Raw genomic sequence first — 135,159 nt, 5'->3', positions numbered from 1 at the left:
ACACCGTTGCCGGTCTCTTAACATTCCTGGGAAAGGAAGTAAAGTCACTTTTGCAAACTGTCGATGGTCTGGAATCAGCTTTGGGAAAAACCCTAAGTTCACTTGGAAAAGGCCTCGCGGGATAATAATTATACAACGAAGATAAACATGGATGGATTTCCCAAAACTTATGTAATATCAATGAATAAAACTCGAATAAATTCGGTAAAGTTTTATCTTTTTTCTTGTCAATTTATGGGTGTTTTTTCTACATAATTACTTGGACTATTACGTAGTTGTTCGAATAATGATTGAGGAAGACTTGGGTGAATTTGCAAACCAGTTTATAAGGGGTTTTCCTCGCGAAGAAAGTTTTTAAAACTTGTTATCCTTGAGAGTTAAGTTTTTAACTGATGCAATTTATCGATCCTTACTGATGTAAAAATCCAAACGTTAGGCTTAGTGATTGCTAGGGCAACGTGTTAGGCCTAGCAACAGTTATAAATAGTTAGTCTTAGGAACAGTTATTGGCGTAAAGCGTTGCAATCAATATTTCTTGATAAAGTTAGGCTTAGCAACCTGCCTTAAAAACAGCGTCATGAAGACCCTGACCATTTGCATCTTTCTGGCAACCTTCGTAAGTCTATCACGAGCAAGTATTGATACTAAATACGATATTGTGGACTTAGAAGGTGATGGACATGGTATTGTACCACCTGCCAGTGAGAGCAATCAAGATAACGTTAGAAAACAGCACGGAAACGGAAATGGAAAAGCTAAGAACAAAGAAAAAGACCGAAAAACTCATCCTGTTTTCGGTACACATCCTGGTAGAGGTCACCAGAAAGGTTAACATAAACAATCAAACCAAAATGTGCAATTAAATCATTTTATTTAAATATTAAATTTTAAATCTTTAATCCGACGAGCTCTCGGTAGTAGTACTTTGCTTTTGACCTCTCGATCCTCCTTTTTGACCTCCGCGTTGACCACCTTGACTCTGAGAGCCACTACGTTGACCTCCTTGACCCTGGGATTGAGAACCACCGCGTTGACCTCCTTGCGAGCTTCCACCTCCTTGGCTTGAACCTCCTCGACCACCTCCAGGTGGTGACGGAGGTCCACCACTGCTTGAATCTGAATCTGATCCTTGTCCACTTTGACCTCCTCGTCCTCCTCCTTGACCACCTTGACCCCCTTGACCTCCGGAACCACCGCTTTTTCGGTTGCTACCACCTAAGGTATCGGCAACCAAAACCAGGACCAGAAGCCCAACTACAAGCATCGCCACAGAGATTTTAGCCATAGTTTCAATTTAGACTTTGCAGTACTTGAATTCTGCGAAAGAAGTGATATTCTACGTCCAATTCACCAAGTTTTTATATAAATCCGGGACAAACAATTAGGTGTTGAAAGTCAATAAAGTTTTTGTAAAATATTTCTGTAGAAAAACAACACCTTTAGAAAAAAAAGGCTTTTAAAATTATGACAATAGTTTATAATAGTTAAGTTTGAAGAGCTGTAAAATGTTAAATAAAACACCTTCCTCATTTTACACGATGGAATAAACGTTTCTTGTATCAATATTTCAAATAATTCAAATTTTATTTGATCATTTGTTACAATTCGATAAATATAAAGATATTATAACAAAATCTTGGTTAATATAAAACATTTCAAGGGCGATAGAAGTATAAAACTTGACGCCATTAAAAGGTTTATATTAATCTTTAATTAGTCTTAGCTTCTTTCTCCGCTTTTTCCTTTGCTTCATCTGCCTTCTTATCAACTCCTCCAGTCTTTCCTTGGTCGCCTTTCTTCTGCTTGGCTTCTTTGGACTCCTTGGATTCCCCGGACTCACTCGACTTGTCTTTCTTCTTCTTGTCTTTCTTAGCATCGACTAACAGACTCATTACAAGACAGAATACAACGCATAGCGCGAAAATTGTATTAAACTTCATGGTGAATGGCTGCTTTTCGTTAGCAATAACTATCGAGGGTAATGAAATCAAGCCTTATATACCGTAGAAAAGTAATTATAAGGTTGTTTTTAAATTATTCTCGATAAAAATATTGTTTGATGTTCAAACAGCTGTCTTGATCTTTTAGTGGTAAATATCTAAAAAATAGTTTCGTAAGCGGCACGAATATTTGCCTAGGGACCATTTCGATTCAGTTCATGAGCCAGAATGTCGTCCGGCTTACAGCCTAACACTGAGATTATTTTATAATACCTTAAGTTCATAACTAGCTCGAGCTGTAAGTGTCTAGCATTACGAAGTATAGGAAGTGTCATACTTATCATGTAACAGATCTTATAACCTTATGATAATACTTAAATACGTGTGTTGTGTATTACTCTTAATGGTTAAGCAAAAGCACAACAATTGTAATCAAAGGATGAGGACATCATTTTGGCAGAGAATTGCTTATTCTTATAAGAGACTTAACTACTGCGCAACGTTTCACATAGTGCTGTGCGAGTACTCGATAAGAGATTTTCTGAGACTCGAAAAAGTTTCGAGTATCAAACCAAGGCTCGATAAATACTCGAACCTGCTTTTGGAAGGCCTTTAGCTCTGAAAATGGGATGTAGTAGCTATAAAAATCTACTAGAAAGTCACTCTTTATGGTTAACAGACGCAAGTCAGTGCTGATTGGGTAGTTTAGATCATAATGCCAGTGTAATGTAATGGGGTAGTAGCTCCTAGCTGGTTCAACAGTGGAAGTAAAAGTAGTGAAATACAGCTAAAGGCGCGTTGACTATTATTATTGTTCTTTTATTTTATTTATTTATTTTTAAATTCAGCTTAGTAATTTTCGTTTAAGACTTTGCTCAAAGTATAACAATGGTTAGTGACTTCGGTGAGGAATGAGATTGCGAAGAACATATTAATTAGGAATTAAGTTTGTTAAATTTAAAAGGAAGAAGACTAATACCGTCCGGGAATTATTTGAAGTAGTTGTCGATGATCAAAATTACACCAAATGTCTATTATGAGAGCGATAAATTAACAGAAAGTGCTGAAATACTGCAAAATCAATTCCCAATTACTCTATAAATACTCGAAACAAATTTTCCAACTACTCGATACTCGATTCGAGTACTCGAGACTCGGCTCGATACTCGATAAGGGAAAATTTCAATACTCGTGACTCGACTCGAAACCAAAAATTCAAAACTCGCACAGCCCTAGTTTCACATCATATCATGTGTATTTATATCTGTATTATAAGCCTTGGTTCTCAAACAACTGATGCATCTAGACCGTTCCATTAATTTCATAAGAGAAGCAAACACCGCAGGGGCGGGGTAGGTCACCTTCTTGGGGTATTTCCCTGGCTAGAGGCAGCCAGCGCGAGTTTAGTTAGCCATGTGTCGCGTGCAGTGAATTCGGGCTCCGTATGGTGTCGCCTCCTGGTTGGCTCCAGGGGAAATAAGTTACCTAAGATAACGCCCCCCCCCCTGTGTGCATTTGTTTCTCTACAAGTAATTAATGGAAATATCTATAAGCTTACGTTTTCAGGAAGACATCGAAAAATAAGAAAAGAATGAAGAAAGAGGCGTGTAAAAATAATTTCAATGTTTTATTACATTAACTTTAATAAAAGACCATCAGTCCAAAATTATTTACATCAACATATTTTATTTACCACCTTGCTTCTGGAAGGCACCCATTATTTTGGACATATCAAAGCCGCCTCCTCCTTTTCCGCCCATCATTCCCTTGAACATCTCGGTAATTTTAGACATATCCATACCTCCTTTAGCATTACCCATCATCCCTTTGAACGACTCCATTAGCTTCGACATATCCATGCCGCCTGCGCCTCCTTTAGCACCACCCATCATTCCTTTAAACGTCTCCATTAGCTTGGACATATCCATGCCGCCTTTGCCTCCTTTAGCACCACCCATCATCCCTTTAAACGACTCCATTAGCTTGGACATATCCATGCCACCTTGTTGTCCTCCAAGGGGAACGGAGAAAGCAGAGTCGATTACGAGTGATAGACATAGAACGGCTGCGAAAATTGACAACTTCATCTTGTTGAGTTTGACTTGAAATTCGTCGCTAAGCCTAATGCGTCGTTGATGCGTTTTCCGGTAAAGGTTAACAGGGCTGGTAGCATCGGTTAAAATGAGTTTTATACAAGAAAATTCGCTGTATTGTTTGAATAAGATACAGATGTTGGGTTTTTGAAATTTAAGTCGAACGCAAGTTAGATGGATATGGAGACATCGGTACCCTATCTGAATACATAATGAACAAATGACGTTTTACAATATTATCCTAATAGTCTGGTTAATTGTAATGGGGATGTCTTTTACCTTACACAGAGGACATTTGACAATGCTTAAATGCCCGTATTTGATTCTTAATGGTGTGTTTTAAATTTTAAGGGATTATAATCAAACATTAGGACATAATTTTGGGGGGCGTTTCATCAAAACTACTTTCTCTTCTATGAGATTTAACATTGAGGTGTATTTATACGGACAGGAATGCATACAGCTTATAAGAATCATTGTGTACGTGCCATTTTCACTCAATGTAGCTAGGCAGCTTTTTTGTGGGAAGAGCTAGCTAGACTAACCATTACGTATGACGAATTTTACCTGGCGAATATTTTATCTTGCGGCGCATTGTGCGCCTAGGAACTCGTGTTGATACCAACTGTACCATTTGAAATCGCAGTTAGAAAGACGCCATCAGGATTATTAATAGGCGTGACGACGTGTAGTAAGGCCTCAAGGCCGGCCCAAAAACCAGCGCACAAATGAACTTGGGATATATGAGGGCACAATGATTCCTATCAGCTGTATATATTCCTGGTTTGAATTATAACAAGTTTGTTTAAATTTGAATATCGTTCACCAATCAATATAATATTCTAAAGACTGATCAATAAAAGATAATTTATTTCACACTCACAGGCACATATAAATAAGTAATAATAATCTTAGGTTTGTCTACAAAGGAATAGCCACAGCCTGTGGCTTGTTTACAGGTTGGTCCCTTTACAATGCATAGAGGGGTGGTGGCTGTAACACTGTATTGTATTTGAGCACCTTTTTTCACCTCATAACTGAGCAGATCATGAGTGACCCTTAGGACATTTAGATAAGTCCAGGGATCTCAATATAGCGCTACTCGAATTTCAAGAATAGTTGTAATACGCAGGGTGTTCTGAACCAAAAAGGGAGGGTAATTATAGGACCGATGTACAGTGAGTGAGATGGAAACTGAACTGAATTTTGAGTCGAAAATGCAACTTCTATGACCAATTTTGCAATACGGGCTACCGGTTACAAGTTTTTAAACTGGAATTTTGCAAACAAGAAGGGAAGGCGTTACGCGATTGGTCGGAGGTGCTAATTTAAAATTATCCATGAAATCTAGTTTAACTAATTTGAATTTTAAATCATTCGGAGATGATATTTCCCGGATTTTTCCCTATCCATTTCACCCTCCCTTTAAGAGATAAAGTTTCCCAAAATGATGAACACAAAAATTTCAAATGCAAATAATAACTTTATTTATCATAACACGATAATAAATTACAAATTTCCAAATTTCATTAGATGTTGTTGGAAACAAGATCAGTTCTTGGGTTTTGGTTTATTCGCCACCCTTCTTGTCCTTGCCGCCTCCCTTGCCTCCGCTCATTTCAGCTCCTTTCTTGCCACCCTTATTCTTCTCGCTCATCTCCTTGCCCTTGCCTTTGCCCTTTCCCTTGCCCTTGCCTTTGTCAGCGGCTTCTCCAGCCTCCTCTTCGGCTTGGGTTCTGGTCACCGTCAGAACGATCAGAAAGATAGCGGTCAAGCACATCAAAGTTGAAGTCTTCATGGCGGAGAATTGAGATTTCAAGTTACAAGTAAAACTTAAAAGATTTCAAGTAATTGTGAGGAAGTTAAACTGGGACTAGAAGCTTATATAGTCAGTTTTGGCATTTGTTCAGTCTGATGGGTGGATTCTCAGAAACACAATGGAATCATTAATTTAGTCATTAAGGTTTACGAACACTATGTTCAAACAGTGAAGAAATATGAAAGCACGCCATTCGAATATTATTACATACTTAATTTAGAGCAATGGTACCACCTTTAAATCAAGGCTAATTTACTTTGTACGCGCGTCTCCGATTGGACAGAAATGTATAAAATTTGAACTATCCAATGAACAGAAGTAAAATTTAATATGGGTGGAAATACCCAACGATCAGAAAATTCTAAATTAACACAATTTCGTAGAAGGTTCGAGATAAGCTAATCTAACAAACCCAATTTAAATTTGTGGAGCGGTGGATGATGTCCGTGGATTGGGACGATTTGTCCAAATGCTATACGCAAATAGGATATTGTGAATTCTAAGTAATAGTATGTCCGTTTGTCTATCGGTTAAGTTAGGACCAAGGGTCAATATACAGTACTAGCTGTTACCCGCGGCGTCGCTCGCGTATAATAAAACTTCCATCAAAATGATACTAAGAATGGGCAGATTTTACTGATGACCAATTTTTTGTAGCACCCTAAAAGCGAAGGCACTCGGCGTTGCCCGTCAGCCCGTCGGAACATTTTTTATTACTTTTCACGCGGACATTATTCCATAAAGAAGGGTTTTTAAATTTCTGGCCGCCATTTAAAAAGATGGCAACAAATCGGACCCAAAAGACCATTCAGCCCGTCTATAGGTTAAAGGAAAGCAGTGTACTAAATATTTGCGAAATCGGTTGAAACGCGCGGACGTTGTTGCATAGAAAAGATTTTTTACATTTCTGGGCGCCATTTTTTAAGATGGCGGCGGATTGGAAAAACCTTTCTAAGTACGCGCCTACTACTTATGAGTAACGTTCCTGCAAAGTTTCAGCCTTCTAGGGCAAGCGGTTTGGGCTGGGCGTTGATTATCAGTCAGTCTGTCAGTCAGTCAGTCAGTCAGTCAGGACTTTGATTTATATAGATATAGATAGATAGATAAAGTGCCCAGCCTTATTCTGGAGATATAGGGAAAACCATTAGATTAATTAGCTATTTGAGATAAAAAACTAACGTTTTGTAGTATTATTCTACAAGAAATCCTAGTAATAGGGGAATTCACAAAAAACACCACCAAAGTCAAACAATCATTCAAAAAAGTTGGTAAACAAATAAGTGGTAAACAATGCCAGAGTTGCCACGAAATTTTCAGATCAAAATTCCCTGACCTTTTTAGGCCCCATAGTCAATGTTATAAATTCAAGTAAACTATTTCGTTTAAATCGCATTTTTGAATTCATTTAACGTTAAACAATTTGAAGCAAGATCCGTGATTTTAGTGTCTGGTCAAACGTGATCTCGCTATAAATGGCCCATTTAAAACGTCACCCAGCTGAATAGTTGAACAGCAGATATTTTAGCCGTCTTTTCCCTGACTTTTCCCTGGCCTTTTTGCCTCATTTTAAAATTCCCTGATCTTTTTTGGCCCATTTGGAAATTCGCCGACCTTTTTTGGCCCATTTTAAAATTCCCTGACTTCAATAAGTTTTCCCTGGCCTGTGACACGCAAGTCCCAGTGAATAAATCATTGTGTAAGCACTAACATAAATGTAACAAAATTAAAAAGAATTTTTTTTCTTTTTTTCAAATGCAAATCACATATTTATTTAACATAAAATAATTACAAATTATGTTACGTTTTTCTTCTGAATGAATTACAACCTCGTTGATCATTGTCCTCGCGGTTACTTTTTGCCTCCTTTGCCACCTCCTCCGCCGCCACCGCCACCACCGCCTCCTTTCTTCTCTTTGCCACCTCCACCGCCACCTCCACCACCTCCCTTGGTCTCCTTGTCACCTCCACCACCACTTTCCTTGTCCTTCTTGGCCTCGGTGCTAGTAGCCACCAGGACAATCAAAAAGACAGTAGTCAAACACATCAAAGTCGAAGCCTTCATGATGAAGTTCCCAAGTTGGTTAACAAAAAGGGAATTATGATTAAGACCGACGTGGACCCGGGCTTTTATACCTTGTTACAAAAAGCATTCAACACGCGAAGTAAAAGTTACGAACCCATTAATGGCATTTGATCAGCTTTTGTAGATTCATATTTTCTACAAGACATTAACTATTGTTTAAAAATTCATGATTTCGAAAACAGCTAGGCAAAAAATAGCACGCGATTTGAGTATTATTTAGTTTCTTAATTAAGGCTCGAGAATGGTACCAAGTTGGGGATACGCCCCCTTTATCCGTTCTAATAGTTCTATTTTTTACTTGGCCTATGAGGAATGCATACAGATAATTGGAATCATCGTGTAGCTAGCTATCTTATCAACGTATCTGGGTGGATTTTAGGGGAATAGAACTAGACTTATAATTATGTATGACTAATTTTTAGAGATGGGCCGATACCAGTTTAAACCGATACCGATATGATCCGATACTTGGGAAACCGATACGTACCGATACCGATATTTTACCCGATCCTTCGATTAAACCGATACCAAACCGATACCGATATGGTATCGGTATCGGCCCATCTCTATAGATGATTCTCGATCCAATTTCGGTACTTGAGACTATAAAACTGGCTTATCATACGAAAAACCCATTTTAGACACTAGTTACGTTATCCAAAAATAGATGAAAAACTGTGCTGTCTCAGAGTTTAGGTCTTAAGTATTTATTTTCTTCAAAAAATATCGGGTAGAAATATCGGTTCATTTTTAACCGATACCGATATATCGGTTAAAGCCAAATATCGGTACCGATACCGATATGGTATCGGTATCGGCCCATCTCTACTAATTTTATCCAGGCGAATAATCTATCTTCATTGCACCACTCGCCTTGCAACCAACTGTAATGAAAGCACAGGTAGAAAGACGCCATCAGAATTATGATAGGGACCCCAGCCAAAAATTTGTATTCGTTATTGGAAAATTGGGCATTTTTTCCCAGAATTATACGATTTTAAAGGAGAAAAATGTGTGTTTTTGTAGGACAATATAGCCTAAATAACTTTCATACATAGGTACGAAAACTTCCCAAACTAAGTCAAAAAGAATAGTATATTATAGGACCTTTCGTGAAATTACAGTATAATATAGGACAGGCTAAAAAGTGTATGATTTTATAAAAATTATACGACCACTGGGCTCCCTGCTATGAAACGTGACTAACAGTAAGTTCTCAAGCCCGGCCCACAAAACCCGAATTCATAGAAATTAACACCGGGCCACAATGATTCCTAGTAGCTGTATGTATTCCTAGTCTTATATTTTAAGTAAAAAAGCTCATAGTATTATATTTAATCACATATTTATTTAACATAAAATAATTACAAATTATGTTATATTACATCGTTGAACCAACGGTAAAATTGTTCTCATTGCGAGTCCCCATCTCCACCCTCTTCACCTCCTTTCTTGCTCTTCTCGGCTTTCTTGTCTTTGCCCTTGCCTTTGCCTCCCTTATCCTTGGATTTGCCACCACCACCGCCACCACTTTCCTTGTCTTTCTTGGCCTCGGTGCTCGTGGCCACCAGCACGATCAGCAAGACAGCGGTCAAACACAAAATTGTTGAAGTCTTCATGATGAAGTTGATTACGAAGAGGTAATTGTGAAGAATGACTTAGTGGCAATGGACTTTTATACTATCTTCGTCGAGGCTTTCAATACGTCCAGTACAAGTTATAATGATCATACCACCTGTAGTTGAAGTGACGTTTGTTCAGGTTTTTCGGGTAATTCCACGAATTCCAAGTCATTATAGTTGTTTAATTTTTAAAACTTTGGTTTCGAAAATAAGTAGATGCCCTTATATAACAGAAGGGGTAATAGTAGAAGTAGAAGGGTGACACTCTGTATCCTCTTAATACTTTAGTTATGTAACATGATTCTTCCCAGGCAAGGGAGCCTTTTTGTTTTGCTCTCCCGCTCAAAAAACTTAATTCAGATGGGTAGCTATCGCACCGTGCTAGGGTGAATTATTTAACTGTTAAGTATTTACTAAATCCCCAGCAATAAATTAATCCACAAACCTTGATTGTCTTGACGTGATGGGACAAAAATGATACACAAGCGCATGCATGCGCCTTGATTGGCAAATAGTTAAGCAGCGCTAATAGAGCAATGATGATTGGGATCACTATTTACGTGGCGTATGTGATTCGGTTTAGTAACCTTGTTATAATAAATATTAATTCTGATGTTGGGGGAAAAATCATGTTACAATTACCCCTCCCGATTTGTGCTGGTACACTTCTCTCTCGAATGGAAGTATTATATACATCAGTATATACTTTACTGCGTTGAGAAAATTATATCAAATTCACACGCGATTGTAACATTATTCTGGTTTTTCCAAAAAATATATTGGTCCTTAATTTATAGAGTTGATTCAGGTGTTGTTAAACATTGTACGATATTTCCAAAAAAATATATACGAAATAATGATGTGATTTTAATGATGTTTAAAAGTACAGAACCGTGTGGTACCAGAAATGTTACTAATATTTCTTAATTAAACATAACCCTAATGACTAAAAATTTGACGTGAAGGTCTAGTCGAAAATTTCCAGTTTGGTTTGATAACACGTAGGAATTTAATAGAGTAATGACTAGGGTATGTGATTCGGTTTAGTAATCTTGCTCCAAATGAAAAATGATGTTGGGAAGAATCATGCATGTTACAATTACCCCGCTTTTTGGTGGTACACTTCTCCCGAAGTGAAGTATTATATACTTCTGCTAATACCCACATCGTAGATGTCAATCATACGATATGGCTAAAAAACAAACGTTAGACCTTAGAACGTTCAGAGATATTGTAGTAATATCATGTATTTTTCACATATTATTCTGGGTCTGAAGCCATGTTGGCAAGCGTATAACGAACGTATTACAAAAATTAGAAGGACATTCCCTTTTGCAATTTGCATGAATAAAAAGACAAAACCGATTAAACAACTAACTCTAACGATATTACGTAACGCTTAGACTTTTGTCTACAATTACCCACATGTTCGATGCCATTATTTTAAGTGCACGAAATTGACACAGCCGTTTATTGAATAAAGTCATACGAATTAATTTCTATTATAGAGCAGTATACGTGATTCAGATTACAATATAACTGCACTGGAAATAAGTTTGAGCCGCGATACTGAATAAACTTAAGTTTGAATACAGACGCGTCTACAATCAGTATTTAGACACCACCGGAAGTATGGAAACGGACATAAAGGCCTTGTTAGTTTTATAATAGGAAAATTGGTAGTCAGGTTTCGTTGCTTCACAACTAAAAATGAAGTCAGTAATATTTGTCACGGTGAATTTAGCATTAGTAGTTTGTGTTTTGTTATCAGTTGGGTTTTGTCAAGATGAAAATACTACAACCGAAAATACAATTGGATTAACAACAACTGAACAAGTATCAACTTCAACTGTGGATGTGTTGAACGATACAATGGCGTTGGAGGTATCGAACGGTAACATGACGATGGACATGACAAACGATACGATGACCTTGGACCTATCGAATGGTAACATGACGATGGACGCATCGAACGACACGATGGTCTTGGACCTGTCAAACGGTAACATGACGTTGGACATAACAAACGAGACAATGACGGCGGAGTTAGGATCTAATTCAACAACAAACAGTACAACCGAAGACAGCAATTCGACAACTACGACGATGGCACCAACGACCATCAAACCTAGTTCAACTACAACAGGAAAAAAGCCCTCAATAATCCATATCCATAAACCTTCAAATGGACCAGGCTTAATGACAGGTGTAGCAACGGGAATTTTGATTGGTCGGGCGACGTCCAATAACGCACCCGTACCCAGTTATCCAACGGGACAAATTCCTTACAATCCTAATGGTTTTAATCCTCAGTATCCCAATGGTTACAATCCCCAGTACCCTAATGGTTACAATCCCCAGTACCCTAATGGTTACAATCCCCAGTACCCTAATGGTTACAATCCCCAGTACCCTAATGGTTACAATCCGAGTGTTAATCCACAATATCCTAGCGGTCAGAATCCGGCTTTCAACGCGCACAATACAGCTTATAATCCTAATTACCCCAGCGGTCTTTCAGCTTATAACCCTAACTACCCCAACGGTCAAAATCCAGCTTATAATCCTAACTATCCCAACGGTCAAAATCCAGCATTCAACGCGCAAAATCCAGCTTACAATCCTAATTACCCTGGTGGTCAGAGTTTTGATGCGAACCCAAAGTTTAATCAAATACCTACTACAAAAGCACCTAAAACCACGAAAAAACCAAAATCAACCAAAAAACCGAAAAAGCAAAAAGCACCTAAGCAATCGGCACCAAAACCCGCACCACGACCTGCACCAGCACCTAGAAGTCGCCCAAGTTCATCACGAAGAAGGGGTTAAAATAAAATTAGGCCTTAGCCTAGATTACTAGTCGATTTTGATATTACACCTCAACAATTTAATCGGATATATCTGTATCAACACAGCCTCATTTCTGCGCTTAAAGTTCTTAATATTTGAACTTTAACACTTGGAATATAAACCTACCTTTGAATATTTTGTATCTAAAAGTAACGTCAATAAATGTTTACAAATAAATATTAGGCTTAACATGATTTCGCGCGCGTTACTATGGTGACGTTTTGGCGCGCGCGCGAAAAATCACGTGAATAATAGAGCGCGTGATTTGATTCTTTCAAATTCATTTCAAACTCTTTTCGGGCCTAACGACAACCGTCATCGAAATTAAACCGCATTCTAATCAAAATTAAATCAAATTAACTATCAAGAAATGCATTTTTCAGCGATGCTAGCCATTTTGGCCGTGATTATCGTAATTGGGGCTGTATGGATCGCCCGTAACGATGGATATTTACGTTACCCACACCTTTTTTCAAAAGACACCAAAGCCAAAGTTGACAGAAGAGTTCGGAGAACAGCGTCTCAAGCCAAAAGGGACGCGGATAGAACTGGCCATGAACTCAAATTTAAAGCGGAAAAATTGAAACACGACGTTAGAAATTTCATGCATCACCGACAGTAATTATGTAAGTTTAATAGATATTTTTCAGAAGTCATCCAAAAACGTTAGATATGGTGGACTTTGAAGCTCTAACTAACGTCTTTGTGTAGACATACCCAATCAATGTTCGGTCTTAACCCTAACCCACAAATTAGGCTTAGCAAATTTTAGATTGGTTTAACGATTCTTAATTTCAGATTGAAGTTGTAGACTCCGAAGGATTTTGGACACCAATGAATTTAAAGATGAACAAAAAACGGATATGATTAGAGAAAAACTATAATTGTGTATGGAAACCACTGAAATTTGGTGTTTTCAAGATTTTGTAATGTGCACATAATAAAATTAACCTAATTGCTCGAGAAAATTAAATGATTATGCGTCTTAGTTTTACGAATCGTATTTTAAAGATGTTTTAGATTGGAGGAAAAAGGTGCGATGGAGTAGTAATTTCCATACCTATAACATACTACAATGTAGCCTCCGTACCGCCATCTATGGAACGGTAGCGAAGTCTTCCCAGCATCCTCAGTTTATTACGTTTTGGTAGGGTTGTACTTGGTACGAAAACGACTTGACAATGCACATCCCTTGTTTATTAAAAATAGAAGCCAATAGTGAGAACTAGCTTGTCTATTTTTAAACAACGTTAGGCGGCAGCACTTAACAATACCCTTACCAAAGGTAGGAGAGTGCAGGAGGAAATTGGGGAGACTACGAACTACGATTACCGATTACCGCACATGGCCCACGATCCTCCAAGGTTTTGGTTGGCGAATTATTATAATATTTCTAAATGTGGTCATGCACAAATATTTTAATGAAAAATAACCTATACACAATGAACCGACCGCTACAGACAACAAGTCTTTAGTGGAACTCGGGACAGAGTAGTAGATGCAAAATTTAATTTTTGTATTATTATTTTTGTTATTTTTCTGGGTTGTTTTTTTTAATTTTTATTTTTAATTTTATTTGGTTAATTTTGGTCTTATTTTAATTTATTTTTTCTCATATACTTCAATCCCTTCACCATATTAGAAAGTTTTGCTCCTTAATTATACCTTTTTTCTGTCATAGCAGATACAGTAGCTAATTTGCGTGTTAGTAGTAAACTAGATAAAACATTTAATTTATTTTTCTTTTGGTTTTTATGGTTTTTTTTATTTTTTTCGTATTTAGGGTTATTATTATTTTTTTTTTGGTTTTCTTCTGTAGGTAAGTCCCCATAAATACCGGAGGCGATGTTTTAATTATGGTATACAGTAATGACAGCGTGCCTTAATTTCCCATAGAGTCTAATACAGTAGAAGGCTGATAGCTGCCAATACCATATTTTTGAAGATTTTTTTTTTTATTTTTTTATCGGATTAAAAATTCCTTTAGGAATTTTATTTTATTTTAAACCATTAATAGTTATGGATGGTTTAAAATTTAATTATTAAAATTAAAATTAAACTAACGATAATTATATTTAATTCTAAATTTTTTCTCTCTATATATTAATTAATTATTATAAATTCTTTACTTTATTTTTGTTTTTTTTTTGTTGAGCAATTTTGCTTTTATTTATTTTTTCGTGGAATTTTTTTATATTCATTGCGGCATTTATTTAATTTTAATTTTTAACTAAGCTCAACTATTATTTATGGAAGCTTTAACTAAGGCCAGTGTTAGTTATTAGTAACATTGAAATGATTTAATTATTTTTAATTATTTAATATAATAAAAATAATTAAATCAAATTAAACTTTTTTTACGTATATATGGCACTTAAGCTTAATTAATATTAAAAATTACTTCTTAAAATTAATTAATTAATTAATATATATGGCACATTGCAACTTGATTTGATCTATTTTATTGAATCGTGGATAATTGGCAGTAAACATATTTACTTATTTAATTAATGCTTAATTTAAACTAATTATAATTTAAGTAAGCACCTTTCCCAAATATAATTACTTAAAATTATTGCACTGGAACGAACTAAACTTAAATCTAAATTCACCCTTGATATGTGTATGTTTTTAATTTAACTAAAACCAAAGACCCATAAACTAAACCCAGGCTGTAACGGACTAACTAACGGTTTTTTAGAGTTAGGAGTTAGGCTTAGCGTGTTTTTAAACTTTTGTAGAGAGCATGCGCACGCAGCGGCGCAGGTGATTGGTTGAAATATATCCAAGGCTTAAATCTAGTAGGCTGGTAACTTACATCGACCTAAGCCTAACCAAACTTAAAAATAAGGATTATCTTTAATTAGAAATAATAAATAGGCCTAATAAACCAAAATATTTCCCCAAATAATAAAACGAAAACCATAAAGTCTATTTTAAATAGCAATTTATTCCATTTTTTATTTTTTTCTCGACGTATTCTTCTTAAATTGGGTAAATTAATTAAACTAAATTTAGTTAAATAAACTAGTATTTGTATTTTTTTAGCTATAATTTGTATATTTTTATGCCAAAAAATTAAATTTGTTAAAGCAGAGCTACAAAAATCAATTAAAAATGCGCCATTTCGATTTAAGTCGGGTGCGAATTCGTTTCAGCCTTTGATAAGCTTTACACGATCCTAAATTCCTAACTCTATCAAAGGCAGACTCGAACTGGCACGCTATTAAAATCGAAAAGGTCTATTAGGAAAAAGGGGGGGGGCATTTAATATTTAATTGTTTACCAGAAACAATATATTTTTTATTTTAAATCAAAACAATTTCGTTTTAATTTGTTTTTTTAATTAATAAAATGGGGGTGAACTTAATTGACATTCAAAAATTAACCTTTCACTCTTAATTAAAACGGCAAAAAAAATAGGAGAGCATTCTTACAAAATAAACAAATAAACAAACAAAATATGACGTGTTGTGATTGGTTGGTTTTTGGCCGCGAGATTTTGAAAAAAAAAAAAAAAAAATAATAGCAAAATGAATTTTTTTACATGAAATAAGAAATATTTAAAAATCATGAATTAATTCATGTTAAATATGAATAAATTCATGTTATAACGAACGAAATAATGCGGTAAAAGGGGTGGAAGGTAGAGAAAGAAAAATTATATATATATACATACGTTATATTATTATTATTTATATTAAAAACTGTTATGAGGGGGCAGCGTTAGGTTAAATTTAATTATTAAAAATTAATTAAACATTTGGCTGATATTCATAATTATAATTATTTTAAATAATTCGAATCGGGTTAAAAACTAGATTTTAATTAACGATTTAAGGAGGTCATGATTATGGCCACAATAATTAGTATTACCAGTTCATTGATAATTAATTTAATTATCACTCATTAGGGCTTATCTTTTAATGTTTTTTTAAAGAGATGGTGAAACTTTAGGCTTAGACATAATTAGGCTTAGCTTTGTTTAGTTCTACGTGCTATTTTAAGTATTTAGGATGATTTTAACGTAGTCATGTTTAATTTCTATTTCTGTCATGGAGTCGAGCTTATAATAGGGTAAGAGCAAAGAGGGTGGGATTTAAGAAGGCTCCGCCCTTTTACATCTACACGGTGGAGGATTTTATTAAGGGGAAGGCTACTGGGGGAGTAAAGCTGATTGGGTAAGCAGGGGTATGACGTAAGGTAGGAGGGGTTTTCCCCGTACTGCTGTGTCCCTGTAAGCCTAAAACTGGGAGTCAATTATCACGATTTCATACGGTTTTTTACATTTACATTTTCCAGTTTATACTCAGGGGCGTGCCAACATGAGCCAAAATTTTCTACTGGAGCGGGGGCAAAATGGCTGCCTAATGTTAAAGTCCCATAGAGATGAAAATTTGAGCGGGGGCTGTCGCCCCCGCTGCCCCCGTAGTTGGCACGCCCTTGTTTATACTCCTTTTAAAGTGGAAATTAAGCTTCAAAATTAAGCCTATTTCGGGCCAAATACTGGAATAAATTCATTCCAATCTTTAAAAGTTTTCCTGACCAAACAGGAAAGCCAAAATTAAGATTCTCCCTTAAAAATTGTTAAGCCTAATCCCATGTATGCTAAGCCTAAATAAAATTCTTAAAAATGCTAAGCCTAATTATGACAAAGCGATTTAAATCTTCGCCATTGTTTCACATTCTCTTCCAATTTACTTAAGAAGATGGTCCTAATCGTAGGACTTTGAAAAACACCAAATATGACGTCACAAAACAAATATCATTTTATGGCGTCACTATGACGTTTTTCAAAATTTCGCCGATATAAAAATGCCCACTAAGTCCCTCCGCTGCTATTATCATAATATCCTAACCTTCTCAATTCAATTAAATTTAATTACTCCTTTAATTAAAATAAACTTATTTCTGTTAACTGGCATATTCTAAAAGCACACCCGTTTTTTATCTATATCGTAAGATTAAAAAAAAAACAAAAAAAAAAACAGAAAACAAAGGCTTAACGTTTAATTAGGCTTAACGACTAAAATTATCTGATCACGTGATTAAATTCCATAATTATTTACCTTTCTTCTTCTTCTTCTTCCCCCAAACATCGAATTAATTTTCTTGAGCATTGACTAACCATTTTGGTTGTTATTTTGTTTCATAATAACTTTATAAATCCTTTTATTATAATTATTATTCATTTTAAAATTAAAAATAATTAATTAATCTTTCTGTAATTATAACAGAAGACACTATTTAAAGGGGGGAAATCGGGGGTGGCAGTTAATTTAATGAGGATTAGTTTTAATTTACGTATCGACGAAGGAAGAGGATAGGCACGATTTATCCTGTTTGTTTTTTGAATTTTTCAAATTTGAAATTTCAAATTCCAAATTCAAATTTGAGACCTGACGCTAAAATACAGTACTTTTTTTTACTCATTAATGATAATTTTAACGGAGAAATTTCATGAAATTCATGCGTTTTAAATTAATAAATTGATTTTAATTAATTTAATTTAATTTAATTTAATTAAATAATTAATTAATTCTAATTAGTTTATAACGTGAATTATAAACTTCAGAACTTAATTAAAAACTAAAAATAAAAAGTTGGAATTTTAAGTTTGTTAACTTACTATGAATTATGAAACGAACGCAATTTTCATCCGATTTTGACGTTTCTGGTCTCATTTTGAAATCTACGCAGATTTTCACGAAATTAATCCATTAATGGGTTAGAATTACGAAACCTCAGGAACTGGGCGTTAATTTTATGATTAACATTGACTGGAAAACTTAATTAAATTAAAACTAAATATCGTCGTGATATGATTTCTACTTCAGTTGTTGTTGTTGATTCATTAATTAATTAATCTTTTTGTAGATTAGATTAAATTTTCGGGGGTATTTTCTTTAAATTAAATGTTTGTTAAACATTCATTTCAAACCCCTTTCGCTTTTTTGACGTTTTAATTTAATTTAATTTTAATTAAAAAGAAATTAAAATTATTCCTGAATGCCGCTGCCCATGTTTTTGTTTGTTTTTTGAGGAAAATTAAAAAATGCCAGTTTGTTTTTGTTTTCTTGTATTTTTTTCTCTTTGCCTTTATGATGAATATTTATTTAATTAATTAATTTCTCTCATTTTTTATTTCATAGCATCATGCTCTGTCGCCGATTGCGATTTCGACCTGAAATACGGAGTTTTTAATGTTAATTTTAATAGTTTAAAATTAGTTAAAAAAAGAGTTGTAAGAACTAAGCTATAATTACTAACATCAAAGAGTGAATGTGTATAGTTTAGTTTAAAAAGAGTGTGAAAATGAAACGAGATGACTATACGTCGTGGCGAGCAGAGAGAATAATTATTTGCAGGTTTGATTTAATTTTAGAAGTAGGAATGGAGAACAGATAGTAATCTGGGCGCGCGTCAAAGTCCCGGGCGCGCGTCAAAGTCCCGGACCCCCTTCCACGGGACGGGGGGGGGGGGGTATGAAAGAAGAGGCGGACGGGTCATAGCGACAGAGGTAAAAAGGAATTACGTAATATTTTTCGCCATCCCCGCATCAGCAACGTTATCAAAACGTATAGTTTAAGTGAGCCAATAAGATATGATTTAAACTTTTCGTTACGACGTGTTGGAGGGAGGAGCTCTATACTGGGTGGTCTATGCGTCGGAATAACTGAAGTAAATACTAACCGTCAGACTCCATTCCATTCCTACTTCTAAAATTAAATCTATCCCTGAATACACCTAATGAAGTAATAAAGACCCCACGTGGCATAGACCGCACTAAAAACGGGGGTTTCTCTCAATCCGCATTCATCATGAAAAATGGCGTACAAAAACGAAAAATAACCTTAGTTACCGAATAAAGTACTTCTATTTCAACCGATTTAATTAATATTTAGTGTAAAGGTTGATATCTATAATCATACACACGATTTATATATAAATATATATTTTAAGATTGAACATATCGTCCGCCATTTTGTTTCTAAAAGCAACGCGTCCCCTTTGCCATAGTGTTTAACAATATCGTATTATAATAAATTTTAATATATAGCTCAATTAAACTTAAATATTAATTGTTATTTAAGTTAAAATTAAGGTGAGATGCACTCCGGAAAATAAAACAGTAAATCTAGCGAAAATAATGAAATCTCATTACATTTCACACTCTCTTTAAAATAAGCCTAACAATTCTAAAATGTTTACGAAGACGAAATAAAGAAAGTAAATAATAATAAAGTAAATAATTAAATAAATAAAACGAAGTAAGAACGGAAGAAAATATAAAGGGAAATTAAGGTATAGAGAAAAAGCAAAAAAGTTAAAAAACAAATGACATAATTTATAATATTAAAATAAAACAGCACAGAAAATGTTCAAATAGAGAGCTCACATTGGAAGGAGAATGTATTTTAGAATTTTTTTTATCAAATATTCTGAATATTGTTTTTTTTTATAATAAAGTATTGTTCAATTTACCCAGAATTACCTGGAAATAACAAATAAGTTAATTGGTAAAGAGGAAAAAATGTTTACAAGTATTTGTTAGTTAGTTAAGAGAATGAAAAGTGAGAAAAAGGCTTAGAAAAACACAAAGGAATTTAACTAAACATTAACAGCAACGCTAATATTTACCTGAACAGTGGGTGGTGGATAAATTGGCTTCACAAACGTGCAGTGCGTTCAATACAACCAACCAGACTAACGCAAGCAAAAAATGCCACCAGAATTGCTTAAAAAGCCGAGTCTACAACGCGATTGTACCGTTCCGTTTTTTCACGCGAAAACCACGCCCGATTATGTGCTTCCAAGAAGTGATATCTAATTTATTAGAGAGAAGGTATAAGATGCCTAAGTATTCGCGCGCCGTAGTCCCAGTCCCCCTTTCAAAATACAAGGGGGGACGTAAAAGGAGGCCCCGGGCTAATTCGCCTCTCCTCAGTTGGAAAATATGACTGTAATTTTCGTCATTCGCGTCGCCTCGCTGACGTGAGTTTTCAAGAACCAATGAGATGCTGGTTGTGTAATTTAGAGGCGGTGGGATTAACTCCGGACCTACTATAGGGAGAGGGCGTTTGTCAGGGAGGGAAAGAACATCCGACGTCATTTTATACCTCTACCTTGGGGAGCATTTGTAGGCGCGATACTGAAATTCCCCCGTTAGGGGGATGGAATCGAGGTAAGAGATATAAGCCTATGACGTAGCAAGAATGGGTTTGCCCTCTCCCTATACGTTTGGACTGGAGATAAAGCTAGATTATAAATGTGGGGCGAATTTATACCTTCTCCCTAATAAACTAGATATCACTTCTTGGTGCTTCTAAAAGCCAAAAATTCGTAGCTGCTAACTTAACGAATGTTCACCGCTAAGCGTACATTATTACCAAATACTTTCCGCAACTAATATTTGCTTTTGATACTAATAAATAAATAAAAAACCAACACATGCTTATTGCTTAAGCAAATTAGGCAAAAGTAGGCATTTTTCTACCAAAATTAGGCCTACTATTACTAATTAAACATGCAACCATTAAAGCATCCCACAATTTAAGGGGTAGTAGTTTCGGAATGGTTATTAAAAGTGAAATATTTAAATATAGAAGAAAAAAAATAATAATTTTAAAAACGGGTACTCACTTGAAGATTTTGGCCAATCAGCGAGCCTGACTCCACTTTCAGGATGAGGTCGTTGGAAATGAACACCAGGTAGACTAAATATTGACGCAGCTATAAAATAAACCCCGAAATTAATACAAAAGCCCAAAATACGAAGTCATAGAACAACCCTTTCTTTATTTATTGACAATACCATAAATAACGTAACAACAATAAATAACATAAGACCAGGGATAGATTTAATTTTAGAAGTAGGAATGGAGAACGGAGTAATGTGGGCGCGTGTCAAAGTCCCGGACCCCCCTTCCCCAGACGGGGGGGTATGAAAGAAGAGGCGGCCGGGTCATAGCAACAGAGGTAAAAAGGAATTAGGTAGTATTTTTCGCCGTCCTCGTCAGCAACGTCATCAAAACGTAGTTTAAGTGGGCAGCCAATAAGATAATTTAAACTTTTCGTTACGTGTTGGAGGGAGGGGCTCTATACTGGGTGGTCTATGAGTCGGACTGAAGTAAATACTAACCGTTCTCCAGTCTAGCATTACGAATAGTATTACCACGTAAAATATCTTATAAACTTATGATAATAATAAAGCTGCATACACTGTTTGCAACGCGTATTTATGTAGTTTTTCAAGACGCTCAAAGACTATAAAGTTGTGTCTGTGTACCATTTATTTAAATAGGATCTAATGATGTTTGCATATTATATACCGGTATAGATAGTGTCATACTTATCATGTAAGATATCTTATAAACTTATGATGTAATAAGTAAGTCGCGCAATGAAATAATGAAGACCTGTTTTCACTGTAAAACATTTGACTCAAAACGGACCCAACTTGTAATAACTCAAAATAAAAACAGACCACATTTGTCTTAAGAAAAACAAAGTTCAAAGGTCAAATAAAGGCCCACCCCCAAAAATTAATGAAGTTAATAAAACTGGACTTACTATCTGGAAGGAGATGAATACTAGGTCCCAAATTATCAAAATACGAACTCTTTGTCGCTTCAGCGGCAGACAGTCGTACTTTAGGTTCATACTGCAACAAATAACAACACAAAACCCAAAAAAATTATTCAAACTAGGCCTACACTTAAACAACAGTTACTTAAGACTATGGTATAACCAAGAAGTGATATCTAGTTTATTAGGGAGAAGGTATAAGACGCCTAAGTATTGGCGCGCCATAGTCCCAGTCCCCTTTTCAAAATACAAGGGGGGATGTAAAAGGAGGCCCCGGGCTATTTCGCCTCTCCTCAGTCGGAAAATATGACTGGAAATTTCGTCATTCGCGTCGCGCTGACGTGAGTTTTTCAAGAACCAATAAGATGATTGATTGCTGGTTGTAATTTAGAGGCGGCGGGGATTAACTCCGGACCTACTATACGTTTGGACTGGAGATAAAGAGCTGGAAATGTGGCGAATTTATACCCCTAATAAACTAGATATCGCTTCTTGGCAGTAGGTTAAGACAACGGGGGTGGGGGGTCATCATACCTTAAGAAAGCCCATGAGTAGATCAATGCCATCAGTGCCTAGCCTTAAAACTTTGGAGGTCCAAGGTTTAGGCTCGTATTGATTAGGAAACTCTTCTAGATTGGAACAACTGGGCCAATTCTCGGTGGTCGGACTGCCCAATGTCCGGAATATTAAATGTAGCTGATGTTCCACCGTCGAACCCGGGAAGAGAGGGTGACCACTGGCCATTTCGTAAAATATACATCCAACACCCCACATATCTATTGACATAGAATAGTCCGTAGACCCTAATAAAACGTCGGGGGGTCGATACCTGAACACACAGAGAGAGAGAGAGAAAGAGAAGAAAGAAGATCTTATCTATTAAAACACGAATTCCCAACCAGAACAATAATTCAAATTCCCCAACACGGCATTTAAATTCAAATAGGCCTACATGTTTGAAAAAAAAAACTTTTCCCAACAAGTACCCAACACGGCATTTAAACTCAAATAGGCCTACAAGTTTGAAAAACCAATAAACACCGTAATTCAAATTCCCCAAACAAGTACCCAACAAAAGCATTTAAACTCAAATAGGCCTACAAGTTTGAAAAACCAATAAACACCGTAATTCAAATTCCCCAAACAAGTACCCAACAAAAGCATTTAAACTCAAATAGGCCTACAAGTTTGAAAAATAAATAAACAAACTTACCATAATGTGACTACTTCATTAGAGTATGTTTTTGTTGGAACGGATTTTGCTCTCGCTAAACCTTTAAAATACAATTAAAAAACAAAACCGAAGACCTATTATAATTTAAACAAACTTAAAAACAATGATTTAACAAAATACACAACAAAAACTAGGGGAATGCATACAGCTATTAGGAATAATTATGCCCCCTTGTTAATATCTATGCGTGTTTTGTGGGCCGGGCTTGAGAACTTACCACACGTCACGCCTATTAATAATAGAGTGGTACTGAGAGGGGAGGAGTTACGGGGACAATGACGTCAATATTGGTCATTATTAATAAATTAAATAGCATGGTCTGAGCTAACGACTTCCAATATGGTTGAAAAAAACCAGGGTGTGACGTCACGCGAACTTTCGTGGTAGCAGACTAATTCCGATGGAGTCTTTCTGACTGCAATTTAATTACGGTTGTAGTAAAGCGAGGGCGCAAGAGGTGCAACAGGCAGCGAGTCTGCGAGATAGGTTATACTATTCGCTTGGGCAAAATTCGTCATACATAATGAGTAGATGCTAGCTCCTCCCACTAATAAACCTGCCTAGATACGTTGAGTGAAAATAGCTAAGTACACAATAATTCCTATTGGCTATGTATGCATATATTCCTGATAAAAACAAAAAATACCCAAAACAAACACTGACGTAAATTCGTAATATATAATGATTAGTCTAGCTCCTCCCCCAAAACCCGCCTAGATACATTAAGTGAAAATGGCACATACACAATAATTCCTATTAGAACTCTATGCATTCCTGATAAAAACGAAAGAAATACCCCAAAAAGAAAGAAAGAAAGACTTACCGAAGTCAGCCAGTTTTAACTCTCCCTTCTCGTTAATCAGGAGGTTTTGAGGTTTGAGATCACGGTGAAGAACTTTCCTTTTGTGGCAGTACGCCAAACCGCGTAACAATTGGAACAGGAACAACTAAAACACGTCAAGTAAAGACCAGACCCCTATAGCTAACTTTATAATAATAAACTTGCACTAGCAAAAATCCTTCCCACTTCCCATATCCCAATCCAAGGTCTTTCTTTACCTGCACATTAACAGGATGTAGATTATTTCCACAGAAATCCATATACTGTTTCAAATCATTTTCAAGGTACTCGAAGACTAAGGTTAAAGATTTCTCAGTGTGGACAATATCGTGTAGCGTTACTATGTTGTTGTGCTTTAAATCTTTTAAGAGTGACACTGTTGAATGAGATAAGACAATTGTCGTTTGAAATTACATGATCGACCACGTGGTGTCATACTTGATGATTTCCCATAGAATTAACCATCCCACAGCCCAATCAAAGCACCCTGTATTGTGTTTGTGAGTACATACCCTCTCTAATGGCTGTACACGGTGCCCCTTCTTCGTGTTCTAGGCGAATTTCTTTGAGAGCTACCAAATTGTCTGTTAGTCTGCTTTTTCCTTTGTACACTGTGGCGTAAGTCCCCTAAAACAATACCCAATCAACTAATTAAATTTAGTCTAATTGTTACGATAGTAGTACTTTACAATTAACTTTTAGTGCCGAAGTTAAAACTAACTACTTAACGAAAAATAAAATTAAATAAAATGGTAAAACGTGACATTAATACAGCATTAAAGGACAAGTCTCACGAAAATAAAAGTAACTTTCAAACTATAGATAGTGTGAGGACAAGTGTTGCCAGTCATTTGTGACGTGTGCCTTTCAACTGACTGAAAATTTTGTAGAATTCTGTTCGATTCAGTATCCAAACCTGGCAGCCACACAAGTGCATACGGTTACGTTATAGGGAGCTAACAACTGGCTAGGGGGAAGAGATAGTCTGACGTCACGCAGCCCCCCCCCTCTGGTTGGCATTTTTGCGCGTAGAATACTGTTTCCAACCGTTAGGGGGGATGAAACTCCAGTAAGAGATAGAAGGGTGTGACGTTTCAGGGTCAGAACTGTTAGCTCCCTATTGTATATTTTAATTTGCACGTGGACAAAGAAATCTTGAATACGCCCCCTCTACTACCAGTACAGTAACAGTTCTAAAACCCATCCCCTATTATTTAAACACTGAGACTCGTCCTTTAATAAGGTTTTTGGCAAAACATTTTTTTACGTGAATCTACAAAATTAATTCTACATCCTGGACATTTATTTATTTATTTATTTCTAAATTCAATTAAGCAACTCAAATACGTATTTTTTATCTCTCTCTAAAATGGAAATGTGTGTCGTAAACAAGCAAGTGTGACGCAAAACCAACAATAAAATATACAACAAAAAGACGCTGACGTAAAAAAAAAATTTAAGGTGAAAAAAACAACAAAAAACTAAAAAAATATTTAGAAGTTACCTCTCCTAGCTTGTGAAGTTTGACGTAGGTTTCCATTCTACCAAAGCCTATTTCAGACTATACAAAAATATAAATAGAAAAAAAAAAAATATTTGAAAAAATGTCAAAAAAGACGTCACTAAATTTAATTTAATCATTTTAATTTAAGGGTTGTTTTTCAAATTTTTAAAACTAATGTTATTTTAGTTTCTTTATAATTATAATACAATCGGAAGTCCATAACTTAATGGACTAATTTTAATAAAATACATTATTTATCAACAGGTGTCGTATCATACATATACAGGGTGTTTCTGGTATGATAAGTCTGGTGATGGCATAAATTAAGAAGGGGATGTTTGTTCTTTGGGAAACAAATCGATTTTGAGTCGAAAATGTAACATCCATACTTCTATCGCCTCCATTTTGTTGACCACAAGGGACAATGCCGTTTTCGAGTTAAGATTGTTGTTGGAGTATTGTGCCATCACCAGACTTATCATATCAGAATCACAACGTCTTAAAGTTATGGACTTTCAAGTTCTAACCACCAATGTTGTAATTGTTGTATGACCTATCTTAAGTAGTTGAAGATGAGGAAAGAGTATTTGCTTACCAAGGACTGCCTCCTCATGGTTCGACTAATAGGACCATCGAGTGTGGGACTGATGGACTGTTTGGCAATGAAACTCTCGGGAAGACGAACGTCAGCCGGCAACGAGAGACGTTTGCTAATGTCCTGTTGCTGACCGACTCTCCTATTCTTTGGACGTAGCTTGACTGGTGAAGTAATTTCATCGGAGGCACCTGACGCTTCTTCGCTTTCGCCATCTGATCCTATTCGAGGATGTTCTTGGACAACACCTAAGAAAAAACCACAAGAAAAAGCAACACCAATATTAAATTAACGCTCCATTGATACTCGTCATACATTATAATTAGTCTAGCTCTTAAATGGCAAAACACAATGATTCTTAGTAGCTGTATGCATTCCTGATTGTAGAAATAAGAAATGCATAAAACAAAATATGCAACTACGAACAAAACTCAATGGTTTTCATTTATTTACATAAAACCCCCATTCAACTTTAAAACACAACAACAAAATTTTAAATAGCATATCCCATAGAACTTGAAGAAAAGTCAAAATAAAGTCTGTTTTCCATCCAATAAAGATAACCAAGAAGGAAAACACTTTTAAAGTGTTATTTCCTATGTATATATACATTGCTAAGCCTATTTTCTTAGTAGTTCTCCTTTCCTTTACAATAATCCAAAGGTTTACCTTTCTAGTAGCTTTTGCAAAAGTCAAATACATAAGTTCATAAGATATGTTCCATAATAAGTTTGTATTTGTAAAGTCTGGTAACTTAGAAACTGGAGCTTGTAATTTTGAAGTGAGTGAGGTAGGTCATAGATTCGAGGTAAAGCGACGTACGCCTGGTGCATGAGGCGCTGCTGTCAAAGGCCTAATTTGTAATGCAGACTAAATATGAGCTAGATGGAATTAAGTCCTGCAAAATTAATTAACCACCACCGAGTGTAGTAAGTACTTCAATTGACTCGCTTCCGTCGTTCTCCTTCTCGAACTAGTTATCTCGAGCTGTAAGTCTCTAGGAGGTAGCATTACGAGTGTCATACTTATGGAAGGAACGTATCTTATAAACTTGTGGTCAAATATATAAACGCCAGCGAATACAAACGTCTCGTCTGGGGACGAGCGAAAATTGCTGCGGAACAAATCTCTAGTGGGACCTAAAGGGGATCAAAACACAAACACAGATGCTCGGACATCTGTCAAGAAGAGCAAACGAGTACAGAGTGAGTAGGGGTGGTGAACTTTATGTCGACATTTCCCCACAAATCCAGGTTCCTCTCCTCAGCCTGCATCTCTCTCTGGAGTCTAAAGCATCCCAAAGCAAAATTCATCTTCTCCAAAACCTTCATGACGCAAAACTATTCCTTAATCCTAAATGATCCCAGAAGTTTAAAACCCGGCTGTAATTTCGGTCAAATCTAGTCAAATGTGATCTCGATCATAAAACCAGCCAGGGATAGATTTAATTTTAGAAGTAGGAATGGAGAACAGAGTAATATCTGGGCGCGCGTCAAAGTTCCGGACCCCCTTCCACGGGACGGGGGGAAAGAAGAGGCGGGTCATAGCGACAGAGGTAAAAAGAAATTACGTATTTTTCGCCGTCCCCGCATCAGCAACGTCATCAAAACTTATAGTTTAAGTGAGCAGCCAATAAGATATGATTTAAACTTTTCGTTACGTGCATGTTGGAGGGAGGGGCTCTATACTGGATGGTCTATGAGTCGGAATAACTGAAGTAAATACTAACCGTTCTCCATTCCTGCTTCTAAAATTACATCTACCCCTGAACCAACTAAATTTTAGGATTAATTTGAAGCTAAACTATAAACGAAAACTTCCCAAACTAAGTCAAAAATATAGGATACGACATTTCGTGAAATTATAGGAAAATATAGGACAGGTATTAAAATATAGGATTTTTTTTTGGAATTATATATAGGACCAATTGGCTCCCGGGTCTTACTTAGGTACACTGAACTAGCCAACCCCTCGATCCATTCAAAATTTGGCGCAAAAATCCACGCCATTAAAGAAAAATTTCTAGAGTTACGGTTGGTTTGGTGTCTTAGCATTAGGTAAGCACATTTTCAAGGGGAAGAAGGATCAGTCAGAACAGAACAGAACAGAACAGAAGAAGCAGTTCGGATCCTGAAGAAGAAATTTTTCTTGGAATATATTTTATTTCCCTATCACTTCGAAAACGGCGTGACTTAGTGAGTGTGAGAAAGTTTTACTACATACGTAGTACGCAGCTCGCTCGAGTCTCTTTACCCTATATTTAGAATCTTAAGCTTCTTTTCAGAAATTCCAAAATTTCTCCCTCGTGACTCGAGTTTTTAAAGCCCCATTCAGACGCAGCCTCGTTACTTTCGTTTCGGTCGCGTCGTAGGTACGTTCACTTCATTTCCCTGTTCAGACGTTTAAAGCAGACGAATCGGTGATTTTTGAATTTGAACCAAGACTTTTGAATAGATAGTTTAGTAAGTTTACACAAATGGAGGCTTCGTACCATTTACACCAGGGGGCCGGGCTACCTGGAGGATAGAAACCCGTCTGCTTTTTGTCCGCCAGGTAGCATGGCCTCCTGGTGTAAATCGTATGAATCCTCCATGTGTTTAAACTATCTATACTAAAATATCTGCTCATCTAAAATGATAAACAAATACCGCTGTCCATGAATCCGAAAACTTATATATATCGTCTGCTAATGCGTACGTAGCTCACTCAATCACGCGTCAGTAACTTGGGCATGATTGAGTTAGCTATGGCTAAAGAAAAGGCATGAGCTAACGAAGGTGGCGCCATCTCGACACTGCCCACGACGAAATTGCAAAATTTTCAAACCTTAAATCTGAGAATCTCTTTTAGTAAATCGTCTGCTAAAACGTAGCTCACACAATCACGCGTCAGTAACTTGAGCATCATCAAGTGAGCTATGACTAAAGAAAAGGCTGTACTAACGAAGGTGGCGCCATCTCGACAGACACTACCATGACGAAATTGAAAAAATTTCAAACTATAAACCCGCAGCGCGAATCTTCTACATAGTTGTTGACACGTGACGTGTCTAAATAATTAAACGAGAAAAGCGACTGAACGTATGATTTCAGTCTATCGTCTGAATGGGCCTTTAGAAAGAAGCTATTCCTAGGCTAGTTTCAACTACTAAACTAAACTGAAAGCCTTCCCAAATATATTTCTAGTGAATATGAAATATCTCGGGGTAAATGGTATTTTTTTCTTATTTAGGGGAGAAACGTTTTAAGAAATTCTTTCTTTGTGAAAGAAAATAAATAAAGAAAGAGAAAAAAAGGGATTTCCCCTAAAAATACATTTTGTTGTTTGAATGGAATGTTCTTTCTATTAGAACTACTTTTTACGTTCATTCCAATAATAAATAAATAAATTCCATTTGATATTAGGGTTAAGACGCTACATTGATAGGACAGGGTTTTTTGGAAGCAAAGACGTTAGATAGGGCTAATTCAACGTTACCAGTCCTGCACCAAATTTGGATGGTCCGTATTGTTTGAAACCATCCATATCTTAATTTAAGTCTATTGTATCATCCACAAACCCTCCGGAAGTGTTCAGTAGGAAACGTTTCATAGGAATCAATAATAAAAGCAGAGATAATTTTGATAAAACCCAAATTGAACTTCAATAGAATAGAATAGAATAGAATACAATATGCAAACGCCATTAGATCCTATTCAAATAAATGGCCTACAGATATTACTCGTTTAGTCTTTGAGCGTCTTGGAAAATCACTTAAAATCGCGTTACAAACAGTGCCCGCATCTTTACTATTATCATAAGTTAATAAGATATGTTACATGATGTATGACACTACCTATACTATTCGTAATGCTACCTAGAGACTTACAGCTGGAGATAACTAGTTCGAGAAGGAGAACGACGGAAGCGAGTCAATTGAAGTACTTACTACACTCGGTGGTGGTTAAATAATTTTGTATCAGGACTTATGTTCCATCTAGCTCCTATTTAGTCTGCATTACTAATTAGGCCTTTGACAGCAGCGCCTCATGCACCAGGCGTACTCGTACATCGCTTTACCTCGAATGTGTGACCTACCTCACTCCCTTCAAAATTACAAGCTCCAGTTCCTAAGTTACCAGTTACAAACTTATATGGAACATACCTTATGAACTTATATAAATTCCAATACTAGCTAGCCTAATAGTGTTCTAGAATAATTTTAAAAGCTATATTTGTAGTAAGACACATCATCACCAGACAAAGCCCTAGGTAAAATAAATAAAAAATGAAAAAATAAGAAATGCAATTCCCAGAAGTCATCTATGGATTAAACCATACCAAGGCAAAAGTCAGAACGAGTAGGCAGTTTAAAGACAAGCGAAGGTTGGTTGGTTAGGAGATAAAAGGCGCATGCATTACATCTTGTTTTAATCTATTCCATCCCATAGTAACGGAATGGAACGGTGGCTTGATTCAATCTTCTTCCATTTGGCTATTCCCATTTCTCTTATTCTCTCTCTCCCGTTCTCCATCTCTTTGCTCTTGAGCTTCCCTTATCCCATCCCGATGACGTGTTTACGTCGGATCAATATCACTATGGTAACAGCGTCACAGATTGGGAAGTCATAGTGTACCATAGGCTCCCTTCCTTCTCCCTCCGGCCTTCACCTCTCCCTCTCTTTCTCTTTTCCTCAGCTTCTCCCAATCCCTTCATCTTCCGCATCCCTATAGAATGCAAGCAATTCTTCCCTTCTTTTGGTTGGGGGATGCTTTACAGGGGGAGGGATCTATTTTTCCATTCTTTTCTACTACTAACAGAGGACTACAGAGCGTCGTCTTTCGTGGGATTGAAGATATAGCTATAGCTAACTCCTCAAAAATCTAGCAGACAGTGGAAATTTATTTCTCTATTCAAAATCATCTTTCTCCATCTATGTGTGTGTGAGAACGAAAGCTGGGATCGTAGTGGAGTATAGACTAAGCCGCGGTCTTTGTAAGATAATGCCGCCGGAAGTAGATGAATAAACGAAGGTGTAGAGACACACAGGGTGTTATGTTAAAGTTATATTTGTTAATTATAGCCTAGGTATTTAGTGGGATGGTTCTATGGGAAATCATTGGTCAATTTCGAGAGTCGATAATGTAACTGTATACTTCTAAGACCAGCCGATTTTGAATGCCCCATAAGGGATGTACCCCCTGCATGGAGAAGAGATAAGAGAGAACCACTTTTCTTAATTTAAACAATAGCTTAATAATCTATTTAATAATAGTTTTATCAATATAAATAAAATTGATTTTAGGACTGATAACTTCAAAGTTAATTCACTTTTGTATAACAGGCTCTATTTTGGAGATATGACAATTGGGAGGCAGCGTCTAAGAAGGGTTTTTCCATAAGATAAACGGGCTGACCGTGGAAATAGGGGATTTGTATGAATTGTAATTGTTTTTTTTTGGAGATCTTACAGCATGCAATATTTCTTATTTTTTATCTCGCACTTCTTCGTCTCATATCATGGGATTTGCGAGTAAATCTTGAATTATAATTCCCAGGTGTTAAAATGTAACACGATATTAACAAAGTACTTGATCCAAGTTTTAACTAGATTAAAAGTACTTAATTCGACAAGTAAAATTATCTGTTATTCAGGTAAAAATCAGGATCGGCGTAAAAACATTTCTAAGTAATTCTGTAACTTAAATTCCATGTATAGGTTTTCCCTATTTAACTTAATTTAAACCGATTATTTTAAACCAAAAATTCCCTCAATGTTAACAGTTTATTTGGTAAGACCTTCATTATTGTCCAATTAACAAGTCAACTTTAAATTTTGGGCAATTAGGTTTTAAAAACAATGTTCAACATTGAAATTTCCGTAGACCCAATAATGAAATCTTCCCAAACTAAATTCAAATTCCCTAACTTTTACAACACTTCCACGACCTTACCAGGGTTTTCCCTGACCCGGCAAACCCTGTCTTATCATCGTGACACGAATGAATAATTTTTAGCATAGAAACACGATAAAAAACACGAAAATAAATAAATAAAAAATAAAACATCTTCAATATTACGTTCTTAGCGAAGAATAACAAGGTTGTTTTAAAAATTTACAAGTTTTTTGAGGACATAAAACGTGTTTTTACGAAATTATTCAATAAAATTGCATAATAGAACATGAAGACGATAAAGAACTTTTACGAAGAAGGTTTTCCTTGTCTACTAAATGGCATTGAATAAACTTTGCAAGAATGTCCTTAAAAACTTTTAGCCCACCCCAAAGTGAACTTGAGATCGGAAAATTTTGGAAGCATCCCAGAACTATTTTGTACAGTAACAAAACTATATATACAAAGGTTGTGGTGGCAAGGAGCTCTTTGAAAATGAAATGAATGAACAATTGTATTTATTCTTAACCTTAAAGGTGGGGGCCAAGGCTTAGTGACAATTCTACGAAAGTGATCAGATTAATTAAATTCGCATTACTGTATCGTTTTTTAAAAAATTTAATGATTGAATGGGATAGAACGTTAAAAATAAAGATTATTTGCAATTGGAACCATGTTTCTACCTACAATATTAAGGAAGATATAGGGGGTTAAGTGGATAGGCGTTAGAAAGTCACGTGGTAAAAATAGAATCGTCCAATAAAAATTGAGACCTTGAAAATATCAAAATATTAAAAACACCTGTATCTCCTATAATATTGAAGATAAAAATAGGGTTTCAATTACAAATATTCATTATTTTTAAAGCTCTTACCAATAAATTTTAAAAAAGAAACAGATATTGTCCTGAAATTTTAAACTGAAAGTCACGTGGTACAATAGAACGACCTTGAAATTTTGTAATATTAAAAATGCTTGTATCTCCTTTAATATTGAAGATAAAAATATGGTTCCAATTGCGATTATTCATTATTTTTCACGCTCTTTCCAATAAAAATATAAAATAAACATTTATTGCCCTCAAATTTATAAAATTAAAGTCACGTGGTATAATTGAATAAAACCTTGAAAATATTGAAATATTAAAAAAGCTTGTATCTCCTTTAATATTGAAGATAAAAATATGGTTCCACTTGCGAATATTAATAACTTTTAAAACTGTTTTCAATAAAATTAATAAACATAAACCTATATTGCCCTCAAAATTATAAATTAAAAATTTAGGCTATATAGAGGTCTAGCCAGACCAAACTAAGGTTAAACCCTACTCTACTCTACATAACAGACACACAACTACATTGAAACCTTAGGACACCAATCTAGGTTCATAACGACTCGTTCAAAGCGGCTTAAAGCCCTAGTTAGACAATGCAGCTGAACGGATTTAAGTCAAGTATTCAAGGTTGCATTGGACAGAAATAGAAGCCATATCAAAAGAACGCTGAATTTTCAAACCCAACCCAAATAAATAAATAAATAAATAAATAACTTCAAAAAGTTAAAAAGCTAAAGCTCCAAATGCAAAATAACACGACGACGACGAAACCTTAGTTACAGCACCGTTAAAATGATTAATTTAAGTTAATCTCTTTGGAAAAACACGTGATTTTAACACGTTTAATCCTAATTAACCACAGATGAGTGCATAATCACACCGCGAGGTTGAAATAACAGAAATTGGTGCCAATTAAACGGGGAAAGGTGTATTTAAGCTGTCAGTCGAAAGTTATAATTAGTATTGCCAATTTATTTCTTGTAGGGATTTTGCTAATTTTAGGTTTAAGAAATTGGTAAAATTTTCCGGGGTGGAATATGTATTTTAAAACGGGAACGATATTATATCTGAAATATTAAAATATATATTAAGTGTTAGACCCCTCGACTTAAGAGAGAAATTTGAAGGAAAATCCCTCCGCTGATAATTGGTAGTTAGCCAAAATTGCAAACCGAATTTTTCAGGTTTTTATTGCAACTCCCGCTTTTAACATAGTTACGTAGCTCTAAACTTTTAACTAAAATTAATAGTGTTGAATTTTACCTAATATATTAACAAATTTCGTCAAAATTCCCATTTTATTTATCAAATTTCGTCAAAATTCCCATTTTATTTATCAAATTTCGTCAAAATTCCCATTTTATTTATCAAATTTCGTCAAAATTCCCATTTTATTTATCAAATTTCGTCAAAATTCCCATTTTATTTATCAAATTTCGTCAAAATTCTCATTTTATTTCTAAAATTTCGTCAAAATTCCCAATTTATTTATCAAATTTCGTCAAAATTCCCATTTTATTTATCAAATTTCGTCAAAATTCTCATTTTATTTATCAAATTTCGTCAAAATTCCCATTTTATTTATCAAATTTCGTCAAAATTCTCATTTTATTTATCAAATTTCGTCAAAATTCCCATTTTATTTATCAAATTTCGACAAAATTCTCATTTTATTTATCAAATTTCGTCAAAATTCTCATTTTATTTATCAAATTTCGTCAAAATTCTCATTTTATTTATCAAATTTCGTCAAAATTCTCATTTTATTTATCAAATTTCGTCAAAATTCTCATTTTATTTATCAAATTTCGTCAAAATTCTCATTTTATTTATAAAATTTCGTCAAAATTCTCATTTTATTTATAAAATTTCGTCAAAATTCTCATTTTATTTATAAAATTTCGTCAAAATTCTCATTTTATTTATAAAATTTCGTCAAAATTCTCATTTTATTTATAAAATTTCGTCAAAATTCTCATTTTATTTATAAAGTTTCGTCAAAATTCCCAATTTATTTATCAAATTTCGTCAAAATTCCTATTTTATTAATTAAACTTCGTCAAAATTTCCCATTTTAATAAGAAATTTAAAGATAAACAGACGTTTTTTCTAACTCCCTTCCTAATAAAATATGTACAAATCCTTAAATATTTACATCAATTAGGCTTAACTCGCAACACAACGGAAACTAAAAATTTAACATCATAATTCCCAGAATAGACGTACTGTACTGCACTTCACGGTTTAAGAGTGTTAAAAGAAAAAGAAAATTGCCGTTTTAAATTGGTCAAAAAAAAATTAAGATTAAGTTGCGAATGCGAACTTCCTACAGTACAGCATAATATAACATATACCCACGTACAAGTCTCCCATATATACACACTTTCCATCGTCAGCACCCACTTAACTAGTCCATATTGCCCTAAGGAAGCCGTTAAAGCCACCAATATAAAACTCACTGTCAAGTTAAAACGAGATATAAAAGGAGAAAAAAAAGGGGTATGTAAGAAGTTAGCTAAGCGAACCAACCAGTATTACTAGATCAAATTAATGACTCACATAAAAAAGTTTGCCGACTAGCGAGAGTGGCTCGGTCGTTAACTGCACATAATTTTCTAGAATAGGATCAAGTCAGGTTTAAACCGTTAGGTTTAGTGGGGTGTGCTTAACACTATTCCGACTTGTACATTACTACCATCACTATACATAAACTAGTGAAGTCTTTAACCTATTGCACTTGTCTTTCCTTAACCCTTGGTTTTCAATTGGTATTTGCAAGAAGTGATATCTAGTTTATTATGGAGAAGGTATAAATTCGCCTCCACATTTATAATCTAGCACTTTATCTCCAGTCCAAACGTATAGGTAGGTCCGGAGTTAATCCCCGCCGCCTCTAAATTACAACCAGCAATCATCTCATTGCTTCTTGAAAACTCACGTCAGCGCGACCAACGCGAATGACAACGAAAATTACAGTCATATTTTCCGACTGAGGAGAGTGTAGCGAAATAGCCCGGCCTCCTTTTACGTCCCCCCTTGTATTTTGAAAGGGGGACTGTCTGAGACTATGGCCCGCGCGAATACTTAGGCATCTTCTCCCTAATAAACTAGATATCACTTCTTGATAAAACCCTGCATTAATATTACCATTAATTTAAATAATAATAATAAAAAACTGCAATAAACCTTGAGATAAAAATAATCGTACTAATTTTAAACCATTGAACATATTTAATCAGCTTTGTACTGACATAATATTAACTAACTTATATTTAATTAACATATTATATATGAAGATTGAAGACCTTGAAGGAGTTTGTACTTTTAAACAGCCTAGACAGGTGCACATACTGTTAAGAAGGCCTGCACTAACTAATTATAATTTTAATTTGATTGCTTAACCCAGTTGTCGCTAAGCACGGTCGCCTAAATCTTTTAAGTTAATCCTATAGGTGTAGAAACACAAAACCCTATCGCCAATGTATTAGTAAAAATTCCTAGACATTTTGGCTGGCAGCCCATTTGCAAAGTTTTAAAATTCATAAAAGAAAAAAAATATTTAAACCAAAACACGTTGGGGAAAAGTAATTCAGAAGCTCGCCTGTACTAGCTTAAAATCTCTTCAATATATTAAAAGTTAAATCAGGAATACATACAGTTAATTGGAATCATTGCGCCCCTATGAATTCGGGTTTTGTGGGTATACCGGGTTTGAGAACTTACTACAAGTCGTCACACCTATTAAAAATTCTGATGGTGTCTTTCTAACTGCGATTTCAAATGTTACAGTTTTTAGTTCCTAGGTGAGAAAGGCACAAGGTGCAACAGGTGGCAACATAGGTTATATTATCTGGAAGGTAAAACTCGTCATACATTATGATTATTCTAGCTAGTTCCTCCCACAAAAAGCTGCCTAGATACGTTGAGTGTAAATAGCAGGAACACAATGATTCCTAGTAGTTGTATGTATTCCTACTTAAAAAATATCACTTCATAGGATAGTATTACAGGGTTGCCACGAAATTTTCAAGGTTTTTACCTGACTTTTTTTTAACAATTTTCCCAAACTTTTTAGGCCCAATTACCATTATTCTAAATATAACTATAACTAAACAATTGCGTTTAAATTGCACTTTTGAATAATTAACGTAAAATTACCTAACAATAACAATTATGAAATTCCCTGCCTTTCAATATTACAATTTCAAAATTTCCCAGACTTTCCCAGGTACTAAGGGAACCCTGATAGAAAAATACAGTTGTAAAAACATGACGTAAACTAACATAGTTAACAAATCTCAACTAATTTAAATTCAAAAGCATTGCATACGGAAATACTTTCTCTATCTCGAGATGATAATTTTATTGGTTATTGTCCAAAACCGCGACGACATAGCGTGTCGTCGTCAGTCGTCAACTGACGTGTAAAATAAGGCTTAACATAACTTGTCGCGACGTTGAAAGCCTTAACGCCTGCTTACACTTACGTCAGTAAAAATTATTTAACCATCTAATGTCTTTGTCAAAATTAATGCACTTGTTTTGGAAAAGAAAACACCCTGTACTGTAATTAAAACAATTAACAAACGGGCTTAAAACATCATTAAGCTTTGATGTAGATAGACGCTGACGTACATGCGTGAAAATATTAACACTTATATGGCGAATTAAAATTGCAGTAATTTTTTTTTATTAGTGTTATTATTACATACCCTAAAGGAAATTTACTATTTTATTTTTCATTATTTTTTATTTAATGAAAATTTGGCTTCTAAATGTTCCTTTGAAATGGAAATTAAATACGTGGTTTTACTTTCTCTCTCTCTCGGTCCCTCTTTTCAACATTTCGAAACTTATTTTCCTCTAAATTCTAACCAATTAAGGAAATGGACTTAACAAACGTCATATTTTGACGTCGTTCTTGGTAATATAATATAAGATAGAAGACATTCCATTTAAAAACGTTTTTTGATTGTAAATACAAGGAAAGAAAATTATTTTAAATATGATAAACATCTATAGACGTTGATTGAAAAAAAAAATCTTGCAATCAATTTGCTTTTTGAAACGTGTACAACTAATTTAACCATTTATCATATGACCCTGACATAGAACTAAGAATAGACCATTTTGCAAAGAAGTAGGTGTATACAGGGTGTTTCTGATAAGTCTGGTGATTGCATAAATTAAGGGGGATGTTAATTCTTTGGGAAATCGATTTTGAGTCGAAAATGTTCTATAATCCATCTTTTTGGCCACAAGGGACACTGTTTTCGAGTTAGGACTTGACTCAGTAATTTAGGGATGATCCCTTAATGAAATTTAATTAAGGGGTCATACGTAAAATACTCCAACAACAATCTTAACTCGAAAACAGTGTTACTTATTTTTCCCTAGCCCATTTAAACGCGTGCATCCCCACAATCTATAAATGATTTAATTCAATTGGTTTTAAACTTCAAATTACAATCTTCAGTCGTTAAAAGTCAGCTAGGGCTTTCATGATCCGAATTGTGGTATGACCCTGGGGAGTTGGGACATCCCAATACACTCGTGTGCTACGGTTCAAGTAATACGATGTAACGCTTTAAAAAACCACGCACAGTTAAATAACTACACCCAGGCATATCCCTTCCCCCTAACATTCCTTCATTACATCAAAAACATTAAACATAGAAACACATTGGGATTGAGCCCGAGTCGAATTTCAACGAAATACGATATCCAACTGGAACCAGTCAGTGAATTTAGGTTTCATGCGTAGATTGCAATAGTAACTAAAGTTAAATACAGTTTTAAACCCATGTATGGAATTAATTAAGGGTTCTAGCTTTGTATTTATGGCAAATTGCGGTTGATTTTCAAATATCCCGTAAAAGGAAACCGCTCGAGCTGTACAGGAACGTTTCTTCCTTTTTGCTCGAGACATATGCAGTGCTGCCATATGTACACTGTTTCAATAGAGATCCTTTAGGCTTACGACAAGTTAAAATCAATGCAATGCGATGGGATGGGATTAAATCTAAGGGGGTCATTGATAAAACACTCCAATCCAATGTTCAATCATAACTCGTGTAAGGGGGTGCATAGAACATCTTCTTACCCTTAAGAATAGGTTGAATTCTCACAGACTGATAGAGGCAAGGGTTAAGGTCATGGTTCTGGCTAGCAGACGCCACTAAAGTAATGGCGGATGGCGAGGCAGTAGTCCTTGATTATTTTTAAGACTAATTAAATTCTAACCTAATTATCATATTGTAATAAGTTCATTTATTATTATTAATATTTAATTCCTTTTATGTTTAGAAAAAGGCCAATCATTCTTTTAAGGTATAATGTTATGTTACCAAGTCGAAACTTTTCTACAACATCCATAATAGGAAAAACCCCAAAACTAAACCGCTACAGACGACCATTAAAAATATTCCACTACTACCAACAGATGTTAGTAATATTAATACCATTTAGAACACATGCAGGCACTGGCATAAATGAGCTTGTAGGCGGTAAGGGGGACGGACACATTTTACAGCCATCCAGAATCAAAACGGCAAAACTAACCCAGAAAACATAACCGCCGCCAACGCTACGATGACAGAATTTTATATTATAAAGTAACGCCCTTTATGGCTCACTATTATTTGAATAACAAACACAGCTCACGTTGGTTTTTCGTTTGTCCAGTCCCAAGATAATCAACGTAATCATTTTAATTAATAAAATTATTTCAAGGCCCAGTAAATATTGCGAAATTGTTTGATACCTTATTGCGAGTCATTTGTCAATTCTCAATAATTTTGGTAATAGATAACTTAAGATGGAAATCAAGGTCAGAGTTATCACAAAACAGCGATCAGATTCAAATCCCCTATACATAATGGTCAGAAAAGTGTTGCCAGTCATTTGTGACGTGGGTACGTCTTGCTTATTTCTAATTGCACACCCTGCATGCAAATCCCTCATGACTCTCCCAAGTTTGTCGCCTGCAATTTACAATAACGTCATCAGTATTGCGACTCTCAGGACAAGCAAAATTGAATAGTCCATTGGACACTGCAGGCTTTTACAAAACTGCAGTGTTTAATTCAATTCCGACCTTGTTATAATAACAACTAAGAAGAATAACATAACATTCGTAGTATGTCGCGATGACTTCCGGTTTCCCAAATAAGCAAAGCCCACCATTCCATAAACATTCCATCTCCATTAGTAATTGTTCAAAAATCCGAAAAACACTTTCCCCTCTTTCTCTTTATCTCGCTCGCACCCACATCGTATTGGTAACCGAGTAACGGGAAGGCAATAAGTAAATACTCAATACACTTTCACTAAACTTCCGCTAACCAACTGTTGTTTGAACTAGACAATTATATTTGGGTAATACAAGGACAGTCATACTGAGCTGGCTGGCGTCATTACTAGCAACATCGCAATGCGGGTTTTGAAACACTCGTCTTGGTTGGTACCCCGCTTATCTCAACTATACGATGTTTATCTAAGAGATTGGAAAAGCTAATACTAGCGAAAGCAAATATAATAGAAAGTGTAGTGCCCACTGGGGAGGTTGATGAAGCCCAGTATGGTTTAGAATGTACTCCAACTCTTTTCCAAGTCTTAATTGGTTTCTTTCTCTCATTCTAGCTTAACTTGTCTGTTGACCAATCAGTGGTTGCAGATCTACTTTAATATTATACATATTACTATATGCAGTTATCTTTGTCACCACATTTAATTTAATTTCACTCTATACCCAGCTGTAGAAAATAGCAGTAGCCAACAACTGCTCCAATTCGGTTGGTGATTGGTGACATAATTTGTTAATTCATGTTGAATTTTGAGCCTGCATGTTGCGTAATTAACACGGGAAAAATATGAATGATTATATTTTAATTGCTTCAATTGGAGTGATTATTATCCCATAGATTAGATTTAATGTAGTAGACCTGCAACACCTGGAGGTGGCAGGTAAAATAGATTATCGGTGTTGTATGATTGAAATCATACGAAAGTTTGAGTTGGGGGAGACGGTAAGTATTTTATTGTTGGATCACACATCGCAGACGCTCTTACTGTAGTACTTCACTTTCCGTTTTTTTTCTATTTGCTTTTGTTAGAAATTATGTTGAGCTAAGGCCTGCATGCACTCTCAGGGTCGCGGTTTTCTGTCTGTTTGTCTTAACTTAAAGGAGGCTGATTTAAGGGTTTCGAGTGTTTTTGTCTATGATATACTTTGAAGTTACTTAGCCTAGGGGGGTTTGTAAACTACGGGAGGCCTGCGAACATGTCTATGTTTGTATTTTAAGGTTTACAACTAAATATGGTAGACGGTTGAGTTTGTCTACCAAAGAGCTTTCGTTTAACTATTAATTATGCATAGTTTGTACGACTTTATAAAATTGAGGCACTGATGTAACAGAGCAAGTCGAAATGGAGATGTCACCATGATAAAATCAAGTTGATCATGATAACAAGTTGATCATGATAACAATATGACTTCTTTCAGGGGCAAGTAGAGTTTTTGCCAATGTTGATATCATAATGACAAAGTTTTTAATCAAGTTGGTCATGACAGTTATAATGGGTCATTTGTACTTTCAATCTGTTATCACTAAGACGAAGTTTTCATGACATCATGATGTCAAATCAATTCTAACACTAATAAGGACTCGTTTGCACTTTTAACACTCGTAAACAAGAGAAAGCATCCATTGCATTTGCCTCGTAACTACACCGATTCAAATATGACACAATAATGACAAAATGTACACATTTGTTATAGTGTCATGATGATAATATTAACAATAGCATGAATTACACTTCCCATGTAACAAAATAAATTCAACTATGCCATCGTATTAACAAATTGTAAACACTTGTAATGTTGTCATGATGATGACAAACAATATTATCATCATGACAAAACATCCATATAAGTCATGACATCATGAACGATACCCAAATTAAACTTTAATACTGGTTGTAAGTACTTAAATAAAAGCCAGAGACGAAAGGAACCCAAGTGTCACACCTATAAAATGAAGTAACTAAGCCATAACAAAATAATTCTTGAAATTCCATACAGGAACAGTCGTAATAAAAAAAAAGTGAGTCACTCACGTGATCGAAATAGCGGTGGTGGTGGGGGAATTACGTAAGTAAATAGCAGCGCGTGCAATAGGATGCAAGCAAGCGAGCATATACACACAGTTAAAGCCCATTCAGACAACAGCAAAAAAAAAAAAAAATCTAGCGTTCCCGTTGGTCGCCTCACTAATCTCGTTTCATTCGCATCGCTACGTTCATTTCCTGTTCAGACGTCATCGTGAGAGCAGACGATTAAAGATGACTCTCGTATATAAATTTTGATTTTTGGCCTAAGACTTTTGAACAGTGTGGGAAATAAGGATATTTTTTAAACTAGTCCTTGGGACCAGTGACCCCCTAGTGTCCGTATAAATAAAGTGGTCTCCGGAGTGGTCCCAGCCTTTGTTCTCCCTTAGATTTGCAATTAATAAACTGGTCCCGAGGAGTTAAGAAAAGGCGCTAACGTGAGGACACTGCCCGCTACGAAATTGCAAAAATTTCCAAATTATAAGCCCGCGAAACGTTTACGTATAGTCATTGACACGTGTCTAACTACTTTAGCGAGCAAAGCGACTTCACCAACGCTGAACGTTCCGATTTTAGTCTAGCGTCTGAAGGGGCCTTAACGTACACCACCACCACCAGCAGCACACACGTGCCACAGGGGGTCGTTCGTTTTCACCGCGGGGTACAAACGGATTTATTTTCTATGCCTCGATTCTTATTCCGGAGAGCATCTTCTATTACAGCATCCGCGATTTATTTTTTTATGTCCCCCAGATATCCGCTTAAAGGGGGCGTAGGGTGGGTGGGTGGCAAAGAGGATAGCCCTCCCCCTTTTGGGAAATATTGATGAATAGCTGTCGATTTAGTTCAGGGATGGATTGGGGCAAAAAAATATTCCTGATCGGTCTATAGATTTTGATTAATACAACATACATATTCGTTGGCGTTCTTCGTAATATATTATTTTTCATTCAACGTTTTAAGGCGTTTCATGCCATTTTTAGAACTTTTACTTAACCGGAAGTACCGAAAATACGTCAACGTCTAGAAGACGTTCTGAACTTCAATGGACTCTTTGCAATTGTCCTTATATTTTGATTAATACAACATACATATTCGTTGGCGTTCTTCGTAATATATTATATTTTTCATTCAACGTTTTAAGGCGTTTCAATCCATTTTTAGAACTTTTACTTTACCGGAAGTACTGAAAATACGCGTAGGTCAACGTCTAGAAGACGTGATGAACATCAATAGACTCTTTGCAATTGTCCTTATAAATTTAAATTTTGGTAGGATAAAATTTTAAAACAGGGTTCTTACGAAATTTTTGCATTGAAAATCCCTAACTTCTCCAGCTTATATCTGACCAAAATCTGCCAATATCCCTGGGACCATTTTAAGGTGATGTCCAGAGTCCACTTCATTATTACACCTGGGCGCATATTAACCATTGCTCGAAGCATATGGTTTGATACACCAAAGGAAACCCTGGCTTTTTCAGAAAGAAACTTTAAATCACTGACTTATCCAGGTTCTGTAGGAACCCTGTAAAAGCACGTGCCTTCTTCATCTCGCGCCAAATTTCTTATGAATAGCGCGTGCGCGAGATGATTTCAGTTTTCCCGCAAATTTCATAAAAACTATCTTGTCGATTAAGGCTAATGTCTTTTTATATCGGAGTTTTAGGAATTTTCTTTTATGATCTATTTTTAACCCATAAGTAAGCCTATAGAATTTCAGTTGATATTTTTAGTATAAAATTATAAATATTGATTCATTGCCTTAACAGTATTTTGTTATTTATTTAGCATAAAAATGTTGCGTTGCTAAAATGGGATGTCTACCCTATTTTTAAACTGTACTAGTAATGAGGTCCAGGATTTCTATGCTTGGGAAATTGTAATAAAACTGAAGTTCATAAACTAAAGTATATAATAATTATTTTTGGTGTGAAAATGAATTTTTATGATAATATTTAAATTTAAATAAATTAATTCTGAAATTGATAAGGATATTTCTTAAGTTCATTTAAAGCCCTATTCTTACAAATTCCCATTTCCACTTCACTTTTTAATTCCAAGGTAAGGTCAAAGGTCAAAAACTAAGAATCTGCATATATTTCGAATCTATAAAACTCATTAATTATATTAATAACAAAACCCACCAAACTCTAGTAGCTAGCGTAGCATTTGCCTAATTACTAAATCCATTTAAAAATGACTATTTTTAGCCAATACCCACAGTCCATTAAAACCTTTTTGTAATTAATTTTCACGGCAATGCGTTTGGAAATTAAAAAAAAAAATAAATAAAAATAACATAAAAACCCTTTGCCAACTATTTTCATTCCTACGCTATTTAACATTACATATTCATCCACGTTACCTTGAACCCCTACAGTACAGTTCCAAATGAACCCAACCAAACACAAAGTAACACAGTTAATCAAAAATTTTAGTGTACAACACGAGTCTAGAATACCCTTTGGGGCGTTGTCAAAAAAGTTTTGACAATAAATTTAATAGTGTTGCACTGAAGGGGAGGGGCTAGAAATTAATTTCCTAGACCGTTCCTTAACTTTAACAGCGCATGCGCAAATCAGGGTTGCCAGCCAGTAATTTATTATTAGAGCATCACGGGTAGTTGGAACTGAATCGAACAGAATACTACAAGCTTTTCAGGACTACTGTTGTAGATAGATAACGGTTGAATAACACTCGTCACAATGACTGGCAACACTGGTCTATATACACTACCTATAAATTACATCAGAATTGTGACAAATGTCACCAAAGGGAAGTAAGCGCCACCAATTCCCCATTGGATTGAACAAACCGAGAAAAACGAGTACGGCAAAACGAAATTTACGAAAAGGCTAAACATTAAATGTTTTACGAACGAAGATGGTTCCTTTAACTTCGTTCACTAAGCCTAAAATAATCCTAAACCACGAAAAGGGGAATTTATTATAAGACAGTAAACGAGTTAACATAAATCAGGTGTGTAGTTGTTGGTTAGGTTCCTAAATTTCTTGGTATTCAGTAAAGACCATATACTAAGGAAGAAGTCCTTGGTGGGTTCGAGATGTTCCAAGTTGTTGGTTGGGTAATTTAGAAGCCTAAAGGCATTAATATATTATATCTCCATTGACATTATTACTGGCTAAGCTTTATGGCTGCCATTACTCTCTCTCTCTCTCTCTCTCTCTCTCTCTCTCTCTCTCTCTCTCTCTCTCTCTCTCTCTCTCTCTCTCTCTCTCTCTCTCTCTCTCTCTCTGTTAAGCAAATTCAATTACGTAAGTTAAATTTCGTAATATAATTAACGACCATGCAATTTCGCTAAATAATTAATAAATTAATTAATCAAGATCAATAATGTTGTTATTTAAATTATTATGTTTAACTAACACGGTTTCGTTCTGTTTAGTTCACTGACACGATATAGGCCTTGTAGTAGTTGTACAGCAACTTGTACCTGTACTGACTGGTCTCTGTATTTACACTTAAGTGAGTTCAAACGAGTTCACGGTGATTTATTTATCATCTACCTGTCATTATATAATAATACCGTAATTCCTATTTAAATCTTGATTAGACTTACATAACTTAATGGCCATACTATTACTGATCAACTCATGGTCTGTATGTACACTTGGCTGGCTGAGTTCAAACGAGTTCACGGTGATTTATTTATCATCTACCTGTCATTACATAATAATACCTTACTTACTAAATATTGATTAGACTTAGATAACACTTTCACTGATCAGCCTATAAGGTAATTAATAAAAACTGACTTTATAGACAATTAATGTGAAAAAGTAAAAGATAAGTTTACAAAATGAGACTGAGTTGGTTGAAGTAACAGATATTAAAATTTCCAGTTTAAATTTATTTCATGATTCATGTATCGGTCCTGAGAGTTTGTGATGCCCACAGGCTAACCATTAATCTTGCTACAAAGTATTTACTTATGTTTATATAACAAAATAAAGCCGGTTGGGCACGTTTTAAAATAGGTAGGGTACACTTTTGTGTAGGACTGTCTTGTATCATGGACGTACAATAGTATTGTTCGTTCGATCATGTTTTGTATGAGGGTCAAACGTAACGCCCATACCAAATCTGACAAAAATCGGTACAAAAAGGGGTCATCATGGGGACACAAAGGTTGACAGGTAAAGCCCCTCGTTACACGTGTTTACGATAACATCTTTTTACTTCAATCTCTATTCAAAAGATCTTCAGGTGTGGCACTGGGTTTTTGGGCAACCGTGAAAAATCTCCTAAAACTTGCATAGATACCAGCAAGCATGGAAAATCTCCAGAGCTACCATAGAAGCGATATTTCAACGTTACAATTACAATTGGAGGCAATAGATGCTTTCAAACGACAGGGTGGTGTGTTAATGTTGACCACTTTCTTGTGTTAAGACGAAATCAACATTCGGTATCATGTGGACAACCAAATAACAATTAACAAATGACTTCAAACAATACGAACTAAATTTCAAGGACTGGCAACATTCAAGCCCCATATAACGTCTTTGTTTATTCGCCCACATATCAACCCTAATTATGAAGCAGACGACAATGTCAAAATCCCGTACACGTCTACTTAGTTTGAATATTAAATACCAAACCACTTTTATAATATTTCTAACATGATTTTAAAAACAAGGAAATTAAAATTCAAGGATAGCTAAAACAATTAAAAAGAAAAAACCATAGCAATTATCCGAAAGAACTGTAAATTAGGCACTTCCCTTCCCAGTTCCCACACTCCCCAGAATGATTCTGACACGTGACCTTGAACTTTCTCAGGTATAGCAGAAATAATATAGGGTAATAGCAGCCCTCTGACTTTGACTGTATTAAGCTCTATGAGGGAAATAACATTGGGTGCCATTAGTCTATTGTTTAAAATTAATGAGGGTACATTTCCAGGTTCCAGCCTTCTCCTATCCAAAAATCAAAAGAGGAGAAATAATAGCAGACGGCTTTGGCTTTTAGAGCTTCTAACTCCAAGCTACCTCTTTTCCATTCCCATGTATGTACTGGTGGGTTATTATAGAAACAATGTCACATCACGTAATTTGAGTTTTTATAGCGTGACGCGAGTAGCTTAGCTTAGGCCTAACCCTCTATGCAATAAAGATCAACTGAAAAATATATATGTACACCGACTGTACGTGTGTGATAGTAACGTTAGGCTTAAAGGGGGGAAGGAAGGGATAAAAGGCTTACGTATATAGTTAATGATTGTAGCGTGCTTGAAACTGTATAATACATTACGTCGTAGCTTGGGGGAAAAAATATGACTTAAAATAGAAAGTAATGTATTATTTTTTGTTCGTTTTCTTTTTAAGGTGCTATCGGAATTTTATTGCATTGTTTTGTAAGTGGTATTGTCAATGAATATATATATAAATATTTGACATTCATTCATGAATTTGCTTTCAATGTCATCGAAGTTTAACAGGAGTTAATTTATTCAAAATATTAATTCAAATTTATATTTTTACTCTGAGCCTACTAAATAGAGTTGGTTTAGCTAACAGTTTATTTCCAGATTATCCAGATAGGCAAGGATTGTATAACCCTTTAACCCCTGATGAATTATTAGGGGGATTCCCTAATTACGGGTCTGATACTCACTAAAACGCTCAAATTTAGTTGAATAAGTGACTAATTAATTTCAAATAAAAATAGTAACAGAAAAAGTGATCAATTTCAATAGGATCAAATTAAGCTATAAAAAAGGGCCACGTCGAATAATATCTGATGGTTTTCAGAGATGAGATGACCGATTTCCATAATTATTTTCAATAATTAAACATATTTTAAAAGGTCTGTGTCGTAATAAACCCCACACAATCTATGGGTCAAAGGAAAGGTCACCTCATAAACGGATCCCTGACTTTCAATATTACAATTTTGATAAATTCCCAAACACACTCATTTTCAAAAATTAAAAATACCCTAATTTTAATCAGGATATGACAGCCCTAAGTAATTACGCATATATACTAAATATAATTTCAATAATAAATAAATAAATAAATAAATAAAAATAATTAATAGAATCAAATAACATTTAAGCAACACTTAGCTATAACCACTTATCAACGAATAAAATCCACCTTAATTAAAATCAATTACACTGACCCCAAATATCGTTATCATAATTAAATCTCAATAGCAATAAAAAACCGCAAAAAGCTACGTCACTTCCCGCCAACAATCCGTGAACAAGTTTGATAAACTCCAAACCCCATAATAAATAACTATAAACTAGGTATTGTTATTTAGTCCAAATAAACAGTAACACATACCGAAACACAATCAAACCCATAAACGGACTAGACCTAATTATAAATCAGTTTTAATTATATCCTAATAACCTCTGTGTATGTGGGGGGGGGGGGGAAATTTAGGAAATAACGCCCCCACATTTTCGCGCCAAAATAGGGTCAGACTTTGGCAGCAGCAGCACCACCAGATCGATGTCAAATCGATTTAAAGTTCCTTCCCCCGGGATGGGGTAGGGGGGGGGGTGTAACTAACTTTGACGATTTTCACTTTGTAAAACCAGGAATACATACAGCTAATAGGAATAATTGTGTAAGGAGTTTTCTGTGTTAAGAGAGGACGAGGAGAAACTTTCATTACTCTTTCAATAAAGATTTATCCCTAGAAATTTTACCTACTAAAATTAAATTCCCTAACTTTTCTCTAACTTTACTGAAATTTTTACAATTCCCTGACCTTTTCGGCCCATTTTTAAATTCCCTGACTTTTCCAGGTTTTCCCTGACCCGTGGCAACTGGCAACCCTGAGTACATTCCCAAGCCCCGCCCACAAACACGCATAGAAATTAATATGAGCTCACAATTATTCCTAGTAGATGTATTTATTCCTGGTAAAATATATAACAACATAACCTTATTTGGAAATTTTCGATGGTTTTGGGTTCAAAATTGTTATTTACGTTTATTTTTTTATCTTTTAATTGGAATTCAGTTAAATGCGAGATTAAAATTAATTTAATTTAAACACTTACCAGTAACAATTATTTCAATTTCGCAGCTAATTTTCTTCATAACTATACTTAAACAGATACAACCCTACACTAGAGTCTAGACCTGTTAAGCTATTTCCCGTTTTATTCTTTACAAATGAAGGAACGCAACCTAACATCCTATTCTAAAGATTACACTGCAATGTACCACCACCACCAGCAATAAACCATTTAAAACGAAAATAACCTTAGATTACTTGTACCACCACGTGATCTCTAACTCTCGTAACTGTTATTAAACATGGGGTTTGGGCTTCATTTCAGTGAGAGGTTGTTATGGTAAAAATAGTGTATTTTAAACGGGGAAATACCCAAGTTACTTGGCACTGTGTAATAAAGCCTAACATACTAGTTACTTAATGGACATTTTGAAAGGAAAATGTAAATATTTTATCAAGTTTTTCTTTGAGAGTGGTTGGCGCTGTTATCGCAGAAGCAGTAAAAACTTTATAGGGCTCACGTAAATTTTTTTTTCTTAGTATAAAAATGAACATGTTTGAAAAACGTTTTATGGAGGTTTAACAAATATTTGTTGTCGTTTTGTAAACAGAGTTTCCTTATATATATCGACGTCACGTAACTTAGACGCCATTAAAAGGGTAGCTAGGTTATCACTAAAACGTCTATGGAGCTAGCTAGCTAGCTAGATAAACCATCCCTTACCTTCCCTATTTCTCTACAAATGTTATCAGAATCTAACCTAAGCATTTAGTTCAGTTGAAATTATTCAAAGTCAAACTTTATAGCAAAGGTAATACTTCGGGCAATTTTGAGGCCGTTTTTCCATCGTCTGCTTTGTTTGACTATATGACGTCACTCAGTTTAGGCAGACGACGGATATGCCGCCATCACGTCGCCAAATTGAAGCAGACGACGGATATGCCGCCATCACGTCGCCAAATTGAAGCAGACGACGGAACTGGCGCTATTACGTCGCCAAATTGAAGCAGACGACGGATACGCCGCTATTACGTCGCCAAATTGAAGCAGACGACGGATACGCAGCTATCACGTCGCCAAATTGAATCAGACGACGGATACGCCGCTATTACGTCACTCAATTGAAGCAGACGACGGATATACCGTTATTACGTCGCCAAATTGAAGCAGACGACGAATATACCGTTATTACGTCGCCAAATTGAAGCAGACGACGGAAATGGCGCTATTACGTCGCCAAATTGAAGCAGACGACGGAAATGGCGCTATTACGTCGCCAAATTGAGACGACGGTTACGCAGCTATCACGTCGCCAAATTGAATCAGACGACGGATACGCCGCTATTACGTCACTCAATTGAAGCAGACGACGGATATACCGTTATTACGTCGCCAAATTGAAGCAGACGACAGATATACCGTTATTACGTCGCCAAATTAAGCAGACGACGGATATACCGCTATTACGTCACTCAATTGAAGCAGACGACGGATACGCCGCTTTTACGTCACTCAATTGAAGCAGACGACGGATACGCCGCTTTTACGTCACTCAATTTAAGCAGACGACGGATATACCGCTATTACAAGACCTGATTTGATCCCCAATGATTATACTTCAACTTTTCTAACTTCTGGTGCAATTACAAGGTTTGGCTTGTTGATAATATCAACCCGTGTCAACCCCACTTGAAATTTAAGTTGAATTCAAGTTTCTCTTTTATACATTTTCTCAAAGAAAATCAAACAAAAGGGAGCTTTGTGACTTTTGTTTCCAAGAAATTAGAGAAAGGAAACTCAAGCCACAAACTCAACTTAGTCATTGAGTTCAAATTCTGTTTTGGGGGTGAGTAATACTAATACCTCTTCTAAAAAAGTCCGTTCAGAATTTACAGAGAAATCTTTACCCCAAAACGTTCCTATCTTGAAACTGCCATGCAAAATAACCCCCCACCAACTTAACTAACACTAAAGAAAAATTAAGCAAAAAAATGAACTTCTTACTCAAACTTTTAGAATTCTTCAAAAAACTGCTCTTCCTTCGAACATTTCCCAATGAAGTGAACCAATTTCCCAATTTGTGACTTCCGAAATTGCTAAAAGTACTGCTTTTATGCAAAAGTTTAATATCCATCGTCATTTTGAAAGATTTATCTTCTTGGTAACCGTTCACTTATATTAAAGTTGGTTCAAATTCACACTTGCCTTGATAAAGACCCGAGTTCCTAGTTTTTAATGGCACAGTCTAGGTCTAATCACAGATATTTTGTTTAATAATCACTAATTATACTTATTTATATTAATTCTGACGAAAAAATGGAAGATATTGCACGTTTACACGCATTTTGGCTTCATCAAATTTTGACAGTTATGCCCGCCAAGTTCGTAATCGTAATCGTATCTGTCAATCTTATCCTGTCGTGTTAATTAAATAAGCCTTGGCTCAACATTATAATAAATATAAAACACCGATATTGATAGCACTAATATATTTCACTATATTTTTATATTAAGCCGCCATGGACATTATTCGATTTATCAAAATATAACGGAAGTTTTTGCTAAGCCTTTGTGGAAGGATGTTGTCGAGACTGTCGACGACTCGCGAACATTCGGCGGAAGAAGCTTCGCATAAAAACGGAAAACCCGCCGTGGAAATTTCGATTTTTACCGGCTTGGACGTACGTTAGGCTTAGCGCTTCGGACGTTTTTACGAACCCAAAAACACTCGGCTAAATTTTGACACTGATATCGCGTTATCTTTCCTTTATCACTTGATAGTTTATTTACTGTCTAAAAAAGACAAAGAAATACTACTAATGTTTTTAAGACTTTTCAAGAGAATCAAGACGGTTCTTTTCTCCAGATTATTTCTTTGAACTGGGGTTCGAAGTCGATTTTCGCGACTAAAAAGCATTCCTCTCTCAACTCGTCGCCTCTCGCGTCTCTCACTCTCCTCTACGCGTTTCCCGCTTCTTCCGACAGGCGGAGAGAGGATTCTGAGTTTGTGACGTCACGCGGCTAAATTTTCCTGATTGCTTCTCCCGGTTTATTTCCATCCCTGTTTCCGGCCCCTTCTCTTTTAAGCCTAACAAGATCGTTGTTTTGAATTCGAAACAATGAGAATTTAGGGATTATTTTAGAACTAATTTTTACTCCGAGGTTAGTAAAGAAGTCACGAAAATCCTTTTCAAGCAGCACGTGCCATTAAAACTGGTGTTTTGACAGGTTTATATCGGCTTGAAATATGGGTTTTTTCCGCACCCACCTAAGCCTAATCTATAGGCCTAAAGCCTGCGTAGGTTTTCATTGAAAAATACTGTAATCTTGGGATTCTAGACAGAGGAAGTCATTGTTGTTTTTCTTCTTTCCTCAATCCCACGTTTTAAGTACATCTTATACACCAACGCTCTTTATTTTTACCGCGAAAGAAAGAAGTTGAATACACACCCTTAATTCAGTTCAGTTCAATTCCTTAATTTTCTTTCATATTATTAAAATTTCCCGCCATATTCGTATAAACTCTTTTCAAACAAATTAAATATAAAATCAATTAAAATAACGACTAGAAAACTTTCGCGAAACCTTTTCGAATCCTTAATTAAGGAATTCATGAATATTCTAGAAGAGAGAGTCGTGATGTTTTCGGATTTTTTTTTCTCCATACTATGCTAATCTAAAATTCAGAATAGGCCTAGCTCGATTTTCCACAGGGAGGTAAGACTCGGTCATAACAGAAGATTTCTAACGAAACATGAATATTGCAAGTAACACTATATCCCCCTTTCTAAAAACCATGATTTATTCATAAATAGATGAGAGCGGGAAACATCCCAACCTCCCCCAACGATGAAAGGGCTTTTGATTTAAAATTGATGTAACGGTACTTTCTTCCCTTAAGCCTTGGCATTCTTTTTATAATGCTTTGTTTAAAATAGAACGCTAATAGGATCGTGTTTAGTAATTAAATATTTCCGTGAAACGAAGTTGCAATGACCCAAAAATTTAGATTTAAGTCGCACAATTGCTAGATTTGAAAACACTCGAGACAATTAAGGCTATTTACTTAACCGAGGCCTATTTAAGCCTATTAAAATTAGGCTTAAGGCATTATGGGGTTTAGAATGTGATACAAATATTGGATGAAAGTGACTCAATTTGAATAATATTATGGTAATTTAAAGGAGAGAGATAATACAAATTCCGAGCGAGCTCTGCTAAATTTTTTATCTGCAAGAAAATTCCAAGATTTGATAAATTTGGCAAGCTAAGCCTTTGTGTCAACATTTTTGCGTGGGGGCAATCTTCGGAAAATAGTTTTAGAATAACTAAGTTTGAAACTCCAATTATTATCATCATAAGTTCATAAGATATGTTCCATAAGTTTGTCACTGGTAACTTATGGACTTAACTGGAGCTTGTAATTTTGAAGTGAGTGAGGTAGGTCATAGATTCGAGGTAAAGCGACACACACCTGGTGAGGCGCTGTCAAAGGCTTAGTAATGCAAACTAAATAGGAGCTAGATGGAAGTCCTGCAAAATTAACCACTGAGTGTAGGACTTCAATTCTCGCTTGTCGTTCTCGAACTAGTTATCTCGAGTTGTAAGTCTCAGGGTAGCATTACGAATAGTATAAGTAGCGTCATACTTATCATGTAACATATCTTATAGACTTATGCCGGTCTACTCCCTAACCTTTCTGACCTATTTTCAAAATTCCTTGACTCCTCAAGCAAGGTTTTTGGCCGAACCTGTGGCCACTCTAAAGAACATCATCGATTTTGATTTCTGAGAAACTAATCATCATTTGGGGGGAAACCCTACACCCAAGAAAGATCCACTGACCAAAGTTAAGTATATATAAAAAACTGACCCTAACTACTTGGTACAGTTACTGTATGTCAGCCAACACCGCCCCAAAAATATCTATCAAAAGATAAAAACTCTATAACCAACTCTATCCTAGACTCCTGGACCAAGAAGTGATATCTAGTTTATTAGGGAGAAGGTATAAATTCGCTTTATCTCCAGTCCAAACGTATAGTAGGTCCGGAGTTAATCCCCGCCGCCTCTAAATTACAACCAGCATCTCATTGGTTCTTGAAAACTCACGTCAGCGCGACCAACGCGAATGACGAAAATTACAGTCATATTTTCCGACTGAGGAGAGGCTGCGAAATAGCCCGGGCCTCCTTTTACCTCCCCCCTTGTATTTTGAAAGGGGGACTGGGACTATGGCGCGCGAATACTTAGGCATCTTATACCTTCTCCCTAATAAACTAGATATCACTTCTTGCTTGGACCTTACAGAGAGAGAGAGAGAGAGATCGAGCACAAAAAACCAGAACGATTAGCGTCCAAGGGAACGGTGGTGGTAGTTGAACCAACCTTCAGTCAGTCAGTAAGGGTGGACAAAAAAAGAAGTTTAATCTGTGTCAATCGCTAATCAAGGGATAAATCACAAGTTCATAAAATGGAGTATACTGCACCTTTCACTTGGTTTGAACTTTGACCTTTCCTTCAAAAGAAAGCAAATAGAAATACCAGAAAGTGGTAACTATGGCCCTACAAGGATTAAAACTGGGGTCATACGCGACGCAAGTATGATTTCAATCATGCAATCACCGTAAATTTATTTTACCAGTCACCAACCAGGTGTTAATTTCACCGTCGTCTACTACAACTAAATCTAATCTATGCTTGCTAATAATCACTCCAATTGAAGCAATCATTCTAACTCATTAATTAATTTTTCCCGTGTGTCAATTATATACGCATGCAGGCTCAAAATTCAACATGAATTAACAAATTATGTCACCAATCACCAACCGAATTGGAGCATTTGTTGCCTATTGCTATTTTCTGCAGCTGGGTATAGAGGGAAATTAAATGTGATGACAAAGATAACTGCATACAGCAATATGCTCATATAATATTAAAGTAGATCTGATTGCAATCACTGATTAGTTGGTCAAATTGGTCTACAGACAAATTAAGAAGCTAGAGAGAGAGAAATAAATAAATAAATAAATAAATAAATAAATAAATAAATAAATGTCTATTCGCCTTAAATCATTTATTTAAAAATACATATAATAATAAAAACAAATACTCCAGTTTATAAATTCCTGACAGTATCCCAACCGAGGGTTAGTTAGGTAGGGGCTAGGGGGAGCTTCTCCTTCGGACAGAAAACAAATTGTGAAGCCTGGGAGGGGGAAACTGCGTGATAGGGTAGACAGGGAAAGGCCAATTCCCGCCATCCGCAAAACAAAAGGATGGTACGTACGTATGGGTCTCCCCGGAAAATGTATAGGAGAACCTTAGCTCTAGCGGGCGGAACCAACCGGGATGGAGGTCATGACCTATTCCAGCAGCTCCCGAACCCGACCGACGTCGAAAAAGACCTTCTAGATGAGAAGAGAAGAAGGAAACCGAGGGGGGGCGCAGAGAAAGGGGGGCGAAAACGGATCGAAACCAGGAAGAAGCTAAAGTCCCATGGCCAGAGATGCTTTGAGTTGTGTGGATGGGAAACGTCAACTTAACTTGGATCTACGATTGGCCATAGAATATTATAGTTTAAAGGGATAGTATACGCTATTAATTTTGGTCACCATAAGTTTGATATTGTGATATTAATATGGAAATTAAATCATTAATACAGGGTGTGTTTCCAAAAAGAGTTAAGGGTAGTTATATATATACCGAAGTACATGCAGTGAGTGGAATGCATGGTTCCATCTATAATCACCCCCCCCCCTTGTGAAACATAATGTATTAGCAAGAAGGGATATCTAGTAGAAGGTATAAGATGCCTGAGTATTGGCGGGCCATAGTCCCAGCCCCCTTTCAAACTACAATGGGGGACGTAAAAGGAGGCCCCGGGCTATTTCACAGCCTCTCCTCAGTCGGAAAATATGACTGTAATTTTCGTCATTCGCGTTGGTCGCGCTGACATGAGTTTTCAAGAACCAATGAGATGCTGGCTGGTTTTAATTTATACGTTTGGACTGGAGATAAAGCTGTGGCGAATTTATACCTTCTCCCTAATAAACTAGATATCACTTCTTGGTATTAGCTAAGCTACTATCCCTTCAAAGGATCAAAGGAGTGTTATAGATACGAATATTGCTAGATAGAGATAGGCCTTCCTTTAATTTGCGACTTTTCTCCAACGGTTTAAGGGTTTATTGCAAAGTTAGTCGGGATTTTCGTCGCTGGAGGATTTGAAATGGATCATAGCAAAGACGACTAGTAGAGAAGAAGTTGAAAAACGACTACCACAGTACCACCACCGTCTTTGGAATCTTCGAAGCTCGCTCGGTTTTGGCGATTGCTTGGGTTTAGGCCTAGAGAGAAGAACCGTTTCCAAACCTTCCCCCATCCCATCATGTTCCCCCCACAGGATTCCAACAGTTCTAGAAGATGGATAGGCTTAGTGTCAAGAAAAGGGTCAGAAAGTTTTGATTGACGAACTTCTTTTTCTATAACTTCCAAGTTTCGGGTTTATGATATTAAAAGCAATTGACCTCGGATGGTCAGTCAGTTTGCTTGGTTTTTCGTTGGATTTTTTATTTTATTTTATGTACAGGGTGTTTCTGATAAATTAAGAGGGATGTTTGTTCTTTGGGAAATCGATTTTGAGTCGAAAATGTTCTATACTTCTATCAACTCCATTTTGTTTTCCACAAGGGACACTGTTTTCGAGTTAAGATTTGACTCAGTGTTTTAGGGATGACCACTTAGTTAAAATAAATTAGAAATCATTGTCTTAATCAGTTTCTTAATTAAATTTATTTAAGGTGGTCATCCGTAAAATACTCTGGATGCAATCTTAACTCGAAAACAGTAGTGTTCCTTGTGGTAAACAAAATGGAGGCGATAGAAGTATAGAACATTTTCGACTCAAAATCTATTTTCCAAATTAAGAACAGTCTCCCTTAATTTATGCCATCACCAGACTTATCACAAACACCCTGTAAATATAAATATATGTTCAGGACTTTTAATAAAAATCACTCGGCAATGTTCAAACGCCTTACACCAATTTTCCCTTAATTTCCCGGGTGATCTCGCTTTCATCTTCTATGGAGTCTCTCCCAAGGGAACTAAAAGCTTTAAGCTTTCTTTAAAGGCTGGTTTAGCTAATCGAAGGTCATTACTGAACCAATAGAAAACCCCCTGACATATTTAAATTTTGACAATTTTAACTTCAACGACCTTTAACGCCCTCCGAACCCATGCTATTTGCGTCATAGATAGAATCAAGGCGGTACCAAACATGGCCGCCAACTGCCAAAGCTAAGCCTGTGACTTTTTACCTAGGCACTGACGTCAAAACTGAGATAGCATATAGACCATAGGGCGGGGGAGGTCACCATCTAGGGTTATTTCTCAACCCAAAAGGGTTCTTTCCCCACCGATGTGTTGGGTTCTTTACAGAAGAAACCCGAACCAATTTGACCTTTATCAAATAGCCAACCTACCCTGTATCCCAATTCTTATCCAGTACTGCGCAGGAACTTGGTTCGTTCTCGGGGTGGTCGCCAAGGGAAAACCAGGAATCCCTCAAGTACCCTACCTAGGATATATATGTACATAATCTACCTTCAACACTTTACCTTCCTAAGACTAATGGCCCTACTTACTTTAACTGAATCCGGCCACCCTTTTCCCCGTTAATGTACATACACATCCAATAAAACTTATTACCAGCATATACACCATGAACATTTAACTTATACCTTCATTGCCAAGTTAAATTGACTGCTATAATCGAGTTACTGTAATGTAACACATATTATAAGGACGGTTTAAGTTGAATTATTTTATATGATTTATGAAATAATATAAAATAATGAGTATTTTAACTGTCTTGTAGCTCAAGAAAGACGTTGGTCTATTAGGAACCAGGGATAGATTAAATTTTAGAAGTAGGAATGGAGAACAGTTAGTATTTACTTCAGTCCGACTCATAGACCACCCAGTATAGAGCCCCTCCCTCCAACACGTCGTAACGAAAAGTTTAAATCATTTCTTATTGGCTGCTCACTTAAACTATACGTTTTCATGACGTTGCTGACGGGGACGGCGAAAAATACGTTACGTAATTCCTTTTTACCTCTGTCGCTATGACCCCCACCTCTTCTTTCATACCCCCCCCCCGTTCCGAGGAAGGGGGTCCGGGACTTTGACGCGCGCCCAGATATTACTCTGCTCTCCATTCCTACTTCTAAAATTAAATCTATCCCTGTAGGAACTTACAATTACTGTCCAGTAGACGTTCACCTTAATTACAATTTTTTATTTTTTAAAGTAGAAAACTGTAAAGTTTAAAAGAACTTCCTTATGCAGCGGAAAACGAATTTTATGAAAAACTGTGTTTTAAATTATTCAAATTACATCGAAAGTGCATTAACCCTTCATAGGGAAAGAGGAGGGAAGCCGAGTTGAAAGTTAAAGTAACAAATTTTCTTATCGAGGCATCCAAAAGTACGTCCGTCAGACAATTATGCAAATCAGACTTGGCGTACGTATCAATTTATCAAAAACGTAAAAATCTCATACCATCATCAAAAATTTTCCGAACAAAAGGCCTTAAAAATTCCCCCATCTCGTAACAATAAAGATACCGCCTTGGTTTTATAGATATTAGAAATATATTTATTGTTATCTTTCCCCAATAAATGGTTTTGTCGACCGGCACATAAGGGCAGGGCGTTCAGTGCAGGTACCCAAAGATATCGGTTACGCAATCGGTTTTCCTCGCTGAACGGAGTCAAATAAACACGATCTGACCAACTCAGATTTCCTTTCTCAATCGGTCGAAGTCACACAGGGGCGTTCAGTGCACAAACCCAAAGAGATTGGTTACATGATCGGTTTTCCTCGCAGAACGCCTTCAAAAACACGACCTAATCTAATTCCTTAGTTTGTTAGTTAGTCGATGTCATACAGGGCCGTTCAGTGCACATACCCAAACATATCGGTTACCTGATCGGTTTTCCTCACTGAACGCCCTGAAAAACACGACCTACTCTAATTCCTTAGTTTGTTCAGTGCGAATACCCAACGATATTGGTTATGCGATCGGTTTTCCACGCTGAACGGTGTCAAATAAACACGACCTAACCTACTCAGATTCCCTTACTCAGTCGGTCGACGTCACACAGGGGCGTTCAGTGCACACAAACCCAAAGATATCGGTCATGTGATCGGTTTTCCTCACTGAACGCTCTCAAAAACACGACCTACTCAGATTTCCTTAGTTCGTTAGGGGCGTTCAGTGCGAATACCCAAAGACATTTGTTACCCGATTGATTTTCGGTTTCAAAGTTTATCAACCAAAAATTAAACCGTCAAGAAATTCTGTAAACTAATTTATTAAACTAAATTAATTATTTCTAATATCCACTACTCGTTCTCTAACAGTTAACTTTGCTTATAATTCACTTTCGTTTGAACTTGGAGACGGTGGTTGGCGATAACTCATTTAACTTGTCCATATCTTACATAAGCCCAAGTACATTCGAGGGCACTGACAAGATAAATAGGTCTGAAGGTCTATTATTTAACCCTGTCTTTGAATTCAACCCCAGGACCAACCAACTTCTCCATCCCAAGTACCGAACTACCGATCTCGTAATCGATTTACTGGAAGATGCGTCATTGGAGCGAACTAAAAGACAAGAACTAAGGTAACCTGAGAGTGTTGTTTAAGTTAGAAGCCCTTGGAAAAGCTATGGCAGTAAAATTATACCAAGATCTTGGGTTTCATTTGGTACAAGGTTACGTTGGTTTTGGGTTTATACCTTATAGATGTTTTATATAATTCTTTTTTTATTTTCAAGTAAGGTTTTTTCCTTTTGGGTATAAAATTTAGGTGGTCCTTTTGTCAACAACAAAGTCTCAAAGGGCCATGCCCGGGGATAGGGACCGGTCCCAATTTATTTTTCTATTGCGTGAAATTTAAGCTTAGCTATGTGGCCATGGAAACGAATTGGTGGTTTTACTGAGTAGTATTGTACCATCACTTACGTTTCTACTAAAGGTTTTATATTAATTTGTCCAATTTGGGATGTAATTTAAAGGATTATTTAATCGGAAAAACTTGCGTTAAACATCTAAGCCTACCAAGAAGCGATATCTAGTTTACTAGGGAGAAGGTATAAGATGCCTAAGTATTCGCGCGCCAGAGTACCAGTCCCCCTTTCAAAATACAAGGGGGGACGTAAAAGGAGGCCGGGCTATTTCGCAGCCTCTCCTCAGTCGGAAAATATGACTGTAATTTTCGTCATTCGCGTAGGTCGCGCTGACGTTAGTTTTCAAGAACCAATGAGATGCTGCTTGTAATTTAGAGGCGGGGATTAATTCCGGACCTACGTAACGTTTGGACTGAAGCCTATCTTTGTGCTGCAAAAACAATTGAGCCCACGTAGTTTAAGACTAGCGTTACCAAAACAACTAAAACCTAACTTTGTACTCTAGAAGAACAAAGGTAAAGCCAATTTTTCATGACTGAAATACCAAAATTCTTAACCATTATTAACTCTATAAGGCCTATTCTCCAGAAACGATTTAAGCCTATAGGCTACTTTTTGGTAAATAGAAATTTTCTTCACAATTTTTTTTGATAATAACTGATAACAATGTTACGTAACGAAATATCAGACAGGCCCTGTTGTAACAACGTCGTTACAATGTTTTCCAACAGAGAGAGAGAGAGAGAGGGGGGGGCGAATAAAAGCACGTTTTTGTTGGAGAATGGAATGGAGGTAAAGCAAAGAGTTTAACAAGATGTGCCCGGCTGGGCACAGAATACTTTTGCACGGCAACTGTCGAATTACTATTATTACTATCAAAAAATGGCCCAGGGATGGACTCATAATATTAGCCACAGCGTACCGAACTTAAAAGGCGTATAGAAAATTTACGTGAATAGCCGTAACTATGCTAAAACGATTACCCGTAATTCTAACGTTAATTTATTTACTTCTATTATTATTCTAATAGTGCAACACAGTAATAGAAGTGAGTGAGTATGCCCTCGTTGTGAATTCTTTAACAGCGCAATCATTCAAATAATTTACTTAAGTTATAATTTTCAAACTTTTTCCTTATTATCTTAAGATGAATTTCGTCCCGAAACATCTTTAATTAAAATAAAACGTGAAAAAAAAAATTATTTTCTCGTGTGGAATCGAACTTGCGACCCATGGTTCTGCCGAGCAAAACTCAATATTTCTAACCGATATACCACCTATACCACGCGCCCAGCCTGAGCGCGCTCCCCCGAGAATTTTTTCGGTACCTTTTAATTCGCCGAATGCCTAAGTTTTTTTTATCTCATTTTAAAAACAGGAATGTTAAAACAGAACATTAATTTTTATTACGTAAGTCAAACAAAACTGATTCAGATTATTTTAAAACATTTTAAAACTAGTATTAATATAGTGCCACATTAAAACAATAATATTCCTATTTTTAAAATGTGAACAATTTTATTCCTATTTTTAAAATGGGACTCTATTTTATTCCTATTTTTAAAATGGGACTCTATTTTATTCCTAATTTTAAAATGGGACTCTATTTTATTCCTAATTTTAAAATGGGACTCTATTTTATTCCTAATTTTAAAATGGGACTCTATTTTATTCCTAATTTTAAAATGGGACTCTATTTTATTCCTATTTTTAAAATGGGACTCTATTTTATTCCTATTTTTAAAATGGGACTCTATTTTATTCCTATTTTTAAAATGGGACTCTATTTTATTCCTATTTTTAAAATATGACTCTATTTTATTCCTATTTTTAAAATATGACTCTATTTTATTCCTATTTTTAAAATATGACTCTATTTTATTCCTATTTTTAAAATATGACTCTATTTTATTCCTATTTTTAAAATATGACTCTATTTTATTCCTATTTTTAAAATATGACTCTATTTTATTCCTTTTTTTTAAATATGACTCTATTTTATTCCTATTTTTAAAATATGACTCTATTTTATTCCTATTTTTAAAATATGACTCTATTTTATTCCTATTTTTAAAATATGACTCTATTTTATTCCTTTTTTTAAAATATGACTCTATTTTATTCCTTTTTTTAAATATGACTCTATTTTATTCCTTTTTTTAAAATATGACTCTATTTTATTCCTTTTTTTAAAATATGACTCTATTTTATTCCTTTTTTTTAAAATATGACTTTATTTTATTCCTATTTTTAAAATATGACTCTATTTTATTCCTTTTTTTAAAATATGACTCTATTTTATTCCTATTTTTAAAATATGACTCTATTTTATTCCTATTTTTAAAATATGACTCCATTTTATTCCAATTTTTAAAATGTGGCAATATTTTATTTATATTTTTAAAATTCCTCAATCTCAAAGTTTTGCTGGTTTTAAAAATTCGCGGGGATTTTCTAGATTTGAGGTTTTGAAAAGCGACATCTATGCGTGGTACCCAAATACACCTTGACTGCCTTCCCTGAGATAGCGCGCTTAGGCCTGTATTAATAATAAATTTACTTTTGTTAAAACTTTAAAACTTTTTCGTCGTTAATTTAAGACGAATTTCGTCTCAAAACATCCTTAATTAAAATTAAACTTAAAAAAAAAAAAAAATTTCGTCGTGTGGAATCGAACTGCGACCCATGGTTCTGCCGCGCAAAAGGCAACTGCTCTAACCACCATACCACTAGCCTAGTTATCCAAGCCACTATGCGTGGTGACCAAATACACCTTGACTGCCTTCCCTGAGATAGCGCGCTTAGGCCTGTATAATAAATTTACTTTTGTTAAAACTTTAAAACTTTTTCCTCGTTATTTTAAGATGAATTTCGTCTCAAAATATCCTTAATTAAAACAAAACTTAAAAAAAAAAATATTTCCTCGTGTGGATTCGAACTGCGACCCATGGTTCTGCCGCGCAAAAGGCAACGGCTCTAACCACCATACCACGAGCGTAGTTAATCAAGTTCATATTCTAGGGGTATTTTTTTATAAAGCTCGCGCATGCGTATCAGATTCTTGGTTACATCATGACGTCAGCAAACCACCGCCGGTATTCCACTGGGGAATTTTTCATCGTTTCCCTCTCGTGGGCCCGTATATTTCAATTGACACCCGAGCGTGCTCGACGGGCTTTAAGTCTTCCGTTTATAAAAATATAACTTTTGAACGCCATCTGGCGTGCAAAAGTAAAAACGTGCCTAACGATCTAGAAAAATCCTTTTTTAAAGCAGGCATTTTAAGGGGTAAAAAAAGGCCTTTTTAAGTACTTCAATAAACGGCATAGAGAAAATTGAATCTTGAACAAATAGGTAGCTATATAGGCATAGATGAATAGAATACTAATGGACTGGAAGCCCAGCCAAAAATTTAAAATTTCTTATAGGAAAAATATCATTTTTTTCAACGGAATTATAGGATTTTATAGGGAGAAAAAAACCACTTCTTTTTATAGGAAAATATAGGAATAAAAATGATGATCCAATATAATACTATTTTGGCTTTAACTATGTAGAAAAATCATAGAAAAATAATAACAAATTGAATTTTACTTTGAATTTTGAAAATTCAGAGGAACTTAATTAAATTAAATGATATAATATAATTAAAATCCTGAGCGAGCCTTTGAAGCAATTTCGGTGAACATGTCTAGTCAAATGTGATCTCAATCATAAAAGAGTTAACTAAATTTTAGGATAAATTTGATGCTAAACTATAAACGAAAACTTCACCCAAACTAAGTCAAAAAAATATAGGATATTATAGGATAATATATAACAGGACAAGTTCAAAAATATAGGATTTTATAATATATAGGAATTACAGGACCGCTGGGCTCCCTGCGGAGTCGCCCATACCTTAATGTCATGATATAATAAGTTGTTATAATAGTTTTCAAAGGCTTAACGGACATAAATTAGTTAGTTTTCCCGTTTATATAACAAGGCTTAACCAAAAACCCACGTAAATGACTAAATCTATAATCCCCCCTAACATTTCCCGCCAAAACTATGGGGAGTCTAAGATGAAAACCAATCGAAATTGACCCTAAATCCAATAGTGAATCTCTACATTACTCTCTGCTGGAGAAAATTGCCAACTGAGGTTGTCTAAAAGAGCAGTAACACTATTGTAACACCGGTAGCCTAATGGATTACGTCATTCGACACGTATAAAGCAATACAAACCAAAATTTTGGCGGCGGGTGAAAATATACGTCAGGCAGTATACGTTCTATACCTACTATATGGGCTTACACTATTACTCAACATTACTCCCTTAGGGGGCCTATACTGTATATATGTTACGCTATAACAAGAGTTAGGCTTAACGGAGCCCCAGACGGTATACTGGGCCACCAGTAGAAGTTCATAAATTGAAGTTAAACCTCTAAAATACTGATGAGTCTGACCTTTTTGGTCAATTTTAAAATTCCCGGAATTTTCCGTAACCTATTTGGCCAATTTTGAAATTTCCTGACTTTTCCCTGACCATTTTGGGCTAATTTTAAAATTTCCTGCCTTCTCCCTAACCTATTTGGCCAATATTAAAATTCCCAGACTTCTCCCTAACCTTTTTGGGCAATATTAAAATTCCCGGACTTCTCCATAACCTATTTGGCCAATTTTAAAATTCCCGGACTTCTCCCTAACCTTTTTGGGCAATATTAAAATTCCCAGACTTCTCCCTAACCTTTTTGGGCAATATTAAAATTCCCGGACTTCTCCCTAACCTATTTGGAAAATTATAAAATTCCCGGACTTCTTCCTAACCTATTTGGCCAATTATAAAATTCCCTGGCTTCTCCCTAACCTATTTGGCCAATTATAAAATTCCCTGGCTTCTCCCTAACCTATTTGGCCAATTATAAAATTCCCTGGCTTCTCCCTAACCTATTTGGCCAATTTTAAAATTCCCCGACTTCTCCCTAACCTATTTGGCCAATTTTAAAATTCCCCGACTTCTCATAGACCTATTTGGGCCAATTTTAAAACTCCCTGCCTTCTCCCTAACCTATTTGGCCAATTATAAAACCCCTTGCCTTCTTCCTGACCATTTTGACCAACTTTGAAAGTCCCTGACTATCCCAGATTTTCCCTAACCCATGTCAACACTGTACTAGGTCAACCACAAATGATGACCTTCTATAACCTCTAAGAGTTGGCGCAAAATCAAGCTGGCTACAGCCTATAGGAAATTGATGCCCGTGAGTCACGAGACGAGGAGAGTTATAGATGGATAGGGTGACAGGGATTAAGTGGGGTGGTAAAAATTGGTCACGTGCGAACAAGAATTTGGCGGGAAAATGTTTGGAGCGCGAGCGAGCACGAGGAAAAAAAATCGTTTACGTAAGCATTGAAGGGGTCCATTCCACGGGAGGCTGGGCTTTAGATAATGGTTTTTAGAGTAGTATGTGTAGACAGTACCCCATTGAGAGATGTACGGATTTAAACAGAGTGACTTAGCTATTCGAGAACATTGTAACGTACCCAAAAAAGTGTGCAATAACCAGCACATTATTTCAACAGTAAATAAAAATAGTATAAAGTGAGGCAGTAAGGGAACAACAGGTGTTGGAGCCTGGAGGTCTACTACTACAACTAAATCTAATCTATGCTTGCTAATAATCACTCCAATTGAAGCAATTAAAATATAATCATTCTAACTCATTAATTAATTTTTCCCCGTGTCAATTACGAATGCATGCAGGCTCAAAATTCAAAACATGAATTAACAAATTATGTCACCAATCACCAACCGAATTGGAGCAGTTGTTGGCTACTGCTATTTTCTGCAGCTGGGTATAGAGGGAAATTAAATGTGATAATCACAAAGATAACTGCATACAGTAATATGTTTATAATATTAAAGTAGATCTTCTGCAGTCACTGATTGGTCAAATTGGTCTACAGACAAATTAAGAAGCTAGGGACTTGATTGGCGTTGGAGTACGTCCTAAACCTAATTTTACTGGAAATACATTAATTATAAGGCTTTAATTAACCTTCCCAGTGCCTAGATTACTTTCTGTTATTTCTATCTTTGTTAATAGTAACTCGAATAGCCAGGCCACGCTGTCTCTATTTGAACTAAGCTAAAAGCAAATCAATGAGAAATCTGGTAGACTCAGTTTCACATAAGCGGACTTGAAATGAAACCCGATGCCTCTACCAAACCAAAATATAAAAGTTTTACAGTCTTTGGGATTATCATATCATTGCGCAATATAAGCCAATTACGAAATTAAAGGAGATATCTCATGAAAATTCCTAGTCTTAACTATAGATTCCAATTATAGCTTTTTTTAATTCTTACGTAACTTTCTTAATTATGGGCCGATTTTGTCGAAATTTGTACTATTTTAAAGCCCTCAGTGAGTTCTATTTAATATATAATTATTTATCGTGAACTTTGACATTTTTAAAAATGAAAAATTATCCTAATGTATTTTCTATGGCGCCTGTAGAAGTGTTTCACCCGCTACGCAGTAATGCTTTGAGGCGAAAATACCTTCCAGGGGCTAACAGTTGCGTCTCATTTTGGAGGCTCATAACTCTGGTTCTATAAGAGATACAGGGATGTCCTTCGAGTGTGTTATAGTCCTATTTCTTAGCTTTCCAACGATACTAAATACTTGGGGTTACAACAATCAGGGCCCGAGTAATTAAGCAAAATGTTCATAAACGTAAAATCTCCATAGCGTTAACATGGGATTATTTACACCTTACCTTTTAACTCTGGTTCTAAAAGAGATACGGTGATGTTTTTAAAAATAATTACAAGAATAATTAAGAAAAATAAGATATTAAAGAGTACCGGGTTCTCTAATTAAAATTTCTTACTAATTAACTCCACACTCGCAAATTTGAGTAACAACATTGCTTCTAAATTATTCCAAAATTTTTTTTAAAAAATTTAAATATGAAGTCCTTCAAAAATCTTCCGGTAAATTAACTACAAAACAGGTTTAGTTCCTCAACAAAAAATAATACTTGAATAATTTCAAGATTCTTGATGAAAAAAAATTGTAGAAAAAAGTAGATTTTTGAATATTTTCAGATTCATTAATTTGCATAGAAAGGCGTGCTTCAAAGGCTTAAAAACGGCACTAAAATAGTACTAGCAGAGAGGGTTTGTTAAAACTTAATTTGATTTACTAGAATTTTTTCCTTCCGGCGGCGGCGGTACAAAGGGATTTTGCCGCCTTAACGGTACAATAATTACGTTAATCCGAAGTTATCAAATTTCGCCCCCCATAAAAAAGGAACTGAACTAGAACACCTTGTTGTCTTAAGACATTTCCAGGTTTTTCCCATATTTTCCCTGACATTTCCAGGTTTTCCCCATATTTTCCCTGACATTTCCATGTTTTTTTCCAATATCTTCCCTGACATTTCCAGGTTTTTTCCAATATTTTCCCTGACATTTCCATGTTTTTTTCCAATATTTTCCCTGACATTTCCATGTTTATTCCAATATCTTCCCTGACATTTCCAGGTTTTTTCCAATATTTTCCCTGACATTTCCATGTTTTTTCCAATATCTTCCCTGACATTTCCATGTTTTTCCCAATATTTTCCCTGACATTTCCACGTTTTTCCCAATATCTTCCCTGCCATTTCCACGTTTTTCCAAATATTTTCCCTGACATTTCCACGTTTTTCCAAATATTTTCCCTGACATTTCCACGTTTTTCCAAATATTTTCCCTGACATTTCCACGTTTTTCCAAATATTTTCCCTGACATTTCCACGTTTTTTTCCATATTTTTCCCTAACATTTCCGGGTTTCTTTTCCCAAACATTTCCACGTTTTTTTTTCATATTTTTCCCTAACATTTCCAGGGGATTTTTTCCCATATTTTCTCTGAAATTTCCATGGGTTCTTCCCCATATTTTTCTCTGACATTTCCATGGGGTTTTTCCCCTGACACCTCTAGGTTTTGGTTATTTCTCGTTGCAGCAACCCCTTCAAGTCAAATTACAAGGGCCTGACAAATTTCCCTTATAGTTTTCCCGGAATTTTATTAAAAGACAAAATAATAAATTTCCCCGCGTTTCCCCAGAACTTTCAGTCAACAATTTAATTCCCTGACATATCCAAGTTTCTCCAGGATTATTAGGAACCCTGTAAACGATTTTAAGTTACACTCTCAATTCGTTTACTTCATCTTAATCTACTTCGGACCATACATTCCCTATTTCCCGATCATTTCTAATCCACTGGATTTTAAGAATGAAAAGCCGAGGATATTTTTTACAGCATCGCGTTTTCTCCCAAGAAGAAGGAAGAGGAGACGAGAAAGAGAGAGGGGTGGGACAAGCTCGAGCCATTACACAAAGGAATTTAATTAAAAAAAAAATACCCCCACTACGAAATGCTAGCTATAGATTTTACGGGGGCGATACCCCCATATTCTCAAACCACCCCAATTCTGGGGAGAAAAATTCTTTGGAAATGCCAATCAGAAGAAATTATTTTTAGAGAAAATTCAAGAGAAATATTTTTCCCGCAGTTAAATTTCCAGACAAGGAATAAATACAGCTACTAGGAATCATTGTTAGCCCATATATCTTCCATGTTAATTTCTATGAATTCGAGTTTTGTGGGTATACCGGGCTTAAGATTAATAATTCTGATGGCGTCTTTGCAACTGTGATTTCAAACGTTACAGTTGGTAGCAACGCGTAGCGAGATGGATTATAAATTCGCTTAGGTAAAATTCGTCATATATAATGATAAGTCTAGCTAGCTCCTCCCACAAAAAAGCTTCCTAGATACGTCGAGTGAAAATGGCAAGTACACAATTATTCCTAGTAGCTGTATGTATTCCCGTCCAAATTTATAAAACTTTAGGCCTTTGCTTTGTCATTTTATTCTAAATTAGGCTTAATTTTAAGCCTTTTCCGGACATTTTCTATTCTTTTTCGTTATAGAATTTTCAAATAAACAATTTGAATACGAATACGAAGAATTTCCCCATAAATCTTTAAATTTAGTAACTTGTTTTTTAAATTAATCTACAATCATTAAGTTAATTAAAATTTTAATTAACACTTACCCGAACTGGATGACCTGAGTTCCGCTATTCGTGAAGTTGAAAATGAGAGAGTTCGTCCCGCTCGTGCTAACAAGCTTAACCTGTGATGACTTCCACCTAATACAAAACACAAAAATAGGCTTAGCAATACTTAAAATTAAAACTAATTATTATAATTATAATAAAAAGCAGTGAACTTAATTCGCTTATCTATTTGAAAACCTAATTTTCGGGAGTTGACATAAAAAATTGGCTTAAAATCCTCATTAGGCCTAACGAAACCCTAAGCCTATTTTTGACCTACTGATGAAGCCAGCCAAGGCTTAACAAGAAGGGAATGTTTAGCACGATTTAATTGTAATGTAAATAGGCTTAAAAACCTTATTAGTACTACCGAAACCCTAAGCCTATTTTTGACCTATTAGGCGTCACATCAACGCAGCCAAGGCTTAACAAGAAGGGAATGTTTAGCAAGATTTAATTATAATGTAAATTAGGTTCTCTCTTCACCGTCCCATGGGGAAGTGTGGCCTGTATATTTTAGAGACAAATGTAATTACAAAAGGGTTTTAAAAGCTTTGAAGTTTCCAACTTTTGGTTGAAAAGGTTTTCATCGGTTTTTCTTTGACACTGGTTTTTAAGGACAAGGAGACATTTTGGGTGTTGTTTTGAATTTAAGGTTGAAATCGTTGATAAAATGCTAACCGGTACGGGCTTAGTCATTCATATAATATATTGAGACAACTAAACGTATTATCAAGAGGTGATAACTAAGAGTGTGTACATAAATTTTCAAAATAAACCTTTGGGTTCTCAATAAGAGTGGTTTTAGAGCGATTGGTTAGGCATTTGTGACGTCACACCGGTCTAATGGGTGGGGAAGGGTCGTAATCTTAACCGGAAAACGTCGTAAGCCTAATCTCGACCAGGAAGCTCTGAACTAAGCCTAATCTCGACCAGGAACCTCCTACCTAAGCCTAATATCAACCAGGAAGCTCCGAACTAAGCCTAATCTCGACCAGGAACCTCCGAACTAAGCCTAATATCAACCAGGAAGCTCCGAACTAAGCCTAATCTCAACCAGGAAGCTCCGAACTAAGCCTAATCTCAACCAGGAAGCTCCGAACTAAGCCTAATCTCAACCAGGAAGCTCCGAACTAAGCCTAATCTCAACCAGGAAGCTCCGAACTAAGCCTAATCTCAACCAGGAAGCTCCGAACTAAGCCTAATCTCAACCAGGAAGCTCCGAACTAAGCCTAATCTCAACCAGGAACGTCAGTCCTAAGCCTAATATCAACCAGGAACCTCAGACCTAAGCCTAATGTCAACCAGGAGCCTCAGACCTAAGCCTAATGTCAACCAGGAGCCTCTGACCTAAGCCTAATCTCAACCAGGAACCTCTGACCTAATCTCTGACGTCACAAACGCGAATACTCAGGATTATAAACTCTTGATGCAAAATAGTGTAGGAGTACATTCACCCACACCGTCTAGGACTTTTAAAGTGTCTAACAGTATTAACTTATCAACTCAGATCAGGGCCGGTTGCTTTAATCTGACTTCGCAAAAATAAATTTTTCAAGGGCCCTCTTAAATTTCTATTCACAATTTACATCAAAGTGACGTCAGCGTACAAAATTATGGCGGGGAAATCATACACTTGGCTTCAAAATCGAGGGGCTGGATACTAATAACCATTTCGGCATATCTTCTATATATTTCAAGATTATTTGAGCGATTTTTATGACTAATTAAAAGATTTTTAGAAATTTAATTTAAAATACTGGTTATTAAATGAAATATGTCGATATTTAATTCATTCTAGTAATAAGGAAATTTAGTATCCTACCCCTCGTTTTGTTTCATAAAAAAGCCGATATCGCGACTTTACCGCCATCTATCAGTCATAAATTGAACTATATAATGGAATTAACTTAATTTTACGTTTATTTAATTTTTTTAGAACAAATATGGCCTATTTTTGGGTGTCAGAAATTGACCTATGACCTTTAGATTAAATAAGTACTAGAATCCACCACAAAATTGACTTAAATACAAAAAATACTGAAATTTAACGAAACATTTGACTTAAATACCAAACAAAACCCGGAATTTAACGAAAAATTAATAATTCAAACCCCGAAAATTAATAATTTAAATTAAAACCAATTAAAACAAACACAATATACCCTTCATTCATTCAATTAAAACTAATTAACACCCCAAAACCCCAAAAAAAATAGAAAAATAAGATTTTAACGAACCATTGACTGTTCCATTGCTTCCCATATTGATAGAATCGCTGATATCTGAAAGCCCTCCATCGCTGTTCATTCTCGCCGAGTGCAAAGATGCAGAGAGACGTCGTCTTAGTTTCTTCATAGCAGCCAACTTGCATAATCTCGAATATATCGGAAGTATTTTTGGGATCAGTACAAAAAGAGTAGCGTTTCCGATAATTCTTCAATTTGTTGATTTTTTTTTTCTTCTTCAAATTAATTTTTGCGTAGAATTTCTCTTTCTTTTTGGTCTTGTCACAGTTTGTTTGTTTGTTTGTTTGTTTACAACGATGATTTAATATTAACAATCAAATATTAAATATATTGCTTAACGGTAAACGTGCATAGTTATTTGAATTTTTAGTTTTCTTTTATTTATTTCATTATTTGTTTTCGTAGATTTTGAAAAGGCACTTTATGATGGACGTTATGTTGTTTATTTTGAGTTATAGTAATTAAATTAATTAATTTAATTAACTTGATTAGATTAAATTAAATTAAATTAAAAAAACTGCCAATATATTTTTTGATATTTTGATATTTTAAAGTCTCGTAATTGTAGCTAATTCACCGCGACTTTTATATATTTTAACGCGTTTTTTAAGTGATAGAGAGTGCATATTTGTGGCGGTTATTGTTTTGAAGGGTTCACCTGTAAAAATGGAACTAAGATTTAATATAAATTATGTACTAGTTGCTAGAGAAACAAACGTTAAGTAAATCTCAACAACTGTAGTGTACTTTTATTTTATTTTTTTTTTTATCAAACTTGAATAGTTGATTGATAAGAAACGCAAATTAAAAACAGGGCCTAATCAAGAAGTGATATCTAGTTTATAAGGGAGAAGGTATAAATTCGCCCCACATTTATAATCTAGCTTTATCCCTCCAGTCCAAACGTATAGTAGGTCCGGAGTTAATCCCCGCCGCCTCTAAATTACAATCAGCAATCATCTCATTGGTTCTTGAAAACGCACGTCAGCCCGACCAACGCGAATCATAACGAAAATTACAGTCATATTTTCCGACTGAGGAGAGTGTAGCGAAATAGCCCGGTGCCTCCTTTTACGTCCCCCCCTTGTATTTTGAAAGGGGGGACACGGGGACTATGGCGCGCGAATACAAAGGCATCTTATACCTTCTCCCTAATAAACTAGATATCACTTCTTGGCCTAATCTTGTATCAAACTTAACATAAGGGCTTTTTCAAACTAAATAAAAAACATACCTTGATAACAAAATCAAATCAGTAATTGACCTTTTTATTATTAAAAACAGAGGGACTAGGTTGCTAAGTTGTAATTTATATTCAAACTAACTGATTTGAACACCCTGATTAGTTAATTAATTTTAGAATTCCCTTACACCTTTTAATTAACTAATTCTCTTCTAAAAGCTAAGCTACGCAAATATTTGTTGACATCACAAGCATTTATTAAACTTTTAACACGAACCTTTTGAAGCCAATTAACTATTTTAACATAACTTTCTAAGCAAATTTAATAATTCCACGACTTTCCCTTAATCTTCTAGATTAATTTTAAGCTTCCCTGACCTTTTGCCAACAACTACGTAAAGGTTTTTTCGATTGCTAGTAGCGTACTAGGTGATGAACGTTATCTGAGATTACATCTCAAGTACAACACAGTATGTGCTCTACTGGGGCCAGAAAGAGTTAGTAATAAGCTAAACCGTGCCAAATTAGGGGGACTCTACTCTACTCTAGTAGTCTCTAGTTTCGCTATAGTCATCAATCGTCACTGATTTTATAAACAGGATGATTACCATAATCTAAAATGGTACTGGGAGTCATTTTTCAAATTCACCCGCTACTGTTTTGGTTTAAAGCCAATTTCTTCTCAATAACTTAAATTTTTGGGTAAAATAAACTTGACCCTACTGTGGGTCTGAGTAATATTGGACCTTTCAACCCCTACACCGTAATTTAAATCCCAAATATAAAAATCTTATCAAGTTTCAATCGAATTTCTCTCTCCCTGAGTCCCTAGTCAAATATAATGCAACACTAAGCCTTGGCCATAAACTAATCCCCAGTCACTGCCGCTTATTTTGAACATTTATAGATATTAAATAAAACTCTTACTTAAGACACTATTATAACTAATTAATTGATAGTTTAAAGAAGTAATTAAAGTATAAATTACCTGATATAATTCAAGTTTATTAGTTTAAAATTCCAAGCGTTTTGCCACCTGTTAGATGAGCCATGTTTTTTTATCTTTTTGTTATGTTGTTGATTAGCGGGAAAAAAAATTTAGGGAGTCGCCCTGGCTTCAAGATAAAAAAAACACATTCGTTTCGTTTATTCACGCATTAGACAAATTATTTGCAGTTATATTAAAATTATGTTTATATTTAAGGCATATTTAATCCAAGCGAAGTCTATCCGGAATTAATTAGTATTTAAATTTAATTTTGTAAGCCTAATTTTAAACGTCGTCTGCTAGGACTAGTGATTCAAAAAGTTGCAACGAGAACGAGTAAAGCGCCCCCTACTACATCGTTATAAAAGGCGCCAAAATTTCAAACTTGGAAGCTACACGTGTTTAGGCTTAAAAATCGAACAAAACTGAATATTTTCGTAGAAAATTAAGCTTGGAATGATGAATTAGATGTAACTTAACTTTAAGAGACTATTTTGAACGTAATAAATAATTAGGCCTATAAATGAATAAATTTTAAGAAAAGAAAGTCGCCAAAATTCCAACTTCGTAACTACACGTGTTTAGGCTTAAAAATCGAACAAACCTTCATAACTTCGTTGTAAATTAAGCTTGAAATGATGAATTAAACGATTTAACTTATTTTAAGAGACCATTTTGAATGGAATAAATAATTAGGCCTATAAATTAATTCAATTTTAAGAAAAGAAAGGCGCCAAAATTCTAACTTTGTAACTACACGTGTTTAGGCTTAAAAATCGAACAAACCTTTATATTTTCCTTGAAAATTAGGTTAGAATGTTGAATTAAACGATTTAACTTAACTTAAAGAGACTATTTCGAATGTAATAAATAATTAGGCCAATAAATAAATTCAATTTTAATGAATGAAGATAACTTTATTCAACTTTTATAAAAACAAACAAAGGCCCTTAAAATATTATTTATTATTAAACTTTATGCAATTTTTACAGCGCTTATATAAAAATATGCGACAGCTAAAATATGTGTTGTGTTTCAACAAAAGAAAATGGTTTGTTTTTCATTAAGGACCACAAAACTTCAAAACACGAAAAGAAATAAAAAAATGAGTACAAAAAAGAAGTAATAAATGTAGGAATGCCTTAAACTTATTGAACCTTGCATTCTTTATCATCGCTATTTGACCTCTTATTGGTATCTTGCAAAGGTCTTTTTTTGGTGGTAGCGGAGGAAGAACTAGTGGAATCGTAACTCTTCAAACTCGACAAAATAGTCGAAGCGGTGGGAGTTAATGGCTGACTAGATTTAGCCCCGCCCACTGAAAAAGTCCCTAAATTTTATAATTTTAAGGAAAAAAGCAACGAATGGGAATGGGATGTCGTTAAAAGTTAAAAGTAGAACTTACCTGGTTTGTTCTCCTTTTTGACGGTAATCGGATCAGGCTTGTTTCTGGAAGACGAAACGGAGGAAGATTTGTACCTCATTGACGTAACAGTGGAAGGCGGTTCCATTTTGTATCGAGAGGAAGTCGCGGCGGCTTCCGGTTTGTACTTTGAGGTAGAAACGGCAACGGATGATGATTGAAGCAAGCTTTTTCTCGAAGCTATTTGAAAGTCATCTGAAGAACAAACAGATTACGACGAGTTTCCCTAAGCCTAAAAATGAAGCTATTACCATTTGACAAGGATCTCCGATGAGCGGCTCGGGTCATAATGGGTTCGCGTTCGCGTTCATCAAACGACATTTTAGGGAGTTTGGTCAATGGTCCAGTCTCGGTGTAAGTGTAAGCCTTAGCTTGACCATTGGTAGTTGCAGTTGTAGCTGTAGCAGCGCGAGAACGGGTTCTGTTCGCATTACCAAACGTTTCAGGAGGTGTCGGAGAACTGCTCAGTTTACGGCTTCGAAGTTGTCGATCTGTTTTAGCTGGAGGATCTTGTTCTTCGAGTTGTTTCCAAATGGACAACTTTTCCGCTTTTTCTAGTTTTAATTCGGTCTTCAAGTTGTCGTTTTCGTGTTGAAGGACACCGATTTGCATATCTTGGGTGTCGAGTTTTTTCTGAAGGGATTTTATTTGTTTTTCGAGGTCTTTATGTTTGTCTTCGACTTCTTTGTGAAGTTTCTCGAATTTTTCTTTCTCAATTTGCATTTCTTCGAAACTTTTCTTAAGTTTTTGGTAGTCGTTGTCCAAGGCCACGCGATCAGCTTCGCCGCGTTTAAGCATTTTATTGCCGAAGAATATTTTGCCCTTTAAGGCGTTTTTATCTTTTTCTAATTCTTCATTTGATTTGAGCAATTCGTCAATCTAATTTTAATTTAAGACGAGCGAAATTATGGATTAAACTCAAAGAAATGCGCGACGTTATGAATTAAACTAAAAAAAAAATGCGCGAAGTTATGAATTAAACTCAAAGAAATGCGCGAAGTTATAAATTAAACTAAAAAAAAACGCGCGAAGTTATGAATTAAACTAAAAAAAAACGCGCGAAGTTATGAATTAAACTAAAAAAAAAACGCGCGAAGTTATGAATTAAACTAAAAAAAAACGCGCGAAGTTATAAATTAAACTAAAAAAAAATGCGCGAAGTTATAAATTAAACTAAAAAAAATGCACGAAGTTATAAATTAAACTAAAAAAAATGCGCGAAGTTATAAATTAAACTAAAAAAAAAAAACGCGCGAAGTTATGAATTAAACTAAAAAAAAAAAACGCGCGAAGTTATGAATTAAACTAAAAAAAAAACGCGCGAAGTTATGAATTAAACTAAAAAAAACGCGCGAAGTTATGAATTAAACTAAAAAAAAACGCGCGAAGTTATGAATTAAACTAAAAAAAAAACGCGCGAAGTTATGAATTAAACTAAAAAAAAACGCGCGAAGTTATAAATTAAACTAAAAAAAAAATGCGCGAAGTTATAAATTAAACTAAAAAAAAATGCGCGAAGTTATAAATTAAACTAAAAAAAATGCACGAAGTTATAAATTAAACTAAAAAAAATGCGCGAAGTTATAAATTAAACTAAAAAAAAATGCGCGAAGTTATAAATTAAACTAAAAAAAATGCGCGAAGTTATAAATTAAACTAAAAAAAATGCGCGAAGTTATGCATTAAACTCGAAAAATACGCAAACTTATGAAGGAAACTCGAAAACTGCGTCAAATTATGAATTAAACTCAAAGAAATGCGCAAAATTTTGAATTTAACTAAAACTATATAAAGAGCTGCCGTAAGTGCAATGGATAAAAAAAACTCACCCTTCCACGATACTTTTCAAGATTGACTTCAGTTTCCTCGTACGCCTTCTGTACTTCCTTCAACTTATTAACAGCTTGGGCATTTTCCACTTCAACTTCCTTCAATTTCAGTTTAGTCTCCTCCAACTCCCGTTGCATTTTATCGTAACTTTCCTTCAAATTAGCGTAATTTTCATCAACCTCCGTTTTCTGCTCAAGTTGGGCGCTCAAATCACGGCACTTAGTTTCAAGATCCAATTTCTCTTGCCTGGTCACTCGAACGGTTTCTTCAAGTTGTTGAATTTGAGTCATCAGTTCGTTTTCTCGTTTAAAAATACCCTGATTCAACTTTTCAATCGATTCCACCTGAGCTTGAACTTCGGCCTCCAATTTCTCATTCAACTCCTGACAAATTCGCTCAAAATGATCTCGATCCTGACTCATGATCTTCAACTCTCCTTGTAGAACTTCGATACGATGTTCCAGCAAAACCATCTTGTCGTTAAAACTGGCATCGGACAGTTTTTCATTTAAGGACATAATTTCGGTTTCTCGTTCGTTTAAGTTGGTTTCGAGGCTCAAAATAGTGCGGCATTGCTCCAAAATCTTGGCTTCCTTCTCGGAGATAACCGAGCTCTTTTGCAAATCGAGTGATTTGGCTTTGTTCAACTCTTCTTTGATTTCGGAGTAAGCTGTTTCGGATAAACCGAGGAGTTCCTTCAAATTCAATATCTCGTTATCTTTCTCTTTGACGACATCGTAGAGTTCTCGAGCTTTGGTGATTTCGGCTTTGACTTGCAACGATTCTTGTTCGTTCTTGTACAATGTTTCGTTCAGTTCAGTTTTCAAGTTTTCATTCACAACCAACTGTTCCTCAAGCGTCTGTGTCTTCTCATCCAAATACTTCTTAAGTTCACTGACTTTCGTTTCCATTTCGTGAACTGTTTGTTGTTTCTCATCGTACTGATTCTCCAAACTGGCCAACTTCGATTGGTAAACGTTAATATCTTCTTGTAGAGTCTTCAAGTTGTCTTCAACTTCCTGTTTCGATTGTTTAATGAGTTCCAATTGTTTCTGGGACATCAGATACTGGCCTTCTTTCGCGATCCACTTCTGTTTCTCCAATTGCAACTCATCCACCAATTGTCGCAAGTTTTTCGATGATTCGTCGACTTCCTCGTACTTCACCTTATACTCCACGAGTTCCGATTCACGAACGGTAGATTCCTTCAGCTTCAACTCCAAATCCTGAACAACGCTCTTCAAATTCGACAAATCTTCAAGGCTACTTTCCAAGTCTTTATTGCGAATCTCAACGGAATTTAAACATTCTTTCAAGTGGCCGATTTCGTACTCCATTTGAGTCAACTTGGCCTTCTTTTCGGCATTTTCTTTCAACCCGTCTTCGGCTCGACTCAACTCCTCGACAACTTCATCGGCGTATTGTCTCGCTAACGTCAACTCTCCTTTAAGTTTCTCCGAAGCCAACTTCAAATTTCCAATTTCCTCTTCGTAATCGTGAACTAATTCCTTCAAATTGGAGATTTCCTCGGAATTCGATTGAACTTCCGCTTCTTTTTCGCTCAAAACAACTTGAAGTTGTTCCATTACATCCGTTTTGAGGTTGTCAGCTTTGAGTTGCGCAATCTCTTCATTTAAACGCTGGATTTCATCAAGGTTGTTCTGATTCGAAAGTTTCTCCGAGTCCGAAGCCAACTTCAAATTCCCAATTTTCTCTTCGTAATCGTTGACTAATTCCTTCAAATTGGAGATTTCCTCGGAATTCGATTGAACTTCCGCTTCTTTTTCACTCAAAACAGCTTGAAGTTGTTCAATTACATCCGTTTTGAGGTTGTCAGCTTTGAGTTGTTCAATCTCTTCATTTAAACGCTGGATTTCATCAAGGTGGTTCTGGTTTGAAGCCGAGGTTTCATGCAACTTTTCCTTTAAGACCATCTCATTTTGGGTCATTTCTACTAATTTAATTTCGAGTTGTTCCTTTTCAGTTTCCCATTCGAGACACTTAATTTCGAGCTCCAAATTATGGCTCGAATCGAGATTTTTCGAGTTTGAATTTAAGGTTTCAATTCTTTCGTTTAATTCGATTATTTCTTGGGAGAGATTTGAGTTTTGGGTTTCTAATTGCGATACTTTGTCAACGGCTTCATTTTTTTCCTTAAAAACTTCTTCCAAATTTAATTCAATTTCTTCGATAGTTGCCGATAATTGCTTGACCGTTTCATCGCGGTAACGAACTTCGTTTTTCAATTTTGTAATTTCAATTTCGAATATTTGAATTTGATTTTCTAAACCGGCGTTTGAATTTTTCAAGACGTCATTAGCGTCTTCGACGTTTTTAACTCTTTCTCTTAATTTTAATATTTCTTCCTCGAGAGGGAATTCCAAAGGTTTGCCATTTTTTAATCTACATTAGTGAATTAAATTTAATTGGGATTTTGCGCCGCGTTATGAGGAAATAATTAAGTTATATTCCGCGTAATTTTGATTAGTACTTGAACAAATTTTGTTTGAGAACACGTGACGTTTAGTAAAAGCACTCACTCAGTCCCATTGTAGGGCTGGGCGAGTACTCGTTTAAAATTGAGTAACTAGATTAGATTACTACAGATTCGGTGTAATTTGGCTTAGGCCTTAGCCCTTGAATAGTTTATGCTCGAAAACCCGTATAGGAGAGTATAAGTGCTGACTCAGTCCCACTCTAGGGATGGGCGAGTACTCGTTTAAAATTTAGCAAATAGTTCAAGTATCGAGTCTTGTACTCGATTGGCTCTATTTTTCTGCACGAGAAAGTATTCAGTATAGTACTCGCCCAATTAACCATAGTAAGGAGCTTCGCAAGTGCATTTCAAAAGTAGTGTACTCTAAGTTGAGCCGCGTAGTAGTGACTCGGAAAAGGCCCAAAAATAATCTATACTCTGCTTAATTTAGAGTACTCAAGTATTTCCTTGATGAGCACAGGAAAGTATTCAGAAGAGTACTCGCCCAACCATAGTAAGGAGCTTCGCAAGTGCAATTCAAAAGTAGTGTACTCTAGTTGAGTCGCGTAGTAGGGACTCGGAAAAGGCCCAAAAATAATCTATACTCGGCTTAATTTAGAGTACTCAAGTATTTCCTTGATGAGCACAGGAAAGTAGTCAGAAGAGTACTCGCCCAGCCCTAGAAAGCAGTTTCTCATACCCCGTTTTTAAAGATTGGGTTCTACTATAATAATACTAATAGCAACCCCCCCCCCCCCCGCCAAAAAAAAATAGAAAAACCGAGGGGCCATTCACTCCTCGATCGTAGTGGTGTAGTGTACACACTAGCTGTACCTTCGCCAATACTAAAGACATAATATTACCTTCTGACCCCCTTGACAGTGTTAAAATAATTAAACGTAATCAGTACTCAATACACCACTAATCAGATAGTGATTAACCCCTCGACAAAACACAACCAAAAACCCAAAAACCAAAACGAAAAGAATTTTGAGCAAAATCTAACCTTGCGACATTATCTTCGAAAACACTTAGAGTCATTTCCAATTTTCCGCAAATAATTTCCATAGCTTGATGAACATTACCATTATTCCGATCGACACTACCACCACCAGCGGCGGCGGCGGTGGCAACATCCGCAGCAATTACGTAATCTCCGCACGCGTTATCGACAACATCCTCGGGAACCGAAACCGAAACCGAAACCGCACCTTGCATCTCATCCAATTCCTTATTCATATTGGCGAGACTACGCAGACTTTCTTGGAAAAAAGCCTTCAACCCTTCGATTTTGCGCAAACTTTCGTTTAAAGGCACCGAATATTGTAAATCCTGATAAGTCTTCATCTTATTTTCGACCGAAGCGATTTTACCATCGACTAATTTGTGCATTTCGATTAAAGCATCGTTTTTGGTGGATAACTCGTTTAATAAATAATCTAAAACGCTTGAATCTGGAATTTTGTTATTCATATGATGAGAAATACGTCCGGTACTCATTCTACTTTGCAAATACGCTCGAACACGATTCATACTGGCTTGTAACGCGTTAATGTAGTTATTTTTCTCGACCATCGACGACAGACAAGCGCTAATCTCGTCCTCTAACTTCGTAATCGCGTCATCTTTACTACGGATCGTGTCCAATAAGGTCGCGTTATTTCCCGACACGTCATCGTGACTTTCTTTCAAACGATTTAATTCCGATTTAAGCGCGTCTCGTTGAGATTCTAATTCTGCAACGTAATTAGCGGATTCTTTCATGTCCATGGGTAATTCATTAGGGATTACGGGGTTTAATTTACTTTTAAGGTCATTAGTGGACTGTTCCAGGGTGTAAGAACGGATCGTGTCCAATAAGGTCGCGTTATTTCCCGACACGTCATCGTGACTTTCTTTCAAACGATTTAATTCCGATTTAAGCGCGTCTAGTTGAGATTCTAATTCTGCAACGTAATTAGCGGATTCTTTCATGTCCATGGGTAATTGATTAGACTCAGAGATTACGGGGTTTAATTTACTTTTAAGGTCATTAGTGGACTGTTCCATTAAGGTATAAGTATCGATTTGGGATTGGAGTTCAATGGCTTTCGATTCGTTAACGCGTATCGATTCTTTTAAAGTAACGATATTCGATTGTAAGTCCGTAATTGTCTGACGTAGGTGTTCGTTTTCGGTTTCAATTGGTCTGATTAAAGGTTAAAAACAACGACGGAAATGCATGCATAAGTAAAATAAATTAATTAATTAATTAAGACTTATTGAGAGGGGAAATAGCCCCCGGCCTACTTTTACGTCCCCCCCCCCTTGTATTTTGAAAGGGGGACTGGGGCTATGGCGTACTAATACTTAGGCATCTTATACAGGGCCCCAGCCAAATTTTGAAAATATTTATAGGAATTATAGGACTTTTTTCATGAAAATATAGGATTTTATAGGACGTTTTTCCAGAATTATAGGATTATATAGGACACTAAAATATTAATTTAAATTTTTTTAAAAGAACCAGTACTGCAAACAAAGGCCGAGTAATTAAACAAAATGTTCAAAAACCGACCCTCCATAGGATAGCATTACACCCAATTTTGGAGGCTCATAACTCTGGTTCTACTAGAGATACAAGGATCTCCTTTGTGTATGTTATAGTCCTATTTGCCCCCCATACAACCATACAAAACACTTAGGGCTACGACAAACAGGGGCCGAGTATTTAAGCAAAATGTTCGTAAACATACCCCCGTCCATAGGATTAACATTACACCCAATTTTGGAGATTCATAACTCAGTTTCTACTAGAGATAGAAGGATGTCCTTTGAGTATGTTATAGTCCTATTTGTCCCCCATCCAACTATACTAAAAACTTAGGGCTGTGACAAACAGGGGCCGAGATATTAAGCAAAATGTTCGTCCCCTCCACAGGATTTGCGTCACACCCAACTTTCGAGGCTCTTAACTCTGGTTCAACTAGAGATACGGGGATGTCCTTTGAGTATGTTATAGTCCTATTTGCCCCCCATCCAACCATACTAAAAACCTAGGGCTAGGACAAACAGGGGCCGAGATATTAAGCAAAATGTTCGTCTCCTCCACAGGATTTGCGTCACACCCAACTTTCGAGGCTCTTAACTCTGGTTCAACTAGAGATACGGAGATGTCCTTTGAGTATGTTATAGTCCTATTTGTCCCCCATCCAACTATACTAAAAACTTAGGGCTGTGACAAACAGGGGCCGAGATATTAAGCAAAATGTTCGTCCCCTCCACAGGATTTGCGTCACACCCAACTTTCGAGGCTCTTAACTCTGGTTCAACTAGAGATACGGGGATGTCCTTTGAGTATGTTATAGTCCTATTTGTTCCCCATCCAACCATACTAAAAACCTAGGGCTAGGACAAACAGGGGCCGAGATATTAAGCAAAATGTTCGTCCCCTCCACAGGATTTGCGTCACACCCAACTTTCGAGGCTCTTAACTCTGGTTCAACTAGAGATACGGGGATGTCCTTTGAGTATGTTATAGTCCTATTTGCCCCCCATCCAACCATACTAAAAACCTAGGGCTAGGACAAACAGGGGCCGAGATATTAAGCAAAATGTTCGTCTCCTCCACAGGATTTGCGTCACACCCAACTTTCGAGGCTCTTAACTCTGGTTCAACTAGAGATACGGAGATGTCCTTTGAGTATGTTATAGTCCTATTTGTCCCCCATCCAACTATACTAAAAACTTAGGGCTGTGACAAACAGGGGCCGAGATATTAAGCAAAATGTTCGTCCCCTCCACAGGATTTGCGTCACACCCAACTTTCGAGGCTCTTAACTCTGGTTCAACTAGAGATACGGGGATGTCCTTTGAGTATGTTATAGTCCTATTTGTTCCCCATCCAACCATACTAAAAACCTAGGGCTAGGACAAACAGGGGCCGAGATATTAAGCAAAATGTTCGTCCCCTCCACAGGATTTGCGTCACACCCAACTTTCGAGGCTCTTAACTCTGGTTCAACTAGAGATACGGGGATGTCCTTTGAGTATGTTATAGTCCTATTTGCCCCCCATCCAACCATACTAAAAACCTAGGGCTAGGACAAACAGGGGCCGAGATATTAAGCAAAATGTTCGTCTCCTCCACAGGATTTGCGTCACACCCAACTTTCGAGGCTCTTAACTCTGGTTCAACTAGAGATACGGAGATGTCCTTTGAGTATGTTATAGTCCTATTTGCCCTAGTGATCGTACGGGGAACCCGAACCCGACCCGGGAAGTCGGGGATCCCCGGTTTTTTCCAACCCGACCCGGCCCGACCCGGCCAGTCAGTTTTGAAGTCGGGTTTAAAAAAAATCGGGGTGGGCCCGTAGTAGAGGGTAAGCTATTATTGACGGTCGCGCTTTGTGATGCAGTAGATAGGAACTCGAATCTGATTAGGGCGAGCTTGAATATTTAACTTTTTTCTGTCTCGAGGCTTCGAAAGCCAGTAGAAAACTGATATATGTCGGCAATTTCATGGTCGTCCGTCAAACGCCAATGTATTAATTGTGTGTTAAGTTGCGAGCAATTGATTTCGAAATTGAAAAAGTGGTAGAAGAGTTTCACGAGTACCAGAAACCCCTTTCAGCCACTGCCAAAGACATAGGACAAGGGCAATTTGGAAACTTTTCAAACAGAAGACGCGCCTGTTCTGGGACAATTAGTTACCCCAATCCCTTCCACGTTATATCAGATAGCAATGATATGGCAGAATCGCCTACTATTGGATTCACAAAAGCAATGATATGGCAGATTAGCCTACTATTGGATTCACTAAAGCAGTGATAACTTGGAACTGAATTACAGAAAATAAATTCCTTACATTACATAGTACATAGCTACTATGTATAATTTTTTATAATATGTTAATTACATTTATATTATTAAAAAGGAAAACCCCGACCCGACCCGACCCGATTTTCCGGGTTTCTTTTCGCAACCCGACCCGGAACCCGACCCGACAAAAATCTCACCCCGTACGATCACTAATTTGCCCCCCATCCAACCATACTAAAAACCTAGGGCTAGGACAAACAGGGGCCGAGATATTAAGCAAAATGTTCGTCCCCTCCACAGGATTTGCGTCACACCCAACTTTCGAGGCTCTTAACTCTGGTTCAACTAGAGATACGGGGATGTCCTTTGAGTATGTTATAGTCCTATTTGTTCCCCATCCAACTATACTAAAAACTTAGGGCTGTGACAAACAGGGGCTTCCAAAATAATAGAATTATATAGGACACTAAAATAAATGGTGGTGCACACTGAACGTTGTTATCAGAACCATAATATACCGAGCTATTTTTATCTAGTTAAGGTACAATACGAGGGAAACCCGAATCCTGGTTTAACCGATGGTTTGCTTAGAATTCGCCCAAATTTCAAAATTATAGGATTTTTGACGATTTTAACCAAAATTATAGGATTTTATAGGACAGTTTTAAAAATATAGGATTTTATAGGAATTATAGGACCTCTGGGGGCCCTGATTAGTCTTATACAATCTCCCTAGTAAACTATATATCGCTTCTTGGTATAATGTTGTAAAAATTAAAAACAAACTTACGTTTCGGCATCGTCGCTCGAAGACTTCGTAATCCTCAGTGATTCCAATTCCTTTTGACTCAATTCGAGTTTAACTTTGGTGTCCGCGAGTTCATTGTTCAATTGAGAAAATTCTTCAGTTGATAATTGTAACTGGCTCAACATTTCTTCAAGTTGAAGTTCCTTGGAGTGAAGTTGTTCTTGGTAACGATGTTCATCTTCAAGTTTCAATTGTTGGGTTTCAAGCAGTTTTTGGTTGTTTTGTTCAATTTGAGCGGTAAGGGACGATATTTGTTTTTCAAAATCGTGAGTTGTTTGTACAAGCTGAGTTTGAAGTTGTTCGATTTGAGCTTGAAGAAGCTTCAAATTTAGTTCTTTTTGTTCAAGTTCGTCTTGAAAGTGAGCGGTTTCAGATTCGTATTTATTTCGAAGGTTCATGACGACGGCTTCACGTTCATTTGATTCTTGTTGAACAGCTTCCAACTTAGTGGCATGACTGCTAAGTTCAACTTGAAGTTCATTCACTTGTTCTTCTAATAACCGAGCTCTTTGCATGGACTCCTTCAATTCGTGCTCCTTTCCGTTGAGTTTGCTTCTGAGTTCCGATGTTTCCGACTCCAAATTATTTTGATGAGATTGTACAATAATTCCGAAGTTTGTTTTAACATCGTTAAGCTCACTTTGAAGTTGATTTATCACGTCCTCCAAATGTTGAACATCTTCAACAGAATCCTTCAAACTCGACTGTTTCTTTTCGAGTTCGGCTCGAAGTTGAGCAGTTTCCGAATTTAATTTATCTTGAAGCTCTTGCTGGTGGGATTGTTGAGCCACTTCAAACTGCTCCGCAGCGTTGCCAAGCTCACCTTGAAGTTGATTTATCACGTCCTCCAAATGTTGGTTCGACGCCTGTTCTTGCTCAAAACGTTCCTTGGCTCGATTAAGTTCTCCTTGAAGATTTTCGATGCTCAAATCTAAATTTGTTTTCTCACTTTCGAATTCAGTTCGAAGTGAGATGGCGAGTTGTTTGGACGAATCCCGTTCTTGCTCAAGATGTTCCTTCGTTTGACTAAGTTCCACTTGTAAGGATTTAATGCTAGACTCCAAACTCTCTTTTTGAGCTTCAAATTCAGTTCTGAGGGAATCTGAATGTTGTTTGGATGATTGCAGTTCTTGCTCAAGATGTTCTTTCACTTGCTTAAGGCTTGTAATTTCTTCTTTGAGCGACTCAATATTGGACTTCAAACTCGTCGTTTGAGCTTCAAATTCAGCTCCGAGTGAATCCGAATGTTGTTTGGACGACTGCAGTTCTTGCTCAAGAAGTCCCTTGGCTTGATTAAGATTTGAAATTTGATCTTTGAGAGACTCCAAATTGGACTTTTGAGCTTCAAATTCGGTTCCGAGAAAATCCAAATGTTGTTTGGATGACTCCAGTTCTTGCTCAAGAAGTTCCTTAGCTTGATTAAGGCTTGAAATTTCTTCTTCCAGCGACTCAATATTGGACTTCAAACTCGCCATTTGAGCTTCGAACTCAGCTCCGAGTGAATCCGAATGTTGTTTGGACGACTGCAGTTCTTGCTCAAGAAGTCCCTTGGCTTGATTAAGATTTGAAATTTGATCTTTGAGCGACTCCAAATTGGAGTTTTGAGCTTCAAATTCGGCTCCGAGTGAATCCGACTGTTGTTTGGATGACTGCAGTTCTTGCTCAAGAAGATCTTTGTCTTGTTTAAGGCTTGCAATTTGTTCATTGAGCGACTCAACATTGGACTCCAAACTAGACTTTTCTGCTTCAAATTCAGCTCCAAGAGAATCCAAATGTTGCTTGGATGATTCTAGTTCTTGCTCAAGAAGTTCCTTGGTTTGCTTAAGGCTTGTAATTTCTTCTTTGAGCGACTCAATATTGGACTTCAAGATCGTTATTTGAGCTTCAAACTTAGCTCCGAGTGAATCCGAATGTTGTTTGGATGACTGCAGTTCTTGCTCAAGAAGTTCCTTGGTTTGCTTAAGTCTTGTAATTTCTTCTTTGAGCGACTCAATATTGGACTTCCAACACGTCATTTGAGCTTCAAACTCGGCTCCAAGCGAATCCGAATGTTGTTTGGATGACTGCAGTTCTTGCTCAAGAAGATCTTTGTCTTGTTTGAGGCTCGCAATTTGTTCATTGAGCAACTCAACATTCGACTCCAAACTAGACTTTTCTGCTTCAAATTCAGCTCCGAGAGAATCCGAATGTTGCTTGGATGATTCTAGTTCTTGCTCAAGAAGTTCCTTGGCTTGCTTAAGGCTTGTAATTTCTAATTTGAGCGACTCAATATTGGACTTCAAGCTCGTTATTTGAGCTTCAAACTTAGCTCCGAGTGAATCCGAATGTTGTTTGGACGACTCAAGCTCTTGCTCAAGAAGTTCCTTCACTTGTTTAAGGTTTGAAATTTGTTCTTTGAGGGACTCCAAATTGGACTTTTGAGCTTCAAGTTCAGTTCCCAGATAATCCGAATGTTGTTTGGATGATTCTAGTTCTTGCTCAAGAAGTTCCTTGGCTTTATTAAGGCTTGTAATTTGTTCTTTGAGCGACTCAACATTGGACTCCAAACTCGTTTTTTGAGCTTCAAATTCAGCTCGAAGAGAGTCGGCACATTTTTGACTCGACTCCTGTTCTCGCTCAAGAAGTTCCTTGGCTTTGTTAAGTTCATGTTGCAGGGAATCAATTCTCGACTCCAAATTGGACCTTTGAGCTTCAAATTCAGCTCGAACCGAGTCAATTTGAAGTTGATTCTCCTCTTTTAAACGTCTGAAAGAAAAAAAAAAAAGGTGGGAAACCATTTAACTAATTAAATATTAATTAAATAAAAAATAAACAACAGGGAGCCCAGCCAAAAATTTAAACTCCTTATAGGAAAAACAGGATTTCAGGAATTATAAGATTTTGTAGGAGAAAAAAACCTGTTTTTTAAAGGAAAAATGGGATTTTTTTTTCAGGAATTATAGGATTTTGTAGGAGAAAAAAACCTGTTTTTTAAAGGAAAAATGGGATTTTTTTTTCAGGAATTATAGGATTTTGTAGGAGAAAAAAACCGGTTTTTTTAAAGGAAAAATGGGATTTTTTTTATTTCAGGAATTATAGGATTTTGTAGGAGAAAAAAACCGGTTTTTTAAAGGAAAAATGGGATTTTTTTTATTTCAGGAATTATAGGATTTTGTAGGAGAAAAAAAAATGTTTTTTAAAGGAAAAATGGGATTTTTTTTATTTCAGGAATTATAGGATTTTGTAGGAGAAAAAAACCTGTTTTTTAAAGGAAAAATGGGATTTTTTTTATTTCAGGAATTATAGGATTTTAAAGGAGAAAAAAACTTTTTTTTTAAAAGGAAAAATGGGATTTTTTTTATTTCAGGAATTATAGGATTTTATAGGAGAAAAAAACCTGTTTTTTATAAGAAAAATGGGATTTTTTTTAATTTCAGGAATTATAGGATTTTGTAGGAGAAAAAACCTGTTTTTTTTTAAAGAAAAATGCGATTTTTTTTATTTCAGGAATTATAGGATTTTGTAGGAGAAAAAACCACGTGTTTTTATAGGAAAATATAAGACTAAAGTAAAATAACAAATTTGATTTTACTTTGAAAATTCAGAGGAACTTAAATGGGACAAGTTCAAAACAAAAATATAGGATTTTATTTTATAGGAATTATAGGACTTAAAACTTACGATATTTCCGAGTTTTTCTCCTCAACCGTGGCAGTTGACGTCTCCAATTGATTCAAAATTTCCAGGAACTTGTTTTTCAAATCAGTCAATAATTTTTCCATATTTTCCAAACCTGGAAAATTAAGTAAAATTAAAATAAATTAAATTAAATCAAATTAAAAACGTAGCAATATTTAGAGAGTAAAGATGCATGAAGACACTTACTTGCAGATTTCTCACTACTTTCCTTCATTAAAACCTGGTTTTCCTTTGAGAGGGATCTTTGAGCAAGAAATTTGTAATAAATTAAATTATTACAAGACCTTCAAAACCTATTTTTCAAATTCCCTGACTACCCAAAGACTTTTAAGACCCATTTCTTAAATTCTTTGACTACCCAAAGACCTCAGAACCAATTTTAAGATTCCCTGACTATCCAAAGACCTTTAAAACCCATTTTTAAATTCCCTGACTTCCCAAAGACCTTTAAAACCCCTTTTTAAATTCCCTGACAACCCAAAGACCTTAAAAGCCCATCTTTAAACTCCCTGACTACCCAAAAACCTTCAAAAATCCATTTATTAAATTCCCTGACAACCCAAAAACCTTCAAAAACCCATTTTTAAATTCCCCGACTTCCCAAAGACCTTTAAAACCCATTTATTAAATTCCCTAACAACCCAAAAACCTTTAAAAACCCATTTATTAAATTCCCTAACAACCCAAAAACCTTTAAAACCCATTTTTCAAACTCCCTGACTACCCAAAGACCTTTAAAACCCATTTTTCAAACTCCCTTACTACCCAAAAACCTTTAAAACCCACTTTTCAAACTCCCTGACAACCCAAAAACCTTTAAAAACCCATTTTTAAACTCCCAGACTATTCCAAATCTTCCCTGACAGACCCTTATCCCAACCCTAGATCACTAAATATTAAAATAACAAACCAAAACCTACGCATTTAAGGCTTTCTCTTTCTCAAACGCAACCTTCAATGACTCGAAAGCGGAAACCTGATGTTGTGCCTGATTAAACTTGGCTTTAAACTCATTCATAAGTTTCTCAGCCTCGGCAAGTTGTAGAGAATGCTGTTTCAACTCTTCCCTTAAGGCACTCTCCTTCTCCTTGAACTTCATCTCTAACGAGCTTTTAGCGGCTTCAAAATTGTGCCGTTGACACTCCATATTCTGGTTCATGTGATGAAGTTTATTCTCCAACATTTGAATCTTATCCTCAGCTGCCTTTTTCTCCGTTAAAACTTTATCTAACTGATTTTCACTCGTTTGTCTCGGTTTAGACGGAGTTCCTATTTTCTCCGCAAACGGAGCTTCGTTATTTAACGAAGTTGAAGTTTGCGACTCCAACTTGGCTTTTTCAGCTTTTAGACTTTTAACTTCAATTTGAAGTTGATCAACATGTTTACGTAGTTGAAAAACTTCCGTAGAAACCATGTTTTTAGTTTCATCTACTGCGGTACTTTGGTTTTGGTCTAATTTAACGGAATGGGTGCTTCGTTCGAGCTTGTTTTCGAGTAAATTAAGTTTCGAGTCTTTTTGGTTAACGTCCTGTTTTAATTTGGTTAATTGCGTTTGACATTCGATGTAATTGTCACGGGATGAAGCCAATTCCCGTGTTAATTGGTTTAACTCGTCTTTATGAGCGTCATTCTATAATAGGGTTGTAAGTCGGAAAATTTTCCGCGGAAAATTTTCCGCTCGGAAAATTTTCCGGAAAATGACCGAGCTATATTTTTCCGGAAAATTTTCCGTATTTTTCCGCTACCGGTTTTTCAATTAAAAAGTTAAAACTTTAAAATTTTTCAATTGCCTTTCTTTTCAAAACATTCACTATTTTGTTTTAGGTGAATTCGGAGGGGTAAAAAATTGTCCAAGGGCACAGAGTCTAGTGACCCCTATTCTCTATAGGAAAAGCTCACTCATTTGCTATCGCTTGCATGCATAGGGTTACTGTTTGCTCTTATGACGGTATAAGGCGTTAGAGAGTCGAGACCTAACCGTTAAGAGACCCAAGTGAAACTAAAATTATCAGGCATAAAGGATAGTGATCGTCTGCGTCATTGTATGGGAAACGAGGTGTTATGTTGTAGAGCTCGGCATTTTCGATCAATTATCCACTTTATTTTATCTTTATCCATACCCGAAAATTATCCTCAGAACTTACATGTTAAATCGTATTGTAATCCACAAATTTGTTTATAAATAATCGGTTATCCACCAATTTGTGGATAATTGATCGAAAATGCCGAGCTCTATAATGTTGTTAATGTTATTAAGTTTGTTAACCCTGTTTAAAGTCACAAATTATGGGAAAATCAACCACTAATATTTGGTGGTACTTTAATAGATCTACTAAAGATGGCAAAATAACTGGAGAATGTTTTAAATCTTTAATAGTTAGATAAATTGACTCAAAGCTCACATAACTGCTAGTTTTATATTTTTCCGATTAGCGGAAAATTTTCCGCGAAGAGGGAAATTTTCCGGAAAAATTTCCGGAAAATTTTCCGCGTTTTATTTTTCCGGAAAATTTACAACCCTATTCTATAATTTAACGTAACGTAACGCGACTTTCAGTACCGTGTTGTGGGTCTAATTAACTTTAGGCCTAATATTGAGGCATTTAGAACTAAAATTTAGATTGGTTTGAGATAGAATAATGTAGGGGGGAACCGTTTAATATTTGTATCCCGATATTAATTAATTAATTAATTAACTTTAGGCCTAATATTGATTAATTAATTAATTAATTCAGAACTACATACATGTTGTGGGTCTAATTAACTTTAGGCCTAATTTTGAGGTATTTAGAACTAAAATTTAGATTGGTTTGAGGTAGAATAATGTAGGGGGGGAACCGTTTAATATTTGTATCCCGATATTAATTAATTAATTAATTAACTTTAGGCCTAATATTGATTAATTAATTAATTAATTCAGAACTACATACATGTTGTGGGTCTAATTAACTTTAGGCCTAATTTTGAGGCATTTAGATCTAAAATTTAGATTGGTTTGAGGTAGAATAATGTAGGGGGGGAACCGTTTAATATTTGTATCCCGATATTAATTAATTAATTAACTTTAGGCCTAATATTGATTAATTAATTAATTCAGAACTACATACATGTTGTGGGTCTAATTAACTTTAGGCCTAATATTGAGGCATTTATAACTAAAATTTAGATTGGTTTGAGGTAGAATAATGTGAGGGGGGAACCGTTTAATATTTGTATCCCGATATTAATTAATTAATTAACTTTAGGCCTAATATTGATTAATTAATTAATTAATTAATTCAGAACTACATACATGTTAATTGTGGGTCTAATTAACTTTAGGCCTAATATTGAGGCATTTAGATCTAAAATGTAGATGGGTTTGAGATAGAATAATGTAGGGGGGGGAACCGTTTAATATTTGTATCCCGATATTAATTAATTAATTAATTAACTTTAGGCCTAATATTTATTAATTAATTAATTCAGAACTAAAATGTATAGATTGGCTGTAACGGAAAACTAACTAAAGGTTCAGAATTTCATGTTTAAAGTTAATGTTTTAACAAATAAGAACTGTATAGTCTAATTATTTAATAATTCTAAAGAAATAACAGCTTCAAAATAAACGGAATAATAGAGTAGTGGCACTACGTGTTAATTTCTCATAGGAGATAACGTAGCCAAAGGCAGGGAGGTGCCATTACTCTATAGGAAACTAGCGTCTTCCGTAATAGGGATAGGGATAGGGCAATGAACGATTTCTATTTGTATTTCTATTTAATGCAGCCCAGCTGTGGCTTGTCAATAACTAAGGGATATTATAAAGAAAAGCTTACCTTTTGTTTGTGTTTTTGAACCACTTGTTCAAGTTGATCCAGTTGTAATTGTTTCTGTTGATTAATTTTAATCAACTTTCCGCATTGTTCTTCTAACGCGTTTATTTTTTGCAAAGCTGGTCCTGGTAGGCCTTGCTTCCATTCTGAGGCAGACCAATCCATCTTAAGCCTATTTTAAAAATTAATTGGTAATTGGTATAATTAAAACATTAAATCATAATTAAAACTCATTACAAACGCGGACAGTCAAACAGTACTTCAAATAGTGGTTAAAATTTGGGTCTAATTATAACATTAAGTAAATATATTTACCTCTGCGCAACAAATCTTAAACTATTTTAATTCGATATCATAAATCTCAAAGCTTTAATTATTAACTGATCAGTTTAATCGAGATTAACCGTTCAGAACCTTGACAGGGAATGATTTTCATCCAGCGCGCAACGACACGAGGAGCCGTTATGATTTTTGAAGTTTAAAAAACATAGATCACGTGGGTTTGAACTAGCCAATAAGAGCTCACTTAAGGAAAAAAACATTTAGAGAGCTGGAAACCATCAGAAACGGACATAAGCTGTTTTCTTTTTTTATTCAAAATTAAGACCCTCATGCTATTATCATCCCCGATGTAATTAAATTATAAATATTTAAAAATATATATAAATCAATTGATAAATGTGACATTTTGACAGAACAGATGCTTTTAATATAGTAAAATGAGGACACATGTTGTTAGGTTTAATATTCTCTTGATCAAAATTCTGATATAAAAGGGTTGTGTTCTCTGGGTTTTATATCACAACTGACAACGGAATCGTCCATTTCATCCGAAAATAACTCTAAAAAATGTTTCGTTTCGTCGTTATTAGCTTAATTTACGCGGTTCCAGCTCTATGCGTCGAGAGTGAAATGGGTAGCAATACCCGTCCGGAAAGTTCCGTTCTTCAAGGGGATCAGTATCAATGCACACCCGAAGCCATGGACACCGGAAACAAATTAGCCAATAAGTTCTGCGAGCTTTCAAGTAAGTACCAATGTTTAATTTTTTTCAAACCCTCCCTGAACTGGCATTAAATAGCATCCAAACACCAGCCTGAACGCACCTAAGCTCATTTTCAAAAGTTTTCATTTGCAACCCCGAAGCTGGTGCGTTTAGTGCTAGTACTCATTTTAACCGGTCAATATTTTTTTCTGTCCGGGCCTCTGAATGCCTAATAAAATAATTTTTTTCAGCTAAAAATACCAATGAGAGCAAACAAAAACGGTTCGAAGCTTGTATCAGGAAAAACATTGTGGTATCTATAATATTTATAATTAATTTAGGGTTAATCGGATTAAAATTAAAGTTAATTTTAAATAGGAATACGGCCGAGAGGACTGTCTACCTAAGGACGAAAACGTGGATAATCTAAAAGCTCTTCTATGCAGCGATGATAACCCAAATAGAGAGGTAAGCAACTTTCAACCTTGAAATACTCAGAATCCCCGTTTATCCATAGGCTATATTTGACCATTCTGAGTTTAGAAATTATCTATTTAATTTTTAATTACTGTTAATTATAGGAAACCCAAAAGATTTTGTGTTGCTATGGCAACAAGGTGAATAGAGAATCCAAACAAAATATGGCCAATGAAATGTTGAAGGTATGTACTTGAAATTAACTTAAAAAATTAAGAATTATTTCTAATTAAATTAAATTATATTAAATTTCAGAACTGTGGCAAGAAATACTTTTTCTAAAAAAAGAAAATAAAATCTATTATTTTGTATTTCATAAATTTATATATAAATAAATAAAAATTTGAAACTAACATTTGATCGTATTATATTTAAATTAAACGAAAAATTAATTATTTATTTTTGTGGTTGTATGTTTTCGATTATATTTCCTATATGGTGGCTTCACCCTGTTCATTGCTGTATTGGAAGAAAAACATTTTTACAGGGGCTGGTAAGAAATGTATGGAGATGTTTCACCCTGAAGTTCGGCTTTCCCCAAATACATTATCAATAATAAAAATTAATTATTTTATTCAAAATTCGGTTTTAAATTTATTATTTAGGATAAAATATAGTTCTTAATATTCTAATATAGAGTAAACTATTGAAATATAATTTAAGGAATTTAAAAATTGCGTAAATTTAATTAATATCATCAAAATTTCAATTTAATTTCAAAACTGGTGACAAAAATATTTTTATTTATATTAAAAATAAATATATTTAATAAATAACTTACCAATTAAATAAACTACTGTTTATTATTGATATTAAAAACAAATTTAATTTGAGTAATTAGCGTGTATCTAAACTTAATAAAACTTTAATTTTAATTTAATTTCAAAATCATACTAAAATAATTTTAATTTAACCTCAAAAATATTTAAATTTAAAGTAATTTCAAAAATCACAAGCAAATAATTTTGATTAAACTTCAAAAATAATAAAATTTAAAGTCATTTCAAAAATCATAACTAAAATAATATTGATTTGCAATCAAAAATAATTGAAATTAAAGTAATTTCAAAAATCATAACAAATAATTTTGATTAACTTTGACAATAATAAAAATTTAAAAAGTTATTGACCAATTAAATAAACTGCCGAAAACTGTTTATGAAATTAAAGTAAATAAATTTTGGGTTTTAATGTTTATATACGCGAATTTTAATTTTATGAACTAGTAGGCACTGTTGATTACCAATTACTAGGCACAGTAATGGGCCTATCAAATGTAAAAAAGCGAAATTTTCTGGATTTCTAAGAGAAATATTAATGCGATTCAAGTTAAAAGGCTTAGTTTTTAGATTTATTTTTTGAACAAGCATATAATTTATCAAAACAAAAGTCGTGCGTTTTGAATTTTACGTAAAATAAAACCATCTGTTAAATTTTGTAAGACATAATTGCTAGTCTGGAAAATCATACGAGCTTTGATGGTACGGGAACAAGCAACGAGTCGTACGTTCTTGTTTAATAGAGAAGTTAAGAAGGTGAGTTTTGTAACTTGTTTGTGATTTTTGTTTTCTGAGGCGATAACTGCCGTCAATTTCAACCAATTTGTCTGAAATTTTTACCAATTGTTTATCGTAGTCTACAGTAAAGCTGTGTAAATTTTGGTTTGAATCTGTGGTCATCTTGGTTCTGAAATAATTAAGAGAAAAGTCATCATTAGTTATTAACAAGACAAATGCTTTAAATTTCATTTGATTAAATCGAGAATTTTATCAACGATTTATTACATTGTTTAAAACAACCATGCATAATTTAGCGTAAATCAGTCGCCATCTTGCAAAATGGCGCCTGAAAAATCAATACTGATAGTTTTAGCAGGTAGTGTTACTTCTTATTTCGTCAAAATGAGGGCACGATTTCAATTGGCTTTAAGGTTACTTAAGTTTCTTAATTTTGATGTATTATAGTTTGCAATTTTTAATTTTATAGCTTTACTACAAACTTCTTAACCTTTCTAAAATTTTAGACGTATTCCCAAGTGGAGAATACAATAGAGTGAAGGGTAAACCCTCATGTACAACTTTACATTTGTTTAGCGTGGGACTTGCTGGGAATTCAAAGTGAGACGAGTTTTCACCTACACTTTAACTAAACATGTACGCCACATATTAAACGACAAAGTACGAGCATAAAGTACAACGTGACTTGGATGACACACGCCACTTTGAATTGTCCAATCGTAGCTTGGAGAAATGATGGAGTCTGACTTTGTACCTACTGACATCTTAACTTCATCCTGACTGTTTGTAGAGGATTATTGTAATGTAATAGACCAAGAAAAAAAATCCGCCTGTAAGTTGTTTTTCCCTCAGTACTACTGGACTTTGGTATTGAAATCAGTTCGGTTCGGTTCATATTATTCTCGATTCTACTTGAAATCCTTCAACTACGAGTCTACGAAGGGTTCATTTTATAATATTTAGTTGTCGTCTGCTTAGAGTCCTCGTTGTTATCACCAACGCAGTTAAGGCTTAGCACCTTTTTTTAATTTTAAGTTTTTAATTATCAGGTTCAAAACAGAGGCTAAGCCTTGGACACGCCGGCCTACAGCTCTACAAGACTCACGAGTATATTATAATACTACGAGAAGAGTCCCGACCCTTCTGCTTTATCCAGAAAAATACTTAAAACCTTATTTCCCTGCCTGGTCGGAAAACGTTGATTTTGACGGCCAACTTGTCATAGCGTTATTAGTATAAAATGCTCTACTAAGTTGCCTACATATTCTGACCAATCATGAAGGTCCACACTTTTGAGCCTCTCGAGACGGTGTGTATTGCGGTAAAAACAACAAATAGGCGAATATTTTTCTTGGTCTATTGCACGTGACTGTTTAGTGGGAAAATGGTAATAAAAGGCCATGTTGCCAAGCAGGAGGACATCAGTGCGCGCTGTACACTGACGGAAACTCTGCAACTTGTAATAGTTCGTACCTGGAAATTTTCGTATCAGCCATGAATTGTAAATTAGTTTTAGTTCTGAGTTTGGGGTTCGTTTTCGTTTGGGCTGCTGATTCTGAGTGTATTTCTAATGGAAGTACTGAATATTTTGCATCTATGACGCTTTTCGAATCCGCCTGCAAGGGTACGTTTAAACCAACAATTCACTGCATGGGAAGTATTCCTAAAAGAGATGTAAAGTCAATTCCAATAATATAAAGTCAATGCAAATTGGTTAAACTCTAGGACCCCTCTATGGCTTTTTGTTAATGTCTAAACTATAGGACCTCCGTCAAACTTATTTCAGGAATACATCCAGCTAATAGGAATCATTGTGTAGCCATGTTTTGAACGTATCCAGGCAGCTTTATTTTTTTGAAGAGCTAGACTAATCATTACGTATGACGAATTTTTCTTGGCGAATAACCTATCAAGCTGCCTGTTGCACCTTGCGCACGTGCCTAGGAACTCGCGTTGTTACCAACCACTGATATAACAGTTAGAAAGACGCCATCAGAATTATTAATAGGCTTGATGGATAGAAAGTTATTAACCCTGGCACACAAAACCCGCGTGTAAATTAACATGGGATATATATATATATATATATATATATATATGGGGGTACAATGATTCCAATTAGCCGTATGTATTCCTTCTAATGTCATGGATATTGTATTTTAGCGATTTTTAACGTTATTTACAACAATTTATTTACTACTTATAGAGAAATACAATTACCAACGATGTCTCACCGTTTTGTATGACCAATATCCGGTAAGTTATCTGTAGAATAAGATATGTTCCTTAAGTATGACACTACCTATACTATGTAATGCTACAGACTTAACTGAGAGGTAGTTCGAGAACGACAAGCTAGAATTGATTGACTACACTCGGTTTTTCAGTCCATCTTCCTATTTAGTCTATACTAAGCCTGTCTGGCAACGCTTTACGAGAATCTATGACGTTTCACCAACGTCACTTCATGACAACCTCTCATTAAAGGGAGGGTGAAGTGGAAAATGAAGTGATATTTTGTCGATTCTTCTACTTATTGAGAGACCAGTCTGCATTGTGAAACATCCTCTCCGAATGATTTTAAAATTCAAATTAGGTTCAGATTATATGGATAATTTGAAATAAGCAAGTCCTTCTTGTTAACAAAATTCTCGTGGAACGCTCCATGCCGAATGAAATTTATCGCGAGATATTGATAAAAATTGCGCACAATGTGAAAATCGTGGCGCGAGACGCAGAGCGAGCAATGGAAATTTTGTTAACAGAAAGGGAGGGCGTTACGCGATTGGTTGGAGGGGCTTATTTCAAATTATCCTCAAAATCTCAACCTACTTTGAATTTTAAAATCATTCGGAGATATTTCCTGGATGTTTCACTATGCAAACGGGTTTAATAATAAGTAGAAGAACCGATTAAAAATAACTTGATTTTGTACTTTACCCTACCTTTAACTAGTGACAAACTTATGGAACATATCTTATGAACTTATGTTAAAATGTATGTTCTTTTGAAAGACTAGAAAAATAACTTCAAATTAATTTGAAATAAATTTGTCAAGACGTACGTAACTAATTTCGAAAATCGAGAAAGTTCGACTGAGGCTTGTCTAAACAATTTATACAAAAATCAAGAGAAATTATGCAAAGGAGGAGATTCTTTGAAAAAGGTAAGCTGAACAATATATTAGGATAAGGAATATGAATCTTAAAGGGAGGGTGAAAAGGAAAATCAAGAGATTTTCTATCGATTCTCCTACTAATTATAAGGCCAGTATACATAGTGAAACATTCAGGAAAAACCTCCGAATGATTTTAAAATTCTAATTAGGTTCAATTTGAAATTTGCACCTCCGACAAATCGCAAAATTTCCATTGCACGCTCTCGCGCCACGATCGTCACGTCTCACGCAATTGTTACCAAATCTCGCGCTAAATTTCATACGGCATGGAGCGTGCCACCAGAATTTTGTTAACAATAAGGCAGGGCATTACGCCGTTGGTCGGAGGTTCAAATTTCAAATTATCCATCTCAAACTAATTTGAATTTTAAAATCATTCGTAATTAATTATTTCCCGGATGTTTCACTATGCAGATTGGTCTTGTAATTAGTAGAAGAATCGATAAAAGCGCTTGATTTTTCTTTTCACCCTCCCTTTAAAGCTGACATACTTTATTTAATAGAGAAGGGAGGTTTATGGTTGCTGCATTGGCGATATCTTCCTTCTGATTAGCAAAAATCGAAATGCGGATAGTTTCAAAAACCAAATTCTTGATGTAAATATTACTTTACCCTTTCCTTTGAAAATGACATTACATTTCCTATATAAATTTCAGGGATGCAAAGCAGAAAAATAGAAAAATTACCGAGTGTAATTAATAAGCATATGAATAATAAAGATATTAAAAAATAAACTTTCTTTGTCGATGTCTTTAATCATGACTAAAGCCTACACCTACTTAAAAATGTTTGTAAATAAAGCACTGATAAATTTATTATATTTCTAATTGAAAATAATAATTATATTTTTAATTTAGGATCCCTTAATTTTGATTAGAAATCGACTTTTGCGCCATGACGTACGCAACTATACCAAGTGACTTAACAATCTTTAGGCACTTGTAAACCTGCCAACCTGGCACAGGTAAAATTATTAAAACTTCTCCAGCTGAAGAGTGAGTGTGTTGGAAGAAAAACACTTCTACAGGGGTTCCTAAGAAACACGTTAGAGGACTGCAAAGGCTTTGGGAAAACTCCAACTCCATAGAAAGCCAAGGGACTCCCTCATTTTTGGTCGGAGTTGGAGTTGGGTAAAATAAATAATTTGGCTTTGGGTGGCTTTGGGAATATTATCTCTGAAATGGAACGGAGTCGGAAGGGAGTGGAAATATTTCGAAAACTTATACGGGAGTCGGTCGGGACTGGATTATTGTTGGATTCAGGTGGCTTTGGCTGGCGTTGGCATTTATAGTATCCAAATGGAGTTGGTGGCATTAAGAGCCAGCCTTATTTTATTCAACTGGAGTTGGGTGGCATTAGTGATATTAGTAAATTTTTCCTCTTTGAATTTCCCACGCGGTTGTTTTGGCGCAAGCGGGATGCATGAAGTTCAACCCCACACAGACGGCACATGACGGTCGCGGCTGGTACAGCCGTCCCTCCGCAAAAAAATCAAAATCATTGCTGTGCGAGAGAAAACGAAACTAAAACTATTTGTTCTTTTTAAGTTAGAGAGTCATAAATTTTTCCGTCGCCTTAGATTAAACGTAAAAAGGAAAACTACAATTATAAACAATGTTCGAGTTTATAATAGAAATAATTGAAAAAATGCAGTGGGATAACGTTGGAAAACCTGCATAATATATAAGTTCATAATATACCACACGGCCGGCTGGGAAACGCTGGGGTAAATATAAATGAAAATTGGTTAGGTTAAATGCTTTTGAGTTTGGAGTTAGAAAGTTTGTTGGAGCTCTCATTGGCTTTGGCAGAGATGGGAAAATTTGTCGGATATCTCATTAGTTTGGTCAAGGATTAGAAAACTTGTCGCATATCTCATTGGCTTTGGCAGGGATTATTAGAAAACTTGTCGGATTTCTCATTGGCTTTGGCAGGGATTGGAAAAATTGTTAAATTTCACATTGGCTTCGGCAGGGATTGGAAATATTATTGAATTTATCAATTGGCTTTGGTAGGGATTGGAAAGATTTTTAAATCTGTCAATCGGCTTTGGCAGGGATTGGAAATATTATTGAATTTATCAATTGGCTTTGGTAGGGATTGGAAAGATTTTTAAATCTGTCAATCGGCTTTGGCAGGGATTGGAATTCGTGTGAAACTTCAAAATTGGCTTTGGCAGAGAATCAAAAATGAAATGAACTTTAGTGTGGCGTTAGGGAGGAGTTGAAAATATAGCAATGGCGTTAGGGTGGCTGTGGCGTTTGTGAAAATTTTACCATTGGAGTTGGCAGGCTTTGGGAATGACTTTTTTCAGTTTGCAGCCCTCTAAAACACGTGGTAAGTGGAAAGTTCGGCTTTTCCAAAATACTCCACTCTCAATAAATATAATCTGAAGCAGATTACATAGGTTATTTTACTTTTGTTATAAATAATTTTAATTGAAATGCCTATAATTAATTAACATTAATTAACATTAATTAAGATTTATATAGCAGTTGGATATTTTATAAAATCAAATTCATTAATGACGTCACAAATATTTATTAATACGGTCTCCTTATCTTCTACAGAGGAGATATTTCTAAATGTAAAAGAACTTTAGAGCTTTGGTATTTTAGATGAAATAAAATATAATTATTTAAGTTTAGTAGTAATTATAAATAAATAAATAAATTAAGGATGATAAATAAAGTACAAATGGAAGAAACTGCACATTTGACAAGAAATGCCACATGCAAAATTGTCATTGTCCATTCAAAAAACATAATGAAACAATACAATGGCCCCTCTCCCTTCTTTAGCAGCTTGCATTAAAATAAACGGGGCCCCATAAAACAAACAATGGTATATAAGTGCAGTTAACCACCAAATTTCTAATCATTCCTAAAGAAAAACTTAATTCTTATTCGAATTAAAATTATTGCCTAGATTTAACATGAATTCCCTCGCGATTGTAGTCTTTACAATGTCCCTGATAATCGCGATTAATGGTCAAAGGGGTTGTTCAGGACAAGCGGCTCAAACGGGCAAAACCTTGTTGAACGGATTTTGCAAAGTTTCAAGTAAGAGTAAATTTTAGTGTACAGAAACGCTACCATCTTTTTGTCTAATGTATAAGGTAGATCTCAGTAAGAGCTTTAAAATAAGACCAACCCGGTCGAAATCGGTTGGTAATTAACGGAGTTATAGACCAAAAAACATTTCTCACATTGTTAAAAAATCCGTGATGACGTCAGAGTGGAATTAATTATTTTGCGAAATTCTTAATAATGATCCGATTTTATTGAAATTGGTCTCATTTTAAAGATCTCTTTCACCTAATTTCGAATCTTATGACAATATATATCTAATTACAACGAATTTAATTTTATTTTAAATTTCAATTAAATTAGGTCCAAATACTGACCATAGAGGCCGTTGCGTTAGGAAAAATATGCTGGTAAATCTACAATGGACAATTTTAGTTTATCTTTTGCGTGTATTAACTAATCTTTATGACATCAGAGTTTGGGAACCAATAACAAACTTGGGGAGAGATGCATCAACGACCAATCAGACGCTGCCATTTGCGCGGGAGAATACGTGAATGAAAATAGCGAGGTTTGCTTAAAATTTATTTTTCTCAATTTAAGATTGGAAGTAATTTAGCTTTAATTAAACGAAATAAATAAATAAATATATTTATTTAGTTCTTGTGAGTGTAACTTGATATATTTCAGGAATATTTGAAAGCTGGTTGTTGTATGGGAAGAGTGGTTCAAAAAGAAGGCTTCGCACCCGCTTACAACCGCATTTTGGAGGTAAAACAGAAATCAACATAAATTTATAATAAATTAAAATGAAGTTTTAAAGGGAGGGTGAAACGAAAAATCGAGTGATTTTTTTTTATCGATTTTTCTACTAAATATAAAACCAATCTGGATATTAATCTTTTACATTTACAGGGTTGCGGAGTAACTGGACGAAATATGGATTTCAAGTTTTAATTTGATTTTTCTTTTCTAAATATTTTCTTTAATTTCTGAAATATACTTTCCGAAATTTTTCTAATAAATATTTCTTAGTAAAGTATAACTTTATCTTAATCTTTGTTTTAATAAACTAACGCTATTAACATTTGATCGTGTTATATTTAAATTAAACGATTAATTTAAATATAACACGATCAAATGTTAATTTTAAATTTTTATTTATTTATATATAAATTTATGAAATACAAAATAATAGATTTTTTTTGTAAATTTATATATAAATAAATAAATTTTTAAAATTAACATTTGATCGTGTTAGATTTAAATTAAACGAAAAATTAACTATTTATTATTGTGGTTGTATGTTATTGATTATATTTCCTATATGGTGGCTTCACCCTGTTTCAAAAGGGATCTCCATAGAAGGCAAATAAAGATTCATTCATTCATTGGAAGAAAAATATTTGTACAGGGGCTGGTAAGAAATGTATGGAGATGTTTCACCTTGAAGTTCGGCTCTCCCCAAATACATTATCAATAATAAAAATTAATTATTTTATTCAAAATTCGGTTTTAAATTTATTATTTAGGGTAAAATATGCTTCTCAATATTCTAATATAGAATAAACTATTGAAATATAATTTAAGGAATTTAAAAATTGCGTAAATTTAATTAATATCATCAAAATTTCAATTTTATTTCAAAACTGGTGACAAAATAAAATTTAATTAATTTTAAAAATATTTAAATTTAAAATAATTACTTACCAATTAAATAAACTGCTGTTTATTATTGAAATTAAAAGCTATTCAAATTTAATTTGAGTAATTAGCGTGTATCTAAACTTAATAAAACTTTAATTTTAATTTAATTTCAAAATCATACCAAAATAATTTTAATTTAACAACAAAAATAATCAAATTTAAAGTAATTTCAAATATAATTAAATTTAAAGTCATTTCAAAAATAATTAAATTTAAAGTCATTTCAAAAATAATTAAATTTAAAGTCATTTCAAAAATAATTAAATTTAAAGTCATTTCAAAAATAATTAAATTTAAAGTCATTTCAAAAATAATTAAATTTAAAGTCATTTCAAAAATAATTAAATTTAAAGTCATTTCAAAAACAATTAAATTTAAAGTCATTTCAAAAATAATAACTAAAATAATATTGATTTGCCATCAAAATAATTAAAATTAAAGTAATTTCAAAAATCATAACAAATAATTTTGATAAACTACAAAAATAATAAAAATTTATTGACCAATTAAATAAATGACCGTCAACAAAACTGTTTATGAACATTTAAGTAAATAAATTTTGGGTTTTAATGTCCATCTACGCGAATTTAATTTTATGAATCAGTAGGCACTGTTAATTACCAATTACTAGGCACAGTAATGGGCCTATCAAATGTTATGAAGCGAAATTTTTGGTGCTTTTAAAAGCAATTTAAATGAGATTCAAGTTAAAAGATTTGATTTTTTTTTTAACAAGCATATAATTTATCAAAACAAAAGTCTACGTTTTGAATTTTACGTAAAATTTCGCTATACGTTTGTTTGGCGTAGAACTTGCTGTGAATTCTAAGTGAGACGAGTTTCCACGTACACTTAAATATGTACGGCACATATTAAACGGCCAAGTACGAGATTTAAAGTGCAACGTGACTTGGATGGCACATGCTGCTTTGAATTGTGAAAATCGTATCGTAGAGAAAAGATGGATGGAGTTTGGCATTGTACCTACTGACATCTCAACTTCATCCTGACTGTTTTTGTAGAGGATTATTGTAATGTAATTACACGTGACTGTCTAGTGGGAATCTGGCAATAAAAGGCCATGTTGCCAAGCAGGAAGACATCAGTACGCGCTGTACATTGACGGAAACTCTGCAACGTTCGGACCTGGAAATTTTCGTATCAGTCATGAATAAAAATTTTGAATTCGGATTAATAGTTTTTAGTTTGGTATTAGTTTATGTTTCAACGGATTGTGAGTCAATGTGTGGCGACGAAAACCTGGACAATTATGTAGCTTTAGTTTACGACGATTATTTTCGGTTCTGCAAGAGGGCGGAAAGTGTTAACATTAACAAACGTAAGTAAGATCAGTTAGATTATAGTTCATTAGGGAAGTTCCCTTAAAATTTGTACGCGGGATAAATATGATTTTCTATTGGATAGTATGTTAGGAATAATCATAATGGCCGCCAAATCTGAAGCAACTTAAACTTGTCCCTTTTGAAACCGACCTATAATAGTTTGAAGTACACTTTAGCAAGTTATTATGTCGTTAAATTCATCATTAATCATGAACAACTGTCTTTTTTAAAAAAAAAATTTCAGTGAAGTGTATGATCAAATTAAGAGAAGCATCTGAAGTAAGTTTCATTAAAGCTGTTTCTAAAGAATAAAAACCATATCTGAATCAATTTTTAAGGCTCACTCAGAACAAAATAAACTAGATGAAACAGTGAAAAATTGCACGAGAATTATGTTTACCGGGTGGAGTTGTACGAATGACACTGAAGTAATAATAAATATACTTACTCATAATTAAAATAATAACTATAATCAGTGGCGTTGCTAGGCCTTTTTTGGGGGCTATAGCCCCCCCACCCTCAATTTCAAACTTAGCCCCCTCAAAATAAATATAGAGAAGACCATTCAACAGAGGAAGACATGCAAAATGTTTCCCGTTCTTTCGAAGGCGACTAAATGCAAACCAAAACTAAAACTGCTAAGACTAAACTTAAGACGAGTGAAATTCCTTCACCCACAATTGTCTCATAGTCAATAAATTCGGTTCCTTACTCATTAAAAATAAAAGTTTGTATTTCTTTACGGTGACACAAATTTTCGGATAGTTATAAAGGTCTACACATATTTTAATGAACCAATAACGCAACATTTAGTTATTCATTTCTAATTATAACTTTCAAATAGTTTGCCCCGATTAAGCCACCCCCCAAATTTCAAACCCTATCGACGCTACTGACAATAATGAATGAATGAAATGAAATATATAACATAAATATTATTAACTGATGTTATATTTTTCCGTAAAGTCATCTAAGAAAAAGCTAAATACCAACATTTGCTGTTTCGCAAGGATTGCAACCTGCATAAAGGACCCCCTGAAGAAATTTAGACCCTTGGTCAATGAGGCTTTGAAGGTGAATCTTTATTACGTTCAAAATTACATTTCCGTAAAAATTAAAAGCAGTTATTCACTGTATTTTTTATTTTAGTGTAACCCTCAAAATTTAGGGTAAAAATAAAAAACCGACGATGTGGAACGCATCTAAAATAGAACCGATAATAAACACATTATTGATGAAATAAAAGTTGTCTTTCATTTACTCGTCTAAATTAAGTGAAATTAGAAAATAGTAAATAAATAGTTACTCAAACATATTATTAACCTAAGAATAGAAGGGAATGTGAATTCAAACGGAAGCAGGCATATCTACATTTGACAAGAAATACCACATGCAAAATTGTCATTGTCCATTCAAAAAACATAATGAAACAATACAATGGCCCCTCTCACTTCGTTAACAGCTTGCAATAAAATAAACGGGGCCCCAAAAAACAAACAGTATATAGGTGCAGTTAACCACAAAATTTCTAACCATTCCTAAAAAAACTAAATTCTTATTCGAATTAAAATTATGGCCTAGATTTAACATGAATTCCCTCACGATTGTAGTCTTTACAATGTCCCTGATAATCGCGATTAATGGTCAAAGGGGTTGTCCAGGACAAGCGGCTCAAACGGGCAAAACCTTGTTGAACGGATTTTGCAAAGTTTCAAGTAAGAGTAAATTTTAGTGTGCAAAAACACTACCATCTTTTTTATCTAATGCGTAAGGTAGATCTTAGTAAGAGCTTTAAAATAAGACCAACCCGGTCAAAATCGGTTGGTAATTAACGGAGTTATAGACCGAAGAACATTTCTCACATTATTAAAAAATCCGTGATGACGTCAGAGTGGAATTGATTATTTTGCGAAATTCTTAATAATGATCAGATTTTATTGAAATTGGTCTCATTTTAAAGATCTCTTTAACCTAATTTCGAATCTTATGACAATATGTATCTAATTACAACTAATTTAATTTTATTTTAAATTTCAATTAAATTAGGTCCAAATACTGACTATAGAGGCCGTTGCGTTAGGAAAAATATGCTGGTAAATCTACAACGAACAATTTTAGTTTATATTTAGCGTGTATTAACTAATCTTTATGACGTCAGAGTTTGGGAACCGATAACAAACTTGGGGAGAGATGCATTAACGACCAATCAGACGCTGCCATTTGCTCGGGAGAATACGTGAATGAAAATAGCGAGGTTTGCTTAAAATTTAGTTTTGTCAATTTAAGATTGAAAGTAATTTAGTTTTAATTAAACGAAATAAATATATTTATTTATTTATTAAGTTCTTTCTAAGAGTGTTACTTGATATATTTCAGGAATATTTGAAAGCTGGTTGTTGTATGGGAAGAGTGGTTCAAAAAGAAGGCTTCGCACCCGCTTACAACCGCATTTTGGAGGTAAAACAGAAATCAACATAAATTTATAATAAATTAAAATGAAGTTTTAAAGGGAGGGTGAAACGAAAAATCGAGTGATTTTTTTTTATCGATTTTTCTACTAAATATAAAACCAATCTGGATATTAATCTTTTACATTTACAGGGTTGCGGAGTAACTGGACGAAATATGGATTTCAAGTTTTAATTTGATTTTTCTTTTCTAAATATTTTCTTTAATTTCTGAAATATACTTTCCGAAATTTTTCTAATAAATATTTCTTAGTAAAGTATAACTTTATCTTAATCTTTGTTTTAATAAACTAACGCTATTAACATTTGATCGTGTTATATTTAAATTAAACGATTAATTTAAATATAACACGATCAAATGTTAATTTTAAATTTTTATTTATTTATATATAAATTTATGAAATACAAAATAATAGATTTTTTTTGTAAATTTATATATAAATAAATAAATTTTTAAAATTAACATTTGATCGTGTTAGATTTAAATTAAACGAAAAATTAACTATTTATTATTGTGGTTGTATGTTATTGATTATATTTCCTATATGGTGGCTTCACCCTGTTTCAAAAGGGATCTCCATAGAAGGCAAATAAAGATTCATTCATTCATTGGAAGAAAAATATTTGTACAGGGGCTGGTAAGAAATGTATGGAGATGTTTCACCTTGAAGTTCGGCTCTCCCCAAATACATTATCAATAATAAAAATTAATTATTTTATTCAAAATTCGGTTTTAAATTTATTATTTAGGGTAAAATATGCTTCTCAATATTCTAATATAGAATAAACTATTGAAATATAATTTAAGGAATTTAAAAATTGCGTAAATTTAATTAATATCATCAAAATTTCAATTTTATTTCAAAACTGGTGACAAAATAAAATTTAATTAATTTTAAAAATATTTAAATTTAAAATAATTACTTACCAATTAAATAAACTGCTGTTTATTATTGAAATTAAAAGCTATTCAAATTTAATTTGAGTAATTAGCGTGTATCTAAACTTAATAAAACTTTAATTTTAATTTAATTTCAAAATCATACCAAAATAATTTTAATTTAACAACAAAAATAATCAAATTTAAAGTAATTTCAAATATAATTAAATTTAAAGTCATTTCAAAAATAATTAAATTTAAAGTCATTTCAAAAATAATTAAATTTAAAGTCATTTCAAAAATAATTAAATTTAAAGTCATTTCAAAAATAATTAAATTTAAAGTCATTTCAAAAATAATTAAATTTAAAGTCATTTCAAAAATAATTAAATTTAAAGTCATTTCAAAAACAATTAAATTTAAAGTCATTTCAAAAATAATAACTAAAATAATATTGATTTGCCATCAAAATAATTAAAATTAAAGTAATTTCAAAAATCATAACAAATAATTTTGATAAACTACAAAAATAATAAAAATTTATTGACCAATTAAATAAATGACCGTCAACAAAACTGTTTATGAACATTTAAGTAAATAAATTTTGGGTTTTAATGTCCATCTACGCGAATTTAATTTTATGAATCAGTAGGCACTGTTAATTACCAATTACTAGGCACAGTAATGGGCCTATCAAATGTTATGAAGCGAAATTTTTGGTGCTTTTAAAAGCAATTTAAATGAGATTCAAGTTAAAAGATTTGATTTTTTTTTTAACAAGCATATAATTTATCAAAACAAAAGTCTACGTTTTGAATTTTACGTAAAATTTCGCTATACGTTTGTTTGGCGTAGAACTTGCTGTGAATTCTAAGTGAGACGAGTTTCCACGTACACTTAAATATGTACGGCACATATTAAACGGCCAAGTACGAGATTTAAAGTGCAACGTGACTTGGATGGCACATGCTGCTTTGAATTGTGAAAATCGTATCGTAGAGAAAAGATGGATGGAGTTTGGCATTGTACCTACTGACATCTCAACTTCATCCTGACTGTTTTTGTAGAGGATTATTGTAATGTAATTACACGTGACTGTCTAGTGGGAATCTGGCAATAAAAGGCCATGTTGCCAAGCAGGAAGACATCAGTACGCGCTGTACATTGACGGAAACTCTGCAACGTTCGGACCTGGAAATTTTCGTATCAGTCATGAATAAAAATTTTGAATTCGGATTAATAGTTTTTAGTTTGGTATTAGTTTATGTTTCAACGGATTGTGAGTCAATGTGTGGCGACGAAAACCTGGACAATTATGTAGCTTTAGTTTACGACGATTATTTTCGGTTCTGCAAGAGGGCGGAAAGTGTTAACATTAACAAACGTAAGTAAGATCAGTTAGATTATAGTTCATTAGGGAAGTTCCCTTAAAATTTGTACGCGGGATAAATATGATTTTCTATTGGATAGTATGTTAGGAATAATCATAATGGCCGCCAAATCTGAAGCAACTTAAACTTGTCCCTTTTGAAACCGACCTATAATAGTTTGAAGTACACTTTAGCAAGTTATTATGTCGTTAAATTCATCATTAATCATGAACAACTGTCTTTTTTAAAAAAAAAATTTCAGTGAAGTGTATGATCAAATTAAGAGAAGCATCTGAAGTAAGTTTCATTAAAGCTGTTTCTAAAGAATAAAAACCATATCTGAATCAATTTTTAAGGCTCACTCAGAACAAAATAAACTAGATGAAACAGTGAAAAATTGCACGAGAATTATGTTTACCGGGTGGAGTTGTACGAATGACACTGAAGTAATAATAAATATACTTACTCATAATTAAAATAATAACTATAATCAGTGGCGTTGCTAGGCCTTTTTTGGGGGCTATAGCCCCCCCACCCTCAATTTCAAACTTAGCCCCCTCAAAATAAATATAGAGAAGACCATTCAACAGAGGAAGACATGCAAAATGTTTCCCGTTCTTTCGAAGGCGACTAAATGCAAACCAAAACTAAAACTGCTAAGACTAAACTTAAGACGAGTGAAATTCCTTCACCCACAATTGTCTCATAGTCAATAAATTCGGTTCCTTACTCATTAAAAATAAAAGTTTGTATTTCTTTACGGTGACACAAATTTTCGGATAGTTATAAAGGTCTACACATATTTTAATGAACCAATAACGCAACATTTAGTTATTCATTTCTAATTATAACTTTCAAATAGTTTGCCCCGATTAAGCCACCCCCCAAATTTCAAACCCTATCGACGCTACTGACAATAATGAATGAATGAAATGAAATATATAACATAAATATTATTAACTGATGTTATATTTTTCCGTAAAGTCATCTAAGAAAAAGCTAAACACCAACATTTGCTGTTTCGCAAGGATTGCAACCTGCATAAAGGACCCCCTGAAGAAATTTAGACCCTTGGTCAATGAGGCTTTGAAGGTGAATCTTTATTACGTTCAAAATTACATTTCCGTAAAAATTAAAAGCAGTTATTCACTGTATTTTTTATTTTAGTGTAACCCTCAAAATTTAGGGTAAAAATAAAAAACCGACGATGTGGAACGCATCTAAAATAGAACCGATAATAAACACATTATTGATGAAATAAAAGTTGTCTTTCATTTACTCGTCTAAATTAAGTGAAATTAGAAAATAGTAAATAAATAGTTACTCAAACATATTATTAACCTAAGAATAGAAGGGAATGTGAATTCAAACGGAAGCAGGCATATCTACATTTGACAAGAAATACCACATGCAAAATTGTCATTGTCCATTCAAAAAACATAATGAAACAATACAATGGCCCCTCTCACTTCGTTAACAGCTTGCAATAAAATAAGCGGGGCCCCATAAAACAAACCGTATATAAGTGCAGTTAATCACCAAATTTCTAATCATTCCTAAAAAAACTTAATTCTTATTCGAATTAAAATTATTGCCTAGATTTAACATGAATTCCCTCGCGATTGTAGTCTTTACAATGTCCCTGATAATCGCGATTAATGGTCAAAGGGGTTGTCCAGGACAAGCGGCTCAAACGGGCAAAACCTTGTTGAACGGGTTTTGCAAAGTTTCAAGTAAGAGTAAATTTTAGTGTACAGAAACGCTACCATCTTTTTTATCTAATGCGTAAGATATATCTTAGTAAGAGCTTTAAAATAAGACCAACCCGGTCGAAATCGGTTGGTAATTAACGGAGTTACGGACCGAAGAACATTTCTCACATTATTAAAAAATCCGTGATGACGTCAGAGTGGAATTAATTATTTTGCGAAATTCTTAATAATGATCCGATTTTATTGAAATTGGTCTCATTTTTAAGATCTCTTTAACCTAATTTCGAAACTTATGACAATATGTATCTAATTAAAACTAATTTAATTTTATTTTAAATTTTAATTAAATTAGGTCCAAATACTGACCATAGAGGCCGTTGCGTTAGGAAAAATATGCTGGTAAATCTACAATGAACAATTTTAGCTTATCTTTTGCGTGTATTAACTAATCTTTATGACGTCAGAGTTTGGGAACCGATAACAAACTTGGGGAAAGATGCATCAACGACCAATCAGACGCTGCCATTTGCGCTGGAGAATACGTGAATGAAAATAGCGAGGTTAGTTTAAAATTTATTTTTGTCAATTTAATATTGGAAGTAATTTAGTTTTAATTAAACGAAATAAATATATTTATTTATTAAGTTCTTTCTAAGAGTGTTACTTGGTATATTTCAGGAATATTTGAAAGCTGGTTGTTGTATGGGAAGAGTGGTTCAAAAAGAAGGCTTCGCACCCGCTTACAACCGCATTTTGGAGGTAAAACAGAAATCAACATAAATTTATAATAGATTAAAATGAAGTTTTAAAGGGAGGATGAAAAGAAAAATCGAGTGATTTTTTATCGATTCTTCTACTAAATATAAAACCAATCTGGATATTAATCTTTTACATTTGCAGGGTTGCGGAGTAACTGGACGAAATATGGATTTCAATTTTTAATTTGATTATCTTTTCTAAAACATTTTCTTTAATTTCTAAAATATATTTGCCGAAATTTTTCTAATAAATATTTCTTAATAAAGTATAACTTTATCTTTATCTTTGTTTTAATAAACTAACGCTATTGAAAGTAACAAAGAAGCCCTACCCTTTGATAGGGTATTTTTTCGAGAATCTAATCTATTACGTTTAACCAAGAAGTGATATCTAGGCTGCGTTCAGTAACACTCGTCAGGAAAAACATCGATGTTTGGGAAAATGAAATCGGTGTTCTTTTGACGTCATGATGACGTTGCAGTTGTTGAACGGCACAATTTTGTGTAATCGATGCTTTTCTTAATGGCGACAATATTATGATAACGTTACGGCAGAGGCTTAAATAATAAATCCGAACTATTTACAAAGATATTGTACTTCAATTTATCAATTAAATCAAAATTTTGTCAGAATCCATTTTTTACCAAAATAAAATAGTGCTTTTCAGTATTATTATCCATTAAGGATAATATTTGTCAATTCTTCATTATTTCAAATTGGTGGAGATTGGGATGTAGTTCCCCCCATTTTTGGTAGCGGCGCAAAATTACGAAATTTACGTCATGAATCCGATGCTCATCAAAAAAACCTCCTCTCACAGCTGATTTTTCTGATGGGCATCCGATGAGCATCATGACGTCACGCCCAAAGACGCGAAAAACCGTTCATTAAGACATCGATGTCATCTTTTAGTCATCGATGTTTTTGATGCCGGTTACTGAACGCAGCCCTAGTTTATTAGAGAGAGGGTATAAATTCGCGCCACATTTCCAGCTTTATCTCCAGTCCAAACGTAGGTTCGGAGTTATTCCCGCCCCTAAATTACAAGTAGCATCCCATTGGTTCTCGAAAACCTACGTCAGAGCGACGCGAATGACGAAAATTCGGTATTTTCCGACTGAGGAGAGGCGAAATAGCCCGGCCTCCTTTTACGTCCCCTCTTGTATTTGGAAGGGGGTCTTGGACTATGGCGCGCGAATACTTATGCATCTTATACCTTCTCCCTAATAAACTAGATATCACTTCTTGACAATACTAAGCCTTTGATAGCTCATTTTTTTTGAGAACCCATATAGGTCCTGAGAACCTATCTTAGATTTCCAAGACCTCAAACTTAAACACGTGACGTTTTACAATATGGCGGCAACATTTGAGAGAGATTTTACCTAACTTATGAAACACACAAAATATAACAAACCTTGTGATATTATCTAATCTTAAAAATACCTGTTATCATTTGTATAAAAAAAGTTCAGCATCTGTTACAAGCCATTAATTTTATGTCTCGCGTACCTTTTACAGTAACGTAGGGTACAATGTTATTTTCTACCTTAACCCTAACAATAACGCTAAGCCTAATATTAGGCTTAAGTTATGGAGAAAATGCTACGTATGAACGGTATGACACGGGAACTCCCACTGAAGAAGTACAAGATGAAACGACCGAAAAAGTACAAGATGAAACGACTGAAGGCACGATTATTAAAAACAACACTGGCCAGGGAGTACTTCAGTTGAAATTAACTTTAGACGATAAGTATTTGAAGTTGTCCAACCAATTACGGTGCAAGGTTGATTGGTTTGTTGGAATTGATCGTGTTATTTGGACAATGAATTATCGACCAATCAATAAAAACGAATTTAGTATCTTGAGAAAAGAGGCGGTTTTTATTTTACAACCAAAAGCACTACGATTTCCACCTGGTCGCTATTCCTGTAAATTCAGTTCCATCTACTCCAATGAAATTGAAATAAGTTGGTATTACTTAAATTATTTTATAGACGATTTTCAAAAGTGCCTTTGATTTTGACATTTTAAATGCTAAGTTTGAAAAATTAGTTAAAGTATAGAGATAGATTAGTTATAACTCAACTGTTATTACAATTAAAAATTACGTAATATCATAAGTTGATAAGATATGTTCATATCCATAAGTTTGTAAAGTCAGGTAACTTAGAAACTGGAGCTTGTAATTTTGAAGTGAATGAGATAGGCCATAGATTCAGGGTAAAGCGACATACGCCTGGTGCATGAGACGCTGCTGTCAAAGGCCTAATTAGTAATGCAGACTAAATAGGAGCTAGATGGAAGAAGTCCTGCAAAATTAATTAACCCATAGAGTGTAGGACTTCAATTCTCGCTTCCGTCGTTCTCCCTTGAACTAGTTAAATCGAGCTGTAAGTCTCTAGTAGCCTTACGAACTGTATAGGTAGTGTCATACTTATCATGGAACATATCTTATAAACTTATGATAATTTTTCCAAATGCCCAAGTTAATATGTACAATTTAAAACGTAGGTTACTATACTGGTAAACCTTGTGATGCATACTCTGATTACGAATGTGACATCACGATGATGTGTTTCGTTAACAATGAATTTAGTCGAAATGGAACATGTTTGCCTAGAGGTAGTAGGATATATAATTATCATAAATTACTAACAAAGTAGATGTATCATTAAAACTATTAATTATTGATTATTTCAGAGGTTGATTATGGCGGAAGTTGCCAACTTTCGTCTCAGTGCAAAGGTTATGAAATGCATTGCGATAGCAAACAGAAACTATGTTGGTGTAAACCCACATACGTGCCTTACTATGAACACTTTACATATTTCTGTCGTAAATCACGTCCAAATGGTGAGTATGCGTCCATTTACTTTTTCGAAGCAAAGACTAAACTATAGGATTTAGTCCCTTGGAGTTGTATTATTACCTTGTGGTTATAAATTAGGCCTAAATTAAAATAAATTATTTTCAGTCATTCCAGCTTCTGATTTGAACAAGGACGTCTACAAAGCAGCTATAGTAGCTCTGTCGTGTTTCGTGGTCACTGTAATTGGTTTAATAGCTCTGTTCCTGTGCAATAGGTTTGTTTGATTACCCTTAGATAAAGCAGAAGACAGATTAATTCTAAGCCTAATCAAGAAGCGATATCTAGTTTAATAGGGAGAAGGTAAACTTTTGCCACATTTCTAGCTTTATCTCCAGTCCAAACGTAGGTCCGGAGATAATCCTCGGCCCTAAATTACACAAGCAGCTTCTCATTCTAGGTATTTCTCATTGGTCCTTGAAATCTCACGTCAGCGCGACCGACGCCAAAGACGAAAATTACAGTCATATTTTCCGACTGAGGAGAGGCTGCAAAATAGCCCGGCCTCCTTTTACGTCCCCCTTGTATTTTGAAAGGGGGACTGCAGGACTATGGCCTCGCGCGAATACTTAGGAATCTTATACTTTCTCCCTAATAAACTAGATATCGCTTCTTGGCCTAATGTTGTTAAAGGGTGAACAAAGGCTTAAGTTGATTTATTTTTTAGACAGTTCATAGGTCGACGACGGTCTAATTTAGGATCGATTGGGACCCACTTTACATGTCATCAAGGTACAAACGACCTTCTCAATGTCACAGATGGTCTGGCAGCCATGCGACACATTGATAAACCTCCCACGTATCAAGAAGTTGTCGTACAAGACCAAGCGGTATATATACTCGTGTTTCAGGGTTAGTTATTCACTCAAGTCTTTATATTTACTATTATTTAGGTTAGAGGTGTCCCTCCACCTGCCTATAACACTGCAATCGCTTCTACCTCAACAGAACGAGTAGCCAATGATATGGCAAGCATGGTTATAAATTCGCAATTGCAAGATATGGCGCGAAACGGAAGCGTTAACCAACAGCCAATTATCATAAACACGCAAATACAAGAAATAATTAGGAACACTAGCGCTAACCAACGACCATCAAACCTACCACAACAACAAAGTTCTAGTGAATCAACGGCCAGTACAAGTAATGGCGTTTCAAACGCCGGATTCGTACAAGATGGTTAAGATAACAAATATACATTTTAAACTTTTCAAGTCACTCAATTATGGGCAGCGCAAATATTTGAAATTGAAAGGACAAGTCTCATAGAATTTTTAAATACCACGTTTAAAGGGGAAATTTATTTTTATTTATTTTCATGAGACTTGTTCTTTAATATTATCTACGAAAATCTTACTTTCTTTTCAATAAGGTTGTAACATTTAAAGGACAAGTCTCATAGGATTTTTATTTGCCACGTTTGAAGGAAAATATTTTTTTTATTGAAATTCGACTTCAATCAGATGAATTCGAACTTTCCGGGCGTTTTTTTTAAATGAGTTTTTACTTTTTTTTTCATGAGACTTGTTCTTTAAATATATTTACGACAATCATACTTTCTATTCAATAAGGCTGTAACATTTTTTACAATATAACAAATGTAGGCCCAACATCCGGTATAAATAAAGCATAAGTTAATAATATAAGTTACTTTAAAAGTGTCAAAGAAATATGAGGTTGTCTTATTATGGTTGTATCTTCCCTGCATTTTATGATGGAGTCTTGAAGCTGTGTTCTGTGGATAGAGGGGATTTCAATCTACAAAATTAACTCTTGAACTATTAATTTGAAGGTCCCAAACGTAAGTTATGACCATTTTAAGAAAGTGTTTCAAATTAGATCGGTTCCAAGTTAGACCTACTGACCCTAAACTAAGTTGTACATTTCGTACTTTTATACTAATTTGAGGGAAAAACATGATATATATTCCATGAGTGGCTTATTTTACCTCAAAATCTCCGTTAGAAATCTTTATACATCAATTATTTAAATCATTCGCGTTGACTTTATAATAAAATCCAACCTGCACACCCAATAACAGATAAAAAACAAACCCAACTTTGATAACATTACCAAATACATCACGAACGGTGTTACGGTCGATAAACATACACTCACACTCCCTCCTAAGTTTGCGCCTCGGCTTTTGGCGCAATGACGTAACGAACTAGGGTAGGTGACTGGTGACGTAACAACCTTGATTGCGAATTCCATTCCACCTCTCGCTCGTGCACAGATGCTAGAAAGAAATCCAGTTTGGAATTCCGTATATATGTTGTCAAGATAAAAGCTGTACAATATTATGATTAGGCTTAGCACAAATTTCGCATTAAAACATTGTTAATTTAAATTAGAAACACCATGAAGGGTTTAACCCTAATTACGTTTAGTTTAATGTTAAATTTAGTGTCGGTAATTCGGGGTAATGATACGGTTGAAACGGGCACGTTGCAAAGCTTGACAATTCGCGACTTAAACAACACAGTTGGGGTTGACGAAGCCTTGGTCGTTGATACGACAACAGCAACTTCGTCGCAGCAAAACAAGACGAGGGAACCATTCTTCCGTTTGGATTTGAAACGCGGTACGGAGTACGTCAGTGGTACAAGTTACCTTAATTGTACCTTGATGATATGGGATAACGATGGTGTCGATGGATATTTGAGTTTTACTTGGTCTAAGGATATGGTACATTTGACCGAAGAGTCGTACGAGATGACCATGTCCAGATACGGTTTAGTCGGAGATCGATACGTCAGTTTGTCGTCCGTTTTGAAAAGACGTCATGGGTTGTCATTGCCTACTGGTCATTATTCGTGTCAAGTTGTTGGCAAGAATGCTACAGCGATTATCTTGCATAAGCTGTACAGGAAGACATTTCGAGTTTTTTCAGGTATTTCTGATATCTATGACACGGCGGGTGTTGTATTTTAAAGGGATAGTTTCATGATACTTCATTTGATGAAATCATGAAAACGTTCCTTGATATTGTTTGTATAGCATAAAATATATGTGTTACTGTAAAATTTACAGTATTCAATGATACTTGTGACCATGAACTCGACTGTGGTGACACTATGTCGTGTGTCGAAGGTCACTGCGTTTGCACGAAAGATTTGGTTCACATAACCGAATTTTTGTCACTAAAATGTGATAAATTTAATAAATGCTTAAAACGTACGATTTTTTTATTCAATAGACTATTCCATTTAGTACTTGTAGAGAAAGCAACGCACAGGGGCGGGGCTTCCCTCGTAAGTTATTTCCCCTGGCGCCAAGAGACACCGCCAGACGGGGGTGACTCTTGGTGCAAGGGAATTTAATAACCCAAGAAGGTGACATTATCCCGCTCCCGCGTTGTTTGCTTCTCTACATTATTTAATTGAATGGTCTATATCTCGCTCGCGCAAAAACAACTTGTGACGTCATTTACTCATAACCAATAGCGGCCGCGATTGGTGAGGATTGTTGGTGCGACCAACAATGCGTTACGCCCAATGCCCGTTGTAACTATCTGGGAAAATGTGGTTACCGGGGCGATTTCGTACCATTTGACAACTCTGGATTAAGTTGCGTTGATGGTATGATGAACGGTTCAGTTCAATTCAATTTATAGTTAAAATTCTTTTATTATTACTATACGTAATTCAGACCGAACTTTGGCCAAATTGGGTCTAACTCCTGCAGGTTTAAACGGAGACGCGTCCAAAGCACCAATGATTGCTCTATTGTGTTTATTGTCTACAATTGTCTTAAGCCTTGGATACCTTATATCCAAACGGTAAATTGCATATGCAACTAACTAATAATTGCACTATATCGATCTTTACATTCTGTGTCGATTAACATCGATGTAGAAAATTTGTGCTTTTCAGATCAAGACAACATATGCTGCAGGTTCCTAGTTCGCAATTTGCCAGTCTCATGAGAAATGTGGCTGAAAAACAGGACAAACCACCTTGTTATCAAGATGTGGTTAAAGAAGATCCTCCGCCTAGTTATAAAGAACCAACAAATCCTGTACCATTAATTCCACAAGTTTAAATAAATTAAAGTTAAATAAAATCAATGATTTTACGTTAATTTAATTTTCAACCTCATTGTCAATGTCTTTTTATCAATTGTCCAAAAAAGCATAAGTTTATAAAATGTTACATGATAAGTATGACACCTATACAGTTCGTAATGTTACCAAGAGACTTACAGCTCGAGATAACTAGTTCGAGGGAGAACGACGGAAGCGAGTCAATTGAAGTACTTACTACACTCGGTGGTTAATTAATTTTGCAGGACCATTCCATCTAGCTCCTATTTAGTCTGCATTACTAATTAGGCCTTTGACAGCAGCGCCTGACCAGGCGTATGTCGCTTTACCTCGAATCTATGACCTACCTCACTCACTTCATGATAAGCTCCAGTTTCTAAGTTACCAGTGACAAACTTATGGAAGATACCTTATGATGTTACACGCCCTAGACGATAATTGACCTTCCTCAAATAACTAACCCACCCTATATATATTTGATCATAATGGAAGAAAATGCTGTTCTCATGGCTGAAATTGAGAGTTTCATACTTATAGGGAGCTATATATTATTTTCTTATGATTTGATTTATGTTTTTGTACTGTATCTTCAAATTTATCTCGCATTGAGATGGAAAATAAATTCATTTAATTACTAAAACCAATAACAACCTTTATCTTTCAAAACTTATCTCGGCCTTCGTCGTCATAAAGTCACGTGACGGAGCAAACTTATCTCGTATAACAAGATATTATTACCAAAAAAAAATACCCCTTAAACTTTCCTAGCTACGAACGAATTCATGATCTATTAGATTTATATAAATTCGCAACGATGAAAGGAGTAATACGGAACGTAGCAATTTTTTTAACTTTTGTCACAATTTCGTCTGCTATAACCGAAATATTTGAATATGACGTCACGGATATCGAAGAAAATACAACAGATAGTATTGATACTATTGGAGTAACTACCACAGATTCAGATTTTGTTACTTCAAACTTAAAAAGAAATTGGACAAATTTGGTAACGTCGAAGAAATGGGACAAACTCAAGAAGAATGTCGAAATCATGGATTTGGAATTGGAACGAGATGAAAACGGAAAGTCCTTCTTGGTTTGTTACGTCCAGTTAAAGGCCAGGAAGGGATACGAGGTGTATCCCGAATTTAGATTCGTCTGGTTATTGGGTGACAAAAGTCAAAGAATACATCGTACGAGGAGACCAAAAGATATACTGGAAAATCACGAGAAATCATTGGCGCCTGGAAAATACGCTTGCTTATTTATGATTGAACATGATTTACTACAACGGAGGGACATTGAGATTAAATCCGGTCGGTAAACTTTGTTTGTTAATTGATAAATTGTTTGTGTTGTGGGCGGGACCTAGGGAAAGAGTCTCACGTGGGATACAAACGTGATCCCAACCCAATCTAGATGTTTTTCTAATCGCTGGGCTCATCTATAGCATAATCAAAAGCTTATTTTAGTAAGCAACCCAATAAGTCTTCTAATGTCTAAAGTGATAATATGGCCTTTTATACGTCACTAATCAGGCCTTAGAGGAGAGCGATGAGATGGAGTAGTTTTCTCCATAACCATAAGTTCATAAGAATTGTTCCATAGGGCATCAGACAGATTCCAATATATTAAATTTTATGACATTTAAATTAGATAGATATTGTAGAATCACTGACCCTTTGTATCGACAGAGCCCCCAGTATTCATTCTGGCATACACTTTTCAGCATATAACGAGGATTGCGTCGTGGATGAGGACTGCAACTCCGGAAGTATGAAGTGCGTTTATGGCACATGCGTATGTCGACCCGGTTTCGTTCATGTTGGGTCTCCAGGAAGGTTTCATAACCAGTGTTTAAAGGGTATTAATTAATTAACTAATTACAAATGTTAATTGCAATTAATAATAATCGCGTTAAATAGCCGCTAAAATCGGCGAACACTGCCGTGTCGATGATCAGTGCCAAGCGACGTACTACAATAGTCGGTGCTTCCGCCAATCATGCTCTTGTAAGTTGGCATTGCGAATTTATTAGTGTTATCAGGAATGCATACAGCTAATTGGAATGATTGTGTAGACATTTTCACTCTATGTATCTTGGCCGATTTTTTTGCTACCCAACCAATGAAATCACAGTTAGAAAGACGTCAGAATTATAAGGCATGACTGATAGTAAGTTCTCAAGCCCGGCCCACAATTCCAGCGTAGAAATTAACATGGGAGATATGGGGACACAATGATTCCAAGTAGCTGTATGTATTCCTGATGTTATTCATGAACATATATAATATGGGAAGTGTCAGTCTTGTGGGACATGGTGATTTATATGATGCAAACCATTTTAAACTTTTTAGCGTATATTCATGGCTTGCCAATATGAACATATTATAACCGTAATTATCTAAGCCTCTGTCTTAATTTCCTACAGATTTCCGTAGACCTACTCCACATTTACCGAAAGAAATCTACAAAGCCGCTATGGTTGCTTTTATTTGTTTTATAATGATGATCGTTAGCTGTTTATTATTTTACATTTGCAACAGGTATTAATTAGGCCTCAACAATGTTGACCAACATACCTAAAATAATTATACCATCCCTCAGATCACTCTTACGCCGTAACAGACCCAATAGCTTACTGCCAATTGACGACCAATTTACAAATGAAATATTCAATATTAGTGACGAGTTAGACGCGAGGCGTTTACGTATGCAGGACAAACCCCCGACGTATCAAGATATAATTGCTAGAGACCAATTGGTAAAGTTGTTTTCTTTACTAATTTATGAGACTTGTCCTTTAAATATTTAGATTTTAGGCAACAAAATGGCAAGGAGACGCCCATTGAACCTTAACCTAGCCCAAACCCTAACCCTAACCCAGCCCAAACCCTATCCCTAACCCAGCCCAAACCCTATCTTCATCCCTAACCCAGCCCAAACCCTATCTCTATCCCTAACCCAGCCCAAACCCTATCTCTATCCCTAACCCAGCCCAAACCCTATCCCTAACCCAGCCCAAACCCTATTCCTAACCCAGCCCAAACCCTAACCCAAACCTAGCCCAAACCCTAACCCAAACGCTAACCCAATCCAAGCCCAAACCCTAACCCAAACCCAGCCCAAACCCTAGCCCAATTAGCAGAACTATTCTTCCTATTGTCTATAAGGAGCCATTATTCAATAAGTTAGTTATGTTTTTAGATAAGGGGAGTTCCACCTCCGCCTTATTCAGAAGCAATGGCCGCGATTCACGGCGTCGGAAGACCTATCGCGTGTCTGGTTGTACAACCAAGTACATCAGGTTCAACTTTATTACCATCCAATATTGCAACTGCCTCTAGCACTAGAGCAAACAGTGGATCTAACGCGCCTAATTACTCTGTACAGATGGCTGGTCCGTCTGGAGCCAGTAGCAACGGCGTTGTCAATGCTAATTACGTTCCTGATAACTGAAGATGATAAACTTTTACAGGGTGTTGTTTTATCAAAATATACGTGTAATTTACTAATCAGAGTCGATAAAATTGAGTATGACTCTCATTGTTTTATAATTCCCGTATGAACTGTATTTATCTTAAAATAAGCCTATTTCATTTCTTTCAGTAATTACAAAACTAATTAGCTATTAAATCAACGATACGAAATTCGCAACGTTATTTTATAAGCCTATTTGTCCCAATGAACCAAGGGTATTTACCGTTTTGAAAAATTAACAAACCTGTTTTGAACGAAAAGGGGAACTAATTTCAATTTTAAATGACACCATTGCATAGACAACTTGCGATTATCGCCTCTTAGAATTGCGAACGCATCTTATCTAAATTGTTGATAAGTTTAAGAGCACCATAATAAGTTGTGAAATACCCTGCAATAAGGGAGCGCCTTTCATAAAATTCATTACTGGTAAATGTCACAAAGATCATTTGTAACATCTACCAACTGCGACGAACAATGGGGAAATGTTTTTTTCAATTCATTTTTTTATTTAATTAGCCTAAAAACTGGCCTATAATTATTGTACATTAACAAAGAAGGTACATTAAGGTATCCACAAAGATACAGCAAAAAATACATTTTGTTTTTTTTTTTCGAGAATAATTAGAATCTTCCAATGAAGGAATCATTCATACTAATTTGACTCGAAATGACCTTTATTCTGGGGTTGCGAGCTTCGATCATTGGTTGTAGACTATTCTTCCGTTGGTGTTCCAAGTATTCCCCGTATGATGGTGGGTTTTCCTCAGTCTGTTCAAAAGATAAATGATATGCAAATAGACCTTTTTCAGAAGGGGGAAGGGACGGCAGTGTCGTCTGCTTGGTATGGGGTTCAAACGGAACATTTAACGGACGGTATGTGGATGCAAGGACGTTAGATAGGACTTCAAGGTTACTAGTCCTGCACCAAATATGGTCCGTATTGTTTGAAGGCAATTTGGGTAGGCCTAAGACCTAGCGAAGAAGCAACATCACATACCGGTGTTGAAGCTCCTGATTTTACAACTTCTTCGTACAGTGGTGGCGGACTGTCCAAACTGGGTACTGGGTTAACACCGGCTTCAAAATTACTTGCATCTAAATTGGCAGCCGCGTTTATTACAGGCGTACGACTTACGGTACGATTTAGGGACCTGGGTTTCATCCGTCTATGATATCAACGCAACAGGCTTAAATGTTAAGCCTAATTGTTAATTAGGTTTAGGTGTAATTAAGACTGTACTTGTATAACAATGTAGCGACGCATGTGAAAGTGGCCACAATAACGAAACCAGTTACAAACAGTAAAACTTTCATCATTCCACTTTGGTTTCCAAACATGGGGTCATCTTTTGAGGTCAAATTCGTTGGAATTAGGCTTAGCTCTGATGACTGTAAAAGTTAGGCTTACTTTTTACACAGGAACCGGGCGACCCGTCGTTTAAGTTACATCTACATTCTTTAAAGACTTTACAACCGTCCAATATGCATTGCTGGTCAAATTCGCATTCTTCGTCAATGGCCACTATTTAGTACAGTGGATTTAATTATGGGTATCAAAGACAAATAGAAATAACATAAAGTAATTAGGGACTGGTTGGGTTACGATATTTACGACTCTAAGCCTCGCTTTAATCAAAGTTCATAGATAAAAATCAAAAGTGTACTTCATTCACAGTTTCCAGGGTTTGACTGTATAGACGCAATATAAAATGAGAAGCATACGACCCCTAAACGAACCTACCAATCAGAGAAGAGCTTTGTTGTAGTCCAAAGAAGGAAAATAGTACTCTATGGTGGCGTTCCGAACGTTAATTGAGCCTATTCACTCGTGTCGTGAGTGTAATTATACGCAGAAGGGGCTTCGACACTATTACGAGAGGTAAAGGGGCGTTTCTCATAGTACACGGCTCGAGTAAGCTTCAATGAAGTGTACTTTTGTTTGTTATCTATGAACTTTTGCTTTAATTCTCTATAGATTCTAGCATCGAGTTCTACTTGACTCGATTCAAGAATCACGCGTCGCCTTATACGCTCTTCCTACCTCACTTTCTCTTATTTCTCATTTGCTTTTGATAGATTAAATTGCGAGACTTGATAAAATCGTTAATGAATTTGAATGAAAACATGATGAAGTACCTTTCAGTCGACATTTTGAAGCCAATTTAACGTAATCTTTGGAACACCTGCAACTCCCCTGTTCGCAAATCGAATGTTGTATTATACAATCGGTATCATTGGTGCAATTCCCCCAAATAATTCTCGTTGCTACAAACCACAAACTAGGTGAAGAGGCATAACGTGTTCAAAACTATGATTTAACATTTACTTACTAGCAAGCTTTTGTAAATTTCTGCGGATATCCTTGTTACCTTCCAATTCAGCGGGCGCGCATGACGCACTCTTTAACAACAAAGCCGCGGCGAAGCATTTAAGTCCCAAAAAAGTTGCGATCCATTTTGTGTGCATTGCTTTTAGATACGGGTCTTCGCACTAACATCAGTAACTCATACGACACTGAAGTTTCACTTGCCTTAAAAGGTGACCGAAATTAAGAATTTCGAGGAGATTTCTAACGATAATTTCTTGTCATACAGATTACGAAGTTTGACGAAGTCAAGTAGGATTGAGGGATCTTAAAAAGTTCAGCTTCGCGTAGGTCTATCTTTCTTAAGAAACCTTGCTCGAATTTTTATTTGGCGTCAAGAAATCGGCGTCTTACAGTTCTTATCTTGCAGTTTTTATTAGGTTCTAATACAGTTTTATTGACGCACCTAATCCCGTAAGATATGATTACGATTTATGTTGGTTCTAGCAGTTTAAAACGTTGCATTATTTATAAGACCGGTACGTGTTACGCAGCAGTTTCATTTAGAAATTTGGCAGTGTAATAGGAATGATTGTAGTGTCAAGAGCAGTTTGTTCAACAACCTCCCTCACCATTTCGATGTAACTAAGAGGGGGGTAAAACTTTGCCTTCGCTGTAGTCTTTTTGTATCAGAGACGGCAATAAATCAACCCCATTGTAAGTCCCGATACTGAGGCTTGCCTACCCCCCTTTTTAAGTCGAAAAGGTCTATTGTAAACTAATCACGGGTTTTATTAATGAGGCAATTTCTAACAACTTTCGTATAGTTTTAATTTCATGTGAGGTGTAAAGAGTACAGACTCGTTTTGAACAGTTTGCATATTTTTCGAGTCTATTTTAAAATGTTTCTCTGCATCTAGTATAAACTCAAGGTTCTATAGATGCGAATTAACTAGGTCTAATATAAGAAATTTAATTCCTTTTGGTGTAATTTTATTTCCGTTAGAGTAAAAGGTTCCTCTTGCCAGCATTTTTCAAATTAAGTCTCCAAGAATATTACTCCATGGTTGTGGTACATTTCCCAAAAACTACTCCAGGTTTAAGTTTTCCTAGTTTGAAAGGGCAAAGAAATGTTTACACTTATCTCTTCTATGATTGGACATTAGGAAAACCTCAACTTTTGAATTTTAAATCAACCGCTCAGCGTTTTGCCGTGGGCTGCCGTCATTCGTCAAACTTCCAAAGCGGGAGGCCGGGAGCGTTTTGGAAAATGGCGCCGCATTGTTATACGCCGGTGACTCACGTTATTTTTGATATGGATGGACTGTTATTAGGTAAAATTAAACCTTAATTATTAATAATTTACTTAGTTAACTTCCCTAACTTTCCATTTTAAGTAAAAGTTAGGCTTAAAAATCTTTACAATTCGTGTAAAGTTGTTATTCACTTTGCCATTCGCTAAGCCTTGGTTATAATTTTTTTTCCCTGGCTTCTCAAACTCAATGTCAATAACTCAATCAGCTGCCGTTTTGCTTAATTAAATCGTGTTTAAACTTAATTATTACGATAATTAAACAATACTAATTATGATTACAGATACTGAAACGTTATACACGAAAGGTACGCAAGCTGTGACTGAAAAATATGGCAAAGAATATACGTGGGAGCTCAAAACTAAACTCATGGGTATGACTGGCCCCGCAGTTGCGGAAAAAATAATCAACGAGTTACAAATTCCGATAACGGTTGAAAAATTTCAAACCGAATTGGATGAAGCGTACAAAACTGTCTTTGCTAACGTTGATAAAATGCCTGGTAAGTTTTTTTAATTATTTTCAAGACAAATATTTACATTAAAGGCTTAACAACTACGGGGTTTACGTTAAGATCTTGAACGAGACGATAATTTTGTCTTTTAGGTGTTGATAGACTAGTTAATCATTTCCACGATAATGGAATTCCTATGGCTGTAGCCACGAGTTCGGATAAAAAACGTTTTGAACTTAAAACAGCGAAACATAAGGAATTCTTTAAATTATTCAGCCATATAGTTTTGGGCAGTGAAGTGGAAAAGGGCAAACCAGAACCTGATATTTTCTTGCTCTGCGCTTCCAAATTCCCCGACAAGCCTCCGCCCGAAAAGGTAATGTAATGATTACAAACAATTATTATAATTAACACGTAGCACAAAATTTTTAATTGCATAAGAGCTTATTTATGGTTGTTCTGTTGTGGTTTGGTGTGAATTTGATTATACCTATTTTTATCCTGATTTCTTTGACGGAAGTTTTGTATTGTGGCATTATTTGGTTGTAGTAGACTACTAAGCAATGCATGATGGGCTTCAGGCTTCTAGTTTAATTGTTACAGGCTTAAGGTTAATTGGAAATTAACAAACTAATAAGGTTTAATTTAAAATTAATTAATTTTAATTCAAAGCAGGGTTTGGTTATAAGCATTTAGAGTTAATTTAGGTTTATGGCAAAATGAGGGTGTTTTCTAATTTATTTGTTAAGTGAGTTGATTAAAGTTAAGTTAAGTTTTGAGTGTTTATAATTAATTAGGCTATGCATAAATGAGTGTGTTTAATTTATATTTTAATTTTGGCTTAGCTAAAAGTTAATGTATTTAATTTATATTTTAATTTAGGCTTAGCTGAAAGTTAATGTATTTAATTTATATTTTAATTTAGGCTTAGCTGAAAGTTAATGTATTTAATTTATGTTTTAATTTAGGCTTAGCTGAAAGTTAATGTATTTAATTTATATTTTAATTTAGGCTTAGCTGAAAGTTAATGTATTTCATTTATGTTAATTTAGGCTTAGCTAAAAGAAAAGTCCATGTATTTAATTTATGTTAATTTAGGCTTAGCCAAAAATTAATGCATTTAACTTATTTATTTGTTAATTCAATTAGTCAAATGTTCGTTTTAAATATTGAAGCATTTAGCATTAATTTAGGCTTAGCACAAAATCAGTATTTAATTATTTTTTGGTTTAAATTAAATCGAGTTAATGAAACTTAAGTTTTCATCTTAGATTTAGCACAAAGTGAGAATAGTTATTTTATTTAGTTTTTATGCTAAAGCGAGAAGATAAGGTAATTAAAAATTAAATTAGGCTTAGCAGTGTCAGTATAGGCGTTTTCATCTCACGTATGACGTCAGTGCCTATGTAAAACGTCAGTGCCTATGTAAAACGTCATGGGCTTAGCTTTGGCAGTGGGCAGCCATTTTTTGGCTTTGGTTCAATGGGCAAATAGCATTGGTGACGTCACACTAAGGCTTAAGAGATAGCTTTATACTGCTTTGGGCCTTTGCTTGCCTTTGTGGTTTGCACTTGAAGTATTTCAACCCACTTTTTTAAGAATAGGGACTTGGCATTACTACGTCATGAAACGCTACCTTCCACTAGTGCTAAAAAACATACCAGGAGGAGGGGCTTATATAGCTTTCATCCTGTTAAAAAACATACCATAATGGCTCTGGGGGCGGAGTTAAACCCGAATTGCCAAGTCCCTATTGTCCTTAAATTTCATGGTTTTTTGGAGTTTGAATCAAAATGTTGTAGATTTATATAAAATAAAGCGTCTTTGAAACGCGATGGTGCTGCTCTTAGGTTTTGGTCTTTGAAGACTCGCCCAATGGTGTGATTGCCGCTTCCTCCGCAAATATGCAAGTGGTGATGATTCCCGATCCACGTGTTGATCAAAAACAATGCCGTAAAGCCACCATTGTGATTAATTCCATTGAAAATTTCCAACCGGAAATGTTTGGTTTACCACCGTTACCAAAAGAAAATTTAATTTAAAGTTTTAAACCAAAAAAAAAAAAAAATCAAAAAAAAAAAAAACTGCGTTGAGTTGTCCTTCTTTTGTTGTCTAAATTATTTCCCAAATATTTTTTATCTAATCTATTTTTTTTGTTGGGAATTGTTGCAATTAATTTAAAAAAAAATATAGGCCTACATTGAAATGTTGAAATCTTGTGAAAATTTCACGAGGTTTTCTTAAAAAAAAAAAAATACCAAAATGCAAAGTAAGTTAACAACGTAACAAACAAAGTCTAGATAATCAATTGCCACTGGCATTGCCATAAAACCTACCCAAAAAAATTTCGCTGTTGCCAATTTTTGCAGCAATTGTTTGCATATAGGTACGGGTGATACTATTTTGTTATTCGATATGATATAAAAAAGAAAAAAAAAATAATTATATTAATAATTAATATTTTTGCTGAAATTAACGTGAATTTTGTTTGGTGAATGATTGATTGATTGATTGATGCGTGAGATAGTTTTATTTTTATCAAAATCACAAGCAAACTACATCTACGGTGTTATAAAATAAAGTTGTCTAGTTAAATTTAATTTTATTTAAATATTTTTAGGCCTAAATTTTAATTTTTAGTTCCGTTTTGTTTGTATAGATGGCGCCATAAACGTAGGTGAAATTATTTCAAATAGTTTTATTTTTTATCAATATCACAAGCAAATCACATCTACGGTGTTATAAAATTAAATTGTCTAGTTAAATTTAATTTTAATTTAATTTTTTTAGGCCAAAATTTTAATATTTAGTTCCGTTTTGTTTGTATAGATGGCGCCATAAACGTAGGTGAAATTATTTCAAATAGTTTTATTTTTTATCAAAATCACAAGCAAATCACATCTACGGTGTTATTAACTAAAATTGTCTAGTTAAATTTAACTTTAATTTAATATTTTTAGGCCTAAATTTTACTTTTTAGTTCCGTTCTGTTTGTATAGATGGCGCCATAAACGTAGGTGAAATTATTTCAAATCCTTTTTTGGCGGTATTTCGCCTTTGGTAACCGCTAGACGGCGCTAGTGTATCGTGTAACGGTCGCTTTTTTGAACTATTGTGCAAAATTTGATTGAAATGTTGGATTATTTCGGCAAAAAATGGATATTTTGTGGGAAAAAAATGGAAAAAACAATTTTTTTACGTTTTTAAATTGTTGGACTTAATTTTAATTAGCGTTAAGGGCAGCAAACTTAAGTTAATGTTCTATGACCAAGGCCTAAGAAATATATTATGGGAGCATTCATAAGGTAGACTATAGAGAGCTTTCAGTTTGAGGAGGAGCTGAGTCTCGGGTCATAATTTACGCTGCCATATAGGGACTTGGCAGTACTACGTCATGCAACGTCAGGCTACCTTCCACTAGTGCTAAAAAACATACCAGGTGGAGGGGCTTATGTAGCTTTCATTCTGTTAAAAAAACATACCATAATGGCGCTGGGGGCGGAGTTAAGCCTGAATTGCCAAGTCCCTATTGGTGGGTTTAAAGCAGGAATGAACCTGAGACCACCCAATATGGCTACCAGAACAGCGGTAAGAATTGGGAGTGTGTGACGTACTACTATCCCATCTGAAAGCTCTCTATTGCGAATGGGATATAGAGTAATGGCAGTTTCCCAGCTTTGAATGTATTAAGGTCAATAGACATATAATATGGGATGCCACTAGTCTATTGATGAATTTATTTAGGTATAATTAATGTTGGTTTTTAAGCCTATTTTTTCTAATTATGATACAGGAAGTTGTAGTATAATAATTGCTTAAATCTTATATCCGTTGTTATTTTTATTTCTAATTAAGGAAGATAGAATCTCACGAGATAATTTAGTAATTAGAGTCCATCTTTGGTTATGAAAGGCTTTGAGTTTTTGACTTCCTTTTACAAATCGGTTTAGCCTAATTTTTTAAAACTACAACGGAACCATATTTGCAGAGATAAAATTAGGGATTTATTTATATTAAAGTAACCCCAGCTTTTTTTCCTCTTTTTTTTGTTTTGTTTTTGCCGCGATTCAAGTGTTTAATTTTGCGTCCTACCGCAACCAGACCCATTCATGTTTTTAGAATACTTCAGAAGTACATAATTCGAAGTAGTCAATTTTAGGGGAATTTTTTTTCTGTTTAAATAAATAGTACACCTAAGCGGATTTAATTACGATTAAATTGAATAAATTATAATTATTAAATGGATTAAATCGTGTTTTGAATTTTTGGAATTTAAAATTGATTGGATTTAATGATTTTAATGTTTGGAATATTGGATTTGTTTTTAATCTTTCCTTGTAATGTTTGGATAATTTTTTAGTGTTTTAAATTTGATTAAAGTTATATTCATTATGTTTGGAGTTTGTGAAATTTGTTTAGAACTTTTGAATTTTGTTTATCATGTTTTGAATTTTTTTGTTTACGACGTTTTGCATTTGTTTACGACGTTTTGCATTTTATTTACGATGTTTTGCATTTATTTACGATGTTTTGCATTGTTTTACAATGTTTTACATTTGTTTACGATGCTTTGCATTTTGTTTACGATGCTTTGCATTTTGTTTACGATGTTTTGCATTTTATTTACGATGTTTTGCATTTATTTACGATGTTTTGCATTGTTTTACGATGTTTTACATTTGTTTACGATGTTTTGCATTTTGTTTACGATGTTTTGCATTATTTTTACGACGTTTTGCATTTTGTTTACGATGTTTTACATTTTGTTTACGAAGTTTTGCATTTTGTTTACGAAGTTTTGATTTGTTTACAATGCTTTCATTTCCTTTTATAACGTTTTCGTTATTGTTTAGAACGCTTACATTTTGTTCTGAATAATTAGAAGGCCTGTTTAATTACTTCGCATAATTTACTTCTGATTAAAGTTATTTAAAGATTGAAGTCGTAGGATAGTAGCGGCAGTACGAAATGAAAACAGATGTGAATTTTTTTTATATATGGTATCTCGAAAAATATTTTAATAGTCAACTTTACTTGATAGCGTGGTTTAATTTGTCCCGGTTGGTTTTTTCAAGTGGTAAAACCAAATTCCAAGTTAAGACGACCTCCATTAAGAGGTCATGGCTTTGCCTTTTACTTTTTATCAACTAACTTAAAAGGGTTGAGTGTTGGTTGATAAACTATACGCATTAGATTTTATAACTCCGCGCATTTTCTACGAGAAGCATATACATACCACTTCCGACAAGGAGCAGTAACAGCATAAGTTTATAAGATATGTTACATGATAAGTTTGAAGCCACCTATACTCGTAATGCTAGAGCCTTACAGCTCGAGATAACTAGTTCGAGAACGACAAGCGAGAATTGAAGTCCTACACTCGGTTAATTAATTTTGCAGGACTTCCATCTAGGTCCTATTTAGTTACTAAGCCTTTGACAGCGCCTCACCAGGCGTATGTCGCTTTATGTTACAAACCAAGAGGCGCTCCCTCGCCTGGGAAGAATCATGTTACATAACTCTAGTATTAAGAGGATAGAGGGTGCCATACTTCTTCTATTATCCCCTTCTGATATAGTCTAGAGTGACCAGAGATATCAAAATAAATAACTGGTGGCTTACCCTTTTTTATATATTTTCAAAGTGATGGGATAAATTTAGAGTATGGTTTACGTTTATATCCCTCTTAAGTTTATAAGTGGGCCTAACTTAAGCCTCGGCTGATCCTAAAATTCCCACGAGACCAGCAGACGCGTGTATCAAACGCCGAGGCGAAAAAAGGTCCACGGTGTTGCGTTATGTTATGTTGTGTATACTTCTTTTAAAGATACCAACATCCCATTCCCAGAAGCACTCGCTCGCCTCAGCCGAAAACATTTAGAAAACCACTTTTAAGATTAGATATGTGGACACAGAAGACCATGGGATGATGGGATAAATCTGGAACATTAAATACAGAGGCCCCATTCAAACTATAGACTAAGTTTTTAATATTTTATTTTAGGTCGTTATTTGACCACATGACGTTATGAATTCATGGTTTAAATTTCTTCGATGGGCCACGTTTGGCCATCAGCGAGGGATCAAGATTTTGGCGGTCCAGTGCACGCCTGCACTGAGGATCGCGGGAACCAATTACATTTTGACCGACTAAAATGACGTCACTGTGGTTTCCGAACGCGTAGTTTTTCGCGATGTTTTTAAATCGGGTTATACAACTTGAACTAATTTTGAACTTTTGTGTGAACTTTCAACTCAACACGATTTGTGGTTTATCTACGAGTTCGTCGGGATACCAACAAACGGGTGAGTACCAAATCTCTGTTTTGCGCGCTCATTTACAAGCATACAAGTTAGAGCGCTGCGTCCCGTAGCCCTTACCCTATAGGCTGCGAATCTTCAGGTGCGCATTAACAAAGTTTCAGGTCTGCAGAGCGCTGCGTCCCATAGTCCCTTACCCTATAGGCTGCGAATCTTTAGGTGTGCATTAACAAAGTTTCAGGTCTGCAGAGCGCTGCGTCCCATAGTCCCTTACCCTAATCTGCAAATCCGGAGGTCAAGAAGCTGATCTCCGAAGGGCCACGTTTGGCCATCCACGAGGGATTATCTACTTCGAACTTTGTGTGAATTTTCAGTTTTCGCGAGTTTCGGTTATCTGTTTCGAACATAGTTATCTACTTCAAACTTTGTGTGAATTTTCAGTTTTCGCGAGTTTCGGTTATCTGTTTCGAACATTATGTGAACTATCAGTTTAAGTTTTCGCGAGTTTCGGTTATCTGTTTCGAACATTATGTGAACTTTCAGTTAACTTTCGCGTGTTAGGGTTGGTTATCTACGTGTTCATCAGGATACCACAAATTATTTAGTAAGTATATTTAATGAACTTTGAACTTCGTATTATATTAATTACATAGTTAACTGCAAATTTGAAAATGTCCAATATACGAGGGCAAAAAAAACCTGGAAATCAATTTTTCCCAGAAGTTGTATATGATAACCCATGCAGATAAGAGACGATACCCCAAAAGTCAATCAAGGTTATTGAACTTTGAACTCTATATGTTAATATCTCCGTAATTCCTACGTACCCCCCCAGTCCCCTGTTATTTAAATTCCCGCGTTGCCACCCCTAACCCCTATATACTTTTACATTACACACCTCCTTAATATTAATTTCAATGTAAATCTGAGATATTATTTTTTTATTCTTTTTTTACTTTACTATACTTTTTTCAGTTCTTTTCCTTATTATTTTAATTTCCCCCGGGTTTAATATAATAAGGATTAAGTTCTAGCAGAGCCAACCATGGTTTCCCCCTAAAGCTCCTATCCGCCGCTAAAAATTCTGAAAAATATCACAACTCTCTTAGTCGAAAATTGCGCGCCTTGATTAACATATCAAAGAAAATTGTCTTTTGAAGAGACATATTCCAACATCAGAACCCCCTAAACCCCCCCCCACATTACCAGAGGAGACTCCCCCCGAAAGAGCTCGCTCGCTCGGTAGTAGCTTCACCAATCCGAACCAAAGATCCTTTTGTTATTTAAATTTCATTGCATTCGCTATAGAATAAGTTCCCAAGCTGCAGGCAGCTCTGTTCTGTATGATTTCTAGCTTTAGGTGCAAAAGCATTGCCATGGAGGAGCTATAAGTATGGGGAAGTTGTAGGCTTAGTTGACTTGGGAATTTTATAGTCCACTAGCTGTTACCCGCGGCGTCGCTCGCGTGTAATAAGAACTTCCATCTATATGATATAAAGAATGGGTAGATTTTACTGATGACTAATATTTTTGTAGCACCCTAGGAGCGAAGGCACTCGGCGTTGCCCGTCAGCCCCTAGGGACATTTTTTATTACTTTTCACGCGGACATTATTCCATAAAGAAGGGTTTTTAAGTTTTTGGCCGCCATTCAAAAAGATGGCAACTAATCGAACCCAAAAGACCATTCAGCCCGTCTATAGGTTAAAGGAAACCAGTGTAATAAATATTTGTGAAATCGGTTGAAAAGCGCGGACTTTGTAGCATAGAGAAGAATTTCTACATTTCTGGGCGCCATTTTTTAAGATGGCGGCGGATGGAAAAATCTTTCTTAGTACGCGCCTATGAGTAACGTTCCTGCAAATTTTCAGCCTTCTAAGGCAAGCGGTTTGGGCTGGGCGTTGATTATCAGTCAGTCAGTCAGGACTTTTTAAATTAAGTTCCTCTGAATTTTCAAAATTTAAAATCCAATTTGTTATTTATTTTTCTTTTGATTTTTCTACATAGTTTAAGCAAAAATAGTATACGATCATCATAATAATTTTAAGTCCTATATTTTTCTATAAAAACACAAGATTTTCTTCTCCCTATAAAATCCTATTAATTCCAGCCCAAAAAAAAAATCCTATTTTTCCTATAAGAAATTTAAAATTTTGACTGGGTTCTCTAGCTGCGACTTCTCCATATTTAATTCCTCTATGATATCTTCTCTCGCATACCCACGTCTATATTTATTCGGCATTTTTCACTTGGCATCTTTTAGAATCTTTCTTCGACCATCTTTGGTGATATCTCAAGAGGGTAACTGGTTTCCTCGCTATACAATATCCCGCGGCTTTCCCCATTTTTCCCCAAAAATGATTTTTATTATTATTTTTAATTTTATAAAAATAGAGATACAATATTTAGATTTATTTGTAAAGGTCTTCCTAAACCAATAATATCATAAGCATAAGTTCATAAGATAATGTTCATATCTATAAGTTTGTAAAGTCTGGTAACTCAGAAACTGGAGCTTGTAATTTTGAAGTGAATGAGGTAGGTCATAGATTCGAGGTAAAGCGACTGACATAAGCCTGGTGGTGAGGCGCTGCTGTCAAAGGCCTAATTAGTAATACAGACTAAATAGGAGAGCTAGATGGAAGAAGTCCTGATACAAAATTAATTAACC

General features: G+C 35.1%; 11 protein-coding genes across 19 annotated transcripts; 8 read left to right on the top strand and 3 right to left on the bottom strand.

The window, feature by feature from the left end:
- Positions 1–15,337: 15,337 nt before the first annotated feature.
- LOC149621346 (cyclin-dependent kinase 17-like) lies at positions 15,338–73,817 on the bottom strand. 3 transcript variants are annotated; one of them, XR_016375108.1, is made up of 14 exons: positions 73,501–73,817; positions 71,321–71,987; positions 69,078–69,173; positions 26,170–26,417; positions 25,575–25,631; positions 24,583–24,697; positions 24,289–24,446; positions 24,053–24,176; positions 23,209–23,269; positions 22,530–22,824; positions 21,981–22,071; positions 21,051–21,140; positions 19,807–19,902; positions 15,338–18,591 (listed from the first exon to the last, which is right to left on the bottom strand). XR_016375108.1 is itself a non-coding variant. In XM_089853840.1 (13 exons), the coding sequence occupies exons 2-13, from the start codon at positions 71,436–71,438 to the stop codon at positions 18,554–18,556; spliced, it is 1,491 nt and encodes a 496-aa protein (XP_089709966.1). In that variant the 5' UTR covers positions 71,439–71,987; positions 73,501–73,817; the 3' UTR covers positions 15,338–18,553. The 3 variants fall into 3 exon arrangements, 2 of the variants coding, with proteins under 2 accessions (XP_089709966.1, XP_089709967.1); XM_089853840.1 differs by lacking the exon at positions 19,807–19,902; XM_089853841.1 differs by lacking the exons at positions 19,807–19,902; positions 69,078–69,173; positions 71,321–71,987; positions 73,501–73,817 and adding an exon at positions 50,996–51,950.
- A 574-nt stretch (positions 73,818–74,391) lies between these two features.
- LOC149621345 (uncharacterized) lies at positions 74,392–92,781 on the bottom strand. 4 transcript variants are annotated; one of them, XM_089853824.1, is made up of 12 exons: positions 92,646–92,781; positions 92,334–92,502; positions 89,436–90,145; positions 88,702–88,757; positions 88,498–88,609; positions 84,820–87,582; positions 81,258–81,417; positions 80,236–81,041; positions 76,753–79,156; positions 75,175–75,802; positions 74,906–75,118; positions 74,392–74,830 (listed from the first exon to the last, which is right to left on the bottom strand). In XM_089853824.1, the coding sequence occupies exons 2-12, from the start codon at positions 92,493–92,495 to the stop codon at positions 74,649–74,651; spliced, it is 8,196 nt and encodes a 2,731-aa protein (XP_089709950.1). In that variant the 5' UTR covers positions 92,496–92,502; positions 92,646–92,781; the 3' UTR covers positions 74,392–74,648. The 4 variants fall into 4 exon arrangements, with proteins under 4 accessions (XP_089709950.1, XP_089709948.1, XP_089709949.1 ...); XM_089853822.1 differs by having other exon boundaries at positions 80,236–81,417; XM_089853823.1 differs by having other exon boundaries at positions 74,392–74,818; positions 80,236–81,417.
- On the top strand, positions 92,675–94,136 carry LOC149621344 (uncharacterized). The gene is made up of 5 exons (XM_089853849.1): positions 92,675–93,357; positions 93,567–93,628; positions 93,694–93,783; positions 93,897–93,977; positions 94,048–94,136. Exons 1-5 carry the CDS (start codon positions 93,180–93,182, stop codon positions 94,072–94,074), a joined length of 438 nt encoding a protein of 145 aa, XP_089709975.1. The 5' UTR covers positions 92,675–93,179; the 3' UTR covers positions 94,075–94,136.
- A 2,449-nt stretch (positions 94,137–96,585) lies between these two features.
- Positions 96,586–99,221, top strand: LOC149621343 (uncharacterized). The gene is made up of 6 exons (XM_089853769.1): positions 96,586–96,630; positions 96,687–96,933; positions 97,516–97,565; positions 98,368–98,475; positions 98,991–99,083; positions 99,144–99,221. Exons 1-6 carry the CDS (start codon positions 96,586–96,588, stop codon positions 99,162–99,164), a joined length of 564 nt encoding a protein of 187 aa, XP_089709895.1. The 3' UTR covers positions 99,165–99,221.
- A 2,184-nt stretch (positions 99,222–101,405) lies between these two features.
- LOC149621342 (uncharacterized) lies at positions 101,406–102,473 on the top strand. Its single transcript, XM_089853768.1, has 5 exons — positions 101,406–101,549; positions 101,880–101,926; positions 101,992–102,087; positions 102,207–102,287; positions 102,432–102,473. The coding sequence occupies exons 1-5, from the start codon at positions 101,423–101,425 to the stop codon at positions 102,471–102,473; spliced, it is 393 nt and encodes a 130-aa protein (XP_089709894.1). The 5' UTR covers positions 101,406–101,422.
- A 3,711-nt stretch (positions 102,474–106,184) lies between these two features.
- LOC149621341 (uncharacterized) lies at positions 106,185–107,209 on the top strand. The gene is made up of 5 exons (XM_089853767.1): positions 106,185–106,281; positions 106,613–106,659; positions 106,725–106,820; positions 106,943–107,023; positions 107,168–107,209. The coding sequence occupies exons 1-5, from the start codon at positions 106,185–106,187 to the stop codon at positions 107,207–107,209; spliced, it is 363 nt and encodes a 120-aa protein (XP_089709893.1).
- Positions 107,210–110,883: 3,674 nt separating this feature from the next.
- Positions 110,884–111,975, top strand: LOC149621340 (uncharacterized). Its single transcript, XM_089853733.1, has 5 exons — positions 110,884–111,017; positions 111,349–111,395; positions 111,461–111,556; positions 111,675–111,755; positions 111,897–111,975. Exons 1-5 carry the CDS (start codon positions 110,891–110,893, stop codon positions 111,936–111,938), a joined length of 393 nt encoding a protein of 130 aa, XP_089709859.1. The 5' UTR covers positions 110,884–110,890; the 3' UTR covers positions 111,939–111,975.
- A 4,841-nt stretch (positions 111,976–116,816) lies between these two features.
- On the top strand, positions 116,817–118,693 carry LOC149621339 (uncharacterized). 4 transcript variants are annotated; one of them, XM_089853761.1, is made up of 5 exons: positions 116,817–117,521; positions 117,662–117,805; positions 118,075–118,209; positions 118,316–118,409; positions 118,504–118,693. In XM_089853761.1, the coding sequence occupies exons 1-5, from the start codon at positions 116,990–116,992 to the stop codon at positions 118,670–118,672; spliced, it is 1,074 nt and encodes a 357-aa protein (XP_089709887.1). In that variant the 5' UTR covers positions 116,817–116,989; the 3' UTR covers positions 118,673–118,693. The 4 variants fall into 4 exon arrangements, with proteins under 4 accessions (XP_089709887.1, XP_089709886.1, XP_089709885.1 ...); XM_089853760.1 differs by having other exon boundaries at positions 118,486–118,693; XM_089853759.1 differs by having other exon boundaries at positions 118,280–118,409.
- Positions 118,694–119,422: 729 nt separating this feature from the next.
- On the top strand, positions 119,423–122,238 carry LOC149621338 (uncharacterized). The gene is made up of 6 exons (XM_089853765.1): positions 119,423–119,989; positions 120,403–120,537; positions 120,599–120,685; positions 121,105–121,219; positions 121,281–121,437; positions 121,881–122,238. Exons 1-6 carry the CDS (start codon positions 119,488–119,490, stop codon positions 122,130–122,132), a joined length of 1,248 nt encoding a protein of 415 aa, XP_089709891.1. The 5' UTR covers positions 119,423–119,487; the 3' UTR covers positions 122,133–122,238.
- Positions 122,239–122,693: 455 nt separating this feature from the next.
- On the bottom strand, positions 122,694–125,085 carry LOC149621337 (uncharacterized). Its single transcript, XM_089853787.1, has 7 exons — positions 124,749–125,085; positions 124,487–124,686; positions 124,293–124,421; positions 123,565–123,678; positions 123,397–123,502; positions 123,154–123,322; positions 122,694–122,924 (listed from the first exon to the last, which is right to left on the bottom strand). Exons 2-7 carry the CDS (start codon positions 124,620–124,622, stop codon positions 122,778–122,780), a joined length of 801 nt encoding a protein of 266 aa, XP_089709913.1. The 5' UTR covers positions 124,623–124,686; positions 124,749–125,085; the 3' UTR covers positions 122,694–122,777.
- A 568-nt stretch (positions 125,086–125,653) lies between these two features.
- On the top strand, positions 125,654–128,828 carry LOC149621336 (pseudouridine-5'-phosphatase-like). The gene is made up of 4 exons (XM_089853753.1): positions 125,654–125,795; positions 126,058–126,276; positions 126,381–126,604; positions 128,079–128,828. The coding sequence occupies exons 1-4, from the start codon at positions 125,732–125,734 to the stop codon at positions 128,268–128,270; spliced, it is 699 nt and encodes a 232-aa protein (XP_089709879.1). The 5' UTR covers positions 125,654–125,731; the 3' UTR covers positions 128,271–128,828.
- The last annotated feature ends 6,331 nt before the right edge of the window (positions 128,829–135,159 follow it).

This window comes from Phalangium opilio, unplaced genomic scaffold (assembly GCF_054372755.1).
Source record: "Phalangium opilio isolate 3A_F unplaced genomic scaffold, DU_Popi_V2 ptg000206l_1, whole genome shotgun sequence".
Lineage (NCBI taxonomy): Eukaryota > Metazoa > Arthropoda > Arachnida > Opiliones > Phalangiidae > Phalangium > Phalangium opilio.
This window is presented reverse-complemented; position numbering and strand designations above follow the sequence as displayed.

Excerpts from the sequence above, each read along its gene's own strand:
- LOC149621346 (XM_089853840.1), bottom strand. The coding sequence starts at position 71,438 with ATGAAGAAACTAAGACGACGTCTCTCTGCATCTTTGCACTCGGCGAGA. Across the intron at positions 23,270-24,052 it reads GTTAAAACTGGCTGACTTCG|GTTTAGCGAGAGCAAAATCC; the intron begins GTAAGTCTTTCT and ends TGTATTTTAAAG. Across the intron at positions 22,072-22,529 it reads TACTCATGGGCTTTCTTAAG|TATGAACCTAAAGTACGACT; the intron begins GTATGATGACCC and ends TATTTGTTGCAG.
- LOC149621345 (XM_089853822.1), bottom strand. The coding sequence starts at position 92,495 with ATGGATTGGTCTGCCTCAGAATGGAAGCAAGGCCTACCAGGACCAGCT. Across the intron at positions 88,758-89,435 it reads AAAGAGAAAGCCTTAAATGC|ATCCCTCTCAAAGGAAAACC; the intron begins GTAGGTTTTGGT and ends TCTTGCTCAAAG. Across the intron at positions 74,831-74,905 it reads CAAAAAGGAGAACAAACCAG|GGACTTTTTCAGTGGGCGGG; the intron begins GTAAGTTCTACT and ends TATAAAATTTAG.
- LOC149621344 (XM_089853849.1), top strand. The coding sequence starts at position 93,180 with ATGTTTCGTTTCGTCGTTATTAGCTTAATTTACGCGGTTCCAGCTCTA. Across the intron at positions 93,784-93,896 it reads ATGATAACCCAAATAGAGAG|GAAACCCAAAAGATTTTGTG; the intron begins GTAAGCAACTTT and ends TGTTAATTATAG. Across the intron at positions 93,978-94,047 it reads TGGCCAATGAAATGTTGAAG|AACTGTGGCAAGAAATACTT; the intron begins GTATGTACTTGA and ends ATTAAATTTCAG.
- LOC149621343 (XM_089853769.1), top strand. The coding sequence starts at position 96,586 with ATGAAGGTCCACACTTTTGAGCCTCTCGAGACGGTGTGTATTGCG. Across the intron at positions 97,566-98,367 it reads TTTTGTATGACCAATATCCG|ACGTACGTAACTAATTTCGA; the intron begins GTAAGTTATCTG and ends AAATTTGTCAAG. Across the intron at positions 99,084-99,143 it reads TCAAAAACCAAATTCTTGAT|GGATGCAAAGCAGAAAAATA; the intron begins GTAAATATTACT and ends TATAAATTTCAG.
- LOC149621342 (XM_089853768.1), top strand. The coding sequence starts at position 101,423 with ATGAATTCCCTCGCGATTGTAGTCTTTACAATGTCCCTGATAATCGCG. Across the intron at positions 101,927-101,991 it reads GCGTTAGGAAAAATATGCTG|AGTTTGGGAACCAATAACAA; the intron begins GTAAATCTACAA and ends TTATGACATCAG. Across the intron at positions 102,288-102,431 it reads CTTACAACCGCATTTTGGAG|GGTTGCGGAGTAACTGGACG; the intron begins GTAAAACAGAAA and ends TTACATTTACAG.
- LOC149621341 (XM_089853767.1), top strand. The coding sequence starts at position 106,185 with ATGTCCCTGATAATCGCGATTAATGGTCAAAGGGGTTGTCCAGGACAA. Across the intron at positions 106,660-106,724 it reads GCGTTAGGAAAAATATGCTG|AGTTTGGGAACCGATAACAA; the intron begins GTAAATCTACAA and ends TTATGACGTCAG. Across the intron at positions 107,024-107,167 it reads CTTACAACCGCATTTTGGAG|GGTTGCGGAGTAACTGGACG; the intron begins GTAAAACAGAAA and ends TTACATTTACAG.
- LOC149621340 (XM_089853733.1), top strand. The coding sequence starts at position 110,891 with ATGAATTCCCTCGCGATTGTAGTCTTTACAATGTCCCTGATAATCGCG. Across the intron at positions 111,396-111,460 it reads GCGTTAGGAAAAATATGCTG|AGTTTGGGAACCGATAACAA; the intron begins GTAAATCTACAA and ends TTATGACGTCAG. Across the intron at positions 111,756-111,896 it reads CTTACAACCGCATTTTGGAG|GGTTGCGGAGTAACTGGACG; the intron begins GTAAAACAGAAA and ends TTACATTTGCAG.
- LOC149621339 (XM_089853758.1), top strand. The coding sequence starts at position 116,990 with ATGAAGGGTTTAACCCTAATTACGTTTAGTTTAATGTTAAATTTAGTG. Across the intron at positions 117,806-118,074 it reads ATTTAATAAATGCTTAAAAC|CGGCCGCGATTGGTGAGGAT; the intron begins GTACGATTTTTT and ends CATAACCAATAG. Across the intron at positions 118,410-118,485 it reads GGATACCTTATATCCAAACG|AAAATTTGTGCTTTTCAGAT; the intron begins GTAAATTGCATA and ends ACATCGATGTAG.
- LOC149621338 (XM_089853765.1), top strand. The coding sequence starts at position 119,488 with ATGAAAGGAGTAATACGGAACGTAGCAATTTTTTTAACTTTTGTCACA. Across the intron at positions 119,990-120,402 it reads GGACATTGAGATTAAATCCG|CATATAACGAGGATTGCGTC; the intron begins GTCGGTAAACTT and ends TACACTTTTCAG. Across the intron at positions 120,538-120,598 it reads TCATAACCAGTGTTTAAAGG|CCGCTAAAATCGGCGAACAC; the intron begins GTATTAATTAAT and ends CGCGTTAAATAG.
- LOC149621337 (XM_089853787.1), bottom strand. The coding sequence starts at position 124,622 with ATGCACACAAAATGGATCGCAACTTTTTTGGGACTTAAATGCTTCGCC. Across the intron at positions 123,679-124,292 it reads TTCAAAATGTCGACTGAAAG|TGGCCATTGACGAAGAATGC; the intron begins GTACTTCATCAT and ends TGTACTAAATAG. Across the intron at positions 123,503-123,564 it reads GCCCGGTTCCTGTGTAAAAA|ATGACCCCATGTTTGGAAAC; the intron begins GTAAGCCTAACT and ends TGACCTCAAAAG.
- LOC149621336 (XM_089853753.1), top strand. The coding sequence starts at position 125,732 with ATGGCGCCGCATTGTTATACGCCGGTGACTCACGTTATTTTTGATATG. Across the intron at positions 125,796-126,057 it reads TATGGATGGACTGTTATTAG|ATACTGAAACGTTATACACG; the intron begins GTAAAATTAAAC and ends TTATGATTACAG. Across the intron at positions 126,605-128,078 it reads ACAAGCCTCCGCCCGAAAAG|GTTTTGGTCTTTGAAGACTC; the intron begins GTAATGTAATGA and ends TGCTGCTCTTAG.